The sequence below is a fragment of the Dendropsophus ebraccatus genome, chromosome 5 (assembly GCF_027789765.1).
Source record: "Dendropsophus ebraccatus isolate aDenEbr1 chromosome 5, aDenEbr1.pat, whole genome shotgun sequence".
Classification (NCBI taxonomy): domain Eukaryota; kingdom Metazoa; phylum Chordata; class Amphibia; order Anura; family Hylidae; genus Dendropsophus; species Dendropsophus ebraccatus.
Window position 1 is genome coordinate 130,648,173 of NC_091458.1, and position 144,179 is coordinate 130,792,351.

The 144,179-nt window shown below is 44.0% G+C and overlaps 1 protein-coding gene across 2 annotated transcripts; it reads left to right on the forward strand.

Annotated features, from left to right (window-relative positions):
• Nucleotides 1-34,974: 34,974 nt before the first annotated feature.
• On the forward strand, nt 34,975-117,427 carry CYP4F22 (cytochrome P450 family 4 subfamily F member 22). Of its 2 annotated transcripts, none has more exons than XM_069971280.1 (13): nt 34,975-35,048; nt 46,688-46,910; nt 72,311-72,455; nt 91,020-91,073; nt 91,462-91,589; nt 92,763-92,884; nt 94,883-95,150; nt 98,705-98,771; nt 99,113-99,239; nt 105,607-105,740; nt 105,834-105,898; nt 105,979-106,061; nt 117,157-117,427. In XM_069971280.1, the coding sequence occupies exons 2-13, from the start codon at nt 46,689-46,691 to the stop codon at nt 117,326-117,328; spliced, it is 1,587 nt and encodes a 528-aa protein (XP_069827381.1). In that variant the 5' UTR covers nt 34,975-35,048; nt 46,688; the 3' UTR covers nt 117,329-117,427. The 2 variants fall into 2 exon arrangements, with proteins under 2 accessions (XP_069827381.1, XP_069827382.1); XM_069971281.1 differs by lacking the exon at nt 72,311-72,455 and adding an exon at nt 88,876-89,020.
• Nucleotides 117,428-144,179: the final 26,752 nt, after the last annotated feature.

The following is a 144,179-nucleotide window of genomic DNA, read 5'->3' on the forward strand; positions in this document are numbered from 1 at the left end:
GAGTAGGTTTCCTGCGTATTTTTTGGTGAAACTAAAGATGAATAGCGCGGACTCTGAGTCTGCGCCCCCCGTTCCGCCCCCTCGACACCTCCTCCCCACCCCCCTGGCGTACCCGGCGGAAAGTGCTGATATGCGAATATTTTATTCGCAAAACGGCCATTTGCAACTAAAATATTTGCAAATCGCCACTTCCGCCGAAAAAATAAAAAACGCCGCTTGATACATGTCCCCCTTATATGTCTCTGAATTCTTTTTAATAACGTTGTTATGTTGTTGCTACCAATGAATAATAAAGGAGTTCTGGAATAAAGGACTTTTGATGATGCCTTTGTAGTTCCTCACACACACTACCCCACCTGACCCCCCCACACACACACTACCCCACCTGACCCCCCACACACACACACTACCCCACCTGACCCCCCACACACACACTACCCCACCTGACCTTGCCCCACACACACCACACAACCTTGCCCCCCCACACCACACCACCTGACACCCCCCCCCACACACACACACACACTACCCCTCCCCCAGACATGTGCATCTTAGTGAATCCAGGAGGGCCTATTTAATGAGATGGATGTGTTCCCCCAATATGTTCCTGAAGTGGGAATATAGCCTGAACCTGTTTTATTGTTATATTTTTATTATACTGTGTGAGTCACAAGTCATCTGGGCAGTCCCTGGCAGCTTCTCCTTACCCTGTCAGCCTTAATTAATAGATCCCTCCCTGTTTGCATATATGGAGAGATCTATCACGTCTCCAGGGTAAACCGGGTGACTCTTGGTCAGGCAGCATGAATGTAAAGCCAGGTTCCCGCTAGAGCTTCACATACACAAAAGTATACTTAGAAGTTGTGCTGAGGCACACAAGGCCCCTGCAGTATGTGTTGAGCATTGTTCTACAGTTAGGGTATGTGCACACTACAGAATCCGCACATAGAACTTCAAGCGGCCGTCCCATAGGCTCCACTCTATCCTCAGGCAGATTCTGCCATCACTCTAGGACCAAAATATGCTCACAAGCCCTAAAAGGAGTTGGTTTACCAGTGAAAGCGCTGACACACCTATATATCCAAATCAGAATGTGTTTCATCTGTGCTTCAGTTTTTGGTTTTCTTAACCCCTACCCGCATCAGTCAGTACATATACGTCCTGATGTGGGAGGGGGGTTCAGAGAGGGGTCACGCGACTACCCCGCTCTGAACTGCCGCAATCACGGGTGCTTTGTGTAGCCCAGGACCGCGGCTATTAGCTGGCGTGGTCCGATCGCGGCACCTGCTAATTATACATTTAAATGCAGCGGTCAAAACTGACGGCTGCATTTAAATGCATTAGTTCCCCCTTCCTCTGGTGTCTAGTGGGGGGATGCGACTGTGAAGAGGAGATCCCTTCTGCTTACCGGGCCCGAGCTCAGCATCACACTGATACTGATTCCCGGCTCGGCAATCCATCTATCTGGTCTGCTGCAGACCGGAGTAATACAGCAATGATCTCATCGATCATTGCTGTATTAAGTATACTGCAGTGATCTCTATGGGAGATCACTGCAGTAATACTGAAAGTCCCCCAGGGGGACTAAAAGTTAAAGTGTACATTAAAAAAAATCCCCTCCCCTAATAAAAGTCTGAATCATTCCCCTTTTCCCATTTTTTAAATATAAATAAATAAACAAACATATTTAGTTTTGCCATGTGTGTAATCGCCCAAACTTTTAAATTATCACATTCCTGTTCTCGCACAGTAAACGGCGTAAAGACCCAAAAGCACAAAAACCCACCAAAGTGCAACATTCTTTGTCAGATTTGTGCACATTTTTTGTCACATCAAATCCATAAAAACTGCAATAAAATCAAGGTACCAATAAAAAGAAGCGATCATGGCACCAAAAATGACACCTCACACAGCCCAATAGGCCAAAGGATAAAAGCACTATAAGGATGGGAAGAGAGCAATTTTAAACACATTTAGTTTTTTTTTTAAAAGGTTTACATTTTTTAAAAGCAGTAAGATGAAATGAAAGTTATATAAATTACATATCCTTGTAATCGTACTGACTTGATGAACATATACTGTATAACATGTCAATTTTACTATAGAACAAACGGTGTAAACACGAAACCCCCCAAAATGAAAACAAATTCCTTTTTTTTTCAATTTCAGAGCACAAATAATTATTTTCTGGTTTCACAGCATACTTTATGGGAAAATTAAATCAGCCATCTCCAAGTGCAATTAGTGGCACAAAATATAAGAGCTCATGTGGGTCTGTAGGTGAAAAAATGTGCTATTGCCTTTTAAACACTAGGAGGAAAAAACGAAAACACAAAAATTTTTAAATTAGCCCGGTCCTGAAGGGGTTAAAGCGAATGTACCATCAGGTACATACACTTTAATGTGACCCATGTATAGAACGGTGCGAGGAAGCCAGTGCGGTCTGTTTTTGAATGTGTACAGCACCGTTCTATCCACAAGTACTGGGCCGGGGCTGAAGCACTGAAAACGGGCCGGCCCTAGCGGGAGGCAACCCCCGCCCCTCTATGACGCAGCTCTATTGATTCTAATGGAGCAACGTCATAGAGGGGCGGGGTTTTTTCCCCACTGGGGGAAGGCCGTTTTATACATGGGTCATATAAAAGAGAATGTACCTCATGGTACATTTGCTTTAAATCACCTGTTAACAGGTAGATTTAAAATACTGTAAAGGAAAACCTATTTTTATGGCTATGGCTATGTACACATAACTTTTTTATGGCTGTTACTCGATACTTAAAACAATGGCCATTGTTTTGAGTATCAAATAACGTCTGTTGAGCATGTTTCAGCAGCCGTCATTGCCCTTCGGCTATGTTCACACATTGTAAAAAAAAAAAAAAAAAGGCGTCCGCCTTTTCTATTTAGAAACCAAAAACTCAAAAAAACAAACATAAAAACGACATGTCATATAAAAGGGTGTCACTTCTGAATAAGATAAGAATAAGATAGATCATTTCAAACAGTGAATAATTTTTTTTTTCTGTATAAAAATAACAGGTTTGACAGCCCTTTTTTTATAAAAATCATTATACATCTATGTTTGGAAATGCGTTGCATATATCTTAAATTGGTTACTCATTGTTATATGTGGTATACGACTATAGCTATTCGGTATAATAACAACATATGGGAATTGACCACAGGTACCGCACATCTCTTTTTTTTGTCGCTGCGTAGTCCACGACACATATGTTTGGGTGGTAATACAATATGAACGTGGTTTGACATCTCTATTCGGCTTTCCTGTAGGACTTATCGCTAAGCCATGAATGAATGTATGGACGTAAATGCGCTGTTCATTGGTTTATTTATTATCCAAGCTAAGTATTTTAGATCTAGTGTTTTTGTGGTGTGTGACATACGATATAAATAGATTTCTTCTGAATACATATCTAAACCAGCTGTTACAATGCTACAATCCTTTATTTCCCTTGCGCACCACTGATACACGTCATGGCTGACATTGTAAAGGGGGCGGTATCTCTATTTGGAGCATGGGCTCCTTCTGTTCAGTGACGCCGCGGTCATGTTTGAGAGTGTGGACGTGAATCAATACTGACGGGTAAGGTCTGGCTAATTTTTGGATATGGATTTCTAATGGCAAGATACAGACCCAATACAGACTTGAAAATTGTTAAAAGCAGCCCCCCAACTGCTAAAAAAAAATTCCCCCAAAAATAATGAGGCTCTTGGTTACCATTTGCAAACAGTGTAAACCACCCCACCACCATAAGGTGGCCTCATATCGTGGGAAGACCCTACACTGTACTATGACCTCTCCATGGCGTATAATACGCCTATGCTCTGGCCATCATTCCATCGACTTCAATGCAGATAAGTATAAATCAGTAATAACAGACGTCATTTAAAAAAAATAGCAGCCGCCTTTTCTCTTTTTTGCATAGTGTGAGCACAGTCTATTTCTAAATCGGTATTGTTCAGAATTAAACAGTAACGCTGCATTCACACGTTCACTGATTTTCAAGGTCTGTGGATAAGGTCCGCTATCTACTTCCGTGATGGGTGAAATAACATCCATTTTGCATCCGTTTTGTATCTGTTTTGCATTCGTGTCCATGTCAGACATGGATGTCAGATCCGTGCAATCCGTGAAAAACTCAGATCTCATAGACTTCTATGGGGGGAATCTGTCCGTGATCTCATACAAGTTATGACATTTTTTCACGGAAAAGATTGTGGATCTGTAAAAAAAAAAAAACAGAACGTGGGAATAGCCCAATAAAAAAGAATTGCTCTATAAAATTGTCCATGATCACAGATCCATGATCACGGACAACTTCACAGAATGTGCGAATGCAGCTTAAGGCCATGTTCCCACTGCGTAAAACACCAGCCGTTCTGTTACTGTGACCGGGTTGGTGTTACAGAAGATCATGCAGTACCGGCCGGATGATCTTCGTTTCCGATGAAATGGGATGTGGCCGCATCCGTGTGCGCTCGCATCTCAATTCCCCATTGCACACAATGAATCGTGCGGCGGGAGCCACACACTCCCTTGTGTGAACTGACATGTCTGTGCGGCCGCTATTCAATGAATAGCGGTCGCAGAAAACTGACACGTTTTTCGTGCACCCGCTTAGAATCCAGGCTGGAAGGTATACTGTGTGTATAAGCCCTGGCCGGTATTCCATTCATTCACATACAATGTATGTTTTGTATAAATCACGGCCGATGTTGCAAATTGCAACAACGGCCGTGATTTATTTAAAACATTTGTTGTGTGAACATAGCCTTAGGGCCCTATTCCACCTGACGATTATCATTCAGATTATCGTTAAATCGTTCGAATCTAAACGATAATCGTTCGTTTGAATAGAACTTAACGATTAACAACCAAACGAGAAATCGTTGATCGCTTTATAAGACCTAGACTTATTCTATATCGTTGCTCGTTCTCAAAACGTTTGCATTGAATAAGACGTTGTTCGGTCGTTCGCAGTAGATACGAATGCAATAGCGAAGAAATAGCTAAGAAAAAACGATTGCAAATACGATCATAAGTAACGATCGTTAATCGTTAACGATTATGCAAACGATAATCGTCCGGTGGAATAGGGCCCTAAGGAAGCCTAAGAAGTAGGACATTACTGAGTATACTTACTCAAAAGTTTACTTAAAAGAACTTCAGCCATCTGTACTATAAGATGGATTTTGGCACGTGTTGGGATACTCTACATATACGTGCAGTGACTCATGGTTTTAATCATCTATTAGTGTCGTGAATAACTATTTTAGAACCATTAATACAGTCATATTAATCCCTGTGTTAGCAGGTGTGCGTTATACCGATGAAAGATTATTCAGCAATAGTATCCAGTTTCGTTTATAGTGTCTAAGCAATACAAGACAAAAAGTGAACTATTTCCATGTTCCCACTAAAAACTGGAGGTACCAATCTGTCGTCTCAATCATTTAGCATGGGATCTGAAATACTGTATCCTGGAAAATCCGGACTGGCAGGAAAATCTTCTGTCTCACTTGTAGTGGAATCTTTAAAGTCTTCCAAGAAGTTGACATGTAATTATCCCTCTCAGTAAAGCACCTGTAACATAGCACCTGCTGATAACAGAGTGTGAGTGGTGCTAACCATCATCCCGTAGCCCTCACTGCTGTAGGCTGTGGTCTTATCTCCGAAAATACCAGCACTCCCTCTAAGGATCAAAGTGTACTAATGGAAGTGACTTGTCTAAAAAGGCCAATCCCTCCCTGGACTATTAATAGGCACATGTAAAAAGTTCATTGCTTAGTGGTTTGAACAATTATAGTTAGCCAAATATCACTCATATGCTATTTTATGACATGGAATAGTGTGATAACTGCTAAGCATAATTACAAACACTGGTTTTATATTTAGCCCTATTATTGCAGTGTATAGGGCACTTAAAGGGAGTAAATAAAGGCCTACCATAACATGAAACGACTGTGGGGTCCAGTAGTCATGGGAATGACTACTAATTCAAAAGACAATAGTTGAAGGGTTTTCTTCTATCCCTTTCTGCTAAATATAAGATTATTGCCCTCCCTGGCCAAGCAGTATACAGTATATCCCTCTAGTTCTTCTCCCAATATGTGACTGAATTTAGAGCTAATTATGTCTTAAAGGGGTAGTTCATAAAAAAAAATGTTCAAATCAACTGAATCCACAAAGTGACAGAGATTTGTAAATTGTTTATATTAAAACATCTCAAGTCTTCCAGTACTTATCAGCTGCTGAATGTCCTACATGAAGTGGTGTTTTCTTTCCAGTCAGACACAGTTCTCTCTGCTGCCACCTCTGTCCATGTCAGGAACTGTCCAGAGCAGTAGCAAATTCTTCTTGTAATTTTTTGTGATTCAATGTACATTATTCTTAATGTATCAAATCTATTCCTGTATTTTTATAACTAAAAACCTTAAAATATCTTTAAAAAAACAAAACTCCTGCTCTCCAGACTGTAAAGAATACCACTTCCTGTAGGACATACAGCAGCTGATACGTACTGAAAGACTTGAGATTTTTTAAATAGTAAATTAAAAAAAAATCTGGAACTTTGTGGCCCCAGTTGATTTGATTTTTTTTTTTTTGTTTGCTGAACTACCCCTTTAACCCCTTAACGACATCGGGCGTAAACTTACGCCCTCGCGCCCTGGTACTTGGCGCATCAGGGCGTAAATTTACGCCCGATGTTTCCCCGATCGCTGCGTGTTCACACACAGCGGTCGGGGAAGATGGCCTGCTATAAATCATAGCAGGCCATCTTAGCTTCACGGCACGGGGGGTGGTTAACACCCCCCGTGCTTACGATCGCCGCTATTGGCTGATCAATTCAGATCAGCCAATAGCGGCGATCGGAACCTTTCCGGGTCATCGGCGACCCGATGACCCGGAAAAAAATGGCGGTCGGTGCTGTCCGAGGACGGCACCGACCGCCATTACTGTAAAAAGTAATGGTGATCGCCGTGCCACCGGCCCGATCGCCGTGAACGGCCGGCCGGCCGTTCACGGCGATCGGGCCGGTGGCACGGCGATCAGAGTCCCACAAAATAGTAAATACCTGCCCTGGACCCCTCAGCTAGGTAGCCGAGGGGTCCAGAGCAGGTATTTGTACATTACTCACCTGTCCCGGGCTCCTGATCGGCGTCTTCCGGGTTCGCGGCGTTCTCGTCTTCGTTCGGGTCTTCGGCTTCTTCCGTGACGTCACGTTCGGCTTCTCTCGGCTATTTTCGGCTCCAGCGTCGGCTCTTTCCGTATTTTGCGCTCTGCTGCCCCCTAGCGGCTGATATGTGTAATACACTTATCAGCAGCTACAGGGATATTCAGAATGTAGAATTTTTTTATTTATTTTTTTTCAAATTTTTTTTTTTCTATTTTCCGCACCCTATCGCCGCTGAGTGTTGATCAGCATCGCACGAAAGTGCGCTGCTAATCAGCAACTCCTCCTTTTTGGCGTAGGGTGTTTTTTTTCTATATCCTACTGCCACGGTCTGCTTATAAGTGCCGCACATAAGTGCGGCATTTAGCAGCAACTCCTTTGTTGGCGTAGGTTTTTTTTTTATACTTACTGTAAAAAAACACGTAAAAAACACTACATTACACCACACTACATTGAATAAAGTTTGACACTACACCACTACATACCCCATATACCAATCCCCGTATAAAGATGACCCCCAGGGTGTTTTCGGCGTCAGAGGGATACGCTATTATTGCCTCCGACACCGAAACAGCCAGTGAGGATGAATGGGGGGATCCTTCTTTCCTCCATTCATCCTCATCATCCTCATCATCCAGTGACATGTCTGGGGGGTAGCATAGCGTACGCTGCCCCCCAGACACGTCTTTTCCGCCAGAACCGTCCCAATAAGAGATGACGGCATGGTGTGAAATTCTACAAACTGTGTGAGCGTACCTCTGGGTACACTTACAGATTTAGGGTACGTGCACACTGCAGAATGGAGAAGGATAACCCTTTGTGCATTCCGCAGCTGGCACCCACCGGCGGACTGATGGAGGCGCATGTCTCTACCCGTGTCATAGACTCCATTCTATGCACGGGCGGAATCCGTCGTCCATCCAAAGAATGAACACATTGGACGGAGAGCGGAATCCGCCCGTGCATAGAATGGAGTCTATGACACGTGTGGAGACGTGCGCCTGCATCAGTCCGCCGGTGGGTGCCAGCTGCGGAATGCACGAAGGGTTATCTGTTGCGATTCCGCAGTGTGCACGTACCCTTAGAGTGTATGAAGGAAGGGACACTCGAATCCAGCCCCCAGATGCCCCCTCCCCCCCCATCCTCCGAGTTAGTGGGGAGATCGTCCGGGAACTGATCTTCCCACTGCTGGATAAAGGTCACCACCTGTACGGGGATAACTTTTATACCAGCACCCCCTCTTCCGGTCCCTCGCTGCCCGAGCTACTGTAGCTTGCGGCACGATCCGTAAATATCAGAAGCAGTAATAGAGCCCTAATATTTAGCAGCCATGGAGCGGACCCAGCGCTTCTGGATATGAAGGACCCCGTATCGCACCAGGACAACATTTTCCAGGTGACGTCCCCCACACTGGAGAAAGGGAGACCCCAGAAGAAGTGGAGAGTGTGGCGTAACAGGGGGATCAGGAAGGACACCATTTCCAGTGTGACGCCTGTCCTGATCACCCCGGCCTCTGCATACTGGATCGCTTCAAGGCGCACCACACGTCACTGGGGTTCTACATTATCTAAATTCTGTCCCTTATTCCTATTTCAGGGGTCACGTTGGTCCAGGGATTATTCTGATCGCCATTATGGAGTCAGGAAGGAATTTTTCCCCTGTGATGAGGCTACTGTCGTCTGCATTACGAGGGTTTTTTGCCTTCCTCTGGATCAACACAGGTTGAGTTTGATGGACACCTGTCATTTCCAACCTTATAAACTAATAATTGCCCTAATACCCCCAAATAAATTAGAATTGTCCCTTTTCCCCAGCTAAATAGGTATGGCCGCCATTCCCATTAGAGGATGCCATGATGCAATTACAAAGCCTCTGTGCGGCCAGGACAGTAGAAACCCCCCACAAGTGACCCCATTCTGGAAACTACACCCCATAAGGAATCTAACAAGGGGGGCAGCGGGGATATGGCCCCCTGGTGACGGCCACATTTGGGACGTGAAAATGAAAAAAATTGTATTTTTTATTTTCTCGGCACATGTTCTACGTAAGTGCCCGTCACCAGTGGGGTCCATATGCTCACTGCACCCCTTGTTAGATTCCTTATGGGGTGTAGTTTCCAGAATGGGGTCACTTGTCGGGGGTTTCTACTGTCCTGGCAGCACAGGAGCTTTGTAATTGCGACATGGCCTCCATCCTCCATTCCAGCCTCTAAATGGCGCTCTGTCCCTTTGGTGACTTGCCCTGTGCCCATATGGCACATTATGCCCACATGTGGGGTATTTTCGTACTCAGGGGACACTACCCTACACGTTTTGTGTTCATTTTCTTTTTTAACCCCTTGTGGAAATGGAAAAAAATCAAGGCTAGACCAACATTTAGTGTAATTTTTGTAAAATTTTTACTCTAAATCATTAATCTTGTCATGTTTTTTCATTTTCACAAGGGGTTAAAAGATAAAAAAAAACATTTAATGTGTAGAGCAAATTCCCCTGAGTACGGAAATACCCCACATGTGGACATAAAGCGCCATGCGGGTGCAGGGTAAGCCTCCAAAGGGAAGAAGCGCCATTTGGTTTTTGAAGGCTGGATTTGGATGGCATGGATTTCGAGGGGCCATGTTGCATTCAAAAGGCCCCTGTGTTGCCAAGACAGTTGAAACCCCCCACAAGTGACCCCATTATGGAAACTACACCCCTCAAGGAATGTAACAAGGGGTGTAGTGAGCATATGGACCCCACTGGTGACGGGCACAAATGTGGAACAATGTGGCGTGAAAATGAAATATTACATTTTTTACACTATAATGTTGGTTTAGCCTTGAATTTATCATTTTCACAAGGGGTTAAAAGAGAAAAAAACACACAATATGTGTAGAGCAATTTCCCCCGAGTCCGTAAATACCCCACATGTGGACATAAAGCGCCATGTGGGCGCAGGGCAAGCCTCCGAAGGGAAGGAGCGCCATTTGGATTTTGGAGGTTGGATTTGGCTAGAATGGATGATGAACGCCATGTCTCATTTACAGAGCCCTTGTGCTGCCAAAACACTGGAAACCCCCCACAAGTGACCCCATTCTGGAAACTACACCCCTCAAGGAATCTAACAAGGGGTGCAGTGAGGATATGGACCCCTTGATGACGGGCACATTTGTGCCATGAAAGTGAAAAAATGAAATTTTTCCCTTTCACGTCACATTGTTCCACATTTGTGCCCGTCACAAGTGGGGTCCATATGCTCACTGCACCCCTTGTTAGATTCCTTGAGGGGTGTAGTTTCCAGAATGGAATCACTTGTGGGGGGTTTCCAGTGTCTTGGCAGCACGAGGGCTCTGTAAATGCGACATGGCCCTTGAAATCCTTTTCAGTGAAATTCAGCTTCCAAAAGCCAATTGGCGCTCCTTCCCTTTGGAGGCTCGTCCTGCGCCCCCCTGGCACTCTATCGCCACATGTGGGGTATTTCTGTACTCGGGAGAAACTGCGCTACACGTTTTGTGTCTTTTTTTGCCTCTTATCCCTTTAAGAAAATGAAAAATTGAAGGCTAGAACAACGTTTTAGTGTAAAAAATAAATTTTTCTTTTTTCACGCCATATTGTTCGGAAAATCTGTGAAGCACCTGTGGGGTCCAGATGCTCACCGCACCCCTTGTTACATTCCTTGAGGGGTGTAGTTTTCTAAATGGTGTCACTTTAGGGGTGTTTTTTAGGTTTTGGCACCCCAGAGCCTCTGCCAACCTGAAGTGGTACAGTCAAAAATGACCAAATATAACGGAGGCGTTGAAATTCACTAGGCGCTCCCTTATATCTGAGGCTTGTGGTTGCGTCAAATAGCGCAATAGGGCCACATATGGGGTATTTCTATAAACTGCAGAAACGGGGCAATAATTATTGGGGTGCATTTCTCTGGTAATAGGTTTATAATTATGAAAAATATTGGATTACAATAAAATCTCTGCACAGAAAATTAAAATTTTCAAATTCCTTACACACTTAGCTTTTATTTCTGTGACTCCCCTAAAGGGTTAAAACACTTTCTGGATATGCTTTTGCAGAGTTTGGGGGGTGCAGTTTCTGAAATGGGGTGCTTTGTGGGGCTTTCTAACATACAGGCCCCTCAAATACACTTTAAACCTGAACAGGTCCCTAAAAATATCTGATTTTGAAATTTTACTGAAAATTTGGAAATTTGCTGCTAATGTTTTAAGCTTCCTATCGTCTAAAAAAAATGAAAGATAGTTTAATAAATGCCGCCAACATAAAGTAGACATGTTGCTAATGCTATTTAATATATAATTTATGTGGTATAACCACTTTCTGTATACACAAAAAAGTTTCAAAGTTGGAAAAATGCATTTTTTCACATTTTTTCACATTATTTGGGTTTTTTTCATAAAGATTTGTTATGAGTATCGACTCCAATTTACCAGAAATGTAAAGTACAATATGTCACGAGAAAACAATCTCAGAATCAGCCGGATAGGTAAAAGCATCCCGAAGTTATTAATGACTAAAGTGACACTGGTCATATTCATAAAATTTGTCTCTGTCATTAAGGCCATTTCAGGCTCTGTCCTTAAGGGGTTAAGCTATTTTATTACACAGCTTCTTGTAAGTAAGAAAAAAACAAGTTTAACCCTTTCTGGACCGGGCTAGTTTTCGTTTTTACCTCCTTGTGCTTAAAAGGCCATAGCAGTTGCATTTTTACACCTAGAGACCCTCATGAGCCCTTATTATTTGCATCACTAATTGTACTTTGCAATGACAGGCTGAATTTTTGCATAAAATATGCTGCGAAACCAGTAAAAAATTATATGCGCAGTGAAATTGAAAAAAAAAAAAAAACGCAATTCTTTTTCTTTGGGGGGATTCGTTTTTATGCCGTGTGTCCAATGGGGAAACTGACATGTTATATATGTTTCTCAAGTCGGTACGATTAAAACGATATGTAACATGTATAACTTTTATTTTATCTGATAGCTTGTAATAAATTCAAACCATTGTTAACAAATATATGGTCCTTAAAATCGCTCCATTCCCAGGCGTATAGCGCTTTTTTCTTTGGTCTCTGGGGCTGTGTGAGGTGTCATTTTTTGCACCATGATATGTTTCTATCGATACCTTGATTATACATATGCGACTTTTTGATCGCTTTTTCTGGATTTGATGCAACCAAAAATGCGCAATTGCTGTAGCGCACCGATTGGCTGAGCGGGACTTCGAGACACCGGGAACCCCGAAGCAAGCAGGAGAGGGGACCCGGTGATGTATAGTCTCCAGCGGCCGGGGGGTTAACAGGGCAGGCTGCTGACAAACTTGCAGCAGGGATGTACATCCCTGCTGCAGGTTTGTCTGCCATTGAGTAGACAGGGCCGGGATCCGCAGCGAGTCTCGCTGCGTATTCGAAGTGAAAAACTCGCTGCGGATCCGGCAAGTGGGTTTGGAGCCTAAAGGGAGATTTATCAAACATGGTGTAAAGTGAAACTGGCTCAGTTGCTCCTAGCAACCAATCAGATTCCACCTTTCATTCCTCACAGACTCTTTGGAAAATGAAAGATGGAATCTGATTGGTTGCTAGGGGCAACTGAGCCAGTTTCACTTTACACCATGTTTGACAAATTTCCCCCATAGTATTTCCGTCAGTATTTTGGTCAGTACTTTTTCAACCAAAACCAGGAGTGGGTTGAAAACACAGAAACTATGCAAATCTTTACATTTTCAGCTTTGAAGGTGTACTCTAATCAAATACTATATTTTACCCAGACACCCAGAACCCACACCTATACAAAAATGCAATAGCATTTAGTTACTGTACATTCTAAGGCTTGTTAGCTCATGTTCTGTGCCACTCTGAGTGCCAGGAGTGTTGCTGTTCTTAGGGCTGGGCGATATTGGCCAAAATCAATATCGCGGTTTATCGCACACGTAGCCGCGGTAACGATAATTGAACGATAATTCTGACACGCCCCTTTTCTAAGCTACACCCCTTTTGCAAGCCACACCTACTTGCCATGCCAAAGTGGCAATATTTTGATTCACAAAAGTGAAAAAAATAATAACTCACTTAGCAGCAACACAAGGCAGAGCCATTTAGTGCATACTAGTTATTACAGTATAGGGGCACCGCGCACAGTATAGGCAGCGTATAGGGGTACGGCGCACAGTATATGCACAGTATAGGGGCACGGCGCACAGTATATGCACAGTATAGGGGCACGGCGCACAGTATATGCACAGTATAGGGGCACCGTGCACAGTATAGGCACCGTATTGGGGTACGGCGCACAGTATATGCACAGTATAGTGGCACGGCGCACAGTATATGCACAGTATAGGGGCACGGCGCACAGTATATGCACAGTATAGGGGCACGGCGCACAGTATATGCACAGTATAGGGGCACGGCGCACAGTATATGCACAGTATAGGGGCACGGCGCTTAGTATATGCACAGTATAGGGGCACGGCGCACAGTATATGCACAGTATAGGGGCACGGCACACAGTATATGCACAGTATAGGGGCACGGCGCACAGTATACTGTATGCACAGTATAGGGGCACGGCGCACAGTATATGCACAGTATAGGGGCACGGCGCACAGTATATGCACAGTATAGGGGCACAGCGCAGTATATGCACAGTATAGGGGCACGGCGCAGTATATGCACAGTATAGGGGCACAGCGCAGTATATGCACAGTATAGGGGCACGCGCAGTATATGCACAGTATAGGGGCACAGCGCAGTATATGCACAGTATAGGGGCACGGCGCAGTATATGCACAGTATAGGGGCACGGCGCAGTATATGCACAGTATAGGGGCACAGCGCAGTATATGCACAGTATAGGGGCACAGCGCAGTATATGCACAGTATAGGGGCACAGCGCAGTATATGCACAGTATAGGGGCACAGCGCAGTATATGCACAGTATAGGGGCACGGCGCAGTATATGCACACTATAGGGGCACAGCGCAGTATATGCACAGTATAGGGGCACGGCGCAGTATATGCACAGTATAGGGGCACGGTGCAGTATATGCACAGTATAGGGGCACAGCGCAGTATATGCACAGTATAGGGGCACAGCGCAGTATATGCACAGTATAGGGGCACAGCGCAGTATATGCACAGTATAGGGGCACAGCGCAGTATTTGGGCACTTACAGCTCCTGCAGACACGAGGGACAGGCTGAGGGCAAACAGCAGCTCCAGCACCAGGGCACTGGGCACATACAAGGAGAAGAGGATCTGCAGGGGCTGGCAGCTGCTTCCTTCCTGCGGGGTAGTGACAGCTCTAGATCGCAGTACCATCTTCTACAGGTTCTCTCCCTTGGGCTACCACTACCTCCGCGCTCTGATGGGACAGGTGCTGGGTGGGGAGGGGCTCTGATTGGACAGGCCGGGACGGGTGCATGGAGGAGGGCATAGCGCGCTCTGATGGGACAGGCCGCGTTGGGAAGCATGACGCGCTCTGTCGGGCCGGAGGGGGTGCGCTCTGTCATGCCGCGCACGGAGCTGGGGTAGAGGCGCGCTGTCATGCCGGGCTCTGAAGTATCGGCATCCCTGCACAGACGGCACACGGGCTGGGGGGTCGCGCTCTGTCGTGCTGGGTGCGGAGGGGGGCGCTCTGTCATGTCGGCCTCCCTGCACAGAGAGCACACTAATTCACTTCTCACGGCTCAGGCGGGGAAAGCGTGAAAATACCGCACATACCGTCCTGGCAACGTTGAGGTCGGTTAACCGACGCCAGAGACGGTATCGGTATTTTCACGGTATACCGCCCAGCCCTAGCTGTTCTTGTAAAAATGCTTGTGTCACAGCCTAGCTACTTTCCACTGCTGCCATTTTGTGCCATGATGTCAGCTTATAGTGGGCAGCATCTCTTTTTCCTGAATGTGCCACCCTCCATTTCTCAGACAGCACTTGTGTGCCGTACTCTCGAGTACAGCCGACAGAGCAGAGCTATTGGCCCTACCTCCCCCTTTGACGTTCACATTTAGGTAACATGATATTCTTGGATACGCTTAGACAGATAATTGGAGTTTTCGCCCATTTTTGGTATAATTTCTGTTTATGAACCAGTATTCGACCGGCAAATATTTTTTTCTTTTAATCTGCCTGTTTTGAAAATTCACCCAAAAATTTGTATACTCCAGGATTCGCACCCAATTTTACATTTGTGACTTTTTTAAAGTCGCACAAAGTGGTCAATGCCTACTTCTGGTCAGTACCAGGTGAATATGTCTGTGCAATTTTTTGCGAATATTCTGTAAATATTCTGTTCACAAATTTATGAAAATGACTATTCAGCTGGTTAAAAAACTTATGAATACTGTGTAGAAAAATCATACATTTTTAGACTCAATAGTAAATGTCCCCCATAGTGTCTGGCCAGAGTACCCCATTAATCTAATTTATTTGTTTCCTCTTTCTTTGCCTGTCATATTACATTAGAATTCACCTCTTGTTCAGCTGAGCTGAGTGTATATGGTGAGTGGAAAGAATGCAAAAAGTTTGGGCAGAACTACACAGAATTAGTTACTAATTACACAAAAGACTCCTCGCGGTCTGTACTGCATAGTGCATGTTTATAATGACAGGGTCCTATTAGACGAGGTGATTTTTAATGAAAAACGATAAACGATAAATAAGATTGTTTATTCTTAACCTGAAATCTTTCATTATATTAAACGGAACGATAGTTGTTAGTTATGATTGTTACAACAATCGTTACTCCTATACAACAATCGTTACTATGATCATTTACTCCATCTGATCCCAGCAAAAAAAGGAAAGATGTGCAATTACAACGTACGATTAGTGAACCAATGTGGAATTACAGCAAACGATTAGTGAACGATTAATAATGACTTTAGGGTCAGATCTAAATCAACAGTCGACGACACGCAAGTTATTTTTTAATTGTTGCCTGCAATAATGGTGCGTTTACACACAGCGATAATTCGCCCAATCAATCGTTTAATGATTTTGAAGCAACGATTTGATTTTCATAACAATCAGCATTTAGATGAAGAGAAAAATAGTTTAAAAAATTGTTATTGTGATCGTTTTGAGATCTCTTAAGCCCATCTCACACATAGGGTGAATCTGTGCAAAACTGTTTACACGAAGCGATCTGCGAATTTTTAGCGAATGAACAACGACCGTTTGAGAACATGTTGAAAGATCAAACTGCTTTCCTGCCCGTGGTCCCAGCCCTGGTAGCAGCCCTCAGTCATTCTGTGGTCCCGCCTGCCTCTGCAAGTTCCATATACATTATTGTCAGATGCTAAAGATGGAACAAGTGCTCTCTGCAGATGAGAAGAAATTCATTGAAGCTACCAGATAAATTCTTGAAGATTTCTCTTATTGTTTTACTTCCTCAGCCAGAACATACATGTACATATACCCAGACAGTGGCAGCCATTCAGCCAATCACTGACTGATGCAGGACATCGCAGCAGCCAGTGATTGGCTGACCGGGCTGTCATTTCCTGAGATGTGACACCCAGGTAAAGAATGAGAGAACCTGCTGTGTTAATATAGCAGGATACAATAAGTTCTTCAGAAACAGCTGCAAGTTACCAGAACTCATAGTCAGGAGTCAGGAAAAGATAACTATTGCATTGTACAGTAACCAGGTGTGGCCACGTCTGATTGATACACCAGCAATCAGATATTGATAGTATATCTATGCCATCAGTTTGTGTAAATTAAACTGATTTAGATCTAATTCACCAGATACTAATACCTCCCGCTGCACATCAATGGAACCTGCACACAGAGGATACATGATTTGCATTCTTATCCATGTGTCATCTATGCTAGAACATACATACAAAGGAAGAGTGATTTCAAAATGTAGACAGTACATTCTGATCCCTTATCTGTCAGCCCGACAAACCGGTCCGCTTAGTTTTTTTTGGTGTCAATCTACTTCTCAAAAAGGAAAGATCTATAAATCACCCAAAGCTTTAAGAAAGGGGAGAAGAGAAGTGATAGCATCAGTGTGCCCTACAGATGGATATTAAAATGGATGTGTGAAAATCCTCGGTGTAAATCTTCACAACAGTCATAATAGCCGGGCTCAAATAAGACGGCTAAATCAGTGTTTTTGGTAAACAGCGAAAATCAAAGCTGGCTTAGGGGTATAACACTTGAAGGATTTTTTTTAGGTAGAACAGATTAAGACTCATGGGAGTGAAGTCTATATACGGTGCATACAGTGTGTGTGTGTGTGTGTGTGCGTGTGTGTCCTTCCCCGACTGATGACAGCTTTTCTATTATGGATCTGAATGACACGGGGAAGGGAACGGATAATCCTCTCAATATAATCACATTTTATAGAATTGACGTCATTATATTTTGAATGTAAGGTAATATCATCCTCATCTAAGCACAATTACATATTACAGTCTTGACGTCACTGCGTTTTGAATGTAAGGATTACAGAGGCTCAAACTTCATGCGGATTTGCAGGACTATATTAGTAATGAATAGGTAGTTAGCTAGAATGTGATAAAAAATTATTTATTAGAGGGAACCTGCCACCTGAGAACAGAGGGAAGAGCCCGCCAACCCCCCTGTGGAGCCCCCGATACTTACCTCATCCAGCAAGTCCCACTCCAGAAGCCGGCCCCTCCGCAGAGAAATCGCCGCCCGACAGTCTGTGCGCGCGTTATGTAAATGAGAAGGGATGAGTCCGACGTCCATAAGAAATCACTGGAGCAGTGATTTCCTATGGACGTCGGACTCATCTCTTCTCATTTACATATCGACCGTCGGGCGGCGATTTCTCCCCAGAGGGGCCGGCTTCTGGAGTGGGACTTGCAGGAGGAGGTAAGTATCGGGGGCTCCACCGGGGGGTCGGGCAGGCTCTTTCCTCTGTTCTCAGGTGACAGGTTCCCTTTAAAGGGAATCTAGCGGCAGGTTAGACTAGATTTAGATTCTTATAGGGCTGGGGTGAGGAGTGCGGCCATAACTTTATTTAGAGGGTCCACTGCTCCACTTATGATACATGTAAGGGTCCTATTAGCATAAGCATTTTGCATAAGCATAAGCATTTTTTAACGATTAGCGATTAACAATTAACAATCGCAAACTAGATTGTTTATCGTTAACAGTGATTTTAGGGGCAGATCTAAATTAACAATCAACGACACATGAGCGATTTTTCAATCGTTGTCTGCGATTGGGCGATTATTGTTTAAATTCGAATGATATAACGATTTTCTGCACTATAATCGTCCAGTGTAATAGAGCTCTTACTTTTTCTGAATATGTTTGTTGCACTGGGGCGGTCCTGTAGCCCTCGGTACACCGATCTGCCTGCCAGTTCCTGCAGTATGCTATTTTACAAATATTCATAATGCCGCTCTGCAGTGACCAGTGGCCAGAATGATGTCACTGCGCAGTGCACCAAAAGCTACAGATCCACCACCAGTGCACCAAAAAGTAACATATATCATTAATGGTGCAGGGGACCTTCTAAATAGAGATATAGTGACAAATGGTGGTCTTATTGGGCCGTCATGTAGAGTTGTCCTCTATATACTGGATTTGGTCAGCAAAAGTATGATGGTGCTACAGTATGTATGGGATAACACTTGTTCCTTGTATACTGATATTGTGTAACAGCATGATTGTAGAAGCATACATTAGTCCATGTTCTGAAATTGTCTTTACCTATGTGAACTATAAATATGGTATGGGGGAGGGAGGAGTATTAGCCATAGATAATAGCTAATATTTTAAGCCAAGCATCCAAAAGTTTACCCAAAGCACATATACTGGCATCTATAGGTTGCAGGGGAGGGGAGTGAACAATTGGAGTCATGGAGTGTTCTACTTATAAAGATTAGTTGAAGTTATTTTCAAGTACTCCTAATGCTGTCCCCCAGCAACTAACATGAGATCTGATACTCTTTGACTTGGAGGGCATTGTGCAAAAGGTATAGGTATCGTTTAACTAAAATAATTAAATTCCAATCATCTCTTAGTGCTACAAGGCTGAGGGGGACATTTAAGAAACATTCGCCCAAGGTGTACGCCAGGGAGAAGGTGCAGATTCGCCCCTTCTTCCTGGCGTCCACCTGCCATATGTCCCGCTTGCCCGATGGGCAGGTTGGGGGAGCTTGGAGGGCGTGACAAGGCGGGGAGGAGGCATGCCCTCCTCCCGCGCCTCCTACGCAGGCGTAAATCATGATCCAAATCTGGTAGCAGGTGTAGATCCAGTACGTCAGGCGTAGGTTCAGGCGCTTGGCTGGCGCGCACCTCTTAGTGAATCCTGGCGGGGAAAGGGGGCGGGCCTAATATAAGACCGATGTACTTATACGCCGGTCTTCATACATCCCTCCCTAAATGTTTACCCGCTGATCTGTGCTCATTCACTGAGTCTTTCACATGGCCCAGTAATCATGCAGCCTCCGTCAGACTATAGTAAAAGAGCACCGACATCACTGATCAATTAACCAGCATAAGCAATCTTATGATTGCCTATAAAAGTCCCCTAGAGGGACTTAAAAAGTGTAAAAAAAACAAAACAATAGTAAAAAATAGTTTTTAAAGATATTACAAAGCCAAATAAAAATATGCAGAACATAAATAAATGCGCAATATTGGCCAAACTATTCAAATATAAAGACACTATTGTCGCACAGTGAACAGTGTAAATGAAAAGAGGAGAAAAAAAGGTCGGGATTGCTGATTTTTTAATCACATTACATAGCTATTTTGCCAATTCAGGAACATACCTGTCTGTCTTGTTAAATAGTTAATAATCATGTTATGAGACGGCTGCCTTTCTCGATTTATTCCCGAAGTGGGAACATGGCTTATATCAGAGAAAAATTCCCAACTTCCCCAATATGGCACCAATAAAAGCTATAGATCATTGCACAAAAAATAATCTTCAAACAGCCCTGTAGGTGGAAAAATAAAAGGGTTATAGGTGTCAGAATAGGGCACTTTTTTGTAAAAAAAAAAAAATGTAAACAAGAATATTGCTGTATTCAGACTGACCTATAGAATAACAATAACATGTCAGTTTTACCGTAATTTGCATTGCATAAAAACTGAAACCTCCCTAAAAAATCTCACAAACAATATCATCATATATTTTATGGTAGATTGAAAGTAGCCAGTACAAAGTCCTGAAAAAACAAGCCCTGTAGATAAATTAAAGTGGTTTATTCCATATAATTCGCATACAGCGCAGCAAAAAACGGGTTCATGCAAGGTTTCTGAGGCTTCCCGTCTCCATCTACAGGCATGCCTTAAGATGGAGGCAGGAGGCCTCAGAAACATTGCATGAGCCTGTTTATTGCTGTGCTGTATTCACATTATATGGAATAAACCACAAAGTTTTGCTTTCACTAACTTGAGTGCCGTTGGAGACTCCATTCTATCTAGCCATAACCCTGGTCAAGATTAAACTAACTGGCACCTACGGATTTGGATGGAGTGTACTGCTACATTACATTAACCATCTACATAGATAGATTAAAAAGAGAGAAATGAAACAACTGTGTTTCCTTTCCCCTAAACTGCTCAGGAGGCTGTCATTGTTGTTGTTTCCATGCCCCTTGGTCAGGTGCTCACTGATTGGTGTGGCAGGGCTACAGATGAGGTGTAACATCTTGCCTGGCAACAGAAAAGACAGAGATCAAGTGACTTGGGTTTCAGAAGGGAGGGGAATGACAGAGGAGCTGAGACAGAGTGGACCAGGAAGTGAGGATTTTCTGCAGCTTCAGTGTCAGGATGTGCTGCAGACAAACGGCCCAATTTAAATCAAATAGACATTTGATCTAGACCCAAGAAGTAATCCGTGCATCAACCCATAGGAAAAATTACCGTAGTGGTCAGTAGTTGACTGCAAAGTCATCTGTTCTGTATGTAGGGTTGTCTTCTGCTGGTTCTTTGGAGCCTATTCTTGTGTCACTGGAGGATCATACAGTACTCTGGCATGCCATTAGACTCTACAGTTGATTATCATTACTGACCAGGGATAGTTTACAAATAACCCTGAGATTTTAAAATGTAACTAATAACCCTGGACGCAAATCTTTGAGAGATCCCGTGTATCTATCATGTGCAACGGCACATTCCTAGTAATGTATCTCTTCTTCTTCTCTCCCCTTTGAGTTACATATTACACATACTGATTGAAGCTTTGTAAGATGATTCTCTTGGCATGTTGACATGAGATCCACCCAGGGAGATTTGACATGGTGCTTTATTAATTCTGTCATTGTGATATACTTATGTCACTTCTTGGAAAACCTAACCTGATAACAAAGCTAAAATATAAGATTGACTGATTGCATATGTGTACACACCCTGCTCTATGGAGCTCTTTAATATTTGATCAGCAATAAAGATGATGGGGTGGGTGTTCCGAGAGTATAAAAAAAAGCTGGCAGCAGAAAATACTGAAACGTTACTGTACTGGTTAAATCACCCATTGATACAGGATGATGATCTGGAGATTCTCTGTTTATTTTACATCTATGTGTTGTACTATATTTACTTTATTTTATCTATTATATATTTATTTAAACCAAGAAAACACAAAATTGAGTATTGTAGCATAAATTTATTTCACACCATATTAAAATACAAAAAGAATCTAACAAAAATGTGATCAACACTAAAAGCAGGGCGGCAATCCTGGAGAGATATCATGTGTAACAACCAAATGTAAGAACAATTCATGAAAAAGAACACTGAGACTGGACAACAAAGTGCTAAGTGCAAGATAGTAACGCTGGAACAATGTCCTAAGTATATAATACAAGTCCGTCCCACCCCATATCTGAACTGTATATATTACCAATAAGTCACAGGGATCAAACCACTCTCCAGGACGCCACCACCCCGACGCGCGTTTCGTGTCCTTCGTCCGGGGGATTTGGTTTTGCTTATACTCACCCTTTCCCTCCTCCTATCCTTGCTTTCTGTTCCCTATTCACCTTTCAATTCAAAAAAATCTTTAAGGCCATGTTCACATGACGTAAGACACCGGCCGTTTCGTGACCGGGCCGGGTCAGGGAATGGCTGGTGTCAGACAAGATCATCCCTGATGATCTCAACCTCTGATGAACTGGCATGTGGGGGCATCCGTGCGCACTCACATCCTAATTTGCTGCTGCACACAATGGAGCGTGCGCCCAGGGCCACACGCTCCATTCTGTGCACTAACAATTTAGTTTTTTGCGGCACTGCCAGGGATCCCGACCAGAGTGTTTACTATGTGTATACACTCCGGCCGGGATTCCATAGGCAGCAGCACTACGTAAGTTCCTTAGTAATCACGGCTGTTGTTGCAAATCGGCAACAACGCTTGTGATTTTTACGAAACTTACGTAGTGTGAACATAGCCTGTGGGAGCCTATGCCTATATAGTGGCATATGTCAGAGTTTTCCAGTGCCCAACAGAGAAGACTAAAGTATGTAGAAAGTAATAAAAGGGATGTGCAAGTGTATAGGATGGGTGGTGTGTAGAGAAGCTTATTCCCCAATAACAGCAACCCCTACCCCTGTGATGACCAACCTGTGACACACGTAGCCATATTCGCTGACATGTGGGCGCGTGCCGAGAAGGACTCCGACACAGTCCCAGTGGTGCTGCAATGACAGCAGCCATACCCTATGGCATTGCTCCCTGGCTCGGCTTGCCCCATGTACTGCCAAACACATGCTCCACGTCACCTGGCACTCTTTGCCAATTAGGTGTGTGCGCTGCATGCTCCCTTCTAAAGAATGGACTAGACCGTTCTGCAAATCGGTGAGTATGCGGGGGTGGGGGAGAGGTTTCTGGAAGAAGGGATGGGGGCAGGGGGACTGGGGTGTGTGTGCGCTGGTGAAGTGAAGGGGCAGGGGGGACTGGGGGTGTATGCTGGTGAATGGAGGGGGACTGGGGGATGCTGGTGAAGGGATGGGGCCTGGGTGTGTGTGCTGGTAATGGGTTGAGGGGGCAGGGGGATTATGGGGGTGTATGCTGGTGAAGAGATGGGGCCTGGGGTTGTGTGCGCTGGTCATGGTATGGGGGGGGGAGGGGGGATGGGGGTGTATGCTGGTGAAGGGATGGGGACTGGGGGGGTGCTGTTAAAAAGGTTGGGGGTAGGGAGAATGGGATGTATGCTGGTGAATGGAAGGGGGCAGGGGAACTAGGGGTGTATGCTGGTAAAGGGATGGGCAGAGGGTGTGTGCTGGTGTAGAGATAGGGACTAGGGGTATATGTTATGCTTGTTTTTTGCCGAACCAAACTGAAAAGGTTGCCCATCACTGCCCTACCCCTTCAGCATGGACACCACTTTATGTCACCACTTATGGTACCCCACATACAGAAGTAATAAAGGGACTGCTTTGTAATTCTGCTTGTTCTGCTTCCGGCAGAAGAGCAATGATAAAGCCAAGGAATCTGGACGGATGCAGATCTGTAGGTTGCCGTTACTCTGTGACTCTGTTTCTCACACCCACCTTTTCTGTCGTTAGGAAATGAGTCTGTCGGGTAAAATGATACCCTTACTCTAGCTTAACCTGTCAAGGATCTTGCTGGAAATAAAAGACTCTCACAATTGACAGCTTGTAGCTTCATCTGTGTTTTCATTTTTCTATGACCTAGACAGAAATCCCTGAATGGTTAAGACCACCTTGTTGTACCCCTGTTTTCACTACATGTAATAACTGACAGAATGCTTGATGGGAGCTTCATCCATCTAATGACAGACACAGTTAGTCCCCGGGCAAATTACAACAGCTAGGAACTCAAGAAGAAAAAACAAAAAGGAGCCTCTTGCTCTCTAGCTGCCAATCTCCCATAGAGTTTCCATTCTTTAACGTGAAAGACAAATGTTCATATTGTTCTCTACACCTGCACTTCTTACCAGCGGATAATCATTTTTTTTTATCCTAAATATGCCTTCTTCCCTTACCAAAGCCAAAAAATTCACACAATACATATTGTCTACCATATAACCTGCAATAAATAAAGGGTGTAAGGCAACAGAAGTGACTTTCAATCTATTCTTTATTACAAGGATGATTGGATTTCAGGGTTAAACTATTACATGTGACATAGAGTATAGGATTCCATAAATCAGGGCTCTTCAGTAGTAATGAGTCAACTAGTGATGAGTGAATAGTGAAATATTCAGATATTCGATATTCGTACGAATATCTCCCGAATATTCGAATATTCGATCGAATATTCGATCCCATTAAAGTCTATGGGAACAAGTATTTGATTATTGAAAAACATCTATTCCACCACTTGGAGGTAAAAACCAGAAGCTGGGGGATTTGAACACTTATCGAATATTTATCGAATATTCAGCGAACTACTCGATCGAATATCTATTCGGACGAACATGGCGCTAATTGTTCGTCGTCGCTGATCATGAACAATTTGTTTGACGATCAGAACGGGAGTGAACATAACGCTGTGTGACCACAGCAGGCAGCATTGCATGGATTTTAATGCATACTGCCCCTGCAGTAAAGAACGGACGCTGATTCCATTGCAATTAGCGTCCGTTATTTACTCAAAAATTACGTAGTGTAAACATAGTCTTTCTGTGTTCTCAACCCACTCCTGGTTTTAGTTGAAAAAAAGACTGACCAAAAAGACTGACGGAAATACTATGTATCAATGTAGCCATACAGTTCGCTAATAGAAGTCAATGGGTCAGCGAAAAATGCAGATGGCTTCATCATTTCCCTGGCAAACTCGTGGGGGTTCCAGGCATTGGGGCAGGCTTTTGATATTATCATCATGCTAAGCACACCCTCCTTTTAAGGCTGGTTTCACACTGTCTAAAATGTTTGCAAAAACACAAAGAAAAAAAAGCCATGCCGTTTTTGTGAATATAAATGCCACGGACAGATTTTAGTTGCGATTCAATGGATTTTATGAAATGTCACACTTACTTTCAATTTTCATTTTTAGGCTCTGTGGCAGTTTTTCCAAAACGCAGTATGGTGGCTTTTTTAAAAGCAAACTTTGGCGTTTCTCGCCCATATAATTCAATGGATATTTTTCTGTTCATTTCAAAAACACCAAGGGCAAAAAAAAAAACCAAAAACCAGCCTTTTACAAAACGTGATTGTTTATTGTTAACCTGAAATCGTTCACCATATTACACAGAACGATAGTCGTCATATACGATTGGTACTACGATCGTTTATTCCTTCTGATCCCAGCAAAACAATGGACAATGTGCAATCACACTGAACTATTAGTGAAAAAATGTGGAACTTGAGCGAACGAATGTGGAATTACAGCGAAAGATTTACGATAATTTTAGGTTCAGATCTAAATCAACGATCAAAGACTTACAAACGATTTTTCAATCGTTGCCTGCAATTACACAGAACGATTATTGTTTAAATTTGAACGATATAGCGATTTTACGCACGATAATCGTCCTGTGTAATAGGGCCCTTAGTCTTTCCAGAATCAGTCATGTTAGAATTGTTATATGCAGACATATTAAGATTGTCATAGAACCCCTATGTAATGTTATGCCTTAATTTAGCTTTCAAACTGTACTAACAGTAGGATCACTATCGCACACTGACAAGAGATAGCTAACTAGTTTTAAATAAATGAGTGTATTTATGAAGTCTGCCACTAGATGTCACTAATGGGTCATAAATGTTGCACTGAATCAATGACATTCTGTATAAGGTTCCTTGTACAGCGCTGCATTACTTTAATACTTTGGTATGTCTATGAGTAAATGTGTTACTTAATTTATCTCTAATTATCTTTATTGTTAGTTATTGATGGAATAGGATACAGTGGTACCTTGGTTTAAGAGTAACTTGGTTTAAGAGCGTTTTGGTTTAAGAGCTCACAGTTTTTCAAAATTGTGACTTGGTTTAAGAGCATTGCTTTGGTTTAAGAGCTCCCTGTACTGGGTGGGAGCGCGAGTGGGGGAGGGGCATGGTCTGCATAGCGGGGTACTACAGCACTGTACTCTGACCCAGGAAGACTCCCTCATCTTCCAAATCATAGCAGATCCACCTCAGGCTGGGGCTTGCATCAGGGGACAGGACAGTGGAGGTAATCTCTCCATAGCTGTAACCCCTCTCTCCCTGGACAGAGAGCACTGCATTATGTGCCAACATATGTCCTGCTCATTCCCTCATGCTTCCTGCAGTCTCTGTCAGCCCTTGTGTTTCCCATCCTCACCATTACTGTACAGTAACTTATAATATCACATATTCTGCTGTTTCTGAATGTTTGTTTCATCAGTTTTACATATTATTAACAATAATAAATCATTATTTTTGGGGTGTGGAACCATTTGTCTGCATATCAGTGATTTCTTATGGGAAAATTTGCTTTGGTTTAAGAGTTGATTTGGATTACAAGCAAGGTCCCAGAATGAATTATGCTCATAATCCAATCCAGTTTCTTTAATTATTTTTAAATTGCAAGTGTGCACATGAAGTGTACAGTTCTATATGGTTCAGAGCAAACCAAAAATAGTGTCATATCCTAAAGTTCAATTATCAGATTTTTGTACAAATAACTAGCCTTTTTTTCCTAATAAAATGTTTTACAGACTTTCTTATATTCCCTTGTTTTATTGATTTCTCTTGTTTGAACTGACAGTTATACTTTAAAGGGGTCATCCACCTAACAGCTAAAAATGAAATGCTCCCAAACCTAGCTGGACTTGCTCACCATGTCCCCCTGAGTATTTTGAGCCGTCTCCTGTCTTCCTAGCTGCTGCCATTCCTGTGTTACAATGTTTTCTTTCCAGTCTGACACAGTGCTCTCTGCTGCCACCTCTGTCTGTGACAGGAACTGTCCATAGCAGTAGCAAATCCTCATAGAAAACCTTCATGTTTACTGTTGGCACTAAAGTCAGTGCTTATAGATTTTCTCTTTTGTAATATGTTCTTAAAAAAACCTAATAAAAACATTGAACCAGAAAACCTCTCCTGCTCTGCAGACTGGACATAATACACCACTTCCTGCAGGACATACAGCAGTTGATAAATACTTGAAGAGTGAAGATTGTTTAATATAAGTAAGTTACAAATCTCTAGCACTTGCAGGGCCCAGTTGGTTTGAAAGAAAACATTTGAGTGAACACCCCCTTTTAGTGCAAACAGGTTCACTTTCAGGGACAAGAGTGAAGATACAATAAGTGGACAACAATAAAAAGAGGAACACACAAATTTACTATTAGGGGGATATGAGAGTTACCTCCTTACTCAGTACCTATTGTTCAAAGGGTCTGGTTACACATTTCCTTTAAGTCAGCCTTCTTCTTACTTCATACTTTTAATAACAGGCATGAAGTTCCAGCATTAAACCACTTGATGGTGATATAATACAATGAGAAGTAGTTGGATGCCTTCCCAAACTTGAACAGCTACCTATTGGCCAGTAATGAGCACGCCTAGAGGCCAAGCCAAAGATTCGAGGAAGTATTATCCGGGAGACAAGCTGCTGCCTTGCCTGCTATTCAGGTAACATCCATATATCTCTGCTTATAAGGGGCTGTTCACACACACATTTGTGTTATTTGCTTTAATGATGTAAGAACAATGCATTGTGTTTATAATCCATGGCTGTTCATAAGGGTGGGTGAAAAAAGACAAGCTGGTGGCTGCATGGAGCTGAAATGCGGCAGCCAATTGCCCAATTGCCCCACGTTTGCTGGCGCTTGTGGCAATTGGCCGCTGCATATGGGCGGCACCCAGCCACATGTGTTTTAGAGGGTGCTCTGGTAATCTGGAGAGATAAGGAGGAGAGGTACTTAGTAGACTGGTTGAAATGATTAAAAGTTTAGCAAAATTTGATATTGTGATGCAGTGTTATATCTGACATGTTAGGCTGTGTGCAGACCTTCAGATTTTTTTTATTGCAATTATTGAAGACAAAGCCAGGGACAAATCAGAAATGGAGGACAAGCCGAGGCTTTTCCCTCTTTTTATATCCACTTCTGGATTTGTATTCAACAATTGCCATTAAAAAACCTAAATGTGTGAGCCTGTTTACTTCAAGGGTTAAAAAAATAAAAATAAAATTAGCAACAAGTAACGTCCCGTACCTAATTGAAATTTTTCGAAAATGATTTTACTTCTTCCCCTCGCTCTCTCTTTCTAGGCAAATATCAAAACTGATCGCAAATGTGGGAATGCGGACGGTAAACAGCAGTTATCTGCACTTCTACCTACATACAGTCATAGCTAATATATACTTGATATTTAGTTCTGTATTTATGTAAGTATTGGCCCAGATTTATCAAAGTGTACAGAATTGGTGTAAGCTGCCCATCAGCAACCAATCACAGCTCAGCTCCAATTGTACCAGACCTAAAAGCTGAGCTGTAATTGGTCGCTGGGGGCAGTTTACATCCGCATCTATTTTACGTAGATGAATAATTTCTATGTCCTCTGCTTCATGTTTTCCATCTGTATTGTCATCAATATTTCCTTCCATATCGTAGATACACTGGGACCTCTGTTCTTGAACCACAATTTCCCCCAAAGTTTTCGGTTCTCGAACTTTGTTTGGTATACAAACAAAACTGGGGGGAGAAAACTGTTCAGCTGACAGTTATCAGAGGTGTTGTTGTGCTCCTGTTTGGAAAGGATTCACTTACTCTGCCTGGGTCCGGTCTGTGTATCCATGTGCACAGCAGCCTTTAGTGACCATCATGTGACCATCACTAGAGGCTGCTGTGCACATTTATACACAGACAGGACCCAGGCAGAGTAAGTAAATCCTTTCCCAAGAGGAGCACAACACCCATCATTCTGTGTTTTGCTCCTCCTAGGGGGTTAAGAGGTGCTGCTGTGCATAGCAATACAACTTAACCCCTGCCTTGCTGGCAAGCTGAGACTGTGTAGCAGCAGCATAGACAGGGTCCCCTCTGGAGCAGAAGTTTTCTGCTCTAGACTGGGAAACCCTATTTGTACTGGGATTCCCCACTCCTGCAGTAAGGAGCAGTGTGCAATGCACTGCCACTACTGTATGTGCCGAGGAGGTAAGCAGTGATGCTATAACTTTTTACACTCTGTGGGCCAAGCTCTCTGCACCTGACCCATGGAGTGTAAAAAACAATTAAATGTATTTCCATGATTTCCAATGAAAAAACTCTGCTCAGTTCGGGAACAGATTAAGGTCGAGAAAAGAGGTATGACTGTACATATAAAAGACAAGAAAATTGAATCTGTCAGCTGCAATTCACACTCCGAACTGCTGACAGTCCAAACTGCTGTTAGAACAAGGAGACATATGGTACCTTTCATATATTGTCTGTGCTTCCAGAGTGTAGAGAAATGGCCAGCAGCATCACTCTTATTCTTTTCCACCTTTCTTCTTTGTAGGCACCCCCTGGTCTGGATATCCATCTTTGGCAGGCCTAGGGCACATATGCTCTAGGCCCCACCTCTGTGACCCTGAGCCACCAGAGTAAAAGATTTTATTTTTTTTTAATGTGAAAAATGGGAGAGAAACAGACCCCAGGACCAGGCATGTATAGAGGAAGACTACAGAACGGTATTGGTCGTTTTGGGGTGGGGGGTAGGTGGATACAGGTTCACTTTACAGTGATGGACTGTTTTTAAATAAGTATTTTAGTTTTACTTCATATAGCTGAACAAGGACAACAATTTGGGTTTACAGAGAAAAAAAATGATATGTAGGTACCCAGAGGAGGGGAACTGAAAGAGGGGCCTCTCATGACGCGTAAAAGGTGGTTATGGCAATTAGTAGAGGAAGGTGCTGACTTACCAGCATGAGGAGTCCCAAGAGGAGAGGAGTACAGGAGAAAGGGTCAACAAAACTCGGTCAATCGGAATGCAGACAAATCTGTTAATATCACCCAAGGGGTCCACACCAGTCATGTGACTTGGAATGTGGGTTAGAGTCGGTAAGTAGCTCGTCCATTCTTTGAAGATACCAGTTTGACAGATGCCTTCTTTCAAAAACAACGCCACTCTCGTCCTCTTTTTGTGTGTAGTATGTTTTTGGAAGAAAGCAATTATGCAATTTTTTTCCTCTTTTTCAGAGCACTGCCGTGTCATCTGGCCCATCCGCTTCTTAGATAATCATTAGATGCAGCAGTGCTCCTAAAAGTGCACTGGAGCAAAGATTACTCTGATTAACAGCGCGGGATCGGCGCCAAGGAGGGAGGTAAGACACATACCTTCCTCCTCAGCATCGCCAGCACTATAGGGGATTTGTCTAACCTGCTGATAGTTCCCCTTTAACACCTGAGGAAGAGTTCTTTTTATGGAATAAATTATCTGTCCATCTACCATTCTACCGGATTCTCTTTACCATTGTGACCAGTGCCTCATGTACCTGTGAGTTTGATGGGAGGTTGCTGCGTACTATAAATAAAGCATGATACCTAAAGGTCCCTGTGACAGATTTTGCACTGGGACCCACAGGCTTCCAGTTACACCTTTTGTTAGGACACTTGTGGTACACCACTCTTAACTAGTCTCTGCACAGAATACACATCATTAAAGGAGTTGTTCAGGCAGGACAAATTTTCCTTTAGCCTTTTTACTTTTTCCTTTTCACATTCGAAGAGCAGTAACTTCTTTTTCCATCTATACAACCCCATTAGGGCTTTTTTTGTGGTACCAACTGTACTTTGTAATGACCACTTCTATTTAGAGTACAGGCTTTTGCGAAGAGTGTATACATCAGCAACACCCGTGGTGGGACACCACAAAAGGTTTATAGGGGAAACAGTATGAAAGGCAAGGTGCTGACTGAGACAAGAACAATTAGAATTCAATAAAGATGTCAGAGATATTAGTATAAGTTAGTTTTATTTATGACGTTGGATGGTGTTTGCTAGTACGTTGTACCTTTTTATACTTTCGGGATGATTTGTCTCAGCTGCCATTTACCACCATGTGCATCAAGAAGGGTCTGCCATTGTATCCCCCAACAATGTGGTGTCTAGGCGATGTACAGAGAATCTTACAATGCCTGATGGGAAAGGTTCGTCCTAACATTGTATTAAAACAGCATTATAAAATAAAATAAAAATAATTCTACATTTGGATCCTCCATACTGCGAGTATAATATGTGTATAGCAGTGCTTATCAAACTGTGAGGCGCCCCCTAGTTGTTGGTGGGGCCCAGCTGGGGAGCCAGTTTTCACAAAAGTAACTATGATCTGCACTGTCCTTTTGCTGTTTGCAAAAATCTCCATATTAGCAACATTATTAATTTATTTTGTATTTAATTTATTATTATCTAGAGCCTGGGAGACAAGTGAAAGCTAGCCCTAGCATTATTTTCAGCTTTAAATGGACTTTCACCACAGATGGTGAGGCCCAGGTACCCCATTGGTCAGTCTGGTGAGGCCAGGTCTTGCCTTGGTCTGTTGCGTGAGGCTCCAGTAGAAAAAGTTTGAGAAGCACTGGTGTATAGGATAAAAGCTGGCAATCCTGGGATACGTCCAAAATTCAGTCTTTATTTAAAGGGGTACTCCAGTGAAAAACTTTTTCCCAGTAATTGAAACACATTACAAAGTTATATAACTTTGTAATATGCTTCAGTCACCTATCTTCCCCTCTTCCCTATCGTTTCCCCCTCAATTCCCCACCAGGAAGTGAAGTAAACTCATTCTTACCTAATGACTGTTGACCCCAGGCTGCTCTGTGGCAGCCATTTTGTGACAATGACATCATCAAGAGGGAGGCGGGTATAAGCCCTGTTAGGCCAGCCTCTCTTTGTCAGATGACTTAGGTTGCTCAACTCTGATTGGCTGAACAAGATGTAAGCCATCTAACAGTTTTGCAGAGTCAGTTAGACATCACAGGAGACAAAGTGCATCATGGGAAAGCCCAAACCAGGAAGAAAAAATGAAGCCACCAACTGGAGCTTCAGGGACCTGCAAACAGCGGGAAGTTCAAACGGAGACAGACTGCCGGGTTAATAAAGCTATTTTAATCCTATACTGGTGTGCACTGTGTGGGAGTGAGTTCCTCCGTGATGTTCATGTCCTATACTGTCTATATGCAATAAAGGTGAAGATTTTAGGTGAAGTGCCGTTCCTGGACTTTTCTTTCTTTTACTAACTTTGTAATGTGTGTTATTTTGTGAATAATTTCTTAGCGCCGCACTAACCCTTTAAATGTCAATGTTTTAACAATTATTTGCACGATAATCGGCCGATGTAAAAGGCCCTTAAATTTAATTTTTATGAAATTGGTTTCTTTTTATATATTTTTGCTGCTTTATTTGTGCTCTATTTCATACCAGCACCCAGTGTACAGTGGTACCTTGGTTCTTAAACTGCTTGGAACTCAAACTGTATTTTCAAGGAAAGTTTGCTTTGGTTCTCAAATTCTTGCTTGGTTCTCAAACACTTTTCGGGCCCCCAGTCTTGAAGTACTTGGTATCTGAGCGTTTTTGCGAGAGTGGATGGTGGGTTGTACCTGGCGAGTTAAGCAGTGGTGAGGCTTCACATACAGTACAGTGCTGTATAAGATTGCTGGAGGGCATATACAGTACAGTAGTAGTACAGTCAGGGCACCACCATCTCCCATCCTGTACAGTACTGTATAAGACTGCTGGAGTGCATATACAGTACAGTAGTAGTACAGTCAGTGCACCACCATCTCCCATCCTGTACTGTATAAGACTGCTGGAGTGCATATACAGTACAGTAGTAGTACAGTCAGTGCACCACCATCTCCCATCCTGTACTGTATAAGACTGCTGGAGTGCATATACAGTACAGTAGTAGTACAGTCAGTGCACCACCATCTCCCATCCTGTACTGTATAAGACTGCTAGAGTGCATATACAGTACAGCAGTAGTACAGTCAGTGCACCACCATCTCCCATCCTGTACTGTATAAGACTGCTGGAGTGCATATACAGTACAGTAGTAGTACAGTCAGTGCACCACCATCTCCCATCCTGTACTGTATAAGATTGCTGGAGGGCATATACAGTACAGTAGTAGTACAGTCAGTGCACCACCATCTCCCACCCTGTACACTATTAGACTGCTGGAGTGCATATACAGTACAGTAGTAGTACAGTCAGTGCACCACCATCTCCCATCCTGTACTGTATAAGACTGCTGGAGTGCATATACAGTACAGTAGTAGTACAGTCAGTGCACCACCATCTCCCATCCTGTACTGTATAAGATTGCTGGAGGGCATATACAGTACAGTAGTAGTACAGTCAGGGCACCACCATCTCCCATCCTGTACAGTACTGTATAAGACTGCTGGAGTGCATATACAGTACAGTAGTAGTACAGTCAGTGCACCACCATCTCCCATCCTGTACTGTATAAGACTGCTGGAGTGCATATACAGTACAGTAGTAGTACAGTCAGTGCACCACCATCTCCCATCCTGTACTGTATAAGACTGCTGGAGTGCATATACAGTACAGTAGTAGTACAGTCAGTGCACCACCATCTCCCATCCTGTACTGTATAAGACTGCTTGAGTGCATATACAGTACAGCAGTAGTACAGTCAGTGCACCACCATCTCCCATCCTGTACTGTATAAGACTGCTGGAGTGCATATACAGTACAGTAGTAGTACAGTCAGTGCACCACCATCTCCCATCCTGTACTGTATAAGATTGCTGGAGGGCATATACAGTACAGTAGTAGTACAGTCAGTGCACCACCATCTCCCACCCTGTACACTATTAGACTGCTGGAGTGCATATACAGTACAGTAGTAGTACAGTCAGTGCACCACCATCTCCCATCCTGTACTGTATAAGATTGCTGGAGGGCATATACAGTACAGTAGTAGTACAGTCAGTGCACCACCATCTCCCATCTATTACAGTGTGCGCGGGGGGGGGGGGGGGGGGGGGGGAGGGGGGTCATTATATAGTAAAGAATGAGTGAAGAGTTAGTGACTACTGTACTATAATTGCTGGCTTTGTTGAACATTTCTTGTGTACAATGTACTGTACAGTATATAGTGCTGTTCTGTAATGTACTGTACAGTATAGTGCTGCTCTGTAATGTATTGTAGAGATTAAACTTGGCACTTATCAATGTAATATATGGGTACTGTAGGTAATTATTGGTGGGTGCTGGAACCAATTAAACACAATTACATTATTTCCTATGGGAAGACACTGCTGGGTTCTCAAACTGCCTTCCGGAACCAATTAAGTTCAAGAACCGAGGTATTTACTGTACTTTCCTGGACTTGTTTTTTCTTGTCTGTGTGGATTATACCAGAAATTTTTGTGTTTTATGTCCAATTTTAGATGTTTTTAACACTTTAAGTTATTTATATTACCCATAAAATATAATACATTTTTATGACTTTTATTTCTAAATATAAGAGAGAAAATAAAAATACATAAGAAATACTACATGCACATAATTTATACCACGCAGTACAATGCCATGTATAGTACTGATGTTCTATAAGGTGTCTCAAATTGGTCTAAAATTCCTCTAAATACACAAAAGTATAAGCAAATATCCCATAAAACTAAGTTATTTGATATAATACAAAAGTTAGTAACTGGAATGACACTTTCCGCAGCAGTATGGTGCTTTGTGGTCTCCTCCTGGACACGTTAGGCCGAAGGTCCTCCATTTCTTATATGGTATCCAGTTTAAGCAGTCTGCCCTGGTTACAGGTTTCCTTAATGTAGATAGATTTTATAGTTTAAGAAATAATCATGGTATTCCAGCATTTCACCAGCTGGTGGCGACATAATACAATCAGCATGTGTTGGACACTTGAATAAGATGAGCATGCCCAGAGGACAAGCCCTTGAACTCCAGGAAGTGTAAGCATTCAAACAAGTTACTGCTGGAGTTTGTCTTGTGCATTGCCTGGTATTCTGCCCAGTGACAGGTAATATTTTTGGTTATGAACGACATGGCTGCTCACACACATTTGTGTTATTTTCTGTAAGAATGAAAGATGTATTATGTTTATAAGCTATTGTACTATTATTATTGTTTTTTGTCTGCTACATGTGGCTCTGTGAAACTATAATTCCAAGCATATCTTCACAGTCAGCACATGTGGGATAAGTTGTTCTGACGCAAATGTGAACATTGCCTTACCCATGCGCCCTTCCAAGGCACATATTAAAATAGTTAAGGAAGGCATAAAAGGTATATAAAGTGCACTGCAGCAGATAAAGTGTATGATATAAAAAAAATAGGCAGGTGCTTGTGTATTATACCCACATTCCTATAATATTAGGGAGTCTGTTCAATTGCCTGTATTTAGTTCTGTATTGTGTCAAAGTTCTCTGTCCTATGCGTCATATTTTTATGTATTATTGGTAATTGGTAAAATGTACAGCGCTCTAGTAAACAAGCATAAAAGTTACAGTGCTAAAGTCCTATAAATCAGATGATTGTGGAGGTTCTCACAGACGGACCCCATCAAATCTGAATTGATTGTCTATCCTAAAGACAGGATGGGGGGTAAAAAGTTACATCTGTATTATGTAAAAACAATATTCACATTGGCATGGTAAGATTTCTATCAAAGTTCCAATAGTTTTGATGGCAAGAATGATGCAGTTGTTTCTATCAAAAATACCAAATGGAAACCTGATTTATTAGGGCAGAAGGAATCCCAACATATCCTATCACAATGATCAGAGATGAGCAAATTGACAGTAAGTTAGGGCTTGCGAAACACAACTCAAACACAACATTTGACCCCCGATGGCTAGAAAAGATGTATGCAGCCTGTATACATGGCTGTATCCAGGCAGCCCTAGGGCTGCATCCATCTTCTGCAGCCATTGGGAGACAAATACTGAGCGTTCAGGGTTTTTATGAACCCTAACTTACTGTTAATTCCCTCATTTCTAACAATGATTAATATTTTTCAACGCAATGAAAAAAAAACATGGCAGGCTCTGCACTTTTTTTAATCAAAAATTTTTTTGAAAATATTTATAAGTTGTAAAACGGCGCTGAGCAAAACAATATCTTATAATCAGGGACGATTGTAAGAAAGTGATGTTCAAACATTGTACATAATTATACATTGTACATTTTTTACTTCTTGTGCCGACGATTGCTTAAAGAGACAACGTACTTAAAATAGGTGAGTGACGCCAAATTATGTAGTGAAATAAAATATAATAGAAAGTCAACACAGAACCTAGTTGTTTGATGAGTGTGTAGGCAAATATATCTGTTTTGTCTCCCTATGACTACTAAGTCTATATTACAGCAACAAAAAGAAAAGAAAGGATGGAAGGGGAGAAGGAAGGTAATCTTGATTTGTTGTGGGGGTAGTCAGAAACCTCCTCTAGAAGGTATTCAACGGCTCCAATAGAGCAACATATTAATCATGTGTCCCTAGTTCCCTGCTGCTTAGTTCTTCTACCCACGCAATCTTCTACCCTTCTATCCATTCTTGAAAGGTGGGTGGGGAGTCCGATCTCAAATGTAAAGGAATAAGTAGTTTGGCTGCCATCAGAAGTAGAGTTGGTAAGTGGTGATTAGCCGGGGTAAATGTGGGGTTGGGTAGCCAAAGAAAAATAAGTACCAGGTCTAGTGGGACCGTACAGCCACATATGTTTAAGATGCGTTGGGTCATCTCCCTCCAGTAGTTTTGCATATTAGGGATTCAAGCCAAATGTGGGTGAGTGTTCCTGAATGCGTCTTACATCTCCAGCAGTCTCTCACTTTCTTCAGAAAATATGGGTCTTTGTACCAACGTGTCGTTCATTTGTAAGAATTCTCTTACAAAGGGTAAGGGTGGGTTCAGACGGAATCCGCGCTGAGACGGTCTATGGCCGGGCCGATTCCACTGTCCACCGAAAGAATAGACATGTCAGTTCTTCTGGAGGAAGGCGGAATCTGTCTGGCTATAGAATGGTGTCTACGGCACGGGTGGATAGGCCCCCCGCCACAAATGGGTAAGAGCAACTGAATCCGCTGGAACTTATCCGGGCGGATTCCAAGAGTGTGAACCCACCCTTAGGCAGGTAAGCATCTGCACTTTTTATATGTAGATTTTTTCAAACAGTCTAAAAGAAAAAATTTGTTGCGCATAGCCACATGAGCTCAGCTATAAAACCTCTAGTGTAGCTCTCGTGAATTTACCTTTTCACGTTGTTTATCTGATTACATGAGACTCAAAGGTTAGTAAGTTGTAGATTACTGTCATTTATTCTAGTTTCTGTGGTTGATAGGTTAAGGATTTTATCTCTGTTATCTCTCTCTGAAAGCTTCACGATACCTGTAGAACAAACTATCCCTTATCCCAAGGACAGTAAAGAAACTTGTAGCCAAGTTTTTCTAATTTCATAGTTACATGCACAAACATGGGTGGAGAGAGAGGTAAATTAGTAGAATGTAATGGGTTCTCCTTACTAGCTGTTACCTCCTCACACAATTCCAGTATGGGGGTTGGTAGAGGGCATGTCTTATAAAACTCATACCCTTTTAAAACTCTTGCTCTGTACAAATAGGTTCCTTAACCTCTCACTGACATGTACGAAAATCACTGCACTCTTTGCCGTGATTTTTCTGCATGCCTATCATATATCTGTCTGTGCTTCTGGTCCGATGTGCGGCACGCTGGAATGCTGCACTTCAGGCGCTTGGTAAAACTTATTTGAGGCCAAAAATTGGCATCCTATATGTGGCATTGGGGCACTGGGTGCACATTGAGAACTACATCGGAAGGAAGGACTTTCACTCAGTAAAACTATTCAACACCCTAGAATATATTTAAGACAACGCGCGTAATAGCGTCGGCAGCGGGCAGGGGAATGAGGAGCAAACAAGCGCTTAAGTCATACACAATCAAAAGGCAGAATCAGGAAGTCCAATTTCTATTTTGTTTGCCACCTTTCAAACTTACCTTCTCCTTAATATTAGGAATTATTTACATACCCCCTCTATCAATTTTCTCAGACCTTGAAGCTCTCGAACCCTAAACTGAGTTGGTATCATACTATAATGGAGCATTACATAGTATAGCATTGTGGCCAGTTATTCTATTTAACCACTACTGACAAAGAGAAAATAATATTGAGAAAGTGCAGTGTCCCTCGACCCTGCTTTGTGCTGTGCATTTCATACTAGAGGTAGTTCGGCACAATTCTCTATTTTATTAAGTATCTATAGGGTCTCGTGTAGGATGAAGGATAAGTACTTTTATGATGTTCTGTTTCTATTTACTTACAAGAAGTATAGGTTGATGGTAATGGAGGGATTAAGTGTTTACATGATTTTCAGTATATAATCTTGTCTGTCACCTGCTTAAAGGGGTCAGACTGTCAAGTTTATTCCCAGGTCAACCTATGACAGCTTACCAATTTAGCCTAATTGTTACTCTTTTCTCCCCTGACCAATCAGGGCCCTGACCAAAGGCTCCCCATTTCTCGTGTCCTATCAGTAACCGAGTTACCTCAGGTTCCTCTCCATCAATAGGGAGTGAGTCCTTAGTCTATAAGTAGGGGTGGAGAGGGTCATTTGCTCAGACCAACCTATTTCCAGTCTAATGTAGGAGTGGAGGTGAACTACTGAGCTTCTGCTTCCATGTTCCTGACTGCAAAGCCATGCAGTGCTAAGCTCACCAGAGGAGAATCTGCTGTCCACGCTGAGAGGGTCATTGTTTTATAGCTTTGGTAAAAGTCCTACATTTCGCAAAGGTACTACAATAGTCTAGTCATGGATTGGAAAAGCTGCGTTTCCTTGCTGATTTGCTTTCCTACTTTCGCTGAGCCCTATTGGCCAAAAGTTGAAGGTCAACTCCTCTAGTGGCGCACTAGGGCCAAGGACTACTGGACGTGTCACTCCGCATACTCGGCACAGCTGGACAGGTCAACGGTTATGAGTACTGGTGGTCTCTCTATCAAAGTCTTAGTCTCAAGACTTTGCAACTGACCCAAAATTGTCAGGACCCTCTTCAGCAGAGTATAATACTTTATGGACAGTGCCCCTCATAGTTGTCCACCCTACCACTTCTGTCTCAAGTAACTTACAAAAGTAACTTACAAAAGTAACCCCTCCCATTGTTGACAGTTGCTTGTCTTGGTTACAGACCTACTCTCTGCTCTAATAAATACAATGATCAGCCGATGACAACGATCATCGGGTGATCATTGATATAGGTTAGAACCTATAATTGTCGGGCACCGACCGCGTACTGCTACTTGTAATAGTGGTGCGTGGCCGGCGACTGATGATATATATTACCTATCCATGCTCCACGGCTCCTCCTGCGGCCCGCCTCTCCCTGGGTCCCCTGGACCGCAGCAGCCTGTGATTGGCTGAGCGGCCTGTCAGCTGACAGGCCGCTCTGAAGCTAGAGCGTGCGGGACCCGGAGGGAAGCGGACCACAGGAGCAGCCCTGGAGCATGGATAGGTAAAGTACAGTCATGGCTAAAAGTTTTGAGAATGATACAAATATTAATTTGTCTACTGCTTCAGTTCTTAAAATGGCAATTTGCATATACTCCAGAATGTTATAAAGAGTGATCAGCTTAACAGCAATTACTTGAAAAGTCAATATTTGCCTAGAAAATGAACTTTATCCCCCCAAACATATTTCAACATCATTGAAGCCCTGCCTTAAAATGACCAGCTAACATTGTTTCAGTGATTGCTCCATTAACACAGGTGTGGGTGTTGATGAGGACAGGGCTGGAGATCGATCTGTCATGATTAAGTAAGAATGACACCACTGGACACTTTAAAAGGAGGCTGGTGCTTGGCATCATTGTTTCTCTTCTGTTAACCACGGTTATCTCTAAAGTGCAGTCATCATTGCACTGCACAAAAATGGCCTAACAGGGAAGAGTATCGCAGCTAGAAAGATTGCAACTCAGTCAACAATCTATCGCATCATCAAGAACTTCAAGGAGAGAGGTTCCATTGTTGCCAAAACTGATCCAGGGTGCCCAAGAAAGACCAGCAAGCGCTAGGACTGTCTCTAAAAAGGGTTTCAGCTGCGGGATCGGGCTACCAGCAGTGCAGAGCTTGCTCAGGAATGGCCACAAGCACACTGTGAGGCGGAGACTCTTGGAGCAAGGCCTGGTCTTAAGGAGGGCAGCAAAGAAGCTACTTCTCTCCAGAAAAAACATCAGGGACAGACTGATATTCTGCAAAAGGTACAGGGAGTGGACTGCTGAGGACTGGGGTAAAGTCATTTTCTCTGATTAATCCCCTTTCCGATTGTTTGGGACATCTGGAAAACAGCTTATTCGGAGAAGACGAGGTGAGCGGTACCACCAGTCTTGTCTCATGCCAACTGTAAAGCATCCTGAAACCATTCATGTGTGGGGTTGCTTCTCAGTCAAGGGAATCGGCTCTCTCACAGTCTTGCCTAAAAACACAGCCATGAATAAAGAAAGGTACCAGAATGTCCTCCAAGAGCAATTTCTCCCAACCGTCCAAGAGCAGTTTGGCGATCAACAATGCCTTTTCCAGCATGATGGAGCACTTTGCCATAAAGCAAAGGTGATAACTAAATGGCTCAAGGAACAAAACATTGAGATTTTGGGTCCATGGCCTGGAAACTCCCCAGATCTTAATCCCATTGAGAACTTGTGGCCATCATCAAGAGACGGGTGGACAAACAAAAACCAACAAATTCTGACAAAATGCAAGCATTGATTGTGCAAGAATGGACTGCTATCAGTCAGGATTTGGTCCAGAAGTTGATTGAGAGCAGCCAGGGAGAATTGCAGAGGTCCTGAAGAAGAAGAGTCAACACTGCAAATATTGACTTGCTGCATTAACTCATTCTAACTGTCAATATAAGCTTTTGTTACTCATAATATGATTGCAATTATATTTCTGTATGTGATAAAACATCTGACAAACACACATAAAAACCAGAGGGCAGCAGATCATGTGAAAATATAATATTTGTGTCATTCTCAAAACTTTTGGCCATGACTGTATATAGTTTTAAGCAAGGGCTGCAAGGACATCGGTAACCTTGCAGCCCATGGTAAACGATTATCGGGCCATGTAATAGGCCCAGTAAACGAGCGCCAATCTAACAGATCAGCGCTCGTTTACAGGTATTATCGGGCCCCCATCGGCCCGTGTAATACCGCCCTAGGAGCAGTAGTCTGGCTGGTGTATCTAATAGCTATAATATAGATGTATAGAGATAAAGTGTAAATATGCTGTATAATAATTACGCTCCATTCACTTCAATCGAACGGAGTCACAAAACCAAAAACAAAACTGGAGACAAGAGTGGTGCTGTCTCTGGAAGTAAGTGGCCAGGTTTTTGTAGTGCTGGATAACCCCTTTAACTCGCTTATAAGCAACTCTCAGAGTTGTCAGCGTGCTCCTGCATTAGTCACAATGTGCAGGTACACAGGATTACTCTCTGTTGGTGTCGGCAGTGAACTGGCAGGAGCACACATCTCCTCCCTTCTCTATGCAATCCAACCTCTTTACAAAACAGAACACACCATATCAGTAAAGCAATAAGGAACTTTATTCCATCAAACTGTATCTAAGAGCAACATTTCAGCTGTCCTACGCAGCCATTTTTAAGAATTAAAGGGGTTGTCCAGCGAAAATCTTAGTGTCAGAAAGTTACATAGATTTGTAATTTACTTCGATTAAAAAATCTCAGGTCTTCCCATACCTATCTACTGCTGTATGTCCTGCAGGAAATGTTGTTTAATTTTCAGTCTGACACAGTGCTCTCTGCTGACATCTCTGGCTGAGACAGGAACTGTCCAGAGCAGGAGAGGTTTTCTATGAGAATTCCTGTCTCGGCCAGAGATGTCAGCAGAGAGCACTGTATCAGACTGGAAATAAACCAACATTTCATGACATAAAGCAGCTGATAAGTATGGAAAGACTTGATATTTTTTAATAGAAGTAAATTACAAATCTATATAACTTTCTGACACCAGTTGATTTGAAAGAAAAATATTTTTGCTGGACAACCACTTTAAAAATGGCTGTAGGGGGCAGCTAAAAAAAAGGTTGCTCATGCAAACACTTTGATAGGCTAAAGCCCCTTTTTGCTTCACTGAAACAGTGCGCTGCTGTGGTCTCCAAATATCTGACTATCTGTTTATTTCAAGCCACTTATAAAGCATCTACCATGCAATTTCTATCTGCTATCTATGTACATTAAAAAGTATATGTATAGTAATGGTGCATTGCAAGGTTTTAGCTTGCTGACACATGCCATGACATTGAGCAACATCCTTTCTCGGAAAAACTTGTGTATGCGGAAGATGACAGCTGCTTGTGTAACATGGTTGTTAGATGTATATGTGTCAAGCTGTAAACCACAGACTATAGAGCGGGCATAAAGAGATTTCTTCTTTCATAAGGAGAGTTCCTCTTATTTATTTTTTCATAGAGCTTTGTCTGCAAGATGCCCCACCAGCTGGATCTGCACGGAGAAATATAAAAAAAATCTAACAGCCTTATCATGCCATTATGTGAGCCTCTGTGCCACAGGGACATTTTTAAGCCTGACCCCCCAAAATACCGGATTTAATAAATGACCCCCATGGTACCTTTACAAGAAAAAAATAATTTTAGATGCGTGCATACATTCTTCCTCTCTCATTTGTATCTACCTGTTCTGCATCATCCATGTACAGGATTTGGCCTTCAGCATTAAAATGGGTTGTCCAACGAAAATCTTTTTCTTTCAGATCAACTGATATCAGAAAGTTATATAGATTTGAAATGTACTTCTATTAAAAAATCTCAAGTCTTCCCATACTTATAAGCTGCTGTATGTCCTGCAGGAAATGTTGTTTTATTTTCAGTCTGACACAGTGCTCTCTGCTGACATCTCTGGCCGAGGCAGGAACTGTCCAGAGCAGGAGAGGTTTTCTATGGGAATTCATAGAAAACCAAGATAGAGATGTCAGCAGAGAGCAGTGTGTCAGACTGAAAAGTAAACAACACTTCCTGCAGGACATATAGTAGCTAATAAGTATGGGAGGACTTGAGATTTTTCTATATAACTTTCTGATATGAGTTGATTTGAAAGAAAAAGAGCTTCGCTGGACAACCCCTTTAACTCTGTATCAATACAGCAGGGGGAAGATTTGAACAGGTTCGAAGCTCTTGGCATCATAATGATACACAACGCCGGGGGTTATCCAGCACTACAAAAACATGGCCACTTTTCCCCCTCTCTTGTCTCCAGTTTGGGTGGGGTTTCCAACTCAGTTCCATTGAAGTAAATGGAGCTTAATTGCAAACCACACCTGAACTGAAGACAAGAGAGGGGATAAGTGGCCATGTTTTTGTAGCACTGAATAACCCCTTTAAGCTCCATTCACTTCAATAGAGCTGAGCAGCAAAACCCCACCCAAGCTGGAGACAAGAGTAGGGCTGTCTCTGGAAGAAAGTGGCCATGTTTTTGTAGGACTGGATAACCCCTTTAATCTTTTTCTTTTTAGTGTTTCCGCAAGTCTTCGGCAGCAGGTTTGCACAAAATCATATGATTATTGTTGCAGACTTGTGCACAGTATAGAGGAAGCGGCACCACTGTCCAAAACAATACAGCAATCGGGTGCAACACACGTACTTAAGCAAGCAATATTGTATAAGAGAAGAATGAAGAAGTAAGTTTATAGAAATGTGCATACAAAAATTAGTAGCAAAAAAGTGTGTACTTTATTAGAGATACAGCTCAACTAAAAACATTAAAAACATGCCAAACAACACCTTGAGATAAAGGGTGTACATCCCACTGAGCAAGGATCAAATATCTACAACAGGGGCTGGGTGTAGGAAAGATGTGTACAAAAAATGTAAAATAATAAACATATAATAAAAATAAATGTGTTATGCTGCCACCTTGCAGCTTCTTTAGGAGTGACTCTTGACAAAGCTGCAAGGTGGCAGCATAGGGTGTGGGCTTCACACACCCCTCTGATCACCCGGGTATTGCCTACTACAGGTTGTATTGCCCTTGATGTATTTATTTTGATTATATATTCATGCATTTTTTGTATACATTTACCCTCATGCATTTATTTTGATATGTGTATTATTTATTTATTTTGATTATATAGTTATTATTGTGCATTTTTTGTATACATCTATCCTATACCCGGCCCCTATTGCGGATTTATTCGATCCCTGTTCAGTGGAGTGTACACTCTTTATCTCAGGGTGTTATTTGACATGTTTTTAAATGTTTTTAATGTTTTTGGTTGAGCTGTATCTCTAATAAAATACATACACTTTTTGCTACTAATTTTGGTGGGCACATTTCTATATACTTCTTTATTATTCTCTTTTACAATATTGTTACAGATTTGCTGACGCTGTCACCGCTCGCATGGTCTCTGCCCACCCAGATCTCCAGCTGATACAGTATCCTCCTCCAGAATGATTGACAGCCGGAGAAGGCCAGCAGCGGCCTGAGGATACTGCATATTCTGTAGAGCGGGGTGCACAGAAGCAGTGCGGGTGGGCACTAACATTGTCACAGACACGCCACTGTCAGTCTGGGGATAAAAAACATTTTTTAAAACGATGGATCACAAAGCAGCGTGGGCAATACATACAGTACGCTGTCAGTATACCCATGCTGTCAGTTTCCATTTAAAAAATACCTGTCGTTAAAAAAATAACTTTTCATATGTTATCAGGCATGTCAAAAGTAATGGATCACAGTTGGTCTCACATCTGAGGTCAGGATGTGGTGTCCCACCATGGGTGTTGATATTGGTTACACCCTTCATAAAAGCCTGTACTTATTATTTAAGTGGTGATGAAGGTAGTAATAAAGTTTTGCCACTAGATGTTGCTGTATTAGGTATGTATACTCAGATGTATACTCAGATGCTGCACAGCTGACGTGTGCAAAGGGTTATTGTTTGTTTGTATGTCACAGGGATCTGTGAAGCTATAGGAATCGTTTCTTCTATCCTATCACATCTCTCTTTACTTCTTCTATTGCACTCTTCACCCACTCACAGCGCACCTTAGAAACGCTGAGGAAGGAAGTCACATGGGAAACAGGAAGAGTAAGTCAGTCTTAGTCAGAACCCTGTATGGGTAGGAAGCAAGACAAGACACAGCTAACAGTTTCTTTTCAGTCTACTCTACACAACACTATGCAGTGTTAGAACCCTCACAGGAGAGGACAAGTCAGAGATAACCCCAGCCCATGGACAAGGAGAGTCACAGTGCAGGACAGTATCCACAGACAGCAGTAAGCTAGGAACTGATCCAGATAGAGCAAAGTTGCGCAAAGCCTAGGAAGTCAATCTCACAGCTCGGTTGTCAGCAGGGAACCCTCAGCATTCTGCTCATCCCAGGTAACAAGGTCTGGGGCCTGTGTCACCCTCTAGGACGGGTCCCCCAAATCTAGTGAAAATAAGGTGGTGCGAAGACCCAAAGGTGTTCTCTTCTTCTTCCAAGTATTCTTCTACCTCATCCTCCAACATCCCGGCAGAGCACAGTACTACTTGGGTTGGGACTCTCACGACATTCTCCTTTCTGCTGCTCTGCTTCTTTGTATGGTTCTCAGCATGCTACTCAGTCGGCATGCCTGTACCCTTCACTATATTCCTATCACTGATCTGGTTGCGGTATTATCAAGTGCTTTATCAACTGTCAGGTGTATCATACCCTGCCAAGGAAAAGCTGTATAACTTGCTGCACACAAGTTAACAAAAGCTTATTTATGATAAAGAGACTCTGTGGTTCTTCATCTCACACCGACACAGTATACACTACAGCCTTGGGACATTTCCCCTTTCTGTGGGTGGCAGTTCCGATAGTCCGGGAGGGTCACTACACCACTCAGGCCAACCGTGATATCATCCCAAGGGACCCCAAAGCAGCCCGGCAGGACACTGTCCACAGGGGAACAAGGTACAACCGGCCTTCTTAACTAAAAACAGGTGTGCCTCCATACCTGTGTACCCACCTGGCACTGTCGTCGTGAGATAACATCTTAAGAACCAGCTGTATCTCGGCCAACCACCACCGGAGTAGCGTCATACCCTACCATCTAGCAAGTGACCAGCCGTGCCTCTGACATAACACCACGGGGGTTACACAGCACAAGGAGATATAGCTGGGGTGAAATCTTGGCAGCAGCGCGATCAACTCTCCAACTGTATCTCCTGATCAGCTAATTCCGACAATGTAAGTCAATGAGGCTACATTGTCGGAATTAGTGAGCGGTCAGGGGAGTGGATTGCACGACCGCCACACTCTCTTCCTGGCTATATCTCACAGTGAGTGTAAGCAGTAAGACCAGCTGCGATCAATAACTTTTAGCATGCCTGATGACCTATCAAATGTCAGGTACTCTTTGAAGTGGACCCATCATTTTTGGCAAAAAACATTACCTACACCACAAAAGGTTTTAAGACATTTTTCATTTGTACTCTGACTTGTATTCTACATCAGTATAGTCATTGTGTATGTCATTGAAACCTTTTTTTTGTCATGTAGTCTACTGTAAGGGGGGGGGGGGGGGGGGGGTCCATAATAGGCTTTTGTACTCACTATTATTTTTTTTATTTTTTTCCCTCCTATCAGGATGCTGCCCATGGTGGATCATCTGCTGGATACGCTACATTTAGAGCATACACCCTTCAGGGTTTATGCAGTCACTGCCTTGCTTCTCCTCTTTGCTGGCATCATTGCTCACACTCTCCTTAGGGTGGCGCTCTACATACAGGCATATTCAACAAATGCCAAAAGGCTGAAATGTTTTCCAGAGCCTCCAAGGCGTAACTGGCTTTATGGACACCTAGGAATGGTAAGATATAGAAAAAAGGTTTCACAAATATACGAAGTGTGTATGTACAGGAATCAAGACTGTCAAACTATTTCTGGGCAGTTTAGGCAAAAATTACATAAAGGCAACATTCTGTATGGGCAAAGTAGAGTGACAAATATAAGTACTGTATGCCCATAGCTCAGAATATTAATATGGACTGTTTAGTAGTAATGTTTAATTATTTGCTTTATTTTGGACCGTAAATGGGCCATCCCATCAGAATATTGCAAGTGTAAAACTTTTTTTTTTTATTTTCTTTCTTTTTTTTATTTTCTTCCACTGTCATGTGCTATTTATGCATCTATAACATTCTGTAGTTATGGGGCTGGTGATTCTGCCAATGTTGATGAGATCTGTTATTTGTTGTTTTTTGTTTTGTTTTCATATTAATTATTATTTTTATTAATCTGATGTTAATAACTTTCTCCCTCTGTTAGGCTAGGTTCACACTACGTTTTTGTAATCTGTTTTTTCAAAAAACTGATGCATTTGTGTGGATCTGTTTTGATCTGTTTTTCCATTGACTTCAATTATTTAAAAAAGTGGATCAAAACGGATCCGTTTTTTTTTTTTAATGGACACAAAAATGTAGTCTGCCTCATTTTTGTCTCCTTTAAAAAATGGATTGCAAAAAGTAGTGTGAACCCAGCCTAACTGGAGTTAGAGAGGCAAAAGGACATGGCTGTATAGATGCATAATTTGATTGATAATTGATAGTTTTCTGCTAAACCCACTGGTTCCATTGGGTCAAGGGACTGAATTGGATTGCGCAGGTGGATTGCAATATTTGTTCTCAGGGTAGATAAGCCATCAGCTGAGGTGGTTGGCAGCAGCTTTGATAGCTATCTGGTTGGCATGACCACCATTAGACCAAGCAACTTTGTTACACAACCAGTCTCCCAGTGATCACATTATACCTAGAACCCCCCTAGAGCCCTAAACAATCAGATTCCACCTTTCATTTTCCAAAGAATCTGTGAGGAATGGAAGGTAGAATCTGATTGGTTGCTATAAAGTACATGCTTATTTGCATTTAGCAATAGAGAAAACAGAAAAGTTTAAAACAAACAAACAAAAAACTTTTCTTTCTTCTGTTGTGGCTGTTGGCACAATTCCTTATGCAGTCATTATTCTGAAGTGCTGTAAATCCCCACTTCCCCTTACTGACCACTGTAAAAGGTGTTGGCAACCATCTAAGGGCTACATCATATCACCATGTATGGTAAAATTCACACATTCAGGTTTTAAATTGCAATTAATGAAAACAAGACTGAATGAATGAATCTGGAAAGAGAAATCTTAGTTTTTCTGACTACTACATAGCTCAAGGTGTAAGAGCACAGTGGGGAGTTAAAGAATTTTCCCAAGGTGCATTGACAATAAAAAAAAGATTGCATACTCACCATAGGATACTGTTGCCAGCACTACTGGTATTTTTCTGCATAGTCACAATTTCTCTCTCTCTCCTACAAGTGACAAGCTGGTTTTAATGGAAACAACAGTATACAATATCAAATAAACAAATGCAGCATCTCCAAAAACAGCTGTTTTCCTGCTATGGTGTTTTCCTGCTATGCAGTGACTAGTACCTACCAAAAGCAGTCCAAAGACGGACTATCCGACCGTGACAGGGTCATTGGTGCCTAGGGCTTATCAAATTACTGAAAAATATGTAATACAGTAAGATGGTACTGCTCTCCATCCTCCATAAACATAGCACAAAATTGTACCTACTGTATGTAGATTCTAAATTGCAGGAACTTGTGAAAGCGGAAACTGTTTTCATCAAACCATAGATTCTTTTTGAAAGGTCTCATCTATGCTTAAAGGGAACCTGTCGCCCTCGCACCTGGGGCGGAACCCACCCGATCCTGTGATAGAGCCCCCCATACTGTAGTGCTTTTTTAAACACTATTATGACATCATTAATAGTATATTAGTTGACATCATTTCCGAGATCACTGATAACAATAATTGTTAACAATTATAAATTTATCGACAACATCACCGTTGACATCACTGATGACATCATCGAGTAGTGATGACATCATCGATGACATCAATGAATAGTGATGACATCACTGATGACATCATCGATGACATCACTGATGACATCATCGATGACATCACTAATGACATCATCGATGACATCACTGATGACATCATCGTTGACAAAACTGATGACATCATCGATGACATCACTGACGACATCATCGATGACATCACTGATTATATCATCGATGACATCACTGATGACCGATTACATCATCGATAACATCACTGATGACATCATCGATGACATCATCGAGTAGTGATGACATCATCGATGACATGATCGAATAGTGATGACATCATTGAATAGTGATATCACTGATGACATCATCGATGACGACATCACTGATGGCATCATTGATGACATCACAGATGACATAATCGATGACATCACTGATGACATCACCGATGAAATCATCAGTGATGTCATCAGTGATGTCATCGGTGATGTCATCAGTGATGTCATCGATTATGTCATCAGTGATGTCATCGATGATGTCATTGATGATGTCATCGATGATGTCATCAGTGATATCATCACTATTCAATGATGTCATCACTATTCGATCATGTCATCGATGATGTCATCACTACTCGATGATGTCATCAGTGATGTTATCGATGACGTAATCGGTCATCAGTGATGTCATCGATGATGTAATCAGTGATGTCATCGATGATGTCATCAGTGATATCATCGATGACAAAGCTGATGACATCATCAATGACATCACTGACGACATCATCGATGACATCACTGATGACCGATTACGTCATCGATAACATCACTGATGACATCATCGATGACATCATCGAGTAGTGATGACATCATCGAATATTGATGACATTATCGAATAGTGATGACATCACTGAGGACATCATCGATGACATCATAAAGTAGTGAAGACATCATCGATGACATCGCTGATGACATCATCAATGACATCACTGATGACATCATCAATGACATCACTGATGACATCATCTATGACATCACCTATTACATCATCAATGACATCACTGATGACTTCACCGATTATGTCATCGATGACATCATCGAGTAGTGATGACATCATCGATGACATCACTGATGACATCATCGATGACATCATCCAATAGTGATGACATCATCGATGACATCATCCAATAGTGATGACATTACTGATGACATCATCGATTACATCATCGATGACATCACTGATGACAATCATTGACAACAATGATAACTTTATCGACAACATTATCATTAACATCACTGATGATCATCAAAGAGTAACTTTGGTACAATCCCTTTCAGAGCAACTTTGGTACAGTCCCTTAAGGAGAGAATTAGGTGCCAACGCTTTAAATTAGCTATATACTGTCCCTTTAAGAGCAGCTTAAGTATTGTCCCTTTAAAAGAGACTTAGGTGCTATCCTTTGAAGACCAGCTTAAGTACGGACCAGCTTTAGTACTGACGGAGTCTGTGCGCAAAGCGGTTCGGGCTGTATTAATCGCATAACAATGGCTGGAAGAAGAAGAAGACGAATTGCAATATAGTGCTTTTTCAAGCACTCTTATGACATCATTAATAGTAAATTAGTTGACATCATTTCCGAGATCACTGAAAACAATAATTGATAACAATTATAAATGTATCAACAACATCACCGTTGACATCACTGATGACATCATCGATGACATCATCGAGTAGTGATGATATCATTGATGACATCATCGATGACATCATCGAGTAGTGATGACATCATCAATGACATCACTGATGACATCATCAATTACATCATGGAGTAGTGATGACATCACTGATGACATCGATGACATCACTGATGACATTATCAATGGCATCATCGATGACATCACTGATGACATCATCTATGACATCACCTATTACATCATCGATGACATCACTGATGACTTCACCGATGACATCACTGATGACATTATCGATGACATCATCGAAAAGTGATGACATCACTAATGACATCATAGATTACATCACTAATGACATCATCGATGACATCACTGATGACATCATCGATGACATCACTGATGACATCAATAACATCACTGATGACATAATCGATGACATCACTGATAATATCATCGATGACATAACTGATGACATCATCGATAACATCATTAATGACATAATCGATGACATCACTGATGACATCATCGATGACATCACTGATGACTTCACCGATTACGTCATCGATTACATCACTGATGACATCATCGAGTAGTAATGACATCATCGAAGACATCACTGATGTCATCATCAATGACATCATTGAATAGTGATGACATCACTGATGACATCATCGATGACATCACTGATGACATCATCGATGACATCACTGATGACATCATCGATAACATCACTGATGACATCATTGATTACATCACCGATGACATCATCGATGACATCACTGATGACATCACTGATGACATCACCGATGACATCACCGATGACAATCATTGACAACAATGATAACTTTATCGACAACATCATAGTTGACATCACTGATGATCATCAATGAGTAACTTTGGTACAATCCCTTTCAGAGCAACTTTGGTACAGTCCCTTAAGGAGCGACTTAGGTGCCAACGCTTTAAATTACCTATATACTGTCCCTTTAAGAGCAGCTTAAGTATTGTCCCTTTAAAAGAGACTTAGGTGCCATCCTTTGAAGACCAGCTTGAGTATTGACCCTTTAAGAGGCATTGACTGACTAGACCTTAGAATTTCTATTGGCTGCTATATTTCAGCTATTTGCCTAAGTGCTGTGATTGACTGTTAGCGTTTACAGTGTAATCATTGTTCCCAAAATAACATTATTTTCTATGGGAAATTAGGGGTTCTTAGATGTAAATTTCTTAAAAACGAGATATCCGATCGAAACCAAAAATAGAAAGCACACCTGTCACCGCCGAGGGCTTCGAAGCGCAGTTTGGACGGAGTCTGTGCGCAAAGCGGTTCGGGCTGTATTAATCGCATAACAATGGCTGGAAAAAGAAGAAGACGGATTACAATATAGTGCTTTTTCAAGCACTATTATGACATCATTAATAGTATATTAGTTGACATCATTTCCGAGATCACTGATAACAATAATTGACAACAATTATAATTTTATCGACAACATCATTGATGATATCATCGATGACATCACTGATGACATCATCGATGACATCATTGATGACATTACTGATGACATCATCGGTGACATCACTGATGACATCATCGATGACATCTCTGATGACATCACTGATGACATCGATGACATCACTTATGACATCACCGATGACATCACTGATGACTTAACCGATTACGTCATCAATTACATCACTGATGACATCATCGAAGACATCATCGAGTAGTGATGAAATCATTGATGACATCACTGAAGACATCATCGAATAGTGATGACATCACTGATAAATTCACTGATGACATCATCGATGACATCACTGATGACATCATCGATGACATCACTAATGACATCATCGATGACATCACCGATGACATCACTGATGACATCACCGATGACATCATTGATGACATCACTGATGACATCATCGATGACACCACTGATGACATCATCGATGACATCACCGAAGACAATCATTGACAACAATGATAACTTTATCGACCACATCATCGTTGACATCACTGATGATCATCAATGAGTAACTTTGGTACAATCCCTTTCAGAGCAACTTTGGTACAGTCTCTTAAGGAGAGAATTAGGTGCCAACGCTTTAAATTACCTATATACTGTCCCTTTAAGAGCAGCTTAAGTATTGTCCTTTTAAAAGAGACTTAGGTGCCATCCTTTGAAGACCAGCTTTTGTACTGACGGAGTCTATGCGCAAAGCGGTTCGGGCTGTAATAATCGCATAACAATGGCTGGAAGAAGAAGACGACGAATTGCAATATAGTGCTTTTTCAAGCACTATTATGACATCATTATTAGTATATTAGTTGACATAATTTCCGAGATCACTGAAAACAATAATTGATAACAATTATAAATTTATCGACAACATCACCGTTGACATCACTGATGACATCATCAAAGACATCATTGAGTAGTGATGACATCATCGATGACATCATCGAGTAGTGATGACATCATCGATGACATCGCTGATGACATCGCTGATGACATCACTGATGACAACATTGATGACATCATCGATGACATCACTGATGACATCATCGATGACATCACTGATGACATCATCAATGACATAATCGATGACATCACTGATGACATCATCTATGACATCACCTATTACATCATCGATGACATCACTAATGACTTCACCGATTATGTCATCGATTACATCACTGATGACATCATCGATGACATCACTGATGACTTCACCGATTACGTCATCGATTACAAAACTGATGACATCATCGAGTAGTGATGACATCATCGAAGACATCACTGATTACATCATCAATGACATCACTGATGACATCATCAATGACATCACTGATGACTTAACCGATTACGTCATCGATTACATCACTGATGACATCATCAATGACATCATCGAGTATTGATGAAATCATCGATGACATCACTGATGACATCATCGAATAGTAGTGACATCACTGATGACTTCATCGATGACATCACTGATGACATCATCGATGACATCACTGATGACATCATCGATGACATCACTGATGACTTCATTGATGACATCACTGATGACATCATCGATGACATCACCGATGACATCACTGATGACATCATCGATGACATCACTGATGACATCATTGATGACATCACCGATGACATCACTGATGACATCATTGATGACATCACTGATGACATCATCGATGACATCGCTGATGACATCACTGATGACATCATCGATGACATCACTAATGACATCACTGATGACTTCACTGATGACATCATTGATGACATCACCGAAGACAATCATTGACAACAATAATAACTTTATCGACAACATCATCGTTGACATCACTGATGATCATCAATGAGTAACTTTGGTACAATCCCTTTCAGAGCAACTTTGGTACAGTCCCTTAAGGAGCGACTTAGGTGCCAACGCTTTAAATTACCTATATACTGTCCCTTTAAGAGCAGCTTAAGTATTGTCCCTTTAAAAGAGACTTAGGTGCCATTCTTTGAAGACCATCTTTTGTACTGACGGAGTCTGTGCGCAAAGCGGTTCGGGCTGTAATAATCACATAACAATGGCTGGAAGAAGAAGACGACGAATTGCAATATAGTGCTTTTTCAAGCACTATTATGACATCATTATTAGTATATTAGTTGACATCATTTCCGAGATCACTGAAAACAATAATTGATAACAATTATAAATTTATCGACAACATCACCGTTGACATCACTGATGACATCATCAAAGACATCATTGAGTAGTGATGACATCATCGATGACATCATCGAGTAGTGATGACATCATCGATGACATCGCTGATGACATCGCTGATGACATCACTGATGACAACATTGATGACATCATCGATGACATCACTGATGACATCATCGATGACTTCACTGATGACATCATCAATGACATAATCGATGACATCACTGATGACATCATCTATGACATCACCTATTACATCATCGATGACATCACTAATGACTTCACCGATTATGTCATCGATTACATCACTGATGACATCATCGATGACATCACTGATGACTTCACCGTATACGTCATCGATTGCATAACTGATGACATCATCGAGTAGTGATGACATCATCGATGACATCACTGATGACATCATCAATGACATCACTGATGACATCATCAATTACATCACTGATGACATCATCAATTACATCACTGATGACTTAACCGATTACGTCATCAATGACATCATCGAATAGTGATAAAATCATCGATGACATCACTGATGACATCATCGAATAGTGATGACATCACTGATGACATCACTGATGACATCATCGATGACATCACTGATGACATCATCGATGACATCACTGATGACTTCATTGATGACATCACTGATGACATCATCGATTACATCACCGATGACATCATGGATGATATCATCAATGACATCACCGATAAAATCACTGATGATATCATCGATGACATCACCGAAGACAATCATTGACAACAATGATAACTTTATCGACAACATCATCGTTGACATCACTGATGATCATCAATGAGTAACTTTGGTACAATCCCTTTCAGAGCAACTTTGGTACAGTCCCTTAAGGAGCGACTTAGGTGCCAACGCTTTAAATTACCTATATACTGTCCCTTTAAGAGCAGCTTAAGTATTGTCCCTTTAAAAGAGACTTAGGTGCCATCCTTTGAAGACCAGCTTTTGTACGGACGGAGTCTGTGCGCAAAGCGGTTCGGGCTGTAATAATCACATAACAATGGCTGGAAGAAGAAGACGACGAATTGCAATATAGTGCTTTTTCAAGCACTATTATGACATCATTATTAGTATATTAGTTGACATCATTTCCGAGATCACTGAAAACAATAATTGATAACAATTATAAATTTATCGACAACATCACCGTTGACATCACTGATGACATCATCGAAGACATCATCGAGTAGTGATGACATCATCGATGACATCACTGATGACATCAAGCATATGCACAAATAGGTAGCACATCACAAAAATACTTTATTACAATATAGACACAATTACAAAAATTTACTAAATAGATGAAGCAGGAGTATTGCAAAAAAGGGAGACAAACCCCAGTAACACTCTACTTTAAAAACAGTTAAAATGTCCACATAGGTCAGGCCGGTATACCAGCAAGGACCATTCCACCACCCTGACCCAGGACTGTACAACCAATATCAGAATGTAACTAAACTGCCAAAGCAGAGTCCCTATAACATATCCCTATAGCAACACCACAGTGGTGTATCCAAATGGGTAGGACAGTACAAAATAGTCACCATAACAGTCCATAAGAGCGTAGTGAAAAAACGGGTCAGGTGGGAAAGGAGAAATCCCACGCGTTCCGCCGCCCAGCGGCTTCCTCAGGGATATGAATAGTAGAGTGGGGGGCATACTATATATGTATCAAGAACATGTGTGGGCAATTACAATCATAACGTACCATGTGCAGGAGAATCTGGCGTCTAGCGATATCGGGCGCCATCTTGGAAAGATTGCGCCTGCGCAGTAAGTCCAAAACATATGAGGAGAGCCATGGCGTGTAGCGATAGCGGGCGCCATTTTGGTAAAGTTGCGCAAGCGCAGTATGTCCAAAACATAGGAGGAAAGCCAATACTAGCAAGGCCACAAAAACATGGTGGCCGTAGCCATGGATATATGTAAGCGTTGTGGAAGACTGCGCATGCGCATACATCGCAGAGAGAAAATCATATAAGATAATAGCGCATGCGCCAGTCGCCCAAATATGTTATCCAGCACTATACCCAGATCTGTGCACTGCGGCCAAGGGATAAGCGACCGCACACAAGTCGGAACATCGGAGCTTGCCCCAAGCTATCATGTAAACCACAACTTTAGCATAGGAGCCGCCGTACAATAACTGCTAGTTCCGATTACTAAAACCGGCATCTATTACATAGAAAAAATTGCGATAACATAAACATATGGGAATATAAAAAGGTATTAATGGGGGAAATTTTACAATCATGAGGTTATAACCAATATGTTGTATTGCAAATAAGTGCCCCCATAAATGTAGTAGCTGCATCGCAATAATATAATATCATACGCAAATAACATATATCAAATTAAGATGAATCATTAACAGCTACAAATTGTCCAAATGGTACGATACGTAGACCCACATGAATAGACCCAATCACAATGATTCAAGTAGTGCCTAACAGTGCCGTCCAAATCAGGGTCAAACCACGGAGTATAGTCAGTAGATTCGACCCATATAGATGTTATAATATGAAAAATGGTATAAACATGGTATAGACAACTTCACAAAAACAGGCAGAGATATCCAATAATAGTACGTTAGAAGAGCCCAAACATGTAATCCATCGGATAACTGCCGCATAAAAAACGCTAGATATAAACAGCGGCAAATAAATACAAAAAAAAAAAAAAAAATTATAAGCTAAATAAAGCAACTAAACGAAAACATAATAAATAAATTATAAATTTCAATATAATTCTCTTTCTTTTATTCTATATAGTGTGTATTTTCTTATCACTATTGGGACATTTGGTCATATATATAAATAGTACACATATTGCCGATTCTCCTATCTCCTTGGATATGTGCAGATCCAGGTTTCTCTTTCTGGGCTGCACATTCATCCTCTGATTCAGGTTTAGCTGATTTTTATAATATAATACACACATTTATATATATTTTATTATCACTTTTTCTATATAGTGTATATTTTATAATATATTGTTTTATCACTATTTGGGATATTAGGTCATGTATAAATAGTACGTATATTGCTTATCTCCCAATACGGTGGAGCTTTCCGATATACTATATGGCAACAGCTCACCATCACTTTAACCTGTTTTTCAGTAAATTTTGTTCCTTTTACTTTACTATACTTGCTATATGGTATTCATTTTGTGGCATTTATCAGTAATTCTTATGCGACATTTCAGTTGCCTTTTATATGCCCGAATTGTCAGACATATTGTGTCATCGATCGTGACTACCGACAGTTCCATTATATATCTATCACCATCTGTATCCATTGTACGACATTCATTGGCGTCTGTTGAGTTGTCAGTTTCTTGTCACATTGTGCCGGCTTAATTGAGGTTTTCTCGATACATGAGCATAACTGAGCCTTTTTGATAAATCGTGCCGGCATAATTACTAATCATGACTATACATCGTCTTATCTCTAAATATTTATTCGCCGTCATCACATCGCTTTATTTTTAAATATCTATCCGCCGCTATTAACATCTGGCTTTCTCTATATGGCAGTTATCTATGGCAGTTTCCCTATATGGCAGATAGTAGTTATCCGACTTATTTATCTCTTACGTGTCTTGAGCTCTCTAACTTATCACCATTGGATATTACTGCCTGTTTTCGTTTAGTTGCTTTATTTAGCTTATAATTTTTTTTTTTTTTTTTTTGTATTTATTTGCCGCTGTTTATATCTAGCGTTTTTTATGCGGCAGTTATCCGATGGATTACATGTTTGGGCTCTTCTAACGTACTATTATTGGATATCTCTGCCTGTTTTTGTGAAGTTGTCTATACCATGTTTATACCATTTTTCATATTATAACATCTATATGGGTCGAATCTACTGACTATACTCCGTGGTTTGACCCTGATTTGGACGGCACTGTTAGGCACTACTTGAATCATTGTGATTGGGTCTATTCATGTGGGTCTACGTATCGTACCATTTGGACAATTTGTAGCTGTTAATGATTCATCTTAATTTGATATATGTTATTTGCGTATGATATTATATTATTGCGATGCAGCTACTACATTTATGGGGGCACTTATTTGCAATACAACATATTGGTTATAACCTCATGATTGTAAAATTTCCCCCATTAATACCTTCTTATATTCCCATATGTTTATGTTATCGCAATTTTTTCTATGTAATAGATGCCGGTTTTAGTAATCGGAACTAGCAGTTATTGTACGGCGGCTCCTATGCTAAAATTGTGGTTTACATGATAGCTTGGGGCAAGCTCCGATGTTCCGACTTGTGTGCGGTCGCTTATCCCTTGGCCGCAGTGCACAGATCTGGGTATAGTGCTGGATAACATATTTGGGCGACTGGCGCATGCGCTATTATCTTATATGATTTTCTCTCTGCGATGTATGCGCATGCGCGAGTCTTCCACAACGCTTACATATATCCATGGCTACGGCCACCATGTTTTTGTGGCCTTGCTAGTATTGGCTTTCCTCCTATGTTTTGGACATACTGCGCTTGCGCAACTTTACCAAAATGGCGCCCGCTATCGCTACACGCCATGGCTCTCCTCATATGTTTTGGACTTACTGCGCAGGCGCAATCTTTCCAAGATGGCGCCCGATATCGCTAGACGCCAGATTCTCCTGCACATGGTACGTTATGATTGTAATTGCCCACACATGTTCTTGATACATATATAGTATGCCCCCCACTCTACTATTCATATCCCTGAGGAAGCCGCTGGGCGGCGGAACGCGTGGGATTTCTCCTTTCCCACCTGACCCGTTTTTTCACTACGCTCTTATGGACTGTTATGGTGACTATTTTGTACTGTCCTACCCATTTGGATACACCACTGTGGTGTTGCTATAGGGATATGTTATAGGGACTCTGCTTTGGCAGTTTAGTTACATTCTGATATTGGTTGTACAGTCCTGGGTCAGGGTGGTGGAATGGTCCTTGCTGGTATACCGGCCGGACCTATGTGGACATTTTAACTGTTTTTAAAGTAGAGTGTTACTGGGGTTTGTCTCCCTTTTTTGCAATACTCCTGCTTCATCTATTTAGTAAATTTTTGTAATTGTGTCTATATTGTAATAAAGTATTTTTGTGATGTGCTACCTATTTGTGCATATGCTTTTTGTTCTCCTTGGATATGTGTTATTTATATGCATTGGTTTAGCACTCCTTTAATTTACAGCGGTGCCCACTGGTTTTCTATATATACAATCACTGATGACATCATCAATGAAATCATCGAGTAGTGATGACATCATCGATGACATCGCTAATGACATCATCGATGACATCACTGATGACAACATCGATGACATCATTGATGACATCATCGATGACATCACTGATGACATCATCGATGACATAATCGATGACATCACTGATGACATCATCTATGACATCACCTATTACATCATCGATGACATCACTAATGACTTCACCGATTATGTCATCGATTACATCACTGATGACATCATCGATGACATCACTGATGACTTCACCGATTACGTCATCGATTACATAACTGATGACATCATCGAGTAGTGATGACATCATCGATGACATCACTGATGACATCATCAATGACATCACTGATGACATCATCAATTACATCACTGATGACTTAACCGATTACGTCATCAATGACATCATCGAATAGTGATAAAATCATCGATGACATCACTGATGACATCATCGAATAGTGATGACATCACTGATGACATCACTGATGACATCATCGATGACATCACTGATGACATCATCGATGACATCACTGATTACTTCATTGATGACATCACTGATGACATCATCGATTACATCACCGATGACATCATGGATGATATCATCGATGACATCACCAATAAAATCACTGATGACATCATCGATGACCACCGAAGACAATCATTGACAACAATGATAACTTTATCGACAACATCATCGTTGACATCACTGATGATCATCAATGAGTAACTTTGGTACAATCCCTTTCAGAGCAACTTTGGTACAGTCCCTTAAGGAGCGACTTTGGTGCCAACGCTTTAAATTACCTATATACTGTCCCTTTAAGAGCAGCTTAAGTATTGTCCCTTTAAAAGAGACTTAGGTGCCATCCTTTGAAGACCAGCTTTTGTACGGACGGAGTCTGTGCGCAAAGCGGATCGGGCTGTAATAATCACATAACAATGGCTGGAAGAAGAAGACGACGAATTGCAATATAGTGCTTTTTCAAGCACTATTATGACATCATTATTAGTATATTAGTTGACATCATTTCCGAGATCACTGAAAACAATAATTGATAACAATTATAAATGTATCGACAACATCACCGTTGACATCACTGATGACATCATCGAAGACATCATCGAGTAGTGATGACATCATCGATGACATCGCTAATGACATCATCGATGACATCACTGATGACAACATCGATGACATCATCGATGACATCATCGATGACATCACTGATGACATCATCGATGACATCACTGATGACATCACTGATGACATCACCGATGACATCAATGATGACATCATCGATGACATCACTGATGACATCACCGATGACATCACCGATGACATCAATGATTACATCACTGATGACATCATCGATGACATCACTGATGACATCATCGATAACATCACTAATGACTTTACCGATTACTTCATCGATTACATCACTGTTGACGTCATCAATGACAGAACTGATGACATCACCGATGACATCACCGATGACACCACTGATGACATCACTGATGACATCATCGATGACATCACCGATGACAATCATTGACAACAATGATAACTTTATCGACAACATCATCGTTGACATCACTGATGATCATCAATAAGTAACTTTGGTACAATCCCTTTCAGAGCAACTTTGGTACAGTCCCTTAAGGAGCGACTTAGGTGCCAACACTTTAAATTAGCTATATACTGTCCCTTTAAGAGCAGCTTAAGTATTGTCCCTTTAAAAGAGACTTAGGTGCCATCCTTTGAAGACCAGCTTAAGTACTAACCCTTTAAGAGGCATTGACTGACAGGACCTTAGAATTTCTATTGGCTGCTATATTTCAGCTATTTGCCTAAGTGCTGTGATTGACTGTTAGCGTTTACAGTGTAACCATTATTCCCAAAAAAAACATTATTTTCTATGGGAAATTAGGGGTTCTTAGATGTAAATTTCCTAAAAACGAGAAATCCGATCGAAACCATTAATAGAAAGCACACCTGTCACCGCCGAGGGCTTCGAAGCGCAGTTTGGACGAAGTCTGTGCGCAAAGCGGTTCGGGCTGTATTAATCGCATAACAATGGCTGGAAGAAGAAGAAGACGGATTACAATATAGTGCTTTTTCAAGCACTATTATGACATCATTAATAGTATAATAGTTGACATCATTTCCGAGATCACTGATAACAATAATTGACAACAATTATAATTTTATCGACAACATCACTGATGATATCATCGATGACATCACTGATGACATCATCGATGACATTACTGATGACATCATCGATGACATCACTGATGATATCATCGATGACATCACTGATGACATCATCGATGACATCACTGATGACATCATCGATGACATCACTGATGACATCACTGATGACTTAACCGATTACGTTATCGATTACATCACTGATGACATTATCGATGACATCATCGAGTAGTGATGACATCATCGATGACATCACTGATTAAATCATTGAATAGTGATTACATCACTGATGACATCACTGATGACATTATCGATGACATCACTGATGACTTCATTGATGACATCACTGATGACATCACCGATGACATCACTGATGACATCATTGATGACATCACTGATGACATCACTGATGACATCACCGAAGACAATCATTGACAACAATGATAACTTTATCGACAACATCATCGTTGACATCACTGATGATCATCAATGAGTAACTTTGGTACAATCCCTTTCAGAGCAGCTTTGGTACAGTCCCTTAAGGAGCGACTTAATTGCCAACGCTTTAAATTACCTATATACTGTTCCTTTAAGAGCAGCTTAAGTACTGTCCCTTTAAAAGAGACTTAGGTGCCATCCTTTGAAGACCAGCTTAAGTACGGACCATCTTTAGTACTGACGGAGTCTGTACGCAAATCGGTTCGGGCTGTATTAATCGCATAACAATGGCTGGAAGAAGAAGAAGACGAATTGCAATATAGTGCTTTTTCAAGCACTATTATGACATCATTAATAGTATATTAGTTGACATCATTTCCGAGATCACTGAAAACAATAATTGACAACAATTATAATTTTATCGACAACATCACTGATGATATCATCGATGACATCACTGATGACATCATCGATGACATTACTGATGACATCATCGATGACATCACTGATGATATCATCGATGACATCACTGATGACATCATCGATGACATCACTGATGACATCATCGATGACATCACTGATGACATCACTGATGACTTAACCGATTACGTTATCGATTACATCACTGATGACATTATCGATGACATCATCGAGTAGTGATGACATCATCGATGACATCACTGATTAAATCATTGAATAGTGATGACATCACTGATGACATTATCGATGACATCACTGATGACATCATTGATGACATCACTGATGACATCACTGATGACTTCATTGATGACATCACTGATGACATCATCGATGACATCACCGATGACATCACTGATGACATCATTGATGACATCACTGATGACATCACCGAAGACAATCATTGACAACAATGATAACTTTATCGACAACATCATCGTTGACATCACTGATGATCATCAATGAGTAACTTTGGTACAATCCCTTTCAGAGCAGCTTTGGTACAGTCCCTTAAGGAGCGACTTAATTGCCAACGCTTTAAATTACCTATATACTGTTCCTTTAAGAGCAGCTTAAGTACTGTCCCTTTAAAAGAGACTTAGGTGCCATCCTTTGAAGACCAGCTTAAGTACGGACCATCTTTAGTACTGACGGAGTCTGTACGCAAATCGGTTCGGGCTGTATTAATCGCATAACAATGGCTGGAAGAAGAAGAAGACGAATTGCAATATAGTGCTTTTTCAAGCACTATTATGACATCATTAATAGTATATTAGTTGACATCATTTCCGAGATCACTGAAAACAATAATTGATAACAATTATAAATTTATCGACAACATCACCGTTGACATCACTGATGACATCATCGATGACATCATCGAGTAGTGATGACATCATCGATGACATCATCGAGTAGTGATGACATCACTGATGACATCATCAATGACATCATCGAGTAGTGATGACATCATCGAAGACATCGTGAATGACAACATCGATGACAACACTGATGACAACATCGATGACATCATCTATGACATCATCGATGACATCATCGATGACATCACTGATGACATCCTCAATGACATTATCGATGACATCACTGATGACATCATCTATGACATCACCTATTACATCATCGATGACATCACTAATGACTTCACCGATTATGTCATCGATGACATCATCGAGTAGTGATGACATCATCGATGACATCACTGATGAAATTATCGATGACATAATCGAATAGTGATGACACCACTGATGACATCATCGATGACACCATCTATGACATCACTGAAGACATCATCGATGACATTACTGATGTCATCATCGATGACATCACTGATGACATCACTGATGACATCATCGATAACATCACTGATGACATCATCGATGACATCACTGATGACATCATCGATGACATCACTGATGACATCATCGATGACATCACTGATGACATCATCGATGACATCACTGATGACATCATCGATGACATCACTGATGACGTCACTGATGACATCACCGATGACATCACTGATGACATCATCGATAACATCACTAATGACTTCACCGATTACTTCATCGATTACATCACTGTTCACATCATCAATGACAGAACTAATGACATCACCGATGACACCACTGATGACATCACTGATGACATAATCGATGACATTACCAATGACATCACCGATGACAATCATAGACAACAATAATAACTTTATCGACAACATCATTGTTGACATCACTGATGATTATCAATGAGTAACTTTGGTACAATCCCTTTCAGAGCAACTTTGGTACAGTCCCTTAAGGAGCGACTTAGGTGCCAACGCTTTAAATTAGCTATATACTGTCCGGACAGTATTAAGACATCAGCACTATTATGACATCATTAATAGTATATTAGCTGACATCATTTCCGAGATCACTGAAAACAATAATTGATAACAATTATAAATTTATCGACAACATCACCGTTGACATCACTGATGACATCATCGATGACATCATCGAGTACTGATGAAATCATCGATGAGATCACTGATGACATCATCGTTGACATCATCGAATAGTGATGACATCGCTGATGACATCATCGATGACATCACTGATGACATCATCTATGACATAATCGATTTTTATCATCGATGACATCACTGATGACATCATCGATGACATCACTGATGACATCACTGATGACATCACTGATGACATCATCGATGCCATCACTGATGACATCATCGATGACATCATCGATGACATCACTGATGACATCATCGATGACATCACTGATGACATCATCGATGACATCCCTGATGACATCATCGATGACATCCCTGATGACATCATCGATGACATCCCTGATGACATCATCGATGACATCCCTGATGACATCATCGATGACATCACTGATGGTTCACTGATTTACGTAATCGATTACATCACTGATGACATCATCGATGACATCACTGATGACATCATCGATGACATCATCGATGACATCACTGATGACATCATCGATGACATCCCTGATGACATCATCGATGACATCACTGATGACATCATCGATGACATCCCTGATGACATCATCGATGACATCACTGATGGTTCACTGATTACGTAATCGAATACATCACTGATGACATCATCAATGACATCATCGATAACATCACTGATGACATCATCTTTGACAACACCTATTACATCATCGATGATGTCACTGATGACTTCAAAAATTAGTAGTGATGACATCAGCGATGACATCACTGATGAAATTATCGATGACATCATCGAATAGTGATGATATCACTGATGACATCATCGATGACACCATCAATGACATCACTGATGACATCATCGATGACATCACTGATGACATCATCGATGACATCACTGATGACATCATCGATGACATCCCTGATGACATCATCGATGACATCACTGATGACATCATCGATGACATCCCTGATGACATCATCGATGACATCACTGATGGTTCACTGATTACGTAATCGATTACATCACTGATGACATCATCGATGACATCATCGATGACATCACTGATGACATCATCGATGACATCATCGATGACATCACTGATGACATCACTGATGACATCATCGATGCCATCACTGATGACATCATCGATGACATCACTGATGACATCATCGATGACATCACTGATGACATCATCGATGACATCCCTGATGACATCATCGATGACATCACTGATGACATCATCGATGACATCCCTGATGACATCATCGATGACATCACTGATGGTTCACTGATTACGTAATCGAATACATCACTGATGACATCATCAATGACATCATCGATAACATCACTGATGACATCATCTTTGACAATACCTATTACATCATCGATGATGTCACTGATGACTTCAAAAATTAGTAGTGATGACATCAGCGATGACATCACTGATGAAATTATCGATGACATCATCGAATAGTGATGATATCACTGATGACATCATCGATGACACCATCAATGACATCACTGATGACATCATCGATGACATCACTGATGACATCATCGATGACATCACTGATGACATCATCGATAACATCACTAATGACTTCACCGATTACTTCATCGATTACATCACTGATGACATCATCGATGACACCATCAATGACATCACTGATGACATCATCGATGACATCACTGATGACATCCTCGATGACATCACTGATGACATCACTGATGATATCATCGATGACATCACTGATGACATCACTGATGACATCATCGATGACATCACTGATGACATCATCGATGACATCACTGATGACATCATCGGTGACATCACTGATGACATCATCGATAACATCACTAATGACTTCACCGATTACTTCATCGATTACATCACTAGTGACATAATCGATGACACCATCAATGACATCACTGATGACATCATCGATGACATCATCGATGACATCACTGATGACATCACTGATAACATCATCGATGACATCACTGATGACATCACTGATGACATCATCGATGACTTCATCGATTACATCACTGTTGACATCATCAATGACAGAACTGATGACATCACCGATGACATCACCGATGACACCACTGATGACATCACTGATGACATCATCGATGACATCACCGATGACAATCATAGACAACAATAATAACTTTATCGACAACATCATTGTTGACATCACTGATGATTATCAATGAGTAACTTTGGTACAATCCCTTTCAGAGCAACTTTGGTACAGTCCCTTAAGGAGCAACTTAGGTGCCAACGCTTTAAATTAGCTATATACTGTCCGGACAGTATGGACCAGCTTTAGTACTGACGGAGTCTGTGCGCAAAGCGGTTCGGGCTGTATTAATCGCATAACAATGGCTGGAAGAAGAAGACGAATTGCAATATAGTGCTTTTTCAAGAACTATTATGACATCATTAATAGTATATTAGCTGACATCATTTCCGAGATCACTGAAAACAATAATTGATAACAATTATAAATTTATCGACAACATCACCGTTGACATCACTGATGACATCATCGATGACATCATCGAGTACTGATGACATCATCGATGAAATTGATGACATCATCGAGTAGTGATGACATCATCGATGACATCACTGATGACATCATCAATGACATCATCGAGTAGTGATGACATCATCGATGACATCGCTGATGACATCATCGATGACATCACTGATGACAACATCGATGACATCATCGATGACATCATCGATGACATCACTGATGACATCATCGATGACATCACTGATGACATCAATGATGACATCATCTATGACATAATCGATTTTTATCATCGATGACATTACTGATGACATCATCGATGACATCCCTGATGACATCATCGATGACATCACTGATGGTTCACTGATTACGTAATCGATTACATCACTGATGACATCATCGATGACATCATCGATGACATCACTGATGACATCATCGATGACATCATCGATGACATCACTGATGACATCATCGATGCCATCACTGATGACATCATCGATGACATCACTGATTACATCATCGATGACATCACTGATGACATCATCGATGACATCCCTGATGACATCATCGATGACATCACTGATGACATCATCGATGACATCCCTGATGACATCATCGATGACATCACTGATGGTTCACTGATTTCGTAATCGAATACATCACTGATGACATCATCAATGACATCATCGATAACATCACTGATGACATCATCTTTGACAACACCTATTACATCATCGATGATGTCACTGATGACTTCAAAAATTAGTAGTGATGACATCAGCGATGACATCACTGATGAAATTATCGATGACATCATCGAATAGTGATGATATCACTGATGACATCATCGATGACACCATCAATGACATCACTGATGACATCATCGATGACATCACTGATGACATCATCGATGACATCACTGATGACATCATCGATAACATCACTAATGACTTCACCGATTACTTCATCGATTACATCACTGATGACATCATCGATGACACCATCAATGACATCACTGATGACATCATCGATGACATCACTGATGACATCCTCGATGACATCACTGATGACATCACTGATGATATCATCGATGACATCACTGATGACATCACTGATGACATCATCGATGACATCACTGATGACATCATCGATGACATCACTGATGACATCATCGGTGACATCACTGATGACATCATCGATAACATCACTAATGACTTCACCGATTACTTCATCGATTACATCACTAGTGACATAATCGATGACACCATCAATGACATCACTGATGACATCATCGATGACATCACTGATGACATCATCGGTGACATCACTGATGACATCATCGATAACATCACTAATGACTTCACCGATTACTTCATCGATTACATCACTAGTGACATAATCGATGACACCATCAATGACATCACTGGTGACATCATCGATGACATCATCGATGACATCACTGATGACATCACTGATAACATCATCGATGACATCACTGATGACATCACTGATGACATCATCGATGACTTCACTGATGACATCACTGATGACATCATCGATGACTTCATCGATTACATCACTGTTGACATCATCAATGACAGAACTGATGACATCACCGATGACACCACTGATGACATCACTGATGACATCATCGATGACATCACCGATGACAATCATAGACAACAATAATAACTTTATCGACAACATCATTGTTGACATCACTGATGATTATCAATGAGTAACTTTGGTACAATCCCTTTCAGAGCAACTTTGGTACAGTCCCTTAAGGAGCAACTTAGGTGCCAACGCTTTAAATTAGCTATATACTGTCCGGACAGTATGGACCAGCTTTAGTACTGACGGAGTCTGTGCGCAAAGCGGTTCGGGCTGTATTAATCGCATAACAATGGCTGGAAGAAGAAGACGAATTGCAATATAGTGCTTTTTCAAGAACTATTATGACATCATTAATAGTATATTAGCTGACATCATTTCCGAGATCACTGAAAACAATAATTGATAACAATTATAAATTTATCGACAACATCACCGTTGACATCACTGATGACATCATCGATGACATCATCGAGTACTGATGACATCATCGATGAAATTGATGACATCATCGAGTAGTGATGACATCATCGATGACATAGTAGTGATGACATCATCAATGACATCATCGAGTAGTGATGACATCATCGATGACATCGCTGATGACATCATCGATGACATCACTGATGACAACATCGATGACATCATCGATGACATCATCGATGACATCACTGATGACATCATCGATGACATCACTGATGACATCACCGATGACATCAATGATGACATCATCTATGACATAATCGATTTTTATCATCGATGACATTACTGATGACATCATCGATGACATCATCAATGACATCACTGATGACATCACTGATGACATCATCGATGACATCACTGATGACATCATCGATGACAACACTGATGACATCATCGATGACATCACTGATGACATCATCGATGACATCCCTGATGACATCATCGATGACATCCCTGATGACATCATCGATGACATCACTGATGGTTCACTGATTACGTAATCGAATACATCACTGATGACATCATCAATGACATCATCGATAACATCACTGATGACATCATCTTTGACATCACCTATTACATCATCGATGACATCATTGATGACTTCACAAATTATGTCATCGATGACATCTTCGCGTAGTGATGGCATCATCGATGACATCACTGATGACATCATCGATGACATCATCGAATAGTGATGACATCATCAATGACATCATCAAATAGTGATGACATCACTGATGACATAATCAATGACATCATCGAATAGTGATGACATCACTGATGACATCATCGATGACATCATCGATGACATCACTGATGACAACATCGATGACATCACTGATGACAATCATTGACAACAATGATAACTTTGTCGACAACATCATCATTAACATCACTGATGATCATCAAAGAGTAACTTTGGTACAATCCCTTTCAGAGCAACTTTGGTACAGTCCCTTAAGGAGCGACTTAGGTGCCAACGCTTTAAATTACCTATATACTGTCCCTTTAAGAGCAGCTTAAGTATTGTCCGTTTAAAAGAGACTTAGGTGCCATCCTTTGAAGACCAGCTTAAGTACGGACCAGCTTTAGTACTGACGGAGTCTGTGCGCAAAGCGCTTCGGGCTGTATTAATCGCATAACAATGGCTGGAAGAAGAAGAAGACGGATTACAATATACTTTACTTACCCCCTTCTGTCGGTCCCTCTCCCGATGCTGGTCCCACCCCAGATAAATCACCGCCCCCTTGTGTGTGATTTCCTATTGACTTCGAACTCATCTCTTCTAATGTGCATATTAGTCAGCAGGCATTGATTTCTCGGCGTTGGGAGCGAGATCGGCAGGACGGGGTAAGTATTGGGAGCTCAGGGCTGACAGGTTTCCTTTAAGGTAAGAGGAGAACAGTATTAGCAGAGCAGTTTTTCATACTGCATACCTGTTTTGTGCATATCATGATGGCAGATTATAATATGAGTCTAATCCTAGGCTTTATGAACATGTAGTTCTAATGTTTTTCTGATATTACTTTTTGATGAACTACTTAATGGCCCTAAGGAGCCCTATATAATACACGCCTGTGTGAGCTTCTCTAACAGTCCCATGATGGTAACCTACTAGATGGTAACCTTTACTAGATGCTTGCCTCTGCCTTTAAACACTTCAGTTGGTGTCTTGCATAAAAAAAAAATCCTTCTTGTTCTGCGCTCTGCTAACAATAACAGTCTAAACTATTAACAAGATACTAAAGGCAATTCACAAGTCATATTCACTATGCGTGCTTTAGTGTGCTAACATTTCATCATTGCCAGAATATTAACTTGTGTATATTCTGATAGCCTGGTAAGCTATTTATTTGTTAAAACTCTAGTTTGTCCTTCATAGCTGCTCTTAAAGGGAACCAGTCAGGACAATTGTGCTGATATGGTTCCCTGCAGCACAGTATAGAGGTACTGTGCAGCTCGCAGAACATACCATGCAGCAGTATCTTTATAAAAGTAAAAAAGAAGTTTTATCATACAAGGCTGGGAGAGGAGCATCAACTAGTCATCTGGGCAGGGAGCCACCCATGACTGGTCGCGGCTGTCTGTGTCAGTGCAGCAATGATGACAGGCAGAGAGACCTGTTAGTGGCCTCCCTGCCTGTCAATCATCCCTGCACTGCACGCTGACAGGCAGAGAGCTGCGCCTCCCCTTTCCCAGGCCTCCTGCGGCATAATAAAACTTCTTTACCTTTTATAAAGCTACAGCTTCAGCTGATATGTTCCGCGAGCTGCACCGTAGCTCTATACTGTGCTGCAGAGAACCATATCAGCACAATTGTTCTGATTGGTTCTCTTTAAAGAGAACCTGTCACCATGAAAATGCTACCTATATTATCAGCATCATGTTATAGAGCAGAAGGAGCTGAATGGATTGATATATATCTTTGTGGGAACATATTTAGAACAACTTGTCATTTATTGATTGAAATCTCGGACCCTTCCATGCCAAGGAGTCCAGAGAGGGATTTCAGTCAAAAAGTTACAAGTTATACTAAATCTTTTCCCACAAAGATATATATCGATCTGCTCAGTTCTTCCTGCTCTATAACATGATGGCAATGGATTACATAGCATTGGTCACAGGTTCCTTTAATGTCAAGTAGAACAGGAAGCTGCAAACCTAGATGACCATTTTGGAGACAAATAAAAACTAGTTTTGGTCTTCAGTCCGTTGCTCCTAAGATTTTACTAATGTAATTTGCACCTTGTCTCTTGTTTCCTTTCCGAATGCTTTACCGTGCTTCACTCCTAACATCCTCCTGCTTTTTGCAGCAGTGTGAACTTGCTTTATGCCTGTCATTACTTGTAGTTTTTCCCTAATGAAGAGGGATTGCAGGAAGTCAGCAAGCGAGTCTGCATTTTAACCCACTACATCAAGACTTGGATGGGGCCAGTCCTCCCTTTAATATCACTGGTTCACCCGGACAGCATCAAACCAGTTGTTGTGGCTTCAGGTATTGTACTTGGAACCTTTGTAGGAACATCCAATCTTTTCTATTAGCTAGCTGAATGCTTTGATCAGTGTTGTTCTCCAACTTTTTTTAAATTATGTTTATTTCTATATAAGATGCACCAGCAAAATCATGAATTAATAAAATTATAATTTGCTTATTATTTTACAGGGTGGATTTATATTAGATATCAATATATATGTTACAGGGTTAAATAAGGTTTAGGTGAGTGTCTCATACAAGAACAAGGGGGCAAAGTCTGAAGTTAGTTGTGGAAAGATAAGAAACTATGCCAGAAACTACTGTTACTGAAAGAGTAGTAAATGCTTGGAACAAACTTCCAGCAGACAATTTACAGTAAGTGAATGGAAACATGCCTGGGATAAACATGTTTCTAGCTGAAGACATTTCTATATGGCGTGCGGATTGGCCAAAAAATTGCAAAACATTGGGGGACTGGCATACCTGTCTTAACCCTTTCACGACCATGGGTCATTGATTCCTCAATGTCTAGGTCGTCTTTGGACTTTATCTTATGGGATCATAATAGTCTAATCCAGGCGACAGTATACCCCAGGGGATAAACTCTATATCTGAGGGTGTAAAACAGTCTAGGCCAGACTATATCCCTCCAAGTTATCATGTCACTGGTTTTCTCACTTCTGTTCCAGGCTACAGTATACCTTAGGGGATATATTCTATACCGGGGGGTTCAAAATTGCTTAGACCCGAATATATCCCCTCAGGTCATAATGTTATCACTTCACCGGTTTTCTCACTTAATTTGTTAAAAATTGTGCAGATCTTTTTTTTTTTTTTTACATACTCAGATACACAGCTGCTTCCTCTTGTTGGGAAATACAGTACAGTGCTTACATTGAGTTGACAGTAGATGGCGCTGTCCCATGACTGCATCATCTGCTTTTTATTGGCTACGCAAAAAAATCATCATTAGACGCAAGTGCCTTGACACATCTTGCACAATATTTTGCACAATTTATGCCTAAGGCTGGGCTCACACTGTGTTTTTTGCAGTCCGTTTTTTTTTTAAGCCTTTTTTGCAAACAAAAAAAAAAAGGATTAAAAAACGGATCAAAACATTTTTTGGGCATACACAAAACCGCGTTTTTTTGTGTACGCTAAAAAAACTGATGAATTTTGATCCATTTTTAAACCGTTTTTTATTATGGGAGTTAATGGAAAAACTGATGCACACAAACGCTTCCTTTTTTTCATCTATTTTGCAGAAAACAGATGAGAAAAAAAAACAAAAAATGGACTGCAAAAGCTGTGTAAACCCAGCCTAAAACAGCTTGGCTACAAAGCTACGATAGGGTAGTATTTTGCGCAAAACCCGATGATAAATCAAATGAGAAAAGTAGTAAATAGGACAACACAACACCCCCCTCCCCCAATGCAAACATTGAGAAAAGGCGCAGGCAGTGGAAACTGATGTAAAATAAAGCAAACCCTTTAATAAGTCTTGCAAAGATATTTAAGTGCACAAAATCTCCTTACTAGCCCAAAATAAAATAGTGCAAACACAATGATAAATGTAAGTGTGTTTAGATTTTTAAGATTTATATCAGTCAGATTCTCACTTTACTAAGCAGATAAAGCTGAATCCCCAATAAAATGTTGAAAAATTAAGTAATTTGTGTGTATATCACTCAATGTTACAGATATCATGGGAGTATAATATGGCCTAAGGGTCAAAATATACCCCGCGGCATTATATAGCCTAGGCAATTTTAACTCTGGGCTATATAGGCTGTATAGTCTGGGCTGGGGGTATACTCTGGCATTGTGCAAGAATCTGCACCTGCTCAGAGCAGGTGTAGATTTTTGCCTGGTTTACATCTGTTTCCAGGTGTAAACCTTAATAAATCAATGTGGGAGGAGGCCATGCCCTGCCTTGCCACCCCGCCCACCCATCAGTTGAGCGGGGGATACGGCTGGCGTACGCCAGGGAGAAGGCAAGAATCTGCACCTTTTCTGTGGTGTACACCAGGGGTGTATGTTAGTAGGTGTCCCCCAGTGTGCACAAAAATGTGCAACTTTTTGCTATCTGCTAAATAAATCCCCCCTCCTTTCATTTTTTCTGCTTCTAATCTTCAATGTTCCTCCATAGGTTATACTGGTAGTCTGTACATGAAACAGAAGTCACAGCCAACGTAGTCAGAGCCACAGTATAAAGTAGAGACAATTCTTCCGTTTGGTACTAACAATTGAGTTTCTACTTAATCTCAGAAGAATTTATTGGAATAAAATAAGGTGTAAATGCCCTTATACATGGGCCGATAATTAGACAAATGAGTCTTCATAGGAACGCCAATTGACCAGGGAATGTGTGGACGATAATGATGACACATACAAAGCTACAGTAGTCACCTGGAGAGCATCGGCTAGTGTAAAAGGGTCCTAAGCCTAGATGATTAGGTTTTACGCTGCATGAGGTGTTTTTTTGTTGTTTAATCAGTCTGATTTTACAGACAGAGTGAACAATATATATCATTACCATGGAATTCTGAGGTAGTAGAAGAGGGTGAGATATACAGGACTATCATCACACTACCATAGTGTACAGCCTATACATAGAGTGCCTCTCATTGTGGAGGACCCGGGTCATTCTTACAGGTTTGTATAAGGTTTCATCAAGTTCACTAACAGAGGTTCCATAGACAACAGTAGAAAACAACCTGAAAGATAGGTACCATACGCAAATGTTTCGGCCCACTGACGTGTGAAGGCTGCCTTAGAAATGATGAGTAGAGATGAGCGAATTTACAGTACAAACTAAGCAAAGTGTTTTGTTAGGCTACAGGTGCCTGCCAAAGTAGGATCCAGTCCTGGGAAACTTCTCCCAGTTTCCCAGTACTGGATTTAGCTTTTCCTGGCACTAGGAGCCGAGCGGCACAGGGTTCAAAGGCAGCAGGCTGATAAGCCGACTGCCGAGCTAACGAATATAAATATAATATAAATAAAAGAAAATACTCATTGATCAGGGTACTGATTCCACCTCATAGCATCTGTAATCTGGTGATCCATTTGATTAAAGAAGGAGTACTTGCACACTGTCACACACTGCAGTATGTATTTTTTAGTATATTGGACTGTTGTCCACAGGGAGATCAACAAACACTCTGCACCAAAATCCATGTGATTTGGTGGAGATTTGTTGTACAGCTTTTACTGATGAATTTGTGTGCAACTGCTGAAAAATCTAACAGCTATTCGGTCTCTTGGAGATTTGATCCGTTTTCAAGTATGGGATCTGTTATCTGGATAGCTTATGCCTAAATTTCATATTTATATCTTTGCAGTCTCAGGCTATGTTCACACTGCGTATGAGTCCGGCCGCATTTCGTACGCCGCCGTACATGTGCGGCTGAAACTACGGGCTTGGGAAAAATCGACATGCGGCCAGATGCGTACGAACCGCGAACATACGCCCGTAGTAGACTTATGCTTCCCTAGCTTGTTTCGAAGCGATCTGAAGCAGGTCATTTACTTGAAAATCTTTGTACCAGCCCCGTAAACCACACAGAACCTTTTGGATCGAAAAATCAAGTTCAATTTTGCTGAAATAAGTACTCCGTACGGGACCGCACTGAAATCCATGGCCGTGAGTTTTAACATTTCCATCCTCAAACAATGGTCTTGTTCATTTTTCACAGCGCCGTATACGATCCGGCCGTAAGCTCATACGTAGTGTGCATTGTGCGGGCGTATATCGTATACTTTCAAGCAAACGCATCAACCTCAAAACTACGTGCGTATATTCGCGGTTCGCACTACGGCAGGAAACATACGCAGTGTGAACATAGCTTAATAAAATATTAGTTAAGTGAGTAAGGAAGACAAAGTCAGCTCGCCATGTGCAAAATAGCCTTGTGCTGTGTGATGGTTTCCCTCAGGAGCACGTGAGGTAAAGGCTGAGCCACACACCAGCTGGGCAATCAAATGAAGGAGAGGATCCACAGCTCCAAATAAGATATCCAAAATTTTATTTCTTGTCCATAAAACACATATAACAAAGATTAAAAAACATTCCGACTCATTCGGGGTGGACTCCCTTAATCATGGCAAAAATGACATACAGAATAATTCCTTATATACACAAGACAAGTAAGGCATCCCATATCAGAAGTATGCAGTGTCCCAGAACATGCAGACTACTACTCCTATTATGGCCATTTCTATTGCTGTGTCAATGCCTGTTCTGGTAAGTGTTTGCACTGCAACTGCTGCTGGTTTTCCCCTAGTATTCTCTGGTAATGTGCATTTTCATGTGTATTGTCATGTATTCCTGTGTATTATTACAGTGTACAGTGGTATGCAAGGCTGTTGATCACGTGACCTGTAACCATGGTTCCTCCAATGGCCGACTAGTTCTGGCCAGGAGCAACCATGTGACCTCCCACTTCCTCCTAACAAGTTAGTCTTCCCCCTGCTTCCAAGCAAGGAGGATGTGTGTCGTCCCTCTCCTGCCTCAGAGGAGTTGGGCTTCTTCTCTGCAGCCTCTTCACCATAAGAAGAGTGACTGATTCTGCTGCTGTATTCAAGTCTTCGGCTGTATCTGCCTGCTCAAGTGACCGGATTCTTCTCTCTCATCTGGGTGTCATTCCGTTATCTCTCCTCATCGCTGCAAGGATTCACAGCAAGTATTATTCTCAAGCTAATCCACCCAGCAACGCTATTTCTCTCATACTCCTACTCCCATCATCCGGCACGTATTCTCACAGCCTATGCAGCACCACTCCTGCTTTATTTGTCAAAGCCTGCTATATACCCGGTTGCATCCGGACAGAACTGTTGCTACTAGTTACCTCATCTATAATAAAACCGCTGTTACTGAACCCTGGCATTGGTGTCCACTAACTGGTGCCTTGACTAAGTGCAGCGAAGAATCGCATGCCCATCATCACCCGCAGATTCCTCAGACCGGCCCTACAGCTGTGCTGCCCTCAGGCCTATACCGTGACAAGTATAACCCCTGCAGCTGCCTCGGTCATTGCCCGCTCATAACACCAGCAGTGCGGAAGTGGCCCCCAGGGGCCAGGGCATCGCATTTGGCGTCACGAACAGGATAACGTACACCCCGCGGTGTTCATATTTGCTACCCCTCATCATCCTCAGAGACTCTGCTATTGCCGCGCTGCGGCCTGCTAAGGGGTCAAGTCAGCTGGTGACGCACTGTCTTCGCGCGCGCTCCGCCCCAGCTCCGCCCCGGCCCTGCAGTATCCAAGCCTCTGTTGCAGGAGGGAAGGAGATTGTGCCCGGACCGCCGAAAGCGTTGGTGCTGACTTCCGCCCTATCCCTCTCCGGTCCCGGACACCCTGCCTATCGGTGCCTGCTGTTCCCACAAGCTCTCCTCGCCTCTGCTTTCTTCCAGACGCCTTACACCAGAACCCCTCATTATGTCCACCGGCCATCACAGTGACTCTGACGGGTCCGGCAGTCCGCCGATGGCCCGGCCAAGACTTCCCGCGGCTCCCGTTGCTATGGCTACCGCAGCGGTCCTGTTCTTCATTGGGCCCAACAATCTTCCCAGTTATAAAGGGGAACCCCACACGTTGGCTGATTTCAAGGAAAAAATTTCCCGCACCCTTGAACTTGTCTCACTCTCTCCCACTCAGCAGGTGCAGTTGCTGCTAGGACAACTTGAGGGTCCCGCTGCAGAGGAGGTGCGGTCGTGGCCAGCTACGGAGAAAGCTAATGTACAACAGATCCTGGCCCGGCTGAGTAAAGAATTTGAGGTACAGTCACCCACGGAGGTCCGCCTTAAGTTTTATGACCGACGACAAAGGCCAGGTGAGACCCTCAGAGATTATGCACTAGCCCTCCAATCTGCCTACCGGGCCCTGAGACAGGTTGATACCATAGACCCCTCGGCTGTGGAGAGTATGATCACTGACCGCTTCATAGAGGGGGTCGACTCTAGACTCATCCAGAGCCAACTGCGTATGCTAGCTGCCCAAAACCCTACAATGCCTTTCCTGGACTTCAAGACTCTGGCTCTGAGGGTGGTTGGCATTGACAATCCCTGTGCCGGCTGTACTCCAGGTTCAGATTGCCCGGACCCGGTGGGACCTATACCCTCACCTCCAGTGCCCGCTATGGTTCCGCCGGTTTCAGCTATACAAGCTGCCCAACAGTCTATCCCGGCTAGTTCTCCAGCGATCCCTGCTCTCCTTACGCAAGTGGTTGACTCTCTCTGCCACGCCCTAAGGGGGCTACAAGGGGCCTATCCAACACCTCCACCACCACAGGACCCCTGCCCTGGGTATGCAGTTCCCGATCGGCCTCCTCCACAGAGACATAGATCCCCTGAGCGCCCCTACTGCCGCCACTGTAGGCGACATGGACACTACCGCTCTCAGTGCTATCAGTTAAACGGGCTACCCCTGGGTCCGAGGGCCAACACCCAGGAGGTCGAGATCCAGGCCCGCAGGAAGCACAGTGGTTCTCAAGGTTCCTCTCACAATGCCCGCATGTGACTCTCTGGGTGGACGGAGTCCCCCTGGAGGCTCTGGTGGATACAGGTTCCCAGGTTACCACTATCCCGAGGCATGTGTTTGAAGAACATTGGGATCTGAGAACCCTAGGTCCAGTTGAGAAATACCATCTGAAACTTATTGCTAGTAATGGTCGTCCTATTGTGCAACTAGGTTACTGGGAACCCACTGTCTGCATAGGGAAGCGAGAGCTAGCACGTCAGGGTATCATTGTTACTGAGGCTCAGGGAGATAGTGGGACCGTGGTATTAGGCATGAATATTATCCGTCATGTATTCACTGAAGTGTTGGATGCCTTGAATGCCTCTATGTCTTGTGCTTCTCCTCAGTACAGGCAAGCCGTCCAGAAGACCATAAAAGTGCTCACCGCTCAGTGGAAATTTGCCAATCCTCGAGGAGAAATCTGCCGTGTCCGCACTAGAGATGCTCGTCCGGTCACCATCCCAGCTAACAGTGAGTTCCTCATCTGGTGCAGGGTCCGTCCGGGCCTCAACAATGCTGACTATGTGGCTCTTCTGGATGCTACTGAAATTGAGGGGCAACCTCTTGTCAGGGCCGCTAGAAGCCTGGTGACCGTCTCCAATGGTCAGGTCCCTGTCCGTCTGGTGAACCTTGGAGACTCCCCAGCTGACCTACCCAAGTTCACCACCGTGGCCATGCTATACCAACTCGATCCTGAGGACATCGTCTGTGAGGAGACCATCGCCTATCAGAGCTCCATCCGTGGCACTCAAAGGGACTCAAACAGGGCTCTCGCCCCTTGGTGGGATGAACTCCATATTGGCGATGCCAATACCCCACTTGAATACCTCCACGGCATCCTCAAGGTGGTCAAAAGGTATCACGAGGCCTTCAGCAAACACTCCCTCGATTTCGGGAAGACCAATCTGGTCCAGCATCGGATCAACACTGGGGACCATTTGCCTATCAAAGAGAAACATCGGCCAATCCCTCCTGCCAGCTATCAGCAGGTCAAGAAACTGCTCAGGGAGATGAAAGACTCTAACGTTATCCAAGAAAGTCAGAGTCCGTGGGCTGCCCCTATTGTCCTCGTGAGGAAGAAAGACGGTAACATCCGTTTCTGCGTGGATTATAGGAAGATAAACACAATCACCCACAAGGATGCCTATCCTTTGCCCCGGATCGAAGAGTCTATTGCTGCTTTTGGGTCAGCCGCCTACTTCTCCACCTTGGACCTCACCAGTGGGTACTGGCAGGTGCCCATGGCACCCGAAGACCGTGAGAAGACGGCCTTCACCACCCCCATGGGGCTCTTCGAATTCACCAGCATGCCCTTCGGTCTGTGCAACGCCCCCGCTACCTTCCAGCGGTTGATGGAAAGGTGTCTCGGCCATCTCAACTTTCAGAGTGTCCTGCTCTACCTAGATGATGTGATTGTCTATTCACGTACCTATGAAGATCACGTCCATCATCTGGCTGAAGTGTTCCAGGTCCTAATCGATCACGGCCTGAAAATTAAGCCTTCCAAGTGCCACCTTCTCAAACCCCAAGTGAACTATCTGGGGCATGTTGTGAGTGCTGAGGGGATACGACCCGATCCAGAGAAGATCTCGGCTGTGGAACACTGGGATACCCCTAAGACCGTCAAGGAGGTGAGAAGCTTTCTGGGATTCGCCGGCTATTACCGCCGCTTCATTCCCCACTTTGCCCAAGTGGCTGAGCCCCTCAATGAGTTACTCCGGGGTTGCCCTCGAGAAAGTTACAACCGACGGCTCCCCGTAGAGTGGTCCGAATGGCAGGAGGTTGCCTTTCAAACCCTGAAACGCCTGTTGACTACGCCTCCTATACTGGCCTACCCGGACTATAACCTTCCTTTCCGGCTCTACACGGACGCCAGCTTCCAAGGCCTGGGAGCTGTGCTGTCCCAGGTTCAAGATGGCCAAGAGAGAATTGTAGCTTATGCCAGCCGGAGTCTTCGGGGCGCTGAAAAGAACGACAACAATTATAGCTCCTTCAAGTTGGAGTTACTAGCCCTAGTGTGGGCCGTCACCGAAAAGTTCAAGGACTACCTGGCTGCCACCCCTGTTACCATCTATACGGATAACAACCCGTTGGCGCATCTCAGCACTGCTCGGCTGGGCGCCCTGGAACAGCGGTGGGCTTCTCGACTGGCCAATTTCCAGTTTGAAATTAAGTACCGCAGTGGCAAGGCTAATGTCAATGCAGACCTCCTGTCCCGACTACCCAAGGGCGAAGAGGCCCCAGAGGACAGCGATTGGGAAGATGTAGAAATGCCTCCCTTCTACCAAAGGTTCGCTACCCAGAGTGCTATTGATGCAGCTAGGCCTGAAACGCCTTCGCCTCCACCTAGGGCCCCGCAAGACTTGGCCAGGTGGCAGACCATCCAGGAAGAGTCCCGCGTCCTGGGGGAGATCTATGACTACCTCTCTACTGGTCGGGTCCCCATGCGGATAAAGAGGCCCTATCCTGATGTCGAGCTAAGGCGACTCTGGAGGCAAAGAAAGAGGCTCTTCCTACAGAAGGGACTGATCCTGCGGAACTCTCTTGACCCAGTCTCTGGGGAGAGGTGCCACCAGATCCTCATTCCCCGACGAGACGCTAAGATGGTGCTAGATGCCTACCATGACCGGTCCGGTCATTTCGGGGTACACAAGACGGAGGCCACTATCCGACAGCGGTTCTACTGGATCGGGATGAGGGCTGACATCGAGAACTGGTGTGCCGAGTGCCCTGCCTGTAATATCTCCAAAGCTGGGGGAAGAGAAGTCAGGGCCCCTTTGCACCCAATCACCTCCCACCGGCCGAATCAGCTAGTCGCCCTGGACCATGTGAAGCTGGCCCCTACAAGATGCGGGTACACCTACGCCCTCACCATGGTCGACCATTACTCCAAGTGGGTAGTCGTGGTACCTGTCAGGGACTTGACCGCCAAGACCACCGCCCTTACTTTTTACAAGGAGTATGTAAAGCACTATGGGTGCCCAGAGTCTCTGCTGACGGACCGGGGTCCGGCCTTCGAGTCGCAACTTTTCCAGGAGCTGTGTGCCTACCATGAATGTAAGAAGCTCCGTACCACGGCCTATCACCCTCAAGGGAATGGTCTGTGTGAAAAAGTTAACCAGGTCTTTATCAACATGCTCCGAACGGCTTCAGTGACGAAGAGAGTAGAGTGGCCCCACTTGTTGGATGAACTAGTGGAGATCTATAACAATACCACTCATTGTTCCACTGGCTACTCCCCGTTCTACCTGATGTTTGGCCGCCAAGGCCAACTTCCTCAGGACCGTGCTCTTGGAGTCCAAGCTCCTGACACCTTCAACCCCCTACCTGAAACTGACTGGGTTCGGGAGCATCAGAGGAGAATCCAGGATGCCCGGGAAATTGTTGACCGGAGGATGGGGGAGGCTCAGCAGCGCCAAGAGGATGCCTACAACCAAAGGGCGAATGCCACACCACTACAAGTGGGAGATAAAGTTTGGCTAAAGAAATATCATCGCTCTCACAAACTTGAAAGCCTTTGGGAGCCTGAGCCCTATGTCATCTCTTCTATCCCTTACCCAGAGACTGATGTGTATGAAGTAAAAAAGCCAGGCCTAGCCCTGCAGACGGTGTACCGGAATAGGATAAAACGTTGCACTAAGGAGGACCTACAGGGCCTTACAGCACCGTGTCCGGTACCTGCATCCACACCTCCGGCTCCCCCAGCAGCTCCAGCTAAACCTCTCTCTCTGGAAGAAATGTTCCAAGTTGAACCGTTCCTCATGGCCATAGGCTATCCAGCGGTCCCTGTGCACATTCCAGTGGCCCCTCCACTTCCAATTGTGCCTCCAACAACTCCATCTCTACAACCAGACACTGGGGGTGATCTTCCACCTGTACCTGCACCAATCACTGTTGAAGAGGATCCTCCGCTGAGACGGTCTGAGCGCTCTACCAGAGGAATTCCTCCACTTCGCTACAGAGACCAGAGTCCTTAACTGTTTCTGTTGTCTAACTGTTTAATTATTCCAGTTCCTGCAACGTTCAAGGTTCGTGCCTGGTCCTCCTGACCAAGTTCCCTGTACTAACCAGCCATGAGCTGATGGACACTTACAATAACAAAAGGTTCTCTAGTGCCTGTCCCAGAGCCTTTTATATGGACAATGTCTAATTGCCTAAAAGAGACTCTACCTAACAGAGACACTTAACCCATTCCTTCCTAATGCACTTTCCTGTGATTGTGTGTTCCACACAGGGTATTATTGCACTTATTTCATTATTGCACTTATTGTACTATTGCATTCCAGTGTTATCGAAATCTTTGTATTTCCTCCTCTGAGTAAGCACAAGGTTATTTAGATTGCCTCAGAGTAGAGTGCCTCTTTTGTAAAACAGTATATTTTCCAGTGTCTAAGACAGATAGCTCTTCCTCTGAGTAAGAGAAGTCAGTATATATATATATACCTCAGAGAAAGTCCAGTTTATGTAGGAGTGTATTTTCTCATCCAGTCTCATTATTGTGTATTATTATCATATCTATAGCTGGAAAGATTTAGTTGAGCCAGTTTGTATTCAGATTTTTTCTCAGATTTTCATTCAGATTTCTCTCAGGTTTCATTCAGATTCATGTGAGCCAGTTCTCCTCAAGACCTCGCAGTATTTGTTGTCCCTTGTGTTTCCCTTCCTTTTGTTTCCAGTATTTGTTCACCTCTGTCTTGTCCCAACACAGTAGTAATCACACATAGTTGTCACGGCCGCGGCGGCGTCCCGCGTTCCGGGCCGCCGCCGCGACCGCTTCCTGCCCCATGCAGCAGCCGGTGTCCATAGTCGGGGACCCGGCGCTGCTATCACCTCGGCCCCGGGGGGCGCCTCACCTCTCCACGCTCCTGTCTCCCGCTGTGCCGGCCGGCGCGCGCGTCCCCGCCTCCTAGGGCGCGCGCGCGCCGGCTGTCTCAGATTTAAAGGGGCAGTGCGCTCCTAATTGGTAGTTGCACCTAATCACTCCCCTATAAATCCCAGCATGCCCTGTCCCCTGGGTTGGAGCCTCTACATGCTTCCCATAGCGTTTGGCCCAGCTCCCTGTTGTTCCTGAGTCCTGTCCGTTACCTGGTCCCAAGTCCCTGTTCCTGAGTCCTGTCCGTTACCTGGTCCCAAGTCCCTGTTCCTGGTTCCTGTTTCCCTGTCACTCCACCTGTTCCCGTGTCCAGCCTGTCACGTGCGCTCTCACCTGCAGACCATTGCCTGTGCCATCTCCTGCCACGCCTCGCCTGCCGACACCAGCAACCAAGCCAGGGGTAGCGACCTGGGGGTCGCCTGCCGCAGCAAGTCCATCCCGCCTTGCGGCGGGCTCTGGTGAAAACCAGCGGCCCCTTAGACTCCGCTCCCTGGTGAGGTTTGTGCCATCGCTGGTGCCGGTCCAGTGGATCCACTACTCCAGGCGTTACAGTAGGCTCCAACCATGGATCCCGGCGAGGTGCCTGATCTCCGTGATGTCGCCAGAGTGGTCACTCAGCAGGCGCAACAAATCCAGAAGCAGTCACAGCAGATCCAGCAACTCACTGCCGCCTTACAGCAGCAGACTACTGCCCAGCGCACACCACCTCCTGACGCTTCTTCTTCACTCCGACTGGCCCTCCCAAGCAAGTACTCTGGGGACTCTAAGTTGTGCAGAGGATTCTTGACTCAGTGCACCATGCACATTGAACTTTTGAGTAGTCAGTTTTCCACCGAGCGCTCTAAAGTGGCTTTCATCATCAGCCTATTAGAAGGTAGAGCCCTGGCCTGGGCCACGCCACTGTGGGACCGTGATGATCCAGTTGCTGCCAATCTCCGGGCCTTCCTATTCGAGTTTCGCTCCGTCTTTGAGGAACCTGCCCGTGCTTCTTCAGCCGAGACTGCTCTCCTCAACCTCTCTCAAGGCAGCTCCTCTGTTGGTGACTACGCCATCCAGTTCCGCACCCTGGCAGCCGAATTGGACTGGAACGAGGCCGCCCTATTGGCCACCTTCAAGAAGGGCCTGTCTAGTCGTGTGAGAGACGTGCTCGCTGCCCGAGACCTGCCTACCTCCCTGAACGAACTCATTCTACTGGCCACCCGAGTTGATACTCGTTTTTCGGAGAGGGAGGAGGAGGTTCGGCATGAACATTTACTAACCCGTTCCCGTCGCCATCCCCAGCTGGCGCCGGTTTTCCAGAATCCTGACCTTTCGATGTCCCAACCCTCTCCTGAGATTCCTATGCAGGTGGAACGGGCTCACCTGACGCCTGATGAAAGAATCCGGCGCCTGGAGCAGAATCTCTGTCTCTATTGCGGTGGTTCCGATCACTTCCGGCTGGGATGTCCCCTACGTCCCCAAACATCCGGAAAATGCTCGCACCTAGGTCCGGTGGGACAGGTGTCCCTAGGTGTGAATGCCACCATTCCAAGTCTGTCTATGCCAGTTTCCATCCGGACTCTCTCAGGACGTAATCATCAGACTACTGCCTTCCTCGATTCTGGGTCAGCAGGCAGTTTTATTGCGGCAACATTGGTCCAAAGATGGCGGCTACCCGTGACCCGACTAGCCAGGCCCCTGTCTATCTCCTCGGTCACAGGCGAAATTCTTACCGACCGTGTGTACTACCAGACCGCACCTTTAGTCCTCCAGGTGGGTCCTTTACATCAAGAAGAGATATCCTTCTACGTCCTGCCCCATTCTTCCCCCGCGGTCCTCCTGGGACTCCCGTGGCTGCAAGAACATGCCCCTCAACTGGACTGGAGAACCGGGGAGATTCTCAGTTGGGGTCAGGACTGTTCCAACCAGTGTCTCAGGTCACCTCAGACCAAGTGTACTATGTCGTTTCCTGTCCCAGCCAAGCCTCTACCCGACCTACCGGCAGAAGACCAAGACTCGGCGGATGCCTTCTCTGCCGAGGTGTACCCTCTCTCCGTACCCAAGACTAAGGTCGTGTCCTCTCACCACCGGGAGAACTTACAGAAGGTCCTCGTCCACAGACCCACAGTCCCTTGCCATGTTTTACCGCCTGATCGCCTAGCACCAGTCGTCACCTCCTCGCTTCAGAGAGTACCCCCCGGAAAGACTCATGTTCACCCTGCGCTTCGAAGAGGTATTTTGAAGTGGGGTCATTCTTCGTTGGAGGCCGGGCACCCTGGAGTCCGTAAGACCGGCCAACGGATCTCTCGCCACTACTGGTGGCCTAGTCTGTTTCAAGATGTCAAAGACTTTGTGGCTTCCTGTGCCATCTGCAGGCAAGAAAGAGGGGGAGGCCAAAGGGGGGGGGTACTGTCACGGCCGCGGCGGCGTCCCGCGTTCCGGGCCGCCGCCGCGACCGCTTCCTGCCCCATGCAGCAGCCGGTGTCCATAGTCGGGGACCCGGCGCTGCTATCACCTCGGCCCCGGGGGGCGCCTCACCTCTCCACGCTCCTGTCTCCCGCTGTGCCGGCCGGCGCGCGCGTCCCCGCCTCCTAGGGCGCGCGCGCGCCGGCTGTCTCAGATTTAAAGGGGCAGTGCGCTCCTAATTGGTAGTTGCACCTAATCACTCCCCTATAAATCCCAGCATGCCCTGTCCCCTGGGTTGGAGCCTCTACATGCTTCCCATAGCGTTTGGCCCAGCTCCCTGTTGTTCCTGAGTCCTGTCCGTTACCTGGTCCCAAGTCCCTGTTCCTGAGTCCTGTCCGTTACCTGGTCCCAAGTCCCTGTTCCTGGTTCCTGTTTCCCTGTCACTCCACCTGTTCCCGTGTCCAGCCTGTCACGTGCGCTCTCACCTGCAGACCATTGCCTGTGCCATCTCCTGCCACGCCTCGCCTGCCGACACCAGCAACCAAGCCAGGGGTAGCGACCTGGGGGTCGCCTGCCGCAGCAAGTCCATCCCGCCTTGCGGCGGGCTCTGGTGAAAACCAGCGGCCCCTTAGACTCCGCTCCCTGGTGAGGTTTGTGCCATCGCTGGTGCCGGTCCAGTGGATCCACTACTCCAGGCGTTACAATAGTCTTACCTAATATTCACACTGGTCCATACATATTGCACCTTGGATACCCTTTCGTGTGTTTGGCCTATTGAGTAATTGTGTTGTATAATTGACCGGTATGTAAGGGGCCCCCATGTATGTTTGCTTTTATTATTTTGTTATTTTCTCTTCCAGGTATCCAAGACACTACTCAGACACGCCAAGGTAGTACACAGGTCTTCACGTTCTCCTCCAGTAGGGTAACACATGTAACAGAAAACCTACTGTCTAACTGGCTGGAATATTGAGGGTCCCCCGCCAGCAGTTAACTTGTCCTGGCTTACACGTCAGATGGTTCACGCACTAGCTACCTGGTCGCCAGAGTACGTTAGGCACCCCTAGGTGAAGTCCTGCCATTAGGGTTTCTCATTCTCTCTCTCTTCACACCTGTGCCTTGGGCGTGGGAAACACACACCTCATCACACTCACTCTCATCATTCATTCCTGTTGTTTGATTGTCCAGTCTCTTCATGTTTGCTGCCTTCTAGATTCGCCGAGGTCGGCTCAAATTTGCTAGGGAGGTATGCAGTGTCCCAGAACATGCAGACTACTACTCCTATTATGGCCATTTCTATTGCTGTGTCAATGCCTGTTCTGGTAAGTGTTTGCACTGCAACTGCTGCTGGTTTTCCCCTAGTATTCTCTGGTAATGTGCATTTTCATGTGTATTGTCATGTATTCCTGTGTATTATTACAGTGTACAGTGGTATGCAAGGCTGTTGATCACGTGACCTGTAACCATGGTTCCTCCAATGGCCGACTAGTTCTGGCCAGGAGCAACCATGTGACCTCCCACTTCCTCCTAACAAGTTAGTCTTCCCCCTGCTTCCAAGCAAGGAGGATGTGTGTCGTCCCTCTCCTGCCTCAGAGGAGTTGGGCTTCTTCTCTGCAGCCTCTTCACCATAAGAAGAGTGACTGATTCTGCTGCTGTATTCAAGTCTTCGGCTGTATCTGCCTGCTCAAGTGACCGGATTCTTCTCTCTCATCTGGGTGTCATTCCGTTATCTCTCCTCATCGCTGCAAGGATTCACAGCAAGTATTATTCTCAAGCTAATCCACCCAGCAACGCTATTTCTCTCATACTCCTACTCCCATCATCCGGCACGTATTCTCACAGCCTATGCAGCACCACTCCTGCTTTATTTGTCAAAGCCTGCTATATACCCGGTTGCATCCGGACAGAACTGTTGCTACTAGTTACCTCATCTATAATAAAACCGCTGTTACTGAACCCTGGCATTGGTGTCCACTAACTGGTGCCCTGACTAAGTTCAGCGAAGAATCGCATGCCCATCATCACCCGCAGATTCCTCAGACCGGCCCTACAGCTGTGCTGCCCTCAGGCCTATACCGTGACAAGTATAACCCCTGCAGCTGCCTCGGTCATTGCCCGCTCATAACACCAGCAGTGCGGAAGTGGCCCCCAGGGGCCAGGGCATCGCAAGTACGTCCTCCATCACAGGTGATAACAAGTTCAGAAATTACACCTGCGTGAGGGACAGCTTTCTGATATGGGATGTCTTACTTGTCTTGCGTATATAAGGAATTACTTTGTATTTCATTTTTGCCATGATTAAGGGAGATCATCCCGAAATGCATCGGAGTGATTTTTAATCTTTGTTATGTGTTTTTATGGACAAGAAATAAAATTTCGGATATCTTATATGGAGCCAGGGATCCTCTTCTTCATATTATCAGTTAAGCTACATCGCTTCAAGATTTTTACATGAATAGACCGGCGATAGCGCGGCGATGCCTGACTTGAAGCGCTGGAGGTCTTGCATGGTCCGATATCGGCCCGTATAAAAAGACCTTAAGTAACATTTTTACTTTAACAGTTTAAAACTTTTTGGTTGATGCTTTTCAGATAACATATCCCATATCTGTTCATTCTGATTCCTGGCTGTCAACTATTTGACTGTAACTTCCTATCACTCTAGATTAGGAATACAGAAGAAGGATTACTGGTGGTGAACGGTTTGGTGAAGCGTTACATCTATGGCTGCTCCTGGTGGTTTAGTTTTTATTATCCCATCGTAAGACTTTTCCATCCTAATTACATTAAGCCTGTGCTTCAGGTACCAGGTAGTCTATCCTTTCTGAAGATATTGTCTCAGCTTCAAAAACATGTCTGCTTTGCTTTGCAACTGCAAATAAAAAAGAGAGACAAAAATATACATAGAGGGGGGGAATTATGAGGACTGGCGTACTCGTACACCGGTCTTAACTTAGGCCCCACCCCCTTTTCCCCATACAGATTCCCCACCCAGCCTCCTAGTGAATTTGAGCGCCCGAACCTGCACCCGGCACACCAAAACTACCCCTGCTTCCAGCGTAGGTGTAAATCATGATAAATTAGGTGCAGGAGGAGGCCACACCTCCTCCCCACCTTGCCATATCCCCCCCTCCCCGAGCTCCTCCTGCCTGCCCATCTGGCGAGCAAGGCATATGGCAGGCGTACGCCAGGAAGAAGGGGCAGATCTGGTGTACACCTCAGATGCGACCTTCATAAATGTCCCCCAAAATGTACAGTTTTAGCTGTAAGAGAATACCTTTTGTGATAAGTCCCAGAGTTTTTGGCCATGTTTGAAAGGTGGGGTACAACAAATCGGAATCTCTACATCTGCCATATGACATTGCTAAAAACTATCAGACTGTGTTCAAATCACATGCGTTGTACATGTTGAATGCATGTGTCTAGAGCCGTATAGTCTGATAAACCCTCTTATACAGTGGGCAACCACAAAACAAAAAACACAATGGGGGAGATTTATCAAACATGGTGTAAAGTGAGACTGGCTCAGTTGCCCCTAGCAACCAATCAGATTCCACCTTTCATTCCTCACAGACTCTTTGGAAAATAAAAAGGTGGTTTCACTTTACACCATCTCCCCTAATAAGGCTATATTCCCACTATGTCTTTTTTTTTTTGGCTGTTTGACAGACGTCTTTTAGGACGGCCATCATTTTTAGTTCAAATAGTGACCGTTTCATTTCATGACGGACGTAATTCTATAAATTATGACTGTTGTTACGAAGTAATGGCCGTTATTTGGCCATTATTAGTCAAACAGTGTTACTTGCCCCATTTTTTGTAACCATGGGGGACTGACCCTGGCCTGCAGTGTCCCTTCTATGGGTGTATGGATGTAAGGCAATGCTTTGGCTATGATAGCTTGTGATGATGCTCTGTACTTTGTGACAGCAAAATACACCACCAGTTTGGTTGCATCTGTGTACAGTATGTTGCCTTCCCTTTTGTTGTTCAGAATTGTATTTGTGTTTTTTTAAGTTTTTTTGTTTCCACTGCTTTGTGTCCATCACTATTACTACATGTATATAATATAATGCTCCTGCTTTAATATTTTGTAGTATTCTTAATACTCTTTAAAAAAAAAAATAATAATTAGTACTCTTGCATACATTACACATGTCATGACTGGTCCTTCCTACACAGAGCAGTGAATTGAACCTGATTTAATATTATCTATTATTGATTCACATTCACATACTTACAAATGTGTAGTTGTTAGACTATATATCTGTATGATTTGCGATGTTGCACATTTATAGACTCAGACGCTGGCCTTCTATATAAATATAGGACTTATCAATGATATGTATCAAGTTATTTCAAAAAACTTTTCCACAGGCCCCCATTGGGATAATGATCAGGCAAGGGCAAAAAAAAAAAATACATACTCAACCTTCACTTGTTTCTGGACCAGCCTTATCGCTTCTCCAGACTGCCCAATGGAAGTGGTCACTGACGTCCCTGTACATTCCACACAGGACATGACAGGACAGCCCATCACTTGTATCAGTGGTCAGGTACTTGCAAGTGACTGTTCCGGCCAGTAATGGTTGCAGCAACCTATCCTGACTTTACAAGATCATAAAAGAAGTGGTGGGGTTGGACCAAGAGCATGTGGAGAAGTTGGTATCTTCCTTCTTCTCAAACCAGAAAAGCCATTTAACTTCTTCATAATTCATATGTGCTACTTTATTCACATTCATTATTGTGTATTTGAATATATTGACCCTAATTTTTTTTCCTTTCTTGTTTTTTTTTTCTCTTTTACAGCTGCCATTGCACCTAAAGATGAATTATTCTATGGCTTTCTAAAACCCTGGCTGGGTGAGTTTTTCCATATCACATTTCACAGTTCTATCATTTCAAAGCAGATGCCGGAGTTCCGTGTTTGTGCCACTGAACTGTAGAATATTCTTTGTGTGATATCAGTGTCGTAATGGAGTACTTGGGGCCCACTAGAGGAACTCATTCCTCTTCAGCCTAGTGAACTAGCACCGACTGCATACCGCGGGTCAGGTCGAAGTGCTGACAGATTCCCTTTAAAACTTAAAAAATATTGAGACTGTAAAGAAAAAAATCTATATAAAATATTAAAGTATCACACTAAATAATTGGTAGGGAGAGTTGCAAGTAGAGATACAGTATGTAAGAAAAGTTTAAAATCAGCTATAACAGGTTCAATTAACTGATAATCTGAATAATCTGTATTTAGGAGATGGTCTTTTGCTCAGCCGTGGAGAGAAATGGGCCCGACACCGACGTCTATTGACTCCTGCATTTCACTTTGATATTTTAAAGCATTATATGAAGATTTTTAACCAGAGTACAGATATAATGCATGTGAGTTACATGGCGGTTGTAGATATAGCATAAAGGCAAATAATGAAATGACATGGTCCCTCCATAGTTTCTGATCTTACAGTGAATACAAATCTTTATTCGTCAGGTAATGGACACAGCTTGTTACAAGCAGGTATCAAAGCTGTATCATGTAACCTGCTGATCACATGTGTGTCCTTAAGGCTTGGTTCACATTACGTTTTTTGTTTTTCATTCTTAAAAAAAAAAAAGTCATTTTATTTTACAGTAAGCTTTGTAAAGGGAAACTAACAGCAGGTTAGAAGCATCCTGCCTTCTGTTATGTTGCCATAGCACACAGGAAAATGAGAATGAAGGTAATTTAAAGTGTTTATTTAAAGTGTCACTGTCAGAAATCAATAGTACAAGCGATTTTGTAATTGGGTTCATTAGGCAAATATGCCATTATCTGCATTCAAAAAGCCCTTCCCCAGGTCCCCTCCCTCCTCTCTCTCATCCTCTGCTCATTGTCAGGAAATCTCGACTCTTTTACATCAGTCGAGTCCTGTGTAACCTATGGAGAGGGGAGGGGGAGGGGGAGGAGGGAGATTAATCCCCAGCAGAGCGCAGAGAACAAAGGATTACACAGTGGGAGCTGTGTGAAGCCAGTATTCAGGATGTCAGAGAGGTCAATGCTGACTTCAGAGGAGATAACCCGGAGATGTAGCTGTAAATTAACTCTTTGTTGTCCTGTTGTGGTGCCTCATCTCCCTCCACCCCTCCCCTCTCCATAGAAAACTATGAAGACAGGGGGGAAACTATGAAGACAGGGGGGAGAGCTTCAAACTGCTTTATCATGATAAAAATGCATTTTTCAGCTAAAAAAACCTATTACAAAGTTTCTTAAAATTGCCTGTACTATTGATTTCTGCAAAAAAATAAATAAAATAAAATTAAACGACAGTGACACTTTAACATGTACACAATGCGGTTTGGTGTGCTTGGTGCTGGATTACTGCCCTCGGTGCACCGATCTACCTGAGCGGCCCATCCCTCATGATTATTGAGGCAACACTTTACAGTGCCAGATAGATATACATGAGGAGACCACAGAGCCCTGTTTCTGCTCATAGTTCTCAACTACATGTGTGTCCTGAAATTTTTACATTTCCAGTGTTTTTAAAAAAATGTTTTAATGCTTATATATTTTCACAGGCCAAATGGCGCAGACTGTGTGTAGATGGCCCGGTGTCCCTGGATATGTTTGAACACATCAGTCTAATGACTCTGGACAGCTTGCTGAAATGTACATTTAGCTATGACAGTGACTGCCAAGAGTATGTAACTTTCTATATATCTATTCTTTAACAATTACTGTTTTTTTGTCTGAAAAGATAAGTACAGCTTTTAACCCCTTAGCGACTCATGACGTATCTGATACGTCATGGTGCTGCAGGGGGTGTTCAGAGCGGGGTCCCGGCTGACGTGTGCAGCCAGGCAGTGCCTCTATTAGCCGGCGCGGGTCCCGTTGCCGCGCCGGCTAATTAAGCCTCTAAGTGCAGCTGTCAAACCTGACAGCTGCACTAAGATGCTGTGCTCTCCCTGTCCCTGGTGTCCAGTGGGACGGATCCATCGCGGGGGGGGGGGGGGGGGAGATTCGTTTTTCCGCCCGTGCCGGGCCTCAGCATCGGAATGACGCTGATCCCGGCCCGGCAATAGATTCCTATGGCCTGCAGCAGGCCATAGCAATCTATGACCGATCTACAACCCAAAAGAAAGTCCTGCCTAAATGACATACAGTGCAACAAAACCATATAGAAAATCGAAAAAATTGCACAATTATTTAGAAGTATAACAAAGTCCTTTATTTACATAATTTACAAAAAATTTATAAAAACTAGGGAATTTCATGGGAAAAGACACAGATAACACAAGGCCAGAGGGGGAGAAAGATCACAGTGTGGTAAATCAATATAAAATTAGAAATTGTAAGTACTGCAATATTAGGTGTACCAACTGCAACACTACCATCTGGTGGTCACTGAAATTATGGTAAATGACAAGTATTTAACCTGCAATGCAATTACAGCATAGATGTAGTATAATAGAATATAGTATAATGGAGGAGAGACTGTTTGCGACCACACAGGTGAAAAACAAACAAACACTGAGATCTTACCCCCGTCCGGCCCACCAGCCCTGATGAAGTGAGCGAAACATGTTACATATCGTTGTAATCGTAACGACTTGAGGAACATATATAACAAGTCAGTTTTACCATAGGGTGTAAATGCAAAACTCCCCGAAATCCAGTTTCGCAGAATATGTTATGGAAAAATAATGCCTGTCATTGCAAAGTACAATTGGTTTCGCAAAAAATAAGGGCTCATGTGGGTCTCTAGGTGAAAAAATGCAAGCGCTATGGACTTTTAAGCATAAAGTGGAAAAAGCAAAAGTGCAAAAACAAAAATTGGCTTTGACCTTAAGGGGTTAAAGAGGTACAAATTGGTAATATAATAATAAGGAGTATTTCCATCTCAGAAACAGATAAGCCATCATCTTGATTTAGGGGTTTAACTATCACCATAGCCATGGTGGCTGCTGTGGGGCCCGTGGCATTGGGGGGCCTGGCAGGGCTGCTCTCCTAATTTAAAAGTTCTCGTTTACTCGGAATACTGTTCACACTATGTATATTTTGTCAAACTGATTAATAAGAAAATATACGTGCCGTTGACGCCTATGGTTTCGGCCGGGATCCCTAGTGGTGCTGCGAGAAACGCACGGATGCGCCCGCCCGAGTTCAGCTGCGCTAAACATCATGCGGCCGGTAATGCAGTACCTGCCGGGTTGATCTTTTCCGGCCGTTCCGTGACCTGGCGTGACCTGGTCACGGAACGGCGGTCTTTTACAAGGTCTGAACATGGCCTTTGTCCGTATCACTGATACATTATTCTTCAAATGTTATACATATTTAGACTCATGTGTGCTATCATGTTTTATTTTTTCTTGAGATATTATTTTTTGTTATTATAAGTATTGTTGATGGCTAGACATTATTACCATTGATCAATCACCAGTTAAAGTAATGTATGTTCACACCTATTTGTGTTTACTAGTATCAATAGTTTTATCAGTAAATTTTTGTTTTGTGATATTGCCACCATACTGGGACATTTCTCTTGTATATACCGCTATCTGTTAGCATTTCTTTTAGGCACACTGGCCGTGGATATTGAATAGTGCATGACATACAGAAATTCATGCGTAGCATTGATCTCCCCGATCCAATATATTTTTCCAAGTTTTTTAATCTCTGTTAAATGTTGTCATTACAGGAAGCCGAGTGATTATATCGCTGCAATTTACGAGCTGAGCAGTCTGATTGTGAAACGTGAACACTTCCTACCCCATCACTTGGATTTTATCTACCGCTTTTCCTCCGATGGAAGAAAATTCCGGCGGGCATGCAGAATTGTGCATGAGTTCACTGTGAATGTAGTACAGCTGAGAAAGAAGGCTCTGCAGGAGAAAGGGGCAGAGAACTGGATCAAGTCCAAGCAAGGGAAGACAAAGGATTTTATTGACATTCTGTTACTGTCCAAGGTCAGGTCACGTGTCATCTAAAATGTGAGACGCTTACTAACCACTTAACACATTGTGGCAGTGTACTTGCCATCAAAACAGCATCAAAACTGTATCTGCCCGGCAGCGTTTAACTGTGGGGATCCTGCTATATTTTCCATAGAAACCTTGCATATTGCAAAACGAGAGACAGAAAGAGGGGCATACTGAGGTGAAAGCACAGTTTAAGCAGAGGTGTGACTAGCTTTTCTTTGCACCGAGGGCAAAAATTTACTATCCCCCTTCCCAGTGAGGTACAATGCACTGTGCTTCCCCCTTAACAAGATATAATGCACTGTGCCCCCCCCATTTATGAGATACTAGAAAATGTACCCGGCGCTGCCCGGGTATAAAGTGTCAGTGTGTTAATTAGATTTGTTCTAAGGTGCCCAGGAGGCCAAGCTAAAGGTATTGTTTCATCTGAGTTAATCAGTGGAATAAGTGTGTACCTGTAGTGCATAGCTGGAGGGGTTCTGTATACCCACAATGTATAGTTTTTAGGGGTCTCGCATATCTGTAGTGCATAGTTGGGGGGGCTGTATACCTATAGTGTATAGGTGGGGGGGTCCTGTATACCTGTAGTGTGTAGTTGGGGGGGCTGTATACCTGTAGTGTATAGTTGAGGGAGGTCCTGTATACCTGCAGTGTACAGTTGGTGAAGGTCCTGTATACCTGTACTGTATAGTTCGGGGGTCCTGTATACCTGTAGTATATAGTTGGTGCTGTATACCTGTAATGTATAGTTGGTGGAGGTCTTGTATACCTGTAGTTTATAGTTTGAGGGTCCTGGATACCTGTAGTGTATAATTGGTGGAGGTCTTGTATACCTGTAGTATACAGTTCCGGGGTCCTGTATACCTGTAGTGAATAGTTTGAGGGTCCTGTATAACTATAGTATAGAGTTGGTGGAGGTCCTGTATACCTGTAGTGTATAGTTTGGGGTCCTATACACCTGTAGTATATAGCTGGTGGAGTTCCTGTATACCTGTAGTATATAGCTTTGGGGTCCTGTATACTTGTAGTATAGAGTTGGTGAAGGTGCTGTATACCTGTATTATAGAGTTGGTGTAGGTCCTGTATACCTGTAGTGTATAGTTTTGAGGTCCTGTATACCTGTAGTGTATAGTTTGGGGTCCTATATACCTGTAGTATATAGTTGGTGGAGTTCCTGTATACCTGAAGTGTATAGTTTGGGGTCCTGTATACCTGTAGTATATAGTTGGTGGAGGTCCTGTATACCTGAAGTATATAGTTGGTGGAGGTCCTGTATACCTGTAGTGTATAGTTTTGGGGTCCTGTATACCTGTAGTGTCCTGTATACGTGCAGGGTTGTATTTACCCATATGGCAGTGTTATTCAGTCACAGTGTGTCGGTATTGGTCAGGTCTGGTGTGGCGGTGTTATCCAGTCACAGTACGGCGGTAATGGTCAGGTCTGGTGTGACGGTGTGATCCAGTCATGGTATGGTGGTATTGGTCAGGTCTGGTATGGCGGTGTTATCCAGTCACGGTATGGTGGTATTGGTCAGGTCTGGTATGGAAGTGTTATCCAGTCACAGTATGGCAGTATTGGTCAGGTCTGATATGATGGTGTTATCCAGTCACAGTATGGCGGTATTGGTCAGGTCTGGTGTGGCGATGTTACCCAGTCACAGTTTGCCGGTATTGGTCAGGTCTGGTGTGGCAGTGTTATCCAGTCACAGTATGGCGGTATTGGGCAGGTCTGGTATGATGGTGTTATCCAGTCACAGTATGGCGGTATTGGTCAGGTCTGGTATGACGGTGTTATCCAGCACAGTATAGCGGTATTGGTCAGGTCTGGTGTGGCGGTGTTACCCAGTCACAGTTTGGTATACCTGTAGTGCCCTGTATATACATGTACTGTATAGATGGAGTAGGGGCTCCTGTATATACATGTACTGAATAGATAGAGTAGGGGCTCCTGTATATACATGTACTGTATAGATGGAGTAGGGGCTCCTGTATATACATGTACTGTATAGATGGAATAGGGGGTCCTGTATATACATGTACTGTATAGATGGAGTAGGGGGTCCTGTATATACATGTACTGTATAGATGTAGTAGGGGGGCCTGTATATACATGTACTGTATAGATGGAGTAGGGGGTCCTGTATACATGTACTGTATAGATGGAGTAGGGGGTCCTGTATATACATGTACTGTATAGATGGAGTAGGGGGTCTACCAGTTATTACTGTGGATGTTGTGAGGCAGCTTCCCTAGCAACCATTGCTCCCTGTGAAAATGAAAGCAGTAATCCTATTGGTTGCTAAGGCTCCAACTGCCGTGTCTGCTGCAGCTAATTATATCACCTGTGTGTGCAGTGAGGAGATTTTCCCATTCATCTCTATGGGGCACCGCTCTTTCCCCTCCCCCTCCCCTCCTGTACATCTGGCGGGGACGGGACCTTCGCAATAACCTTCCCGGGCACCCAATGTATCTGTGTGCCAAATTTGGGGTCAAACGGTTCAGGCGTTTGGAAGTCTATAGAGGACAGACAGACAGACAGACAGAAGGACAGACAGACAGACAGACTTTGATTTTTATGATATAGATAATGCCCTGTACCTCCTTAATGAGATATAATGCACTGTAGTCCCCTTAAAGGGGTTGTCGAGCGAAAATATTTTTCTTTCAAATCAACTGGTGTCAAAAAGTTATATAGATTTGTAATTTACTTCTATTAAAAAAATCTCAAGTCTTCCCAAGAGAGCAAGAGAGGTTTTCTATGGGGATTCAAAGAAAACCGAGACAAAGTTCCTGTCTCGGCCAGAGATGTCAGCAGAGAGCACTGTGTCAGACTGAAAATAAAACAAAACTTCCTGCAGGACATACAGCAGCTGATAAGTATGAGAAGACTTGAGATTTTTTAATAGAGGTAAATTACAAATCTATATAACTTTCTCACACAAGTTGATTTGAAAGAAAAATATTTTTGCTGGACAACCCCTTTAAAGAGGTTTTCAGACTATAAAGAACTATTACAATTACTTGTCACCTATCCTGTGGATAACCCCTTTCAGAAAATCAGAAAACCTCTTTAAGATATATCTAATTAAGGGGGTAGGACATAGTCTATTAGCGTTCATTAAGGGTGGGGCATAGTTTATCATATTAAAGTTATAATGTACTGTGCCACTCTATACAGTGTTTCATACTCACCTGCCCTGCTCTGTCCCCTGTACATGGCGCTTTGGCATCTACCCGTCAGGTCTGGCTCCTAGTGTGAGATGGAGGCAGCAGATTACCTATCACGCTGCCTTCACCTCACACTGAATGCTAGAGGCTTCTTACACTTCCAACGTTGTGAACACACAGTGCATATCAGCAGCTTTTAAAGTGACACTGTGTATCGGGAAAGGTTGGCACCCCCCACCCCCCGGCCTCCTTTGCCTACTTTCCTGGTGGAAGTCTGCCAGAATGCAAAGGGATTGCCTTGCTTAAATCATTTAAGCAATTAAAGTGTTTGCTTTATAATATTTGTATGTCCTCTAAAGATACTTCAATTTGCAGGATGAGGATGGCAACCCATTATCAGATGAAGAGATGAGAGATGAAGTGGACACATTCATGTTTGAAGGTATGTTTGTGGGGGGAAAAACCATTAAAATCTTAAATTAACATTAAATTAAATTACATTCAGTAATTAGTTTTGCTTTATAATATTATGGGAAAGTGTCACAGTTTAGAGAGGAAGCCAGGAAGTGAATAGATCTATGGGGGAGAAAAACAGTACAGTACTTTTACTATTTTTATTGCACTGGGAGGCATATAACAGCTTGTTCCCTCTAGAAACCCCCTTTAACCAATGCTTTGATTGTGATGGCAAAACCTGTCTCCACCAATAATTTGATAGGATTAACATCTCTTATTGGGCAGTAACAATGCACAATAACACTGTGTCTTGTTCCCACTTTCAAGGGCATGACACCACAGCCAGTGGACTCTCTTGGATCTTGTATAATTTGGCCTCTCACCCTGAATATCAAGAAAAATGCAGAGAGGAAATTAAAGAGTTATTAAAGGGAGAAACAGCTCATTTGGAATGGTACGACCTTGCACAATATTATTATACAATGATAATCGTATATGGGGCAGAAACAGTGATCATACACGCCAACAATATACAGTATCTAATCAAATATATAATCTGAGACTCAGTATTTTCATTGTGATGTTTCATTGTTCACTGTTAGCTGCAGCATTAGGATTGAGGCTTAAAGTGTCACAGTTGTTTAAATTTTTTTTGCAGAAATCAATAGTACAGGCGATTTTAAGAAACTTTGTAATTGAGTTTATTAGCCGAAAAATGCATTTTTATCATGAAAAAGCAGTTTGAAGCTCTCCCCCCTGTCTTTGTGATTTTCTATGGAGAAGGGAGGGGTAGAGGGAGATAAGGCACCAAAGCAAGACAACAAAGTGTTAATTTACAGCTACATCACCAAGACATCTCCTCTGAGGTTAGCGCTGACCTCTCTGACCTCTGAATATGGGCTTTCACACAGGTCCTGCTGTGTAATCCTTTGTTATCTGCTCTCTGCTGGCAACTAATCTTCCTCCTCCCCCCTCCCCTCTCCATAGATTACACAGGACTCGACTGATGTAAAAGAGTCGAGATTTCCTGATAATGAGCGTGAATGAGAGAGAGAAGGGGAGGGGACCTGGGGAAAGTCTTTCTGAATGCAGATAATGGCATATTTGCCTAATAAACCAATTACAAAGTTAATAAAAATCGACTGGACTATTGATTTCTGGAAAAAAAATAAAACGACAGTGACACTTTAAGTAATCCAAAAACACTGAAAACAAGTACTGTAGGATGCACTTAGAGGGGTTGGCCACTTCATATTAAAATTGTTCAGTGTATAGAATTAGTAAATGTACTGATATTAGGCGCCCCTCCTCCATCTTGAGGATTTAGGCTTCCGAGTTACAATAATAATGTTCTGAAGAATGTTGCAGCGTTTCTTACCATATAAACTGCTGGTTTGCCGTTGCCTCCATCTCCCCAAAAATGTAGTTGTTATTCCTTCCTGCATCGTAGGTTATAGTCACAGCTCCTGGGCTGTAGTCACTCCTCTCCAAGTTGTAATCCCGCCTCTGAATGATGTCTGTAAACCATGACTAGTTGAGGGAGAGACGACGCCCACATGACTAGTTAGCACTGATTTGCATACAATGCGGGAAGGAATAAAACTACATTTTGGGGGAGATAGAGGCAAACAAGCAGTTTATACGGTAGGAAACGCTGCAGCATGCTTCAGAACATCATTATTGTAACTTGGAACCCTAAATGCTAATGATTGTTTCCCTTTAAGTCAAAACTTTAAATGGCAGATCTTCATAAGAGCTTAAGGAACTCAGACAACTGACATGTTTTGGGTTACTACTTGAGATGAGCAAATTTACAGTATAAACAAAACAAAGCACTTTGTTAGCGCGGCAGTTGGCTTATCAGCCTGCTGCCTTTGAACTCTGTGCTGCTCCCCTACGGGTTCTGGTAAAAGCTGGATCCAGTCCTGGGAAACTAGGAGAAGTTTCCCAGGACTGGATCCAGCTTTTCCAGACACCTGGGGAGGAGCAGCACAGAGTTCAAAGGCAGCAGGCTGATAAGCCAACTGCCACGCTAAGAAAGTGCTTTGCTTTGTTTATACTGTAAATTTGCTCATCTCTAGTTACTACCCTAAATTTTAGTCCTCAATATGATTAACCCCTTCAAGACAGAGCCCTTTAATGCACAAAAGTACAGGTCAAATTAATGCAATGTTCCTCCTCGCCTTCTAAGAGCCATAGCGCTTTTATTTTTCCACCTACAGGGCAGGTTGAGGTGTCATTTTTGGCGCCATAATCTCTAGCTTTTATTAATACCATATTGGTGTAACAGAAAAATTTTGATCGTTTTTTATTATTTTTTTCTGATATATAATTTAATAAAATCATTAATCCTGGTGTGTGTTTTTTTATTAATTTACAGCGTTCACCGTGCAGGAACAATAATGTTATATTTTAATAGATTGGACAATTCTGCACGCTACGATGTAATGTTTATTTTTTTTTTTATATATATATTTTTTTATAATGGGCAAGGGGGTATATTAAACTTTTATTGGCAGGGGGGTTTATGAGGGGTTTTTTAAACTTTTAAAAGAAAATTTTTTTATTGCACTTTTTTTTTTCACTGTAAAAGATGCAATCATTAGATTGCATGTACTGATCTATGCTATGCCATAGCATAGCATAGATCAGTGTTATCTGTGATCTATGTATAGAGCCTGCCAGATCCGACAGGATGGAGATAAGAGGCTTACCTTGCCTGTCGGTACATGCGATTAGGCCCCTGCAGTAATGCAATCACTCAGTGACAGAAGCTTGTTCTGTCACTGAGTACCTTAAACGCACCGATCGCTATAGATCGCGACATTTAAGGGGTTATTGAGATGCAACTGCGGGATCGCAGCTGCCTCTCATTACCTCCGGCCCCGGACACACTGATGTGTGCAGGATCGCAGTTGCCTCTCATTACCTCCGGCCCCGGACACACTGATGTGTGCGGGACTGCTCTCACTGCAGCGGTCCCTCACACACCTGACCATAATAGATGAATGAATCGAGATTCGTTACAAACTTTGCAAAAAGTTTGGTTGATTACAGAAATTTTTTAACGTTTGTAACAAACCCGTAAAGATGGTGGACTGTCACTCTCGAGAAGAGAGTGACAGCCCTTTCAGCCAATCATTCAGAGGTGACTGAAAGGTGACAACATCATGGCCAGCATCTGGCTAAGCATGCTGTCACTCTCGTCTCTTGTCAGGAAGTGGAACTGGCTGCAATCAGCCGGGAGACACCAGGGAAGCGCGGACAGGTAAGTATTAATGAGTGAACTTGTTGAACCGACCTGAAACAACTTAACGCCTGCAATCATATGGCTGTTTTAGTGCAGTTTAGACGAATTCAAACTTTTTTAATCTCTTGCCACAATATGACGTTCCGGGAACGTCATGGGATGGGGGTACTTCCCGCAAAATGACATTCCCGGAACAGCATTCTCTCCCTGCCTCCCCTCTCTGTCCCTAGCAGCGATCGGGCAGCGGGAGGGGGCTGTGTCACACAGCCTCCTTCTGCTGCCTCTGCCCGGAGGGGAGCCACGCTCCCCCCAGGCAGTTAACCCCATAGACACCGCGGTCGGGGTGCCCGCCATGTCTATGGAGCAGCCGGACCCCCCACCTGAGGCAGGGGTCTGATCTATGAATGAGCTGTCAGATTCTGACAGCTCATTCATTCTCTATAATACATAACAGCACTGATCATGTACTGTAATGTATTATAGAGGGACCTGTAAAAGGAAAGTGAAACACACACACAAACATACATACATACATACACAAATAAATAAATAATTACCCAAATAAATAAAATAAATTAATAAATTAAATAAATAAATAAATAAATAAATAAATATAAATAAATAAATATACAAGAAGATGTAGGAGACTGCACTTCCAAAAAGAATATCCACTTTATTCACACCAATGCAACGTTTCGGCTATATGTGTGTAGCCTTTCTCAAGCAGTGATACAAAAGCACTCCAGTGTCGGAGTATATATACATGTGTACATAATTAATCAATCAAGTGAAAATAAATATATAAACAATGTGAAAAAAATGTGATCAATAGTAGCAAAATAGTGCATCAACACATGATTTCATAAAGAACAAGTAGGAGACCAAACTCTCATGGTCGTAAGTTGTGATAGATATAAGTACAGTGCAGAAACAAATATGCAAGCATAATTAGGTGACATTCACAGCTGTGATAACAAACAAAAACAAGAATACATACATACAAAGCGCCAAAGCAGGGAATCCACATGGAGAAACCGCACCGGGAACGCTAGCGTCGCCCGCGGATGACGTCACACTCGGCTCTGCGCCCGGACCACGATAAGACCACATGACATGGGGATGTCACGTGATCAACGCGATCTCGGGCGCATGCGCCGGGCAGTCACCAAGCCAGCAGCGGCACACGCATGCCCAGTGGGGGCCAGAGGAATCAGCCACCATATTGAAAAAGGGAAAACTGCCCTTATGCAAAGTATGGGTAAAAATATTATACTAATAAAGAATATGGCAAAGGCTTAAACAGACTGTAAGCGATGGAAAACTCATATGGGTGTAATTATGGGCAAAGGTATGGGGAGAATTCATATTGGTATATCTAATAAGGAATAATAAGTGCGGACTGACCGGTACCAAAATGGAACATAGGGTAAAAGTGTCACCCAGACCAGGGGGAGCAGCAGGTCAACAAAGGGCAAAAAGATGACTCACAACACCTTGCGGTCCCGTGAGCACCAATGTCCTAAGAACCCACCCCAAAAACCACACTAGTGCAGAAAAAATGGGGTAGGTAAAATGACCACATCCGCTCCCTTGTGGTAGCAAAACTGTATTTACACAGCTAAGACACAAACCCCATCCATGTATCCGTACCTCTGGTCATACATCCTACGGGGCCAGGGGGCCAAAGTTAGTTGCTACTATTGATCACATTTTTTTCACATTGTTTATATATTTATTTTCACTTGATTGATTAATTATGTACACATGTATATATACTCCGACACTGGAATGCTTTTGTATCACTGCTTGAGAAAGGCTACACACATATAGCCGAAACGTTGCATTGGTGTGAATAAAGTGGATATTCTTTTTGGAAGTGCGGTCTCCTACATCTTCTTGGATATTACGTACGAACCTGGGTCCGGTTTGGTGAGACTTGCACCCTCATTCTTTTTTTTCTCGTGCTGCTGAAACTTTGTTTTTTGCAATAAATAAATATACACGTTCCCCATCCCCCTTTATAAATGATCCCTTATATATGAGATACATATATTTGGTATCACCGCAACCCTAATAACCCCATTTATTAACCCGTTACATTAATTATCCCACCCGATTAACGCAGCAAAAAAAAATTAATAAAAAACTAAAAAAACATTTTTTGTTAATCCTACCCCCTAAAAAATATGGATAAAAGCTATCAAAACGTCACATGTACCCAAAAGGTGTACCACTAAAGCGTCAGCTTATGCCGCAATTAAAAAGTCCTCACATAACTCCATTGACGAAAAACTTTAAATATTTGCTCTTACAATATGCAAGACACAAACAGTATTTATAGAATAAATGACAAACTATAACAAAAGCTATATAAAATAGATATCGCTGTAATCGTACCGACCTGACGAATAACAATAACATGTCATATGTGACGTATAGTAAATGGCGTACAAAAAAATGGTGAAAAACTGCTGCTAAATTATGTTTTTTATTCATACCACCTCATAAAAATTTTTATAAAAAATTATCAGGGTGCAACATGTTCCCCAGAATGGTACCGATGGAAACGTCAACCTGTCTTTCACGAATATTTTGGCCCTATAAGGCCTCTGTGACATGGTGTAATGGCTAAAAAAAAAGGCCCCAAAATTCACCAGCCCTCTGTCATGTCTGGGGCCTGTGGTGGAGTCAGGTGACGCACTGCGGCCACATATGGGGGATTTCTATAAACACTGGAATAAGGGGAATAAATAGTGAGTGGTATTTTTCTGTTAGTATTTGCTGTGTAAGAGGAAAAAAATAATTAAAATAGAATATCTGCCAAAATAATGAAAATTTTAAATTTCCCCTCCAACTTGCTTACATTTCTGCGAAACACCTAAAGGGTTAATGAAATGTTACTTTGAATACTTTGAGGGGTGCAGTTTTTACATTGGATGGATTTACGAGGATAACTAAACTACAGGCCTCACAAATCCACTTCAGAACTGAACCGGTCCCTAATAAAATCAGAGCTGAAATTTTCATGAAAATTTGAAAAATCGCTGCAAAATTTCAAAGCCCTCTAACATCCTAACAAGTAAAAGGACGTCCACCAAATGACGTCACCATAAAGCAAACATGTTGTAGTTCTTAGGAAAAGAGAGTTTTGAATATAAAGAAATGTAAATTTTTCAAATTTTTGCGCAAATGTGATTTTTACAAAAAACTACTGAGTGTATAAACCAAAGTATACCACAAACATAAAGAGGAATATGTCATGGAAAAACTCAGAACAACCGCAATAGTTAAATGCACCGCAGAGTTATCACTATATAAAGAGACACAAGTCAGATTTACAAAATAGGCCTGGGCATTAAGGTCAAAAACAGGCTGAAGAGGCAAGGGGTTAAATTTTGGCAAACCCTGCCGAGCTGAACTTTTAAAAGTTCACTCATCTCTACTGACCATATCTGAACATGTTGGCGGTTTCTTCAAGAATATCATGAAAATGTAAGTCATACTAGTATACTGCTATTTTATTTGTGATTTTTCATCCTTTTTGTTACTAAGCTGTACCATTGCACTTTAGGGATGACTTGTCTCAGCTGCCATTTACCACCATGTGCATTAAGGAGAGCCTCCGAATACATCCCCCAGTAACAGTAGTGTCTAGACGATGCACAGAGGATATTACAATGCCTGATGGGAAAGTCTTGCCAAAAGGTATGGTCTAGCATTGTATCAGAGCAACATTGGTTTTTGTACATAATAGATACATTTCATTTCAAAATACTTCATTCTGCCTATCCTATTCAGGGAATATCAGCCTGATCAGTATTTATGGAACCCACCACAACCCACTTATTTGGCCAAATCCAGAGGTAAAAGTGCTTTTACTCATAGTTATTTTTCTACCTTTTATTAAAGCGTTTACCATAACCATGTCCTCTGTCCGTTTCAGGTTTATGATCCATATCGATTTGATCCAGACACCTCTAAAGAGAGATCCTCGTATGCTTTTGTACCTTTCTCTGCCGGACCTAGGTAAGCATTATACAGTGCATAATCTATATTTAATTCCTAGCTCTTTGGGATCTTCACCATCTATCTTTATGTGGCTCATCTGTTAATCGAAATTTCCTTGATAAAGAAACATGGCTACACCGAGGTTATTAAAGGGGTTATCCAGCGCTACAAAAACATGGCCACCTTTCCCCCTCTCTTGTCTCCAGGTCAGGTGCAGTTTGCAATTAAGCTCCATTTACTTCAATGGAACTGAGTTTGAACCCCGCCCAATCTGGAGACAAGAGAGGGGGAAAGTGGCCATGTTTTTGAAGCGCTGGATAACCCCTTTAACAGCCATCATCATTTCCAAGCTACAATATAATTACCTATTTGTTTTCAAAATATATTTTATTAGCTTTACTATATGGTTTGTATACACCACAAAGTCTCGCAAATTCCCAATAATACAGTAGGAGGAAAATGTGAGCCATTTGGTATCAGCTGGATTTTGGCTCACACATTTTTGCTGCTTACACCTTTTCTTTATCACAACAAGAAAACATCTAAAGTGCAGAGGGAAAATGCAAGTCAATTCTTGAATTTAATAACCTGTCAATGTTTTCTGTAGCTGTAGTGCAGCTCATCTCCTCTTGATTTAATAATCTGTCCCGCTCATGTCTGTATAGCTGTGCATCTTCCTCTGCAATGCAGCCTCTAGTGATCATGGGATAGTTACTACAGCAGGAGGCTGCAGTGCAGCTGAATATACTAGGATACACCCGGGAGTAATGCTGCGTTTAACGATTTTGAAGCAACGATTTGGTTTTTATAACGATCACCGTTTAGACGATTCGTAAGAAAAATAGTTATTGCGATCGTTTTTAAGATCGCTTAAGCCCATCTTTTACATAGGGTAAATCGGTGAAAGACTGTTTACACAAAGCGATCTGCGAATTTTCAGCAAACGACCAACGACGATTTAAGAACGTGTTGAAAGATCAAAATGAACGATTTTTCACTCGTCATTTGATCGTTTGCTGTGTTTACACAGTACAATTATCACTCAAATGTGATAGTTTATGCGAAAATTCGAGCGATAATCGTTCCGCGGAAACGCAGCATAAGGAGGGGTAAAGAGTGTTCTGACCTTCTAAGCAGCAATCTGTATAGATCACTGCTTACTGCCTGGCCCCCAGTGGGTTAAGTGGCAATGCTGTAAATCTCCACTTAACCCCTTCCTCATTGGTTTGAGTGCCCTGTGAGTATGTGTGGGCAGGGGGCCGTCTACATCTTGGGTCTTATTCTGGGGTCTGTAATATGCTAGCAGCTTCATACTGGGGCCTGACACTGTGGTGTATATCATACTGGGAGTCAGAAACTGTGGTCTTATTTTAGGGCCTGTATTATTTTGGAGGCCTAATACTGGGTTCATATTCTGGGTCTAAAATATGCTGGAGGCAAGACAATAGGGTCTGTATTATGCAGGAGGCTTGATTCTGGGCTCTGTATTATGCTGGGGCCCTGATTCTAGGGTCTGTATTATACTGGCTGCCTGATACTGGTTTCTCTTTCATGCAGGGAGCCTGATACTTGAGTCCGCATTTTGTAGGTTTAGTCTGGATTAGAATGGTCTTTCGTGCTGTAAAAATCCCCTCCCTCTGTATTGTCGCAACTGTAAGGACAATACAAAGGAAAAATTTTGAAGAAGAAAAAAACAACAGATGATGAGCGACACCCACACAAATCACCCCCACAATAAGGCACACCCCTCATTGTCAAAGTCAAATGTTGGCAACTATGCAAGTCTGTTGGATGGTAGGGTACCATGAAAATTGCACAATTGCGTGCCCAGACATAGGTTAACAGAATAATAAAAATAATAACCCTTTCTATAGTAATGCAGTAAGATGTATGTGGGAGATTTTAGGAACAGTATTTACTCCTCTAGCCGTGTTCCTATGTAATAGATACACTGGCTCCCAGGGTTTGAAATATTTAATAATAAGGCATTCACAGAACTCATGCTGCAGTGCCTACTGTGGGATGGGAGATCTGTAAGAAAACATGAGGAATTTCTCTTAAGAATTCATGATATCCCTTTAGATAAGGCTGGAAGATTCACCAGGATGATTAGTACATATGAGTGAAGTGAATCAGCTGAATTGCTCTGTCAATTCGCTTTGTTCTGTGAAGCGAATTTCCGCCAATTCTTAAGGAAATTAAAAAAGAAACAAAATGGTAGGGCTGGGCGATATGGGCCTAAATCAATATCGCGGTTTATCGCACATGTAGCCGCGGTAACGATAATTCAATGATAATTATGACACGCCCCTTTTTGCAAACCACACCCACTTTCCATGCCAAACTGGCGATATTTTGATTAGAAAAAGTAAAAAAAGAACTGAGCAGCAACCCATGGTTAGTCAATTATCATTATTACTATTTGTCATTATTAGGGGGTCTCAGCAGAGACCTGGATGTGTATATACAGGTATACAGCCTCTACAGGATGTGTATACACAGGGGGTCATATAGGAATACATGTGTATAACTATATGGGGGGGGGGATAGGTGCATATGACTATATGGGGGGGGATGGATTGGGATGTATTACTATACAGGAGGTACATAGGGATAGAAGTGTATGACTATATGGGGGGGGGATCGGGGTGTATTACTATACAGGAGGTACATAGGGATAGGGGTGTATGACTATACATGGGAGTACACAGGGATAGGGGTGTATGACTATACAGGGGGCACTTAGGGGTAGGGGCAGATAGGGGTGTATGACAATACAGGGGGCACATAGGGGTAGGGGCGGATAGGGGTGTATGACTATAAAGGGGGGCGGAAAGGGGTGTATGACTATACATGGGAGTACATAGGGCTAGGGGTGTATGACTATACAGGGGGCACATAGGGGTAGGGGCGGATAGGGGTGTATGACTATACATGGGAGTACATAGGGATAGGGGTGTATGACTATAAAGGGGGCGGACAGGGGTGTATGACTATACAGGGGGGGCAGACAGGGGTGTATAACTATATGTGGGGGGGCAGACAGGGGTGTATGACTATATGGCGGCGATAGGGTTGTATGACTATACGGGGGGATAGGGGTTTATGACTATACGTGGGGGCGGGGTGGACAGGGGTGTATGACTATACAGGGAGGACGGGTGGACAGTGGTGTATGACTGTACAGGGGGGGGGCAGGGTGGACAGTGGTGTATGACTATATAGGGGGGCGGACAGGGGTGTATGACTATACGGGGGGGGGCGGACAGGGGTGCATGACTGTATAGGGGGGGCGGAAAGGGGTGTATGACTATATGGGGGGGCGGACAGGGGTGTATGACTGTATAGGGGGGCGGACAGGGGTGTATGACTATATGGGGGGTATATTCAAAGAAAGACAGATACTGATTTCACGTAGCAAAATAATCTTTATTGAATACACTTTTTAAAATAATTCATATATATTTATAAAAAAGAGAGATGACCAAACATTAAAAAAGCGAACGGCGGCTGTCCTGGAGGTATTCCTATTGTAACCACATCACATATGCTAAAATCCCTTGACCTACAACTTGCATCACAAACCAGGGGGATAAATACTGAAATCTCCTGCAATAGGGTATAATATTACTAGTATTACAGAATAAGGTGCTAGTGCATCTAATCCACATACAGACCTACAGCTAGTTAATTTGTCTCCTATCCACCCTTCACCTAGATATTACCACCCCATCGTATCCAGGGATCCAGCCAGTCAATTACCTTTCACAGTGTGTTATTGTATGTATCCTCCAGGACGCCACCACCCCGACGCGCGTTTCGTTGCCTTCGTCCGGGGGTCGACGAAGGGTGGATAGGAGACAAATTAACTAGCTGTAGGTCTGTATATGGATTAGATGCACTAGCACTTTATTCTGTAATACTAGTAATATTATACCCTATTGCAGGAGATTTCAGTATTTATCCCTCTGGTTTGTGATGCAAGTTGTAGGTCAAGGGATCTCAGCATATGTGATGTGGTTACAATAGGAATACCTCCAGGACAGCCGCCGTTCTCTTTTTTAATGTTTGGTCATCTCTCTTTTTTATAAATATATATGAATTGTTTTAAAAAGTGTATTTAATAAAGATTATTTTGCTACGTGAAATCAGTATCTGTCTTTCTTTGAATATAGTTTGTAATAACTGTAGTAGCAGTTCAACGACTTTTCTGCATTAAACCCAGATTGACCGGCACAATCATCGTACTTCATTATAGGTATTGCAGATAGACAAAACCGCGAACTGACTATATGGGGGGGGGCGGACAGGGGTGTATGACTATATGGGGGGGGGCGGACAAGGGTGCATGACTGTATAGGGGGGCGACAGGGGTGTATGACTATATGGGGGGGCTGGACAGGGGTGTATGACTATACGGGGGGGGGGCGGACAGAGGTGCATGACTGTATAGGGGGGCGGACAGGGGTGTATGACTGTATAGGGGGGGAGACAGGGGTGTATGACTATACGGGGGGGGGCGGACAGAGGTGCATGACTGTATAGGGGGCGGACAGGGGTGTATGACTGTATAGGGTGGGAGACAGGGGTGTATGACTATATGGGGGGGGGCGGACAGGGGTGTATGACTATATGGGGGGGCGGACAGAGGTGCATGACTGTATAGGAGGGCGGACAGGGGTGTATGACCATACGGGGGGGGGGGGCGCAGACAGAGGTGCATGACTGTATAGGGGGGAGGACAGGGGTGTATGTCTGTATGGGGAGGAGGACAGGGGTGTATGACTATACAGGGGGGCGGACAGGGGTGTATGACTATACAGGGGGGCGGACAGGGGTGTATGACTATACAGGGGGGAGGACAGGGGTGTATGACTGTATAGGGGGGCGGACAGGGGTGTATGACTGTATAGGGGGGCAGACAGGGGTGTATGACTGTATAGGGGGGCGGACAGGGGTGTATGACTGTATGGGGGGGCGGACAGGGGTGTATGACTATAGTCCCCTCAGTAACAGTGCAGGACTGTAACATAGGCGGAATGGATGTGCTGCAGCAGGCAGGATACCACACAGAGCTATAAGTTATCCTGCCTGCTGCAGCCCATTATTCCTCCTATGTTACAGTCCTGCACTGGTACTGAGGGGATGAGATGACAGGTCAGCTGCTCCCAAGTGCTGCTCCTCCACCTTCAGCTCTGACATGGCCGCCTCCCTGCACACACAGGACAACGTGTGCAGCGCTCGCCGGCCGGGTGGACGAGACTGGTCCGGGAGGGGGGACCAGCACAGTCCCGTCCGAGCGCCCCCCCCCCCGGCCGGCGAGCGCTGCACACGTTGTCCTGTGTGTGCAGGAAGGCGGCCATGTCAGAGCTGAAGGTGGAGGAGCAGCACTTGGGGGCGGCTGTCCTGTACTCCCCTCAGTGTGCTGGGACGCCGGACCGGACGGGTGGTGGGCGCATGGACGGGACAGATGCGGCAGGACGGGGCCTCTGACCGGACGGGAGGAGAGGGCGGAGAGGTGCACGCACGGGGGGGGGTCGCTTGGAGCAGACAGGGGCGGGCGGCATTGTCACCTGGGCCCTGTTGCTCCTCCAGCTCCCGCTCCGATACTGGCGTCCCTGCACATGACGGGCCGCTCGTGTGTGCGGGGGGCTCTGAGAGGACGGGTGCGGGGACATAAAAATACAAAAATACCGCAATTACCGTCCTGGCTAAGTTGAAGTCGGTTAACCGACGCCAGTGACGGTATCGGTATTTTTGCGGTATACCCCCCAGCCCTACAAAATGATGGCCGCACATGCTGCCTGGAGCATCACTGGGCAGGAGAAAGGGATTAACCATAATCCCTAGCGCCCATCCAATCAGCTGCAGGCCCCTCTGTGATGTCAGCACCTCCTGCTCTATATAAGGAGGTTCAGTAACGGAAGTTACCAGTTGGCTGTGTGTGGAGGAGAGAGCAGGATGGCAGCAGGCAGTTACAGCAGAGCAGGGAGAGACTAACAGAGTGATATAGGGACAAAGAGGAGAGGAATGGCGGAAATTGGATGACTAAATGGCTAATTGACATTTTTCTTAAATTGCGATTTTCCGATTTTTAACACTTTTACAACAACCTGCAACAAATTCTCCCTCCTGTTATAGTCCCACTATTGTAGCTACTATAGCTTTGTATCTTTTAAAGAAATTCCTTAAAATTCGATTTGCGAATCTTAACGAGTTTGAACGAACATTCGTGAAGCTTGCAAAACGAATGTCCGGCTGCTTCGCTTATCTCTAATGATTAGGTTTCTTGGACTCCCCTCTGGACTTCCAGACTCTCCTACTTATTAACCATAACTGACAGACAAGACTCTTTTAGGCTCTGACACTGGAAACAAACACACGTAAATTTTGGCAGAAATTTATGCAAATTTAACACTGCCACATAGACAGCCTTGGATTTATTCAGAGGTGTGTGTGCAAACATGTATACGAAATTACCACCTTAGTCATTTTCCCCCTAGATGTCAGTAAAGTACACAGCTCACACTCCTCACATACGACCAGCATTAGGAAAATTACATCAGAAATAACAGTCTATGTCAGTTGTAACCTCTGCAACCATATGACTACCATACTGTACACACAGCAGGAAGCAATATGCATATTGATAGATCTACTACTAAATGTCAACAATTCTATAATGAAGATATCACCTAAAAGTGCAAAACATCAAGGCTTTTGTAAAGTCGATCAGCCTATAGCGGCGATCGTAAGCACGGGGGGTGTTAACCACCCCCCGTGCCGTGAAGCTAAGATGGCCTGCTATGATTTATCCAGAGCAGGTATTTGTACATTACTCACCTGTCCCGGGCTCCTGATTGGCGTCTTCCGGGTTCACGGCGTCCTCGTCTTCGTTCGGGTCTTCGGCTTCCTCCGTGACGTCACGTTCGGCTTCTCTCGGCTATTTTCGGCTCCAGCGTCGGCTTTTTCCGTATTTTGCGCTCTGCTGCCCTCTAGCGGCTGATATGTGTAATACACTTATCAGCAGCTACAGGGATGTTCAGAATGTAGAAAGTTTTTTTTTTTTTTTCAAAATTTTTTTTTTCTATTTTCCGCACCCTATCGCCGCTGAGTGTTGATCAGCATCGCACGAAAGTGCGCTGCTAATCAGCAACTTCTCCTTTTTGGCGTAGGGTGTTTTTTTTCTATATTCTACTGCCACGGTCTGCTTATAAGTGCCGCACATAAGTGCGGCATTTATCAGCAACTCCTTTGTTGGCGTAGGGTTTTTTTTTATACTTACTGTAAAAAAACACGTAAAAAACACTACATTACACCACACTACATTGAATAAAGTTTGACACTACACCACTACATACCCCATATACCAATCCCCATATAAAGATGGCCCCCAGGGTGTTTTTGGCGTCAGAGGGATACGTTATTATTGCCTCCGACACCGAAACAGCCAGTGAGGATGAATGGGGGGGATCCTTCTTTCCTCCATTCATCCTCATCATCCAGTGACGTGTCTGGGGGGTAGCGTAGCGTACGCTGCCCCCCAGACACGTCTTTTCCACCAGTACCGTCCCAATAAGAGATCACGGTATGGTGTGAAATTCTACAAACTCTGTGAGAGTACCTCAGGGTACACTTACAGATTTAGGGTACGTGCACACTGCGGAAAGGCGAAGGATAACCCTTTGTGCATTCCGCAGCTGGCACCCGCCGGTGGACTGATGCGGGCGCGCGTCTCCACCAGTGTCATAGACTCCATGTTATGCCCGGGCGGATTCCATCGTCCGTCCAAAGAATGAATACGTTGGACAGAGAGCGGAATCCGCCCGTGCATAGAATGGAGTCTATGACACGGATGGAGACGTGCGCCCGCATCAGTCCGCCGGTGGGTGCCAGCTGCGGAATGCACGAAGGGTTATCTGTCGCGATTCCACAGTGTGCACGTACCCTTAGAGTGTATGTAGGAAGGGACACCCGAATCCAGCCCCCAGATGCCCCCTCCCCCCCCCATCCTCGGAACAAGTGAGAAGATCGTCCGGGAACTGATCTTCCCACTGCTGGATAAAGGTCACCATCTGTACGGGGATAACTTTTATACCAGCGCCCCCTCCTCTGGTCTCTCGCTGCCCTGTAGCTTGCGGCACGATCCGAACATATCAGAAGTAGTAATAGCGCCCTAATATTTAGCAGCCATGGAGCGGACCCAGCGCTTCTGGATATGAAGGACCCCGTATCGCACCAGGACAACATTTTCCAGGTGACGTCCCCCACACTGGAGAACGGGAGACCCCAGAAGAAGTGCAGAGTGTGGCGTAACAGGGGGATCAGGAAGGACGCCATTTTCCAGTGTGACACCTGTCCTGATCCCCCCGTCCTCTGCATACTGGATCGCTCCAAGGCGCACCACACGTCATTGGGGTTCTACATTATCTATATTCTGTCCCTTATTCCTATTTCAGGGGTCACGTTGATCCAGGGATTATTCTGATCGCCATTATGGAGTCGGGAAGGAATTTTTTCCCTGTGATGAGGCTACTGTTGTCTGCCTCACGAGGGGTTTTTGCCTTCCTCTGGATCAACACAGGTTGAATTTGATGGACACCTGTCATTTCCAACCTTATAAACCAAAAATTGGCCTAATACCCCCAAATAAATTAGAATTGTCCCTTTTCCCCAGCTAAGTAGGTATGGCCGCCATTCCCATTAGAGGATGCCATGATGCAATTATAAAGCCTCTGTGCGGCCAGGACAGTAGAAACCCCCGACAAGTGACCCCATTCTGGAAACTACACCCGATAAGGAATCTAACAAGTGGGGCAGCGGGGATATGGCCCCCTGGTGACGGCCACATTTGGGACGTGAAAATGAAAAAAATTGTATTTTTTATTTTCTCGGCACATGTTCTACGTAAGTGCCCGTCACCAGTGGGGTCCATATGCTCACTGCACCCCTTGTTAGATTCCTTATGGGGTGTAGTTTCCAGAATGGGGTCACTTGTCGAGGGTTTCTACTGTCCTGGCAGCACAGGAGCTTTGTAATTGCGACATGGCCTCCATCCTCCATTCCAGCCTCTAAATGGCGCTCTGCCCCTTTGGTGGCTTGCCCTGTGCCCATATAGCACATTATGCCCACATGTGGGGTATTTTCGTACTCAGGGGAAACTACCCTACACGTTTTGTGTTCATTTTCTTTTTTAACCCCTTGTGGTAATGGAAAAAAATCAAGGCTAGACCAACATTTAGTGTAATTTTTGTAAAATTTTTACTCTAAATCATTAATCTTGTCATGATTTTTTCATTTTCACAAGGGGTTAAAAGATTAAAAAAAACATTTAATGTGTAGCGCAATTTCCCCTGAGTACGGAAATACCCCACATGTGGACATAAAGCGCCATGCGGGTGCAGGGTAAGCCTCCGAAGGGAAGGAGCGCCATTTGGTTTTTGAAGGCTGGATTTGGATGGAATGGATTTCGAGGGGCCATGTTGCATTCAAAAGGCCCCTGTGTTGCCAAGACAGTTGAAACCCCCCACAAATGACCCCATTATGGAAACTGCACCCCTCAAGGAATGTAACAAGGGGTGTAGTGAGCATATGGCCATGTGGGCGCAGGGCAAGCCTCCGAAGGGAAGGTGTGCCATTTGGATTTTGGAGGTTGGATTTGACTAGAATGGATGATGAACGCCATGTCGCATTTACAGAGCCCTCGTGCTGCCAAAACACTGGAAACCCCCCACAAGTGACCCCATTCTGGAAACTGCACCCCTCAGGGAATCTAACAAGGGGTGCAGTGAGGATATGGACCCCTTGATGACGGGCACATTTGTGCCATGAAAGTGAAAAAATGAAATTTTTCCCTTTCACGTCACATTGTTCCACATTTGTGCCCGTCACCAGTGGGGTCCATATGCTCACTGAACCCCTTGTTAGATTCCTTGAGGGGTGTAGTTTCCAGAATGGAGTCACTTGTGGGGGGTTTCCAGTGTTTTGGCAGCACGAGGGCTCTGTAAATGCGACATGGCCCTTGAAATCCTTTTCAGTGAAATTCAGCTTCCAAAAGCCAATTGGCGCTCCTTCCCTTCGGAGGCTCGTCCTGCCCCCCCTTGGCACTTTATCGCCACATGTGGGGTATTTCCGTACTCGGGAGAAACTGCGCTACACATTTTTTGTCTTTTTTTCCCTCTTATCCCTTTAAGAAAATGAAAAATTGAAGAAAATGAATTGAATTTTAGTGTAAAAAATTTTTTTTTCTTTTTTCAAGCCATATTGTTCTGAAAATCTGTGAAGCACCTGTGGGGTCCAGATGCTCACCGCACCCCTTGTTACATTCCTTGAGGGGTGTAGTTTTCTAAATGGTGTCCCTTTAGGGGTGTTTTTAGGTTTTGGCACCCCAGAGCCTCTGCCAACCTGAAGTGGTACAGTCAGAAATGACCAAATATAACGGAGGCGTTGAAATTGACTAGGCGCTCCCTTATATCTGAGGCTTGTGGTTGCGTCAAATAGCGCAATAGGGTCACATATGGGGTATTTCTATAAACTGCAGAAACGGGACAATAATTATTGGGGTGCATTTCTCTGGTAATAGGTTTATAATAATGAAAATATTGGATTACAATAAAATCTCTGCACAGAAAATTAAAATTTTCAAATTCCTTACACACTTAGCTTTTATTTCTGTGACTCCCCTAAAGGGTTAAAACACTTTCTGGATGTGCTTTTGCAGAGTTTGGGGGGTGCAGTTTCTGAAATGGGGTGCTTTGTGGGGCTTTCTAACATACAGGCCCCTCAAATACACTTTAAACCTGAACAGGTCCCTAAAAATATCTGATTTTGAAATTTTACTGAAAATTTGGAAATTTACTGCTAATGTTTTAAGCTCCCTATTGTCTAAAAAAAATGAAAGATAGTTTAATAAATGCCGCCTCAGAATCAGCCGGATAGGTAAAAGCATCCCGAAGTTATTAATGAATAAAGTGACACTGGTCATATTCATAAAATTTGTCTCTGTCATTAAGGCCATTTCAGGCTCTGTCCTTAAGGGGTTAATTTGTATATAACTTTGTTTATTCTGCTTATTCCACATTTATTAAGATAATACTTGCATTTTAATTTATAGAAATTGTATTGGACAAAATTTCGCCATGGCCGAAATGAAAGTGGTGCTTGCTCTTACATTGCTCAACTTCAAGGTGACTTTGGATCCCAATAAGACAGTCCGTAGGAAGCCGGAGTTGATCTTGAGAGCAGAGGATGGGCTGTGGCTTCAAGTGGAAGAGCTAAAACCGTAACTCTACAGCTGAAGTCCGAACACTGTACTGTACACTTCTAGGCTATACTGTAACCAAAATGATAATCATACTCAACAATAAACTCTTTGCTTAGAATCACCTGTGTTAACAAACATATGTCTACTTATCTATATCATAGAAATGAAAGTCTGTCTGTCTGTCTGTCCTTCTGTCTGTCTGTCTGTCTGTCCGTCTGTCCCATATAGACTTCCAAACGCCTGAACCGTTTGACCCCAAATTTGGCACACAGATACATTGGGTGCCCGGGAAGGTTTAGCGAAGGTCTCGTCCCCGCCAGATGTACAGGAGAGTTGGGGAGGGGAAAGGGGGAAGAGCGGCGCCCCATAGAGATGAATTGGAAAATCTCCACACTGCACACACATAATTAGCTGCATCTGCCCAGAGAAAACGGCAGTTGGCAGCCTTAGCAACCAATAGGATTACTGCTTTCATTTTCACAGGGAGTTGTGGTTGCTAGGGAAGCTGCTTCACAATAGATCCACAGAAATAAGTGTTAGACCCCCTACTCCATATATACAGTACATGTATACAGGACCCCCTACTCCACACTGCCATACCAGACCTTACCAATACCGCCATACTGTGACTGGATAACACTGTCATACCAGGCCTGACCAATACCACCTTTCTGTGACTGGATAACACTGCCACACCAGACCTGACCAATACCGCCTTACTGTTACTGGATAACACTGTCATATCAGACCTGACCAATACCGCCATACTGTGACTGGATAACACCGCCACACCAGACCTGACCAATACCACCATACTGTAACTGGATAACACCGCCACACCAGACCTGACCAATACCACCATACTGTGACTGGATAACACCGCCATACCATACCAAATAACACTGCCACACCAGACCTGACCAATATCGCCACACTGTGACTGGATAACACTGTCATATCAGACCTGACCAATACCGCCATACTGTGAATGGATAACACCGCCACACCAGACCTGACCAATACTACCACACTGTGACTGGATAACACTGCCATACCAGACCTGACCAATACCACCACACTGTGACTGGATAACACTGCCATACCACACCTGACCAATACGGCCACACTGTGACTGGATAACACTGCTATACCAGACCTGACCAATATCGCCATACTGTGACTGGGTAACACCACCACACCAGACCTGACCAATACCGCCATACTGTGACTGGATAACACCGCCATACCAGACCTGACCAATACCGACACACTGTGACTGGATAACACCGCCATACCAGACCTGACCAATACCGCCATACTGTGACTGGATAACACCGCTATACCAGACCTTACCAATACCGCCATACTGTGACTGGATGAATCTGCCATACCAGACCTGACCAATACCACCATACTGTGACTGGATAACACTGCCATACCAGACCTGACCAATACCCCCATACTGTGACTGGATAACACTGCCACACCAGACCTGACCAATACCACCATACTGTGACTGGATAACACTGCCACAGCACCTCCACCAACTCTATACTACAGGTATACAGAACCCCAAACTATACACTACAGGTATTCAGGACCCCAAAACTATACACTACAGTTGTATACAAATAGAAACACACAATGGGCTTAATTCATAAAAAATGTAAAGAATTTTTATTGTATATAATAGGTACCAATACACAGACAGTTTTTACCAATATAAAATGAAGTATTAAAAAATATTACCCCAGTAAAAACACATATAAAATGGGTGTCAGCAATGCGGGATTATACCCACAACAAATTTCTAATGTGGGAGTATAACTATAAGGTGCATTAAGTCATGTACTATTCTAGTATCGCCTCAGTATCATTACGTATGTAAACAAAGAAAAACTAAGTAGCCACTATAGCATTCAAAACATATTGCACATACCCATGTTTGTCTGACACCACACCGACCGTTCCTACGTACGTTTCGCTATTGCACGCTTCCTCGGGGAACTCAGGTACAGGTATACTACAGGTATACAGGAACTCCACCAACTATATACTACAGGTATACAGGACCCTCAAACTATACACTACAGGTATACAGCACCCCCGAACTATATACTTCATGTATACAAGACCTCCACCAACTCTATACTACAGGTATACAGCACCTCCACCAACTCTATACTACAGGTATACAGGACCCCCTATACGCACTGACACTTTATACCCGGGCAGCGCCGGTTACATTTTCTAGTCTATTATAAAGAGAAGACAACATATCAGTTCTCTGCTTTTCTGCCCATGGACTGTGTCTAGATATTGTAGCTTAGTGTCATTCAGGTGAATGAGGCTAAGCTGCTGAGCTGGAAAACCAGACACAACCCACGGACAGGAGTGGCATTGTGTGTAGGGGAAAAGTAGACTTTTTTCTAATCATAAAACTCCTTTGTTGTGATTAAATATATATATACATATATATATATATATATATATATATATATATATATATATATACACATTATATATATATATAGCACTTGGAAGCATTAAAGGGGTATATCACTCCAACATAACTTTTCATATGGCACAAAGAAAAAATCGGAGGCACTCACCGCGTGAAGTCTTCTTTATGGGAAAATCATGATTTGCTTGCAGAACAACATTAGTATGTGAGAAAGCGTCATCACAAGAGATGAGCGAACCCCGAGCATGATCGAGTCCATCCGGACCCGATCGTTCTGCATTTGATTAGCGGTGGCTGCTGAAGTTGGATAGAGCCCTAAGGCTATGTGGAAAACATGGATATAGTCATTGGCTGTATCCATGTTTTCCAGACAACCTTAGAGCTTTATCCAACTTCAGCAGCCCCCGCTAATCAAATGCCAAACAATCGGGTTCGGATGGACTCTAGCATGCTCGAGGTTCGCTCATCTCTACTCATCACACATCCTAACAGGCTATGTTCACACTGCGTATATGTCCGGCCGCATATTTTCGCGGCCGGACATATACGCGGTAAACTCCGGCCGGAGATTTACGCTACTTGCGGCCGGCTAGGTACGGACAGCGAACTTTTGCCCGTAGTCTACTTACGCTTCCCGAGCGCCCTACGTAGCGATCTGACAGCGGTCTTTTTCTTGGAAAGCTTCGCCTAGCCCCGGACACCCCACAGAACCTTTTGGATCGGCACAAAAAGCTGCAAAAATGAAGAAATCACCACTACGTACGGGACCGCATGTAACGCAACGGGCGTAAGTTACGGCATTTTCGTCCGCAAACAATGGTCTGGTTCATTTTTTACGGCGCCGCGTACGATCCGGGCGTAAGTTCGTACGTAGTGTGAACTGTGCAGCAGTACATCGTATACTTTCCATTGTACGCAAACTACGTAAATCTCCAGCCGCTTATTCACGTAACGCGATTTTCCAAGAAAGAAGACTTCAAGTAGGGAGCGCCTCCAATCTTCTCTTTGTGCCATTGGATTTCGTGGTTTACTGTCTGTCCGATAGCAAGAGCACCCTGCTATTTATATGTTGCTGCCTGTTCCATACTTATCTATTCAATCTCATTCGCCCAGTACTGCCGTTTCGGGGGGGGGGGGGGGGGGGGCCTAAGGGGGAGACTCACACACGTTTGTTTTTTTTTGTGTGTCCTAAGCATTAAGCAGCAGCTCAGAACTGGGGAAGGAGACAAAATAGATAATATCAAGTATGAGATGAATTGTTAGTTTCACCATGGGCAGCAACATATGAAAATAGACTACAAATTGCTAAACCTACCATGTAGCCGCTACATATTTGTGTTTAGCTTTCCATTCCTTTGCATGTTTTAAATGGGTTATCCAGCGCTACAAAAACATGGCCACTTTCCCCTTACTGGTGTCTCCAGTATGGGTGGGGTTTTGAAACTCAGTTCCATTGAAGTAAATGGAGCTTAATTGCAAATCGCACCTGAACTGGAGACAACAGTAGGGGGAAAAGTGGTCATGTTTTTGTAGCGCTGGATAACCCTTTTAAGACACGTCAAAACTGATGTTGATTTTTCCATGCTGATATTAGGCCTCACCTTAAAGTTACTGTATTATCATATGTCAGTAGAATAAACAATCAGTGTTTTCCAGAATAAGTTGCCATGTAGTACTTGTCACGGCCGCGGCGGCGTCCCGTGTTCCGGGCCGCCGCCGCGACCTCCTCCTGCCCCATGCAGCCGCCGGGGTCCTTGTGCAGGGACCCGGCGCTGCTGCTAGTTCGGCCCCTGGGGGCGCCTCACCTCTCCTCCGCTCCTGTCTGCATCTGTGCCGGCCCGCGCGCGCGTCCCCGCCTCCTAGGGCGCGCGCGCGCCGGCTGTCTAAGATTTAAAGGGCCAGTCCGCCCTTAATTGGTTAGTTGCACCAATCACTCCCTATAAATCCCAGCATGCCCTGTCCCTTGTGTTGGAGCCTCTACATGCTTCCCATAGCTTTTTGTTCCTGATTCCTATCCGCTACCTGGTCCCAAGTCCTTGTTCCTGATACCTATCCGCTACCTGGTCCCTAGTCCTTGTTCCTGGTTCCTGCTCCCCTGTCCCTCCATTGCTCCTGTGTTCAGCCTGTCACCTGCGGTTACGTCTACAGACCTCTGCCAGCACCATCTCCTGCCTACTGCTCCTGCCACGCCTCGCCTGCCGTCACTAGCAACCAAGCCAGGGGTAGCGACCTGGGGGTCGCCTGCCGCAGCAAGTCCATCCCGCCTTGCGGCGGGCTCTGGTGAAAACCAGCAGCCCCTTAGACTCCGCTCCCTGGTGAGGTTAGTGCCATCGCTGGTGACGGTCCAGTGGATCCACTACTCCAGGCGTTACAGTACTGTACAGAAAGAGTTGCTATGTAAGCAGATTATACAGTAGTTCATTTACATGTATGAACAAACTAATGCAGGTGATATGTGCTACCCTACAATCTGTTGTTCAAAAATAGAAGTGAATCTATATACAGTACAGACCAAAAGTTTGGACACACCTTCTCATTCAAAGAGTTTTCTGTATTTTCATAACTATGAAAATTGTAGATTGACACCGAAGGCATCGAAACTATGAATTAACATATGTGGCATTAGATGCTTAATAGTGATGAGTGAGTACTAAAATGCTCGGGTGCTCGTTGCTCGAGCCGAGTATTTCCCGATACTCGAGTGCTCGTTTCGAGTATCGAACCCCATTGAAGTCAATGAAACACTCGAGCATTTTTTGAGGGGACCCAAGTTCGGTAGAGGGAAGGTCGTGTGAAAACCTGTCAACCTCAGAAATTGATGGAAACACAATGGAAATGGATAGGAAACAGCAGGGGCAGCATGTATGCATGCCTCTGAGGCCGCCTAATGGCACCATTATGCCTAATTCAGTGCAACAGCCTGGTTAAAATAGAGGTAGGCATAGGGACAAAAACTCAGCCTGACACAGCATGGCAGTGAGAACACAGGGAACCATTAAAACAGAGGTAGCTTATCATGAACCACCCAAAAATTCAGCCTGACACAGCATAGCGGTGAGGACGGAGTAAACAAGGTAGAAGCGGTAGCCAGTCAGCCTTCCAAAAATTATACCAGACCTAGCATGGCAGTGAGCTCACAGAGAACCATTAAAAGTGAGTGAGGAAGAAAGTGAGCCTCCCCAAGATTAGGCCAAACACTGAATGGCATTGAGCACACAGAGAACTGCCGGGATCAGCAGTAGCCAACATAGAGGTCAGGCAGGAGCAACAGTAACCAACATGGAGGCCAGGCAGGAGCCTAAGTAACCAACATGGAGGCCAGGCAGGAGCAACAGTAGTTAACATGGAGGCCAGGCAGGATCAGCAGTAGCCAACATGGAGGCAGTTAAGGCCAAGCAGTAGCCAACATGGAGGCAAGGGCAGGCACCACAGTAGTCAGCAGTAGTCAACATGGATGCCAGTAAAGGCCCAGCAGTAGTCAACATGGATGCCAGTTAAGGCCCAGCAGTAGTCAACATGGATGCCAGTTAAGGCCCAGCAGTAGCCAACATGGAGGCAAGGGCAGACACAACAGTAGTCAACATGGATGTCAGTAAAGGCCCAGCAGTAGTCTACATAGATGCCAGTTAAGGCCCAGCAGTAGCCAACGTGAGGCAAGGGCAGGCACACCAGTAGTCAGCAGTAGTCAACATGGATGCCAGTTAAGGCCAAGCAGTAGTTAACATGGATGCCAGTAAGGCCCAGCAGTAGCCAACTTGGAGGCAAGGGCAGGCACAACAGTAGTCAACATGGATGCCAGAAAAGGCCCAGCAGTAGTCTACATGGATGCCAGTTAAGGCCCATTAGTAGCCACATGGAGGCAAGGGCAGGCACACCAGTAGTCAGCAGTAGTCAACATGAATGCCAGTTAAGACCCAGCAGTAGTCAACATGGATGCCAAGTAAGGCCCAGCAGTAGTCAACATGGATGTCAGTTAAGGCCCAGCAGTAGTCAACATGGATGCCAGTTAAGGCCCAGCAACAATGATTCAAGGGCAGGCACACCAGTAGTCAACATGGATGCCAGTTAAGGCCCAGCAACAAGGATACAAGGGCAGGCACACCAGTAGTCAACATGGATGCCAGTTAAGACCCAGCAGTAGTCAACATGGATGCCAGTTAAGACTAGTGATGTCACGATACCAGAATTTTGAGTTCGATACCAATACCAACATTTTTTTTTCAATGCTCGATACCAATTCGATACTTACAAATTAAATAAATTATATTTAAAAAAAAAACAAAAAAAACCTCAATATTAGAAATGCCCCCCCCCGCCCCCCCTCCAACTGTCAGGTCCGTTCGAACCAATTTATGTTCCTCTAATTTTTTAACTTTAAAAATAAAGTTGACATTATTTACATTAAGGGACATTACATTAAGGGCTCTTTCACACGTCCCGTAAAATTGTCCGTGGTCGCGGATCAGCAACCACGGACAATTTTACGGCCCATTAAAGTGAATGTGGCCATTCACATGGTCCGTGCCGCGAAAAAATAGGACATGTAGTGCGGATCGCGGCACGGATCCCCCCTGCCACCCAGCTCTCCTGTCATCTGTGCTCTCCTGTCATCTCATCTACTACTCACCTACTCCCTGCGCTGACTGGCTTCATCTTCACCAGAAGTGGCCTGGACTATGATACCTTCTCCTGGCAGCGTAGTCCCGGCCACTTCCAGGGAGCGCGTGTAGCCAGCCAGTGCGGGGAGTAGGTGAGTAGTAGATGAGATGACAGGAGAGCACATCATGCTCTCCTGTCATCTCTGCGGCGGGGTGGCAGGGGGGGAATCCGTGCCGGGTCGCGGCACGGATAGTGTGAAAGAGGCCTAACACTTCATCTATCAGGGAAATGATGGGGGCTGTAGTCATGTAACACACACACACACACACCAGCTATTAGGGGGGATAATGGGAGCTGTAGTCATGTAACACACACCAGCTATCAGGGGGGATGATGGGAGCTGTAGTCATGTAACACACACACACCAGTTATCAGGGGGGATGATGGGAGCTGTAGTCATGTAACACACACACACACACCAGTTATCAGGGGGGATGATGGGAGCTGTAGTCATGTAACACACACACACACCAGTTATCAGGGGGGATGATGGGAGCTGTAGTCATGTAACACACACACACACCAGCTATCAGGGGGGATGATGGGAGCTGTAGTCATGTAACACACACACCAGCTATCAGGGGGGATGATGGGAGCTGTAGTCATTTAACACACACACACCAGCTATCAGGGGGGATGATGGGAGCTGTAGTCATGTAACACAAACACACCAGCTATCAGGGGGGATGATGGGAGCTGTAGTCATGTAACACACACACCAGCTATCAGGGGGGATGATGGGAGCTGTAGTCATGTAACACACCCACACACACCAGTTATCAGGGGGATGATGGGAGCTGTAGTTATGTAACACACACACACACCAGCTATCAGGGATGATGGGAGCTGTAGTCATGTAACACACACACACACACACCAGCTATCAGGGATGATGGGAGCTGTAGTCATGTAACACACACACACACACACACACACACCAGCTATCAGGGATGATGGGAGCTGTAGTCATGTAACACACACACACACACACCAGCTATCAGGGATGATGGGAGCTGTACTCCTGCTGTCAGGGCATGGTGACCACTGACCCAGCAGGGTGACCTGGATTTGGGCAGCAAGATAAACTGCAGGCTGCAGGCTGCAGGACCCCCCTCCCTCCCCCCTTCCCAGTGAGAGCCAGGCCGACCCCCTGTTCACCTCTCTCACATAGCTGATGTCCGGGTCTTGTCGGCCCCGGCCTGCCGCCCCCTCACAGTCCTGTGGCCCCCACCTTACCGTGTAGTGATGTAGTGGCCGCATCTCCTCCCCGCCCTCAGCCTTATTCTCCGCTCTCCTCTTCAGGAAGCGCCGGCCGCTCTCCCTCTGCAGCCGCCGACCCTGCTCTGACCCTTTCACTAAAGGGTAAATGACTGCCGGCTGCAGTCATTAGTAGCGGGGGTCTGCTACACACAGTAGCCGGACCCCGCTACATAGGGAGCAGGTTAGGAGAGGGGGATAATGCCGCTGTCAGTGTGACTGCGGCATGTATGCAGTTAAATAGCCGGCACATACGATCGCTGTGTGCCGGCTATTGGAAGTTAGCGCCGCCGGGAGCGGAGAGAGGGAGGGCGGGTGGACAGAGGAGGTGACACCAGGGGGGCCACGCAGAGCACATGGCAGGCACTCTGCTCACTGCCTGCCATGTCTTCTGCTGTGTACTTTATGATAAGCCGCTCTGCTGCGCGGCTTATCATAAAGTATCGAATACCAGGAAATCCTGGTATCGAACCGAAAATATGCCCCGAAAATCGATAGTAGAATCGATTTTTCGGTGCATCGTGCATCCCTAGTTAAGACCCAGCAGTAGTCAACATGGATGCCAGTTAAGGCCCAGCAGTAGTCCACATAGATGCCAGTTAAGGCCCAGAAACTATAATGCAAGGGCAGGCACACCAGTAGTCAACATAAATGCCAGTTAAAGCCCAGCAGTAGTCAACATGGATGCCAGGTAAGGCCCAGCAGTAGCCAACATAGAGGCAACGGCAGGCACACCAGTAGTCAACATGGATGCCAGTTAAGGCCAAGCAGTGGCCAACATGGAGGCAAGGGCAGGCACACCAGTAGTCAGCAGTAGTCAACATGTATGCAAGTTGACTTGCGGAAATGCGCACAGATGCTGTGCACCTTGTTGAGCAAGTCAGCCACATTGGGGTAAGCTTTAAGGAACCGCAGCAACATTAGGTTGAAGACGTGGGCCAGGCATGGTACATGTGTGAGGCTGCCGAGTTGCAGAGCCGCCACCAGGTTCCGCCCCTTGTCACAATGAACAGAGCTCACTGCTAATTACACACGAACCCGGGTGCTGACAGCTAACTGGCTAGGCCAGCTGTCAGTGACCATCAAGGGTACACCTGATGCCTCTCAACCGGGGTGGTGAGGCCCCGACCACAGCTAGACCAAAAAATCTAAAATAAAACAGCTGGCTTGTTGGCGGGAGCGCGATCGGCGGGCCCCCGGAAACCAGTCCCGCTCCTCCGCAGATGTAGTGTGACATCAGAGCATGGCAGTGAGGACAAAGAGAACAATACAGTCTGCTTAAGAGGCCACGGAATTTGATCAAATACACTTTCAATCCTTTAACCCCTTAACGACAAAGGGCATATAGGTACGCCCTATTGCCGGTAAGGGAGTTCAGAGCTCTGAACCGCGGCGGTCCCGGGTGCCGCGTGTAGCCCGGGACCGTAGGTATTAGCGGGCACGGTCCGATCGCCGTGCCCGCTAATACAGTAATCAGATGCAGCTGTCAAACATGACAGCTGCATCCGATTACCGGATCCAGCGTCTCCCTGGTGTCTAGTGGCGGAGATCGCTCCTCCGGGATGTTATCCCGGAGGAGCTATCTCCGTTTCTGAAGCCGGCCGGGGACCGCTCCAAGATGGCGCCGTCCCCGGCTCGGCACTCGTTTGTTTCCGGCTGCAGCAGCCGAAAGCAAACGAGTGCCGATCTCATGGATCTCTGCAGCATATCTATGCTGCAGAGATCTCAATGAGAGATCAGAGTGTATATACTAGAAGTCCCCTAGGGGGGCTTCTAGTATATGTGTAAAAAAAAAATATAAAGTGTTGTTGTCAATAAAAAGCCCCCTCCCCTAATAAAAGTCTGAATCACCCCCCTTTTCCCAGGTTATAAATAAAAGTAAATAAATAAATAAATAAACATGTTTGCTATCGCCGCGTGCGTAATAACCTGAACTATTAATTAATCACATTCCTGATCTCGCACGGTAAATGGCGTAAGCGCAAAAAAATCCCAAAGTGCAAAATTGCGCATTTTTGGTCGCATCAAATCCAGAAAAATTGTAATAAAAAATGATCAAAAAGTCGTATATGCGCAATCAAGGTACCGATAGAAAGAACACATCATGGCGCAAAGAATGACACCTGAAACAGCCCCATAGACCAAAGGATAAAAGCGCTATAAGCCTGGGAATGGAGTGGCTTTAAGTGACATATATTTGTTGACAATGGTTTAAATTTTTTACAGGCCATCCGATACAATATAAGTTATACATGTTACATATCGTTTTAATCATAACGACTTGAGGAACGTGCATAACAAGTCAGTTTTACCCCAGGGCGAATGGCGTAAAAACACATTTCCCTCAAATAAACAAAATGCGTTTTTTTTTTCAATTTCACCACACTTTTAATTTTTTTCTGGTTTTGCAGTGTACTTTATGCAAAAATTCAGCCTTTCATTGCAAAGTACAATTAGTGACGCAAAAAATAAGGGCTCATGTGGGTTTCTAGGTGGAAAAATGCAAGTGCTATGGCCTTTGATGCACAAGGAGGAAAAAACGAAAACGCAAAAATCGAAATTGGCTCTGTCCTTAAGGGGTTAAAGAGTCTCTAAGAGACGGCAAGTGCGGTAGCCTGTGTATTAAAAAGACCTAGTCAATCCTGCCTTCAAAAAGGCTACTGCAACATCCAAGAAAGGAAAGAAGCTACTGGTAAAAGGCCTGGTCAATCCTGCCTTCAAAACGGCTTAAACATCCAAGGAAGGTAGAAGGTGCTGTTCAGCAGTTTGAGCACCGCCTATTGGCGCTTACCCACGGCAGTGCTGCTGCGCCTAAAACTAAAATAGCCGGATTATGGCTAGATTTAGCCTCACACCCTCATGCAGTTGTGCGTGAGAGGCATCTCTTTGGAGGTAGGGACGAAGAATAACAATACAGTCTTCTTAAGAGGCCCCGAGCTAAAAAATGAAAGGACGGCAGAGAACCCCCGCAAGTTGACATGCACAGATTATATGGTTTGAAATGGATAACACAAGGATGCTAAATTAGGATCCACCATTATCACTGTCTGTTCCTTTGAACAGTTGCGTGTATCTTGGAGATACAATAGATGACCAGACAGCCCTGCAAAATTGCACTTGAATTGAAGTCGATTTGATTTTAAAATTTAAATTGAAGGTTAGAAAATAAAAAAACATAAAGTGGCCATTACCGGCCTTTAGATGAGACAGGCGTGGAACCTCACAAAAATTTGGCCTGACACAGTAGAGTAAGAGTAAAAAAAAAAAAAAAAAAAATAGCTGACTGGTTGGCGGGGGCGCGATCGGCAGGCCCCCGGCAACCAGTGCCACTCCTCCGCAGATGTAGTGTGACGTCAGAGCATGGCAGTGAGGACACAGAGAACAACGAGGCAAAGGCAGGCACACCAGTAGTCTACATGGATGCCAGTTAAGGCCCAGCAACAACGAGGCAAGGGCAGGCACACCAGTAGTCTACATGGATGCCAGTTAAGGCCCAGCAACAACGAGGCAAGGGCAGGCACACCAGTAGTCTACATGGATGCCAGTTAAGGCCCAGCAACAACGAGGCAAGGGCAGGCACACCAGTAGTCTACATGGATGCCAGTTAAGGCCCAGCAACAACGAGGCAAGGGCAGGCACACCAGTAGTCTACATGGATGCCAGTTAAGGCCCAGCAACAACGAGGCAAGGGCAGGCACACCAGTAGTCTACATGGATGCCAGTTAAGGCCCAGCAACAACGAGGCAAGGGCAGGCACACCAGTAGTCTACATGGATGCCAGTTAAGGCCCAGCAACAACGAGGCAAGGGCAGGCACACCAGTAGTCTACATGGATGCCAGTTAAGGCCCAGCAACACCGAGGCAAGGGCAGGCACACCAGTAGTCTACATGGATGCCAGTTAAGGCCCAGCAACAACGAGGCAAGGGCAGGCACACCAGTAGTCTACATGGATGCCAGTGAAGGCCCAGCAACAACGAGGCAAGGGCAGGCACACCAGTAGTCTACATGGATGCCAGTTAAGGCACAGCAGTAGCCAACAAGTAGCCTTCTACCCCCAGCACCTTTTCGATTTTCAATTTGACTGTAGCAGTTGGGGTAACATTCCCTGCATAATTTAACTACTCACTTCTACCCCCGCCACCACCCTTTCAATTTTAAATTTGACTGCAGCAGTTGGGGTAACATTCCCTGCATAATGTAACTACTCACTTCTACCCCCACCACCACCATTTCGATTTTCAATTTGACTAATGTGACTCACCACCTCTCCCCCCACCGCTGTTTTGATTTTGAATTTGACTTTGATCCTTGAGGATCTGGCAATTGTCTCATGCAAAGGGATCATCACTTGAGGGGTAGTGTACTACAAATCCCAGCAATACAGTGTAATACCCACTAGTTTAGGGGGGCTGTACGGTACAATCTGGTATTGGTCGGAATGATACACACTCTCTGTCACCCCAATACAATGAGCAGTGAAGTTCTATGCAGGATGCACTACAAATCCCAGCAATACAGTGTAGTACACACTAGTTTAGGGGGTGCTATCTGGTATGGGCACCAACTGTACACACTTTCTGTCACCCCTATACAATGAGCAGTGAAGTTCTATGCAGGATGCACTACAAATCCTAGCAATACAGTGCAGTACACACTAGTTTAGGGGGGCTTGACGGTGCTATCCTGTATGGGCACCAACTGTATACACTTTCTGTCACCCCTATACAATGAGCAGTAAAGTTCTATGCAGGATACACTACATATCCCAGCTATACAGTGCAGTACACACTAGTTTAGGGGGGGCTTGATGGTGCTATCTGGTATGGGCAACAACTGTACACACTTTGTCACCCCAATACAATGAGCAGTGAAGTAAGTTCTATGCAGGATGCACTACATATCCCAGCTATACAGTGCAGTACACACTAGTTTAGGGGGGCTTGACGGTGCTATCTGGTATGGGCAACAACTGTACACACTTTGTCACCCCAATACCATGAGCAATGAAGTAAGTTCTATGCAGGATGCACTACAAATCCCAGCTATACAGTGCAGTACACCAGGACCACCAGCCCCAAAATCAAAAAGGAGTACACTGAGCACTTTTTAGGGGTGTGTATGCAACACCTAATGCCCCCTTTCTGCCAGTAGCCAGTCACCACAGTGTGCTGCAACTCCCAGCCAGCAGTCTGTAGTAATAGTATTAATAAAAGCTTTTAAGCCCTGAAAAGGGCTGTTTGTTTATATTGCTAGTATATACCCTGCTCAGACGAGTATGTTCGCTCATCTCTAATGCTTAAAGGGAACCTGTCACCCCCCGTGCCGGGGTGACAGGCTCCCGACCCCCCGTTAGAGCCCCCTATACTTACCTAATCCCTCCGGGTCCCGCTTCTGGAGGTGGTCGGGTGATGAAGATCTCAGCCGCTGCAGCCCGGCGCGCGCGCTGAGAGATGAGTCCAACACCCATAGAGAATGACAGGAGAGTCCAGCGCTCCGTCATTCTCTATGAGCGTTGGACTCATCTCTCAGCGCGCGCGCCGGGCTGCAGCGGCTGAGATCTCCGTGACCCGACCATCTTCAGAAGCGGGACCCGGCGGGATTAGGTAAGTATAGGGGGCTCTAACGGGGGGTCGGGAGCCTGTCACCCCGGCACAGGGGTTGACAGGTTCCCTTTAACAAAAAAGTGTGAAACAACTGAAAATATGTCTTATATTCTAGGTTCTGCAAAGTAGCCGCCTTTTGCTTTGATTACTGCTTTGCAGACTCTTGGCATTCTCTTGATGAGCTTCAGGAGGTAGTCACCGGAAATGGTTGTCACTTCACCGGTGTGCCCTGTCAGTTGTAATAAGTGGAATTTCTTGCCTTATAATTGGTTTTGGGACCATAAGTTGTGTTGTGCAGAAGTTAGATGGATACACAGCTGATAGTTCTACTTAATAGACTGTTAGAATTTGTATTATGGCAAGAAAAAAGCAGCTAGGTAAAGAAAAATGAGTGGACATCATTACCTTAAGACAGTGATTTTCAACCTTTTTTGAACCGCGGCACACTTTTTATACTTAAAAAGTCCCGGGGCACACCACCAACCAAAATGGCACAAAATGACACTAAAACAGTACATATTATACATATAGTTAATAATATAGATTCTAAATGTATTTATACTCACTCAGTGTGAAACCTGGGCCTGTTTTCTTCTCCCCCCTGTGCTTCTCTCCACTATACTTCTCCCCCCTACTTCTCTCCTGTGCTTCTCTCCACCATACTTCTCCCCCTGCTTCTCTCCTGTGCTTCTCTCCCCCATGCTTCTCTCCACCATACTTCTCCCCCCTGCTTCTCTCCACCATACTTCTCCCCCCTGCTTCTCTCCTGTGCTTCTCCCCCCCATGCTTCTCCCCCCTGCTTCTCTCCTGTGCTTCTCTCCACCATACTTCTCCCCCCTGCTTCTCTCCTGTGCGTCTCTCCCCCATGCTTCTCTCCTATGCTTCTCTCCACCATACTTCTCCCCCCTGCTTCTCTCCTGTGCTTCTCTCCACTATACTTCTCCCCCATGCTTTTCTCCTGTGCTTCTCTCCACCATACTTCTTCCCCCTGCAGCGGCACACTGGTTGAAAATCACTGCCTTAAGAAATGAAGGTCAGATAGTCCAAAAAATTGGGAAAACTTTGAAAGTGTCCCCAAGTGCAGTTGCAAAAACCATCAAGCGCTACAAAGAAACTGGCTGACATAAGGAGCGCCCCAGGAAAGGACGACCAAAAGTCACCTCTGCTGCGGAGGATAAGTTCATCCGAGTCACCAGCCGGTCACCAGCAGGTTACCAGCAGCTCAGATTAGAGACCAGGTCAATGCCACACAAAGTTCTAGCAGCAGACACATCTCTACAACAACTGGTAAGAGGAGACTTTGTGCAGCAGGCCTTCATGGTAAAATAGCTGCTAGGAAACCACTGCTAAGGACAGGCAACAAGCAGAAGAGACTTGTTTGGGCTAAAGAACGCAAGAAATGGACATTAGACCATTGAAAATCTGTGCTTTGGTCTGATGAGTCCAAATTTGAGATCTTTGGTTCCAAGCACCATGTCTTTGTGCGAAGCAGAAAAGGTGACCGGATGGACTCTACATGCCTGGTTGCCACTGTGAAGCATGGAGGAGGAGGTGGGATGGTGTGGGGGTGCTTTGCTGGTGACACTGTTGGGGATTTATTCAAAATTGAAGGCATACTGACCCAGCATGGCTACCACAGCATCTTGCAGCGGCATGCTATTCCATCCCGTTTGCGTTTAGTTGGACCATCATGTATTTTTCAACAGGACAATGACCCCAAACACACCTCCAGGCTGTGTAAGGGCTATTTGACCAAGAAGGAGAGTGATGGGGTGCTACGAGATGGTTTGGGGTGAGCTGGACCGCAGAGTGAAGGCAAAAGGGCCAACAAGTGCCAAGCATCTCTGGGAACTCCTTCAAGACTGTTGGAAGACCATTTCCTGTGACTACCTCATGAAGCTCATCAAGAGAATGCCAAGAGAGCAAAGCAGTAATCAAAGCAAAAGGCGGCTACTTTGCAGAACCTAGAATATAAGACAGATTTTCGGTTGTCACACTTTTTTGTTAAGTATCTAATTCCACATGTGTTAATTCATAGTTTTGATACCTTCAGTGTGAATCTACGTCTTTCATAGTCATGAAAATACAGAAAACTCTTTGAATGAGAAGGTGTGTCCAAACTTTTGGTCTGTACTGTATATATATATATATATATACACTAATTGGATTAATAAAACTGAAAGAACATTATCTGTACAATCACCTGTTTCCTAACCACAAAATGTCTAAAGGAAAAGCTGTTGTATAGCAGTAGTAGCAACAATAGAAATGAATCCTGTAGAACAGGGGTAGGGAACCTTAGCTCTCCAGCTGTTGCAAAACTAAAGCTTTAGGCATGATGGGAGTCAGGGGCGTAACTACCACTATAGCAGCCATAGCGGCTGCTATGGGGCCCGCCGCATCAGGAGGCCCCATGGCCTGCTCCTGCAATACACTGGGCCCCCTGAGCCATCATCATTTGCAGCACCGGGTGGCCCTGCTGGTCTCCTGGGTTTTGCAAATGTCCCTTTAACTGCAAGCACTCCTGACCAGAGCTAGCAGTTATGTAGTTATGACTTCACTTGACCGTTTAGTGGTCAGTCGGGGGGGGGCAATCAAAAGTTTGCTATGGGGCCTAGCCATTTCTAGTTACGCCCCTGATGGGAGTTGTAGTTTTGCAACAGCTGGAGAGCTAAGGTTCCCTACCCCTGCTGTACATATATTTTCTGTGGCTGCAATAATTTTAACATTTCTTTTGTTTGCTGGTCAAAGAGTAGTGGTCAAGGCACTGAAGTGCCCTGGACTGTAATGCCATTTCCTGCTACCTTTCCACTTTAGTGCCCTGGCCATGTGTCTCTGACCCTTCAGCCTGGCAAAACCATATTTTACCTTATTGCAGGCATTGCTCATCACTGGCATTGCCACTATTGCTATATAACCATGTCAGCAGTTGTATAGGGACTTTCTAGCTGACAGTTTGCCCTTGAGAGTTTCTGTATATGAAACCTCACTTTCCAACCAGTTATATATACAGTAGCTAGGAAAAATATGTTTCAGACCACTCAAAAAAGGAAGTAGGAACATCTGCAAATTAGGTTCTTTTTATTGACGATAAAATTCAAATATGTAAGTAATCTGAAAATGAAGTTCATGCTGTTCCATGGCTACCACGAATACACTGAGATGCTGATTCACTTTTTTTTATTATTTTAAATTTTTTTGTTTTAATGCTGTTGAAGACTATGGGGCACATTTATTAAAACCGACATACCCATATGCTGCTCATAAATTAGGCCCCGCCCCCATTCACCCTGCCAAATTTACTAAGAGGCGCACTACCCTTAGTAAATCTGTGCCTCTTACACCGCATGCGCCAGGGACACCTATAGTGCACCCCTCTATTTTTTCCATGACTTTACTTCATTGTATCACAGCTTGTACGATAGCTCTCCAGCTGTTGCAACACTACGACTCCAATCATGCTGTGACAGCTGAAAGGAGTTGTAGTTTTTCAACAGATGAAGAGCCACAAGTTGGGGAAAAAATCAGTATCGGGCAGGAGAAGGGGGTGGACTGTGCGGTCGTGAACGGCTGCTGAGTTGAAGACGCAAAAATGCAGTCACTTCTAATTTTTTGTTTGTTTGTTTGTTTGTTTTTTCTTGCTAAAAAGTGCGTCTTAGAGTTAAAGAAATACTGTATATCTGAAAATCCCTTAAACATTAAGGTCCCAATGCTTTTGAATTGAATGCAAACCTGTAGTCACCTAGCCCTGGTCCCAGGGCCGGCGTCAGCACCCGGCTAAGTATGGCAAATGCCGGGGCCCCCAGCTCCTCTAGGGGCCCACTCCCGTTTGTTACTACATTTTTTTTGTTAGTAAAAAAGAAAAAAAAGTGTAGTAACAAAGAGGACTGGGCCCCTAGAGGCCGCATGTGACAGTTAGGGGCCCGCCGATACATACTGGGGCCCCCGGGCACCTGTCTTCCATCACAAATCTTCCCTACAGCCGAGTAGGAAAGAGGAATTTTGAGTCTGAAGGACCTTTGATGATGTCACGGGTCATGTGATCGGACACATGACCTGAGGGCAGCAGGTAGGCTCTGCAAACTAAGTGTCCTGTATGTGCTGGTTCTTCTACTTGTTTTGTGTATAGAGGTCCTGCTGTAATATATCTATATCTATTACAGCAGGATATATATATATATATATATATTACAGCAGGACCTCTATACCATACCTCCCAACCGTCCCGGATCCAGCGGGACAGTCCCGATTTCGGGGTTCTGTCCCGCTGTCCCGGAACGGGCCTCAAGTGTCCCGCTTCCCAAAACATACCTGTCTCTTTAACTGCGACTGCTCTTGGTGAGCGCTCGCAGATGCGGGGCTGTGCACTGGTCGCTCTAGTGGCCGGAAGCTGCATTCTGCTTCCGGTCACAAGAGGTCTCTCTCATCCCCTGCGTTCCGGCGCAAAGCAGGAGAGTGACGTCACCAGCAGAGCCGAGAGGAAGGAGACGCTGCTGCTGGAGGGCTGAAGAACAGAACTGCAGTAAGTATGTCATTATTCCAGGGATGGTGGGGGAGGCTAGCTGACAGGGAAGGGGTTGGACATAGTGAGGGGTCCCTGGGGGGGGTGCCGCTGCTGCCACACACTGACCACTGACTGACACTGAAGGCCATCTGACACTCAGCAGCTGCGGCCTTCAGTATCAGTCAGTGGCCACTGACAGGTCACATGCTCTGTCCCTTTCAAAGTCCTGAGCAGGCAGCTCACATACCGCCCAGCCCCCGAAGCTCTTATCTCCGGCCCCGCGGCACTGGCATTCATCTTCCCCCCTGCTTATCTTTCCCACTGCTGCTGATGAGGTCACCTGTCCGGGACAAGCAGGAGAGAAGAGAGTGAAGGGGCCTGGACATAGGAGCTGTGTGTGAGGTGTGCAAGTAGCCACTACGGGGGAGAAATCCACTGCTGTGCTGCCATGTGAGTATCCTTTTCTATTTTTCTGGTACACAGGGGGCTTTACTTAGATAGGTAGATAGATAGACCATCTATCTATCTACCTACCTATCTCTATCTATCCATCCATCTATCTATCTCCTACCTATCTGTCTATCTATTATCTATCTATCTATCTATCTATCTACCTATATTCTATCTATCTATCTATCTATCTATCTATATTCTATCTATCTATCTATCTACCTATATTCTATCTATCTATCTATCTATCTATCTATCTATCTATCTATCTATCTATCTATCTCCTATCTATTATCTATCTATCTATCTATCTATCTATTATCTATCTCCTATCCATCTATCTATCTATCTATCTATCTATCTATCATCTATCTATCTATCTATCTATCTATCTATCTATCTATCTATCTATCTATCTATCATCTATCTATCTATATCTATCTATCATCATCTCTATAGATAGATAGGAGATAGATAGATAGATAGATAGATAGATAGATAGATAGATAGGAGATAGATAATAGATAGATAGATGGATAGGAGATAGATAATAGATAGATAGATAGGAGATAGATAATAGATAGGAGATAGATAATAGATAGATAGATAGGAGAGAGATAGAGAAAGAAGTTTTTATTCCATCAACATGCAAAGCATTAACAAATAGTGCAGCACAGCAAACAGTCACAAACGCTACGTTTCGGCGAGTCTATCACCATTTTGAAGTGTGAAAATGGCGATCGACTCGACCAAAACGTCGCGTTTATGACTTATTTAGGGGTGTGTCTTGTGATTTAGGGGCGTGTCTTTGGGCGGGTTAGGGGCGTGTCTTTGGGTGGGGTTAGGGGCGTGTCCATGTCCCTCTTTCCTCTCACCTAAAGTTGGGAGGTATGCTCTATACACAAAACAAGTAGATATCTGTATCTATCTATCTATCTATCTATCTATCTATCTATCTATTTCCCTATCTCCTATCTATCATATGAACATGGTGAGACCTCTAGTTCTCCTATATTCAGGCCCTGCAGTGATATACAGTGTGTGTGTGTGTGTGTATATATATATATATATATATATATATATATATATATATATATATATATATACACACACACACTGTATATCACTGCAGGGCCTGAATATAGGAGAACTAGAGGTCTCACCATGTTCATATTATAAATAAATATATATATATATATATATATATATATATATATATATATATAATGCTGGTGCTGCTAGTTCTCTAGTATACAGCTCCTGCTCTGTGTGTGTGTGTGTGTATATACACACACACACACAAACACACACAGAAGGAGCTGTATACTAGAGAACTAGCAGCACCAGCATGATATATATATATAATCCTGTGACTGGGTCTGACTCCTCTAGAGTCCTGACTACTGCAGAGATCAGGAGATACAGGAGGAGAAAGATATGCAGCAGCCGCATGTTTCTTCTGCTGCAAATCTTTCCTCGCCTGTCTCTCCATGATTTGCTCCTCAAAGGGGCCCGCCGAGGCTCTGTCGCCCAAGGGCCCACAAAAACCTGGAGCCGGCCCTGCCTGGTCCCTTGATGCCCTCAGAGCTCCCTTCCCATTCTTCTGGTCTTTCAATCTTCTTTCTTATTTCTGCTTTGAGATGGGAAGTTAGAGCAGGACCTGCCCACTCAGCCAATCACATGCTAGATGGGACATGGCTGTGGCCAGGCCCGGACTGGCCATAGGGCAGTTTTGGCAAATGCCAGAGGGGCTGCCCCCTCCGTGGGCCGGTCCGGACCCCCCTCCATACCGGGCTATTTCCTCCCCCAAGTCCTGATGCTGCCCAGCCAATCACACGGCCCTGCAGCATCAGGAGGTTACAGGCTGTCTTCTTGCTCACAGTGCAGTGCGGCCTACTGCACCCACAGACCACTACTACACCCATCATTATGCCCCCAGACCACTACTACACCCACCATTATGCCCCCAGACCACTACTACACCCATCATTATGCCCCCAGACCACTACTACATCCATCATTATGCCCCCAGACCACTACTACACCCACCATTATGTCCCCAGACCACTACTACACCCACCATTATGCCCCCAGACCACTACTACACCCACCATTATGTCCCCAGACCACTACTACACCCACCATTATGCCCCCAGACCACTACTACACCCACCATTATGCCCCCAGACCACTACTACACCCACCATTATGTCCCCAGACCACTACTACACCCACCATTATGCCCCCAGACCACTACTACACCCACCATTATGCCCCCAGACCACTACTACACCCACCATTATGTCCCCAGACCACTACTACACCCACCATTATGCCCCCAGACCACTACTACACCCACCATTATGCTCCTTAGACCACTAGACCACAGGGGGCCTTTCTATTTCATAGAGGGAACCTGGCTGTAAATACTACAAGGGGCATAACGTGGGCGCTGTAACAGAGTGGAACAATATAGATAGGGAGTTTGTATAGAGGTGATGATGGTGCTGGAGCTGAGAGCCTATAATCTTTGTCTGGTAGACGCTGCATAGATGATGCATAGACGACTCCCAGGGCCGGGACAAAGGGTAGGCGATGGCCTAGGGTGCCATCTCCTGGTGAATTACAGGGGGCGCAATGTAGCTTCACGTAAAAATCCCCCCACCTGACCTCAGCACAGCAGAATCCCTTCTCCACTCTGCTCCAGCTCCGCAACGGCAGGACCTCCGCTGCTCCTCCTCTCTTCTGCTTGGCTCCGGAGCAGAAGAAAAGCTTCTAATTAATGTCACATGACCTCTGGAGCCAGTCAGGAGAGGGGGGAAATGCAGGGACAAGTGTAATGGCAGATGCCCCAACCCCCGCCCCCCCTCCCGGCAGAGAACGATGAGGAGACTGATCGGCATCCTCAGAAACATCCTCAGTGTCCTCCTCCACTGCTACTGCTGTGTGAGTGGGTGAGTATTTGTGTACTAATGGTGTGAGTGTGTGTGTGTACACTAATAGTGTGTGTGTGTGTGTACACTAATAGAGAGTGTTTGTGTGTGTGTACACTAATAGACTGTGTGTGTGTGTGTGTGTGTGTGTACACTAATAGAGAGTGTTTGTGTGTGTGTACACTAATAGACTGTGTGTGTGTGTGTACACTAATAGTGTGTGTGTGTACACTAATAGTGTGTGTGTACACTAATAGAGTGTGTGTGTGTGTGTGTGTGTGTGTACGTACTAATGGAGCGAGTGAGTGTGTGTGTGTACACTAATAGACTGTGTGTGTGTACACTAATAGTGTGTGTGTGTGTACACTAATAGTGTGTGTGTACACTAATAGTGTGTGTGTGTGTGTGTACACTAATAGACTGTGTGTGTGTACACTAATAGTGTGTGTGTGTGTGTGTACACTAATAGAGAGTGTGTGTGTGTACTAATGGAGTGTGTGTGTGTGTTTGTGTGTATGTGTACTAATAGTGTGTGTGTGTGTGTGTGTGTGTGTACTAATGGAGTGTGTGTGTGTGTGTTAGTGGAATTTGTGACTGAGATAGGACAACTCCCAGCATGACCTGTATGACTAAGGTAGGACAACAACTCCCAGCATGACCTGTATGACTAAGGTAGGACAACAACTCCCAGCATGACCTGTATGACTAAGGTAGGACAACAACTCCCAGCATGACCTGTGTGGCTGAGGTAGGACAACTCCCAGCATGATCTGTGTGGCTGAGGTAGGACAACAACTCCCAGCATGACCTGTGTGACTAAGGTAGGAGGACAACTCCCAGCATGACCTGTATGACTAAGGTAGGACAACAACTCCCAGCAAGACCTCTATGACTAAGGTAGGACAACAACTCCCAGCATGACCTGTATGACTAAGGTAGGACAACAACTCCCAGCATGACCCGTATGACTAAGGTAGGACAACAACTCCCAGCATGACCTGTGTGACTAAGGTAGGACAACAACTCCCAGCATGACCTGTGTGACTGAGGTAGGACAACAACTCCCAGCATGACCTGTGTGACTGAGGTTGGACAACAAGTCCCATCATGACCTGTGTGGCTGAGGTAGGATAACAAGTCCCAGCATAACTGAGTGTGGCTGAGGTAGGACAACAACTCCCAGCATAACATGTGTGGCTGAGGTAGGACAACAACTCCCAGCATAACATGTGTGGCTGAGGTAGGACAACTCCCAGCATGACCTGTGTGGCTAAGGTTGGACAACAACTCCCAGCATGTTCCTGTGTGGCAGAGGTAGAACTACAGCCCCCAGCATGCACCTGTGTGACTAAGGTAGAACTACAGCACCCAGCATGCTCCTGTGTGATAGAGGTAGAACTACAGCTCCCAGCATGCTCCTGTGTGACTAAGGTAGAACTACAGCACCCAGCATGCTCCTGTGTGATAGAGGTAGAACTACAGCCCCCAGCATGCACCTGTGTGACTAAGGTAGAACTACAGCACCCAGCATGCTACTGTGTGATAGAGGTAGAACTACAGCTCCCAGCATGCTCCTGTGTGTGTGTGTGTGTGGGGGGGGCATTTGCCTTCTCTGCCTAGGGCACCAAAACTCATTGTCCCGGCCATGACGACTCCGTATGGTAAGTGGGCCTGTGTGCTTTGAAATGCCAGGGCCGATTTTCAGTCCCAGTCCGGCCCTGGCTGTGGCCAGTGATTTACTGAGGTGGCAGGTCCCAAATTGGAAGCAGAAAGAAGATAGGAGATCGAAGGGCTGAAAGAAGAAGAATGGGAGCTGTGGGGGACCGGTAAGGGATGAGGGCTGAGTAAGTATAGGTTTTTATTTTATTTTTATCGTCCATAGCAGCACATATTTTTTTCACTATACACTGAAATACTCCTTTAACTTCACCTATTATGGTTATCTTAAGGGCCAGTCTGGCCTTATGCCATTTCAGACTAATGATAGATTAACTTGTATGTAGTTTTCCACTGGGCAATATAAGCACTGGACTCTTAGCTCAGTGCCCTGGGTCTCCCAACGACCACCATTATACTATACTATGACGGAGCAAGGAGCTTCAGCTTCCAGTTTTGCCTATGTCTACTTTGCTCTGTGATATGCAAATATTTCCTATGCCCTTTGTCCCAAATTAACTGTGAGTGATGCAATTCCTCTGACATCTGAAGGTTCATTTTGCTGTGTTAAAGGGGAATTATCAGCAGGTTAGATAGCCCCCTATTGTGCATGTGGCACTGAGAATGAAGGTATGTCTGTTACCCTCATCCTCTGCGCCGTTCCCATGCAGTTTGTAGTGTAATCCTTCATCTGGTAAGGAAGTTTGGAGCACTAGGGTGGGGCTACCCCCAGCCAACTTACCCTTCTAATGATTATCAGTGAAACAGGTCAGCGGGGGGTAAGCCAGATCGTGCCCTGCCCCCAGTGCTCCAGTCTTACCAGATGTAGGATTATACTACAAGCTGCACTGAGAATGAAGGTAAGAGGCTTACCTGTGTCCTCAGCGCCCTATATGCAATAGGGAAATTAATGTTTCCCCTTAATTGTGTGTGTAAATTTGGGAACAGTGGTTTGTGATAACCTTGGTGGCAGTACTCTCACCTCTCCTTCCTAGATACCCTCCTCTCATTTTGTGGGCCTCCTCCATCTGACAGTCACTGCTACTCTTAAGCTTTGCAATACTTTTTTTTCTTAGGGCCACCTAGCTCCCTTCTAATCTATGCTTTTCCCTGTGCTGCAAAACCCCTTGGGGTCCATGGGCAGGGATAGTAATTTTTTTAAGGAGTAGTACAGCTATTGGCTGTGTCCATGTTTGCCTGGCAGCCCTAGGGCTGCATCCATTTTCTCCAGCCCCCAGGAGTCAAATGCCGAGCGTTCTCATCTCGCAAACCTCAACTTACTGTAAATTGGCTCATCTCTAGCCCTGGCCATCAAATACCTTCCTGCAGGAATACAGTGATCTCAGTCCTAAACAAATAAGCTCTACTATACCATTTGAAGCCCTATGCCTTGGCCCAGGCCCTCTCCAGCACGCTCTCTCTCTTCTCTATGCTATGTTGGGCTCCCCACCAGATTTGTCTCATCCTCCCTACCTCTGTATGAGAACATGACCTTGAAGTTTCCTTTGCAGACTCTTAATTGTCTAATCTTTTAATTTTGGCTCATACAGCTTTCCTTTTGAGCTACTACCAAGAAACAAGCATTAAATTACCGATACGGTGTACCTTCCCGCCTTGTTAGTATTTTCCTGGATGTTCTCTCCTTATTTTGGAGATCGCACAGACAGATTTTCCCCTCTCTAGCAGAAAGGGCTGGATCTATAAAAAAAAAACGTCTAGGGGGAGATTTGCTCCTTCTCCAACCATATAACCTGCTCACTTGATGGGGGAGGGGCAAGGTGGAGAGGAGGCGTGGCCTCTTTCCGCGCCAGATTTGCCATGATTTTTGCCATCACGGCAGAAAACTACACCTGCTCAGGAGCCCATATAGCGGGCGCAGGTCAGGCCAGTTCCAGAATTCGACGGGTAATTGGGGGCAGGGCCTAATTTAAGAGCATAAATACCCCCCTCATGTCTATACTCATGATTATAGGGACCAAGCAACAGCCGCCCATCCCCGCATACATTAGCTGCATTCTCAAAGTGGTTTTCCGAGACTAGAAAAAATTTAGCTACTTTTTTGCAAAAACATCATTACCCCTGTCCTTAGGTTGTCCTCTAAGCTGCAGAACCACCTCCACATTAAGTGGCCTTGTTTTTCTAAGCCTAAATAACCCCTTTAGAGTTGAACATATGTCCTTAAAGGGGTTATCCAGCAGTACAAAAACATGGCCACTTTCTTTCAGAGACAGCCCCACTCTTGTCTCCAGCTTGGGTGGGGTTTTGCTGCTCAGTTCCATTGAAGTGAATGGAGCTTAATTGCAAACCGCACCTGAACTGGAGACAAGAGTCGTGTTGTCTCTGAAAGAAAGTGGCCATGTTTTTGTAGCACTGGATAACCCCTTTAAGGCTGGTGTTCCATATAGGGCATATAGCATAGGGTATAATCACAGCCTGGTCCCTGACTCCTAACCAGGTACCATAGGACCCTGATTGGGAGATACTCAATTTTAATCTGAAAAGTATATATATGATGGGTCATCTGGTAGCTATTCCCATATCTGTACTGTTTTTCACATGTGACACTTCAGGGTGTGAGCATTAAAATTCTATTTAAATATCAGTAGTAAGCTGACTAATGAAAATGCCATGCTGGGTTTCTAAAGGGAGTAGCAGCTTATTATGTGACTTTGTAAACATGAAGCACATGACGTTATCTGTTGCGCTTACCGAAGTAAAGCTAACAAAGGAGTGGATCAATACCCTGTTTGTTTTGTTACAGTTCTGTTTAGGTTTTTGCTGGACCTATTATCCCCAACAATATGTCCAGAACTTATCCATGAAAGACAACTTTGTTTTCATTCATATGAATGGCCGTCGCCTGGGATGCCCCTGCTGTTTCACTTCTCCTCTTTTTAACGTCTTCTCTTCTCCTTTTTAACCATTAGCTCTGTTCTACGCTACTGTTGGTGCAGACTGCCTCTTCCGTTTCAGCTATTATTAGTGTTGTTACAATCTAGCGGCGAGAGCATACCACAAGCATTCATAGAAGCTCTGCAGTTTATGCGTATTGCGTAGCCTCTGTTACTACCTCCTTATTCTTCATATACCATCTCCGAGTCTATAGTGTCAGACATAAACAAATACATTATAGGGCTATGTTCACACCACAATTTTCAACGACCAGTATTTGATACTCAAAATAAAGGCCGTTGTTTAACATACTTTGTCGTCCGTCATTGCGATGTACATTATATAGTTTAGGTTGAATGATGACCACTTTCAACACCCTTTTGGGCGTGGCTATTATTAAAGGTCAATTGAATCTTGTTAAAATGGTGAAAGGATGACCAAAAAAATCTGTGTG

Coding starts and splice junctions, on each gene's coding strand:
- CYP4F22 (XM_069971280.1), top strand. CDS start 46,689: ATGCTGCCCATGGTGGATCATCTGCTGGATACGCTACATTTAGAGCAT. Junction 91,074..91,461: donor CTTTCTAAAACCCTGGCTGG/GTGAGTTTTTCC, acceptor ATCTGTATTTAG/GAGATGGTCTTTTGCTCAGC. Junction 99,240..105,606: donor GAAACAGCTCATTTGGAATG/GTACGACCTTGC, acceptor ATTGCACTTTAG/GGATGACTTGTCTCAGCTGC.